The sequence below is a fragment of the Triticum urartu genome, chromosome 1 (assembly GCF_003073215.2).
Source record: "Triticum urartu cultivar G1812 chromosome 1, Tu2.1, whole genome shotgun sequence".
Lineage (NCBI taxonomy): Eukaryota > Viridiplantae > Streptophyta > Magnoliopsida > Poales > Poaceae > Triticum > Triticum urartu.
The window spans coordinates 420,009,939-420,154,117 of record NC_053022.1 but is presented as its reverse complement, the minus strand read 5'-3'; positions in this window follow the sequence as shown (position 1 = coordinate 420,154,117).

Below are 144,179 nucleotides of genomic sequence, written 5' to 3'. Positions count from 1 at the left end.
AAACAGCCAAAGCGCCGACGTCAGCGGCGCCGCTCTAAATCCCACCAAAGCAAAAACGGTGATTTCGGCACGGGAGATAATGCTACCCCGGATAGCGCCGAAGAACACCCACCTCAGCAAAATTCGGCACAGGAAGATGGAGAAACCAGCCCTCATGAAAGAGTGGCAGACCGAGAGGTCGAGGATGATAACTATACGCCTCCCTCCGAAGACGAGGCTAGCCTCGATGATGACGAATTCGTCATACCATCAGACCCCACCGAACAAGAGCGTTTTAAACGCAGGCTTTTAGCTACGGCAAGCAGCCTCAAGAAAAAGCAGCAACAGCTTAGAGCTGCCCAAGAATTGCTAGCTGACAGATGGACTGAAGACCTTGCGGCCGAAGAGCATGAACTCGAACGCCCCTCCAAGAGTTACCCAAAGCGCAGGCCGCTACCCCGATCAGAAGAGGAAGCACCTACATCACCAGCGCATGACATGGAAGACCGGCCACCTCGCGGTCGCGATAGAGAGGCCTGTCGGCCCTCCACCCAAGGCATGCCCCGACGCCGCTCAACTAAGGCACGGGAAAATGTGCCCGACCTGCAGGACATACTGGAGGATAAAGCAAGAGAAACAAGATTGATCTACGGATGGCGCAGGCGCCCTGCGGCATGTGACAATGATCTTCACTCCGGATACAACAAATCTGGCCGGGCCAAACACAACAGACATAGCTCTTCCGAGTTGCGTCGTGATATAGCCCAGTACAGAGGCACCGCACACCCGCTATGCTTCACGAATGAAGTAATGGATCATAAAATCCCAGAGGGTTTCAAACCCGTAAACATCGAATCATACGATGGCACAACAGACCCGGCGGTATGGATCGAGGATTATCTCCTTCACATCCACATGGCACGCGGCGATGATCTACACGCCATCAAATACCTCCCACTCAAACTTAAAGGACTGGCCCGGCATTGGCTTAACAGCTTGCCAGCAGACTCAATCGGTTCTTGGGAGGACCTGGAAGCCGCATTCCTCGACAACTTCCAGGGCACTTACGTGCGACCGCCGGATGCCGACGACTTAAGCCACATAATTCAGCAGCCAGAAGAATCGCCCAGACAATTCTGGACACGGTTCCTAACAAAGAAAAACCAGATAGTCGACTGTCCGGACGCAGAGGCCCTAGCAGCCTTCAAACATAACATCCGCGACGAGTGGCTTGCCCGGCACCTGGGACAGGAAAAACCGAAATCCATGGCAGCCCTCACGACACTCATGACCCGCTTTTGCGCGGGAGAAGACAGCTGGCTAGCTTGCAGTAACAACTTGTCAAAGAACCCTGGTAATTCGGATACCAAGGACAAAAGTGGCAGGACACGTCGGAATAAGCAAAAACACCGCGTCAACAGCGACAGCAATGAAGACACGGCAGTCAATGCCGGATTCAAAGGCTATAAATCCGGTCAGCGGAAAAAGCCATACAAAAAGAATACTCAGGGCCCGTCCAGTTTGGACCGAATACTCGATCGCTTGTGCCAGATACATGGCACCCCCGAAAGGCCAGCCAATCACACTAATAGGGATTGTTGGGTGTTCAAGCAGGCAGGCAAGTTAAGGGCCGAAAACAGAGACAAGGGGCTGCACAGCGACGACGAGGAGCCCAAGCCGCCGAACAACAATGGACAGAAGGGTTTTCCCCCACAAGTGCGGACGGTGAACATCCTAGTGCGATGGCCCTACGACTAAGTCCTTGCTCTAGGACATCTTCCGTGACAATTCCATGATAGTTGGCGCCCATCGTGGGGCCAGTGCACGGTGGATTTGAGTTCTTGAAGGGAAACTTCGAAGGGCTCAAGGGATACGCTGTGGGCCGGATGACCAAGAGTCATCGCGGCAAGCTCTACATCGACGACGAAGGCTAGGGCCCGGAGGCCGGCTCAATTGAGTATGGAGACCGGGTCCCCTTCGGCGGAATTCATGTCTTCATAGGCCGGATCGGCGAGTCAGTTCCCGAGCCGGACGTCCACACCAACCTCATCGAAACGGCTCGGCGCACGAGGACCGCCCGTGTTCAATCTACCGTGAAGCATGCCTTCGTAGGCTGCATCCATGATGGTGAATACTCTGAAGGATCGGTGGAGGGCGGTGAGACGGCCGTCTGTTCTGATATGCTTCATCAATGGGCGAGACAGACTCTTTGTACCAACTGCAGGACGACATGCTCGGGGGCTGTTCCGATGGAAGCAGTATTCCGGACCCTCTTGAGCCGCCGAATTGGGCCAGAGTCTTCATGGCAGGGACACAGCCGGGGCAAAACTCTACAGCAGCGGCGGCAGCAGCTACCAGGTCAGCCGCAGCCGGGTCAGGAGACCCCGTGCGCCCCCCAGCTCAGATCTTGATGGACCTCATGGATAAACTGACGACTCTGTTGACTGCCATGGTAGAGCCGGCAGATAAAGTCCAACATGATGCAGAGGTGGCACGCGTACATGAAGAGATGGTGCAAGCTAAAGAAAATCTAGCCGCAGAGGAAGTCATGATGGCAGTAGAGCGGGCGGCTTTGGACGTTCGTGCTCAACAACTTCAAGCGGAGACCTTCCGGCTCTTGGTGGATCTGAATGCGTCGAACGAGGTCATTAGGAGGAGGCATCAGAAAACCCAATCATGTCTGCCTTTGACGCTCGATCCTAGGAATCTTTTTCACACACCCGGAGCCGGGGGAAGTAACCCGCCGGAGGCGCCTCGGATACAACACCCGGCGCACCGGTCCAGCCGCGTGCCATGGATCCGCCTTGCATAATTACCGCTCCACCTCATTACGTCCCAACACCGCCGACTCACTTCTCCAACCCTTTGGAAAACCTCATCGCAGCATCGGCTCGTCTGGCGGCTCTTCCGATGGAAGGTGACTCACCGACGGCAATTGAAACACGAAGGGTAAGAGAACTTCTTCAAACAGCTCTAGCGCAACAGGATGCATACTCCTACAGTCGAGATAGGATCCATTCAACTCCTCGCCCAAGCCAGAGCCCAAGTTACAGTAGGCATATGGAATCCACAGAGATGTCAAGCAATGCTCAATGCCCCAACCGGCCATACAGGCATGAGCCGGTGCGGCTTGGAGCCCTTAACTTGGCGGATCAGGAGAGGATTCGTCAAGAGGCGCAACAAGCAGTTCAAATGGCAGCAGACCAGGCGGCTCATCAAACTTTTCCAGCTTATCCAGCAACCTCGGTCGAGGCAGGAGTGGCCATAAGAACCGGAGGTGTTCCTTGCTTGGTGCGGCCATACGTAATGAGCGTTTGCCAAAGGACTTTAAGGGGCCTCGTAAGGTACCTAATTACACGGCTGGCTTACAGCCCGGGGCTTGGATTGAGAGTTACGAGATGGCTATGGAGTTATTGGAGGTCAGCGATGCAGCAATGGCCAAGTATTTCACTATGATGTTAGATGGAACAACTCGTACTTGGTTGAAGGGATTGCCAGCCAATTCTATCGGCTCATGGGCGGAGTTGAAGGCCCGGTTCATCCAGAACTTTAAAGACACGTGTAAGCAGCCTATGTCGATTGTGGACCTGACCAATTGCAAGAAAGAGGATGGTGAATCCACAACCCATTGGGTGCGCCGGGTCAAGGAGATAATACATTCATCTGATAAGATGGATGCCGGCTCAGCGGTCTTGATGTTGGAGAAAAATTGCCGTTTTGAACCTCTAAAGCAGAAGCTGGGGTGGCTCAAGCGTGACTGTAATGACATGGGAACGTTAATGGCGGCTCTCGTCAAGTATGCTGATTCTGATACTACCAAGGACCCAGTGTCTGAGAAAGAAAAGACAACAAAGGGAAAGAAGAACGGCAACGGCAAGGGTCACCAGCATAACCCGGCAAATCAAGGAGGTAATAAACATAAGGCTGATGAGTTTGTTGCTAACACCAATGCACAGGGCGGAAATCAACAGCGCAAGGGCAGACAGCCCCCTCGATCGGGCGGGTCAGGTCCCACCCTTGAGCAATTATTGAATGAGCCTTGTCCAAAACACGACACCTGGGAGAAGCCAGCCACCCACCTGTGGAAAGATTGTACGATCATGAAGGCGTTTAAAAATTCAAACGCGTTTGATGGAGGTCACGGCCCAGGTGGCGGCTCAGGTGGAGGCAGTTTCCAAGGCCCGGGCGCCGGCTTAGGTGGAGGAGGATTCCACGGTCAGGGCCATCCTGGTAATCAAGGAGGGTATAATCCGCAACCTGGCCAAAGTAATCAGCAGCAGTAGTCTGGATATCAGAGCAACCTGAAGCAGCTGAATAGTGGGCAATACCATGTATTCACCACTAGCTTATGTAAGAGAGACCAGAAACTTCACAAGAGGGCCGTCAATGGCATTGAGCCGGCGGTTCCATGTTACTTACGTTGGTCAAAGCAGCCTATTGTGTGGATCAGAGAGGATCACCCACCCCAGGTCGATAACCCGGGTCACTTGGCTTTGGTGGTGGCGCCTCGGGTTGGTGGATACAAATTCACTAAGGTACTCATAGATGGAGGCATCGGCATCAACATCCTCTACTATGAGACGTTCCGCCGGATGGGATTGACCGATAAGAGTCTTAAACAATCCAACACTGTTTTTCAGGGTGTGGTTCCTGGCAAGTCGGCATACCCAGTGGGCAAGATTGAACTGGAAGTAGCCTTTGGGGATGAGTATGACTCCAGAGTAGAAAAATTAACCTTTGAGGTGGTTAAGATCAAAAGCTCGTATCATGCGCTGTTTGGACGGTCGGCTTATGCCAAATTCATGGCTCGGCCGTGTTATGTGTATTTGCAGCTTAAGATGCCGGGTTATAAGGGCACCATCACAGTACATGGGAGCCGGAAAATAGCCTTGGAGTGTGAACAAGGTGATGTTGCCTATGCTGAATCCGTCTGTGCAACAGAGGAGTTAAAATTTTACAAAGATCATGTTGACCCGGCAGACATGACATCATTAAAGAAACCAACAACAAAGCATGAGCCGATGTTGAAGTTCAAATCAGCTGATGACACCAAGATGGTTGACTTTGTGCCTGGCGACTCATCCAAGCAGTTCATCATCAGTGCTAACTTGGATCCAAAATAGGAAAGCCCGCTCATCGAGTTCATCCGTGAGAACCGGGACATCTTCGCATGGAAACCTTTAGACATGCCGGGTGTCCCGAGGGAACTCGCTGAGCACACTCTCAATATTGATCCAAAGTTTAAACCTGTCAGACAATTTCTCTGACGGTTCAATGAAGGAAGGCGCAAGGCCATTGGAGAAGAGGTGGCCTCGCTTTTGGCAGCTGGGTTCATTGTAGAAGTCTTTCACCCAGAGTGGTTAGCCAACCCGGTGCTTGTACTAAAAAAGAATAGCACCTGGCGTATGTGTGTGGATTACACCGATCTGAACAAGGCTTGTCCGGCTGATCCTTTTGCCCTCCCCCGTATCGATCAGATTATTGATGCTATGACGGGTTGCACACGTTTGAGTTTCTTGGATGCTTATTCTGGTTATTATCAGATCAAGATGGCGGTTAAGGATCAGGAGAAGACGGCTTTTATCACTCCTTTTGGGGCTTTCTACTATGTGTCTATGCCTTTTGGGCTTAAGAGTGCCCAGGCGACTTACCAACGGTGTGTGCAGAATTGTCTTCACGATCAAATTGGGCGTAATGTTCATGCTTATGTGGATGATATAGTGGTAAAATCCAGGAAAGAGGAAACCTTGGTCAAAGATCTGAAAGAGACTTTCGATAATCTCCAGGTCTACAAAATGATGCTTAACCCGGCCAAGTGTGTTTTTGGAATCCCAGCCGGCAAGCTCTTGGGCTTTTTGGTGTCTAACCGAGGTATTGAGGCTAACCCGGAGAAAATCAAGGCAATCACATCCCTGGCCAAACCAACATGCATCAATGACGTTCAACGACTGGCGGGCCGTGTTGCTGCTTTGAGCCAGTTCATAAGCCGATTAGGGGAAAAGGCAATGCCTCTGTATCAGATGATGAAGAAAGCAAATGATTTTGTTTGGAGCGATGCTGCAAACTCTGCTTTTGAAGATCTGAAGACACAGCTTGCTGAGCCGCCGGTCCTGGCTGCTCCACTTGAGAAAGAGCTGCTACTATTATACGTGGCCGCCAACTCACGAGCTGTTAGTGTGGCTATTGTGGTGGAGCGCAAGGAGGCTGGCAAGGAGCATCTGGTTCAACGGTCGGTTTATTATGTCAGTGAGGTGCTAATTGAATCCAAGCAACGATATCCACATTGGCAGAAGCTCGTCTATGGGGTGTTCATGGCAAGCCGGAAGCTTAAACATTATTTTCAGGGACATCCAATCACCATGGTTAGCTCTGCTCCCTTGGGAGACATCATTCAAAACAGAGAAGCCACTGGGCGAGTCGCCAAGTGGGCAATTAAGCTTGGGTCTCATGGGTTGAAGTATGTGCCACGTACTGCGATCAAATCTCAAGCACTGGTTGACTTCATTAATGACTGGACAGAGATGCACATGCCAGAAGAGAAACCAGACAACACGTATTGGACTATTCATTTTGATGGGTCTAGACAGTTGGAAGGCTCGGGGGCTGGAGTTGTGTTAACCTCTCCGCGAGGTGACAAATTTTGTTATGTGTTACAGTTGATGTTTCCTTGCACTAACAACGCAGCAGAGTATGAAGCCTTGCTCCATGGTATTCGAGTGGCAAAAGAGATGAGTTTGAGCTGGGTTAGATGTCTTGGCGACTCAGATCTAGTGGCTCAACAAGTATCAGGCAAGTGGGATTCCAAGGACCCTCTCATGGTGGCTTATCGCCGGGAGGTCGATGCTGTTGCGGGGCATTTTAAAGGTTATCAGGTGGAGCACATTGACCGTCGAAAGAACGAAGCGGCTGGTGCCTTAAGCCGGTTGGGGTCTCAGCGTAAGCCGATACCACCTAACACCTTTTTTGGATGTTTTGCATAACCCCTCTGTCAAGTTGCCCATAGAAGAAGATTTAGCTGTTCCTGACCCGGAGGCGCAGTTGGTGGCGGCTCTTCATGTCATCCCAGATTGGACAGTGCCGTTCTTGGCCTACATGACCCGGGGAGAGTTACCAACGGATGAGACCCTGGCTCGACAAATAACCCGGCGGTCTAAGTCAATGACGATTTCGGATGGAGAATTATACCATCGCAGCGTTTCCGGAGCGTTTCAGCGGTGTGTTTCCCCCGAAGAAGGTCAAGAAATCCTTCGTGAGATCCATGAAGGCGATTGTGGTCATCACGCCGGGTCAAAATCTCTGGTGGCCAAGGCTTTTCGTCACGGTTTTTACTGGTTGACGGCTCACGCTGATGCAGAAGATCTGGTTAGTAGATGTGATGGATGTCAAAAGTTTGTGCGGCGGGAGCATGTGCCGGCTCAGGAGCTCCGGATGATTCCAATCACTTGGCCGTTTGCGGTCTGGGGGTTTGACATGGTGGGACCTTTCAAAAGGTCTAAGGATAAAAAGACACATGTCTTGGTGGCAGTTGATAAATTCGCTAAGTGGGTTGGGGCGGAGCCTATGAGTAAGTGTGATGCGGCCACGACGGTTCAGTTCATGAAAAAGGTGATCTTCCGTTTTGGTTTTCCACACAATGTTATCACTGACAATGGCACTAATCTATCCTAAGGGGCTATGGAGGAGTTTTGTCAACGTGAGCACATCTGACTTGATGTTTCTTCTGTAGCTCATCCTCAATCCAATGGTCAAGCTGAGAGAGCCAATCAGGAAATTTTAAAAGGTCTCAAACCCCGGCTTATGGTTCCCTTACAGCGAACGCTGGGTTGTTGGGTAGAGGAATTACCCTTGGTGTTGTGGAGTATCAACACCACGCCTAACAGGTCTACGAGTTACATACCTTTCTTCATGGTTTATGGAGCAGAAGCAGTGTTGCCTAGTGACATCCGCCATGACTCGCCCCGTGTGGCGGCTTATGTTGAAGCTAATAATGAACAAGACAGATAGGATGCACTTGACTTATTGGATGAAGAAAGAGACTTAGCAGCGGCCCGGTCAGCAATTTATCAACAGGACCTGCGCTGTTATCACAGCCGCCGGGTTAAGTCCAGGACTTTTTAGGAAGGCGACTTGGTGCTCCGGCTCATCCAGGATCTGTCAGATGCACACAAGTTACCCCCACCTTGGGAAGGACCCTTTGTGGTCAGTAAGAACTTAAACAACGGGTCATATTACCTCATTGATGTTCGAGAGCACAAAGACTCACGTAAGTCGGAGGAGGAGACCCGCCGGCCGTGGAACATTGCTCAACTTCGGCCATACTACACCTGAGCCACTGGCTCTCATCATGTACATACTTTGACATTGTATATACCATGATAAGTAATAAAGTAAGACCATCGGTCTCTTTTCTTTTCAAATATTCTGCATCTTTGTTATTTCTTATTTTCAAATGACTATTAAGGACCTGATCATATTTGAATCAAGTTTAACCTTTTTTGGTCCGGCTTATGATCATATCCGAATCTAGCTGCAAATCTGGTGGTCACTTGGGGGCTTCCTGTTCAAACATAGGTCGTATTCGAACCAAAGAGAACATAGCTGTCGGTACCCTCTTGATCGGCGTAACGCCAAAACCACTGAGGGCTATATGGTCGTATTCGAACCTTAGCTTAACCCCTTTGGTTCGGTTTACTGATCGTATTCGAATCAGAAGCCCCCAACCTTTTGAATACAAGGTTAAATTATGCTTATTATTTGTTGTTTGCCTTTTAGTTTTTTGTTGTCTCAATATTACAAATAATTAGCCTGGTCTTCTTCACTGGCTCGACTATTTGATAACACAGCTACCAAGGTATAATGATCATTGAGTATTCAAAAGCATTGACTTCTCATAAAGTTTGAATTATCAATTTCATCACCCGGGTTATTCAAGCCGGCGGTCTAAGGATCAAAAGGTACAAGGTATGGTTATTACTTATACGCAATTACCTGCTGCATTAACTAAAAGAGTTAGTCTCAACCCTTGTCCTTTGTTTATATCTGTTTCTAGTTCTTATTGTGGTAAACATATTGGCTATAAACTGGGTGTTTTAACCCGTTTGGTTCTAAGCCGCCAAGCCAGTCTTTTCTTTGTATCTACAGGAACATAGTTCAAATGTTGTAGAAACAAACATTAAATACGATGCATACATTGGCATCAGGAAACACAAAATCACATAGAAGTGTTTTATGCGCGATGGCATAAGCAAAGCATATAGTGTTTTCACAGCTAAGCTATTACAAGGCTTTATAAGCCCACGAAGATGATCATTATTCCTCCCTCGCCGGTTCACCACCTTCTGTTGACTGGAAGTTGGGTTTTGACCAATCAAAACCATTCAAGGCGACAAATTTGGCTTCGTCATCGATCAGGCCGATCGGGTCAACTTCCGGGGCAAATGTGTCTTCTCTTACCGATGGAATCAAATCTGTTACCTTGTACGAGGGAGTGGCCATCTTCTTATTCTCACTATCAAAACCCGGTTGATATTTGTCAATATTGGTATCATCTCCAAGGGTAGTTGCCTGAGGCCGGACTCCGCGCACGCAAGCCATGAAGTCATCCTGCTCAAAGGGAGATCCGTCTTCCTTCACAGTGGGATAGCCTCTGGCCATGTCTGCCGGGTCTAGGTCTGGCACCCAAGCCTTGGAGCGGCTCAGGGCAGTCAAAGCCCCGGCTCGCGCACAGGAGCGTTTCACTTCTTGAAACCTGGCAGGCAGGATTGACAGTTTCTTCAGGACGTCGCTGAGCCGGCTGGGTCCTTGATTGGCAGGAGAGATGGCGGCAAGAGCCCGCTATGCACCAATATACAGTTGTTCTACCAAAGTACACACTGCCTTCAGTTTAATCAAAGGGTCTTGGCTCAGATTTTTGCTTTGAGGGCCTGCACATATTTTATACACAAAGTCAACTGGCGGCTTATACTCCGGATCAGTAAAAAGCACACAAAGTTAAAGTCGGATGACTTACCAAAGATGACAGCCACCATTTGAGACACCCAGCCCTTTAACCCGTTCAACTCTGTTGAAATCTCTTCAAGGGCTGCTTCGGCCTTCTTAGCACGTTGGGTCAGAAGTGTTTTTTCCTCTTCCCAAGTTTTCTTCTTGGCAGCAAAGCTGGTCTTTAAATTTTCCATCTCAGAGAGACTTATTTGCAGTTTGGAGTTAGCAGATTTGATTTCTGCCTCCTGACTCACTAGCCGGGTCTTCGCATCAGTCAATTGCGAGTTCAATTCAGATAAGGCATTCTGAAAAACATTCAGATGAGTCAAGATTTTGTTTTCAAGTTCAAAAATCAAGATTCAAGTCTCAAGTACTTTACAAAAAACCACTTGACACTTGGGGGCTAATGTATGCCAAATCAAATTTTTATGACTCTAAAGACATACTTTAAGTCCCAAGTACCTTACAAAGTAACAACACTTGGCACTTGGGGGCTAATGTACGCAGTTCAGCAAGTTTCTCAAGGTTAAGCCGGAGTATAAAGTCCTTTGAATATGGCACCAAACAATTTAAAGTGCCGGTTCATTTATGATCAAAATGAACCAGCCCTTGGGGACTACAGGTGAAGCTTTGTTCTATTGAATTCAAGAAAAGTTTCAAAGGTAAAGGTCTCGGCCTATATCTTAAAGTCTACAGGTCATTCTGGTTCTCTCATAATCTGAAGACTTGGGGACTGAAGGAATATAGATAAGCCGGAAGAACGTACCTCGTATTTCAACTGCAGCTGTTTGACCATTTCAATCTCAGAGTCGCGACTGGAGTGTACATGGCTAAGATAGCCGGATAAAATATCATTGGCATTTAGATGGTCATAGTTGGCAATGTCAAAGCGAACTTTCTGCCTCTCCAATGCCTCTTGTTTCGCAGTACACTGAGCCAGCACGGTTGGATTCCCTGGTTCAATAAAGCGGCTTCCGGTGATCTGAACGTCTTGTGCAGACGGTGATGACGGGTTGGCTGAGCTTGATGGTCCAGTAGCAGAAAGGTTCACAGTGGTCTCATCAAACGACGGCTCAGGAGGATTTGCTTCTACATCAACAGGCGAATCTGCTGGAGCGTCGGTTAATGGAGAAGATGGCCTGGCCGGGTCAGATGCAAGAACTGGCGGGTCTTCCACCGGTTTAGCTACCTTCATTTTCTTGGATTTAGCTTGGCCACTAAGAAAAATGTTGCAAGATCATCAGTATAAAGATACAATTTGAACAACCCGGAAAATATGAGGATTTTTCATTACCCAGGGGCAGTCTTGAAGGCCGGAAATTGCGTCTCCGATGAGTCACCAGAAGAGCGAGACAACTCCTGAAAGGATAAGATAGAGTTAAAAGTAGTACAAGGGGAAGGATCCATTAAAAAGAGTTAAAGACATCAGCAAACCTCATTCGGACGCTTCTGAGGAGTTTGTTGAAGAACGACAGCCGGCTCATCTTTAGTCCAAGCTTGACAGCGGCTTTCATGTTGCTGCTTTTTCAAACGAAAGTTGGGATCCAAGTGAGCTAAAGGGTTAGAAAAGCTTACTTTACGGATCACTCGTCGAACTTTTTGTCTTGGCAAGGGATCTGAGTCGGAGGAAATGATAGTTACCTCTGCTTCCACAGCCTGACTGGCCCCAGTGTCATCCTGGTAATGATCAGTGTCAATAAGATTGTTAAAAAAATGGCCAAGGGAATCAAGGGCTACCTCCGAGTCAGATGTATCATCAAGCTTCATCAAATCTTCAGCAGTGCTCTTCTTCTTCTTTTTCGTCCTCCGGGTCGTTTTCTTGGCATTTATGGTGGCGGCTTTCGCTTTCTTGGCAGCCTCGTGGTCATACTTAACTTTCCAGAAGTCGGAGTTGGCCTGCAGACAGGTAAAAACAAGATAAAGAGTCAGACAAGTATTAAAACAATACGACTGGGAAAATACAAAAGAGAGAAATAACGACATCCTTACTTCTGGCACCGGGTTAAACTGGCAGAAGGGGTTTAACCCGACGACACTACAATCTTCATATTTCCCGTTCACCAGAAGAGTTGACATTGAGACAATATCTTCTTCTGTCAATTGAACGGGGCTGTGACGAAGAGAGTCATCTGGGCCTCCGCCATACTCATACATCAGCTTTGACCGGCAGCTCAAAGGGATGACCCGCCATGAGATCCAGCAGCGGGTCAGATCAACTCCAGTTAACCTGTTCCCCAACAGGGCATTGATCCTTTTGATAGACGGTATCAGCCTCTTGCGTTCGGCAATGGTAAGCTTATCAGGAAGCGTGAACTTGGCGTCAAGACGATTGAGGCGATAACCCGACAGTGGCTTCTCGTTTGCTGGTGAAGTGTCCCGGCAGTAAAACCAAGTCTGGTTCCAGTCCTTTGGGTGACTTGGTAAGACAATGAGGGGGAAGACGGCACCCTGCCAGCGCTGAATTGATATGCCTCCAAGCTCTAAGCTAAGGCCGTTGGTGCACTCATTCTGCCGGTTCAGATAAAAGTATTCTCTAAACAACTCCATGGTCGGCTCTTGTTGAAGATATACCTCATAGAGCACTTGGAAGTTACAGATGTTAGATATGGAGTTGGGCCTGATATCTTGAGGGTGGAGCTTGAAAAAGTGGAGGACCTCTCTGAAGAACTTTGAGCCGGGCGGTGAGAAGCCACGGTTCATGTGGTCAGTAAAAACGATCACCTCACCGTCTCTCGGATTGGGTCGTTCTTCTTCCGGGTCAGGGGCATGGTAAGACATGACGGTTTTCGCTGGCAGAAATCCTATGGCGAAGAACTCTTTTAAACATTCCTCAATTATGGTTGAGGGAACCCAGTTATAGATGGTTGGTGTTTTGGACGGCATGATGTGCAAGGAACTGAAAAGAAAAGCAACATGCCGGTTTAGTTTAATGGTGAGATTGACAGTTAAGTGATGAAGATGAAAAAACAAGTAATGGTGGCTTAGTTAAGGGCTAATGACATATAAGGAAAATTAAGCCGGTATGATAAGCCGCCATGACTACAGATATTTGAAGAAGGAAAATTCAGCTAAGTATTGAGACAAACAAGTTTCCTACATTGCTTGGTATTATTCCAGATCAAATGGTTGTTCAAAATGAAAACAATTCTAGACCTAAAAAGTTTAGTACAGAGGAGTCGGTAAGTTCTGAAGCAGCCTTTTTAATCAGAGAAAGGGATCTGTGGATCAAGAAGAGGTACAAAAACACTACCGCGCGAGCATATATATGACTTTTTGGATCAGAAAAGGATGGCGGTGGAAGAACTATGATGAACTATGAAGAACACGCAGGAGCTTGGAAACCCTAATGCAGATCTGAGAAACGAAGGAAAGAAACTTATGGTTGCAGGTCTACTGCGGAGGTCACCGCGGTTTCTCTGGATCAATTCAGGTTGTTGCAGCGACCAAAGTCGACGGAGACGGAGATGAGGTGGCGGCAGAACTCGAGCAGCAGGGGGTCTGCGAGAGGAAGAAGATAGAGCGAGAGAGGAGAATGAGAAGGCCGAGGCGTACCTATTTATAAGGAAAAGATGCGAACAGACAGGCGCAAAAATCAAGGGAGAACCGAATAATGGTTATCCAGCTATACAGGCGCCTCGATTCTTGGGAAACATTAAAGATAAAAGATCCGTTGGAAGATGATGTCATGAAAGTTTTTTGCGTTTTCAAGAGATGACGTCACGACGGGTTACAAGAAAATTTCAGCGAAGATAAGAAGATGGATTTTTGTCTAAGTATTGAAGATTGACAAAGAACGAAGTTCAAAGTCAACCTAGGGCCTAATGTTGGGGATATTACTATCAGTTATGACCCACCCAGGAGGGGCCGGGTCAGCCCCAATGGCGGGTTACACAAGAAGCCCAGTAAACATTCAAGATTATAGTTTATTAAATCTTATAGAAGGCCCAAAGGCCTGAAGGTGGTTTAAGGCCTGATATTGTGAACCGCCATATGTAAGTAAAGACTTGTAAAGAAAGGCATGTAAAGGAAGTCACCGAGCCAGACACGACTATGAGCAGGCCGGGACTCTGTAGGCCACCAGACGTCAACCCATGTATATAAGGGGACGACCCGGTGGCGGCTTAGGGCAAGAAACAAGAAGTCGATAACCAAGCCGGCGAGTTGAGCCTCTTGGTAATCTAAACCCCAGCAATACCAATCCCAACTAGACGTAGGCTTTTACCTTCATCGTAAGGGGCCGAACTAGTATAAAACCCTCTCGTGTCCTTTGTCCCGATTAATGTTGGGGAGCGTAGTAATTTCAAAAAAATTCCTACGCACACGCAAGATCATGGTGATGCATAGCAACGAGAGGGGAGAGTGTTGTCTAGGTACCCTCGTAGACCGTTCGCGGAAGCGTTATATCAACGCGGTTGATGTAGTCGTACGTCTTCACGATCCGACCGATCCAAGTACCGAAAGCACGGCACCTCCGAGTTCTGCACACGTTCGGCTCGGTGACGTCCTCGCCTTCTCGATCCAGCAAGAGGGGCAAAGTAGTACATGAGTTCCGGCAGCACGGCGGCGTGGTGACGGTGTTGGTGAAGAACAATCTACGCAGGGCTTCGCCTAAGCACTACGAAGTCTATGACGGAGGATAAACTAGAGGGGACAGGGTTGCCGGCACATGGCTTGGTGTTTCTTGATGTGTCTTGGGTGCTAGCCCTACCCCTCTATTTATATGTTGAGCCTTGGGGTCGAAACTTGGTGTAAAAGCCTCCACAAAGTTGGTTTCACCCGAAAGGCAAGAGTCCTTCTTGGACTCCAGGGCCAGACGCCAGGGTTCCCAGTGTCTGGACCCAGACGCCAGGGACCCTGGCGTCTGGCCCCTGGACTCTGCAAAACTTCCTTTTGCGCTTTCCAAAAACCTTGTGGGCTTTCCCCTTTGGCCCAAATAAAGTGTTCTCGTACCCAAACATTTCGGGAAACATCCGGAACCCCTTCCGGTGACCAAACACTATTATCCCATATATCAAACTTTATCTTCGGACCATTTCGGAGTTCCTCATCATGTCCGTGATCTCATCCCGGACTCCGAACAACATTCGGTCACCAATATACATAACTCATATAGTACTATATCATCAACGAACGTTTAAGTGTGCGGACCCTACGGGTTCGAGAACTATGTAGACATGACCGAGACACCTCTCTGGTCAATAACCAATAGCGGGACCTAGATTCCCATATTGTCTCCTACATATTCTACGAAGATCTTAATCGGTCAGACCGCATAACAACATACATTGTTCCCTTTGTCATCGGTATGTTACTTGCCCGAGATTCGATCGTCGGTATCTCAATACCTAGTTCAATCTCATTACCGGCAAGTCTCTTTACTCGTTCCGTAATACATCATTCCGCAACTAACTCATTAGTTGCAATGCTTGCAAGGCTTATAGTGATGTGCATTACCGAGTGGGCCCAGAGATACCTCTCCGACAATCGGAGTGACAAATCCTAATCTCGAAATACGCCAACCCAACAAGTACCTTCAGAGACACCTGTAGAGCACCTTTATAATCACCTAGTTACGTTGTGACGTTTGGTGGCACACAAAGTCTTCCTCCGGTAAACGGGAGTTGCATAATCTCATAGTCATAGGAACATGTATAAGTCATGAAGAAAGCAATAACAACAAGCTAAACGATCAAGTGCTAAGCTAACGGAATGGGTCAAGTCAATCACATCATTCTCCTAATGATGTGATCCTGTTAATCAAATGACAACTCATGTCTATGGTTAGGAAACATAACCATCTTTGATCAACGAGCTAGTCAAGTAGAGGCATACTAGTGACACTCTGTTTGTCTATGTATTCACACAAGTATTATGTTTCCGGTTAATACAATTCTAGCATGAATAATAAACATTTATCATGAAATAAGGAAATAAATAATAACTTTATTATTGCCTCTAGGGCATATTTCCTTCAGTCTCCCACTTGCACTAGAGTCAATAATCTAGTTCACATCGCCATGTGATTTAATACCAATAGTTCACATCACCATGTGATTAACACCCATAGTTCACATCGTCATGTGACCAACACCCAAAGGGTTTACTAGAGTCAATAATCTAGTTCACATCGCTATGTGATTAACACCCAAAGAGTACTAAGGTGTGATCATGTTTTGCTTGTGAGAGAAGTTTAGTCAACAGGTCTGCAACATTCAGATCCGTATGTATCTTGCAAATTTCTATGTCAACAATGCTCTACACAGAGCTACTCTAGCTAATTGCTCCCACTTTCAATATGTATCTAGATCGAGACTCAGAGTCATCCAGATCGGTGTTAAAGCTTGAATCGACGTAACTCTTTACGACAAACCTTTTGTCACCTCCATAATCGAGAAACATATCCTTATTCCACTAAGGATAATTTTGACCAATGTCCAGTGATCTACTCCTAGATCACTATTGTACTCCCTTGCCAAACTCAGGGCAGGGTATACAATAGGTCTGGTACACAGATGGCATATTTTATAGAGCCTATGGACAAGGCATAGGGAATGACTTTCATTTTCTTTCTATCTTCTGCCGTGGTCGAGCTTTGAGTCTTACTCAGTTTCACACCTTGTAACACAGGCAAGAACTCTTTCTTTGACTGTTCCATTTTGAACTACTTCAAAATCTCGCCAAGGTATGTACTCATTGAAAAACTTATCAAGCATCTTGATCTATCTCTATAGATCTTGATGCTCAATATGTAATCAGCTTCACTGAGGTATTTCTTTGAAAAACTCCTTTCAAACACTCCTTTATGCTTTGCAGAATAATTCTACATTATCTCCGATCAACAATATGTCATTCACATATACTTATCAGAAATGTTGTAGTGCTCCCACTCACTTTCTTGTAAATACAGGCTTCACCGCAAGTCTGTATAAAACTATATGCTTTGATCAACTTATCAAAGCGTATATTCCAACTCCGAGATGCTTGCACCAGTCCATAGATGGATCGCTGGAGCTTGCATATTTTGTTAGTACCTTTAGGATTGACAAAACTTTCTTGTTGCATCATATTCAACTCTTCTTTAATAAATCCATTAAGGAATGTAATTTTGTTTATCCATTTTCCAGATTTCATAAAATGTGGCAATTTCTAACATGATTCGGACAGACTTAAGCATAGATACGAGTGAGAAACTCTCATCGTAGTCAACACCTTGAACTTGTCGAAAACCTTTTTGCGACAATTCTAGCTTTGTAGATAGTAACACTACTATAAGTGTCCGTCTTCCTCTTGAAGATCCATTTAATCTCAATGGTTCACCAATCGTTGGGCAAGTCAATCAAAGTCCATACTTTGTTCTCATACATGGATCTCATCTCAGATTTCATGGCCTCAAGCCATTTCGTGGAATCTGGGCTCATCATCGCTTCCTCATAGTTCGTAGGTTCATCATGGTCAAGTAACATGACCTCCAGAACAGGATTACCGTACCACTCTGGTGTGGATCTCACTCTGGTTTACCTACGAGGTTCAGTAGTAACTTGATCTGAAGTTACATGATCATCATCATTAGCTTCCTCACTAATTGGTGTAGTAGTCACAGGAACAGATTTCTGTGATGAACTACTTTCCAATAAGGGAGCAGGTATAGTTACCTCATCAAGTTCTACTTTCCTCCCACTCACTTCTTTCGAGAGAAACTCCTTCTCTAGAAAGGATCCATTCTCAGACGAATATATTGCCTTCGGATCTGTGATAGAAGGTGTACCCAACATTTTCTTTTGGGTATCCTGTGAAGACACAGTTCTCCGATTTGGGTTTGAGATTATCAGGTTGAAACTTTTTCACATAAGCATTGCAACCTCAAACTAAAAGAAACGACAGCTTAGGTTTCTTGCTAATCCATAGTTCATACGGTGTCGTCTCAACAGATTTAGATGGTGCCCTATTTAATGTGAATGCAACTGTCTCTAATGCATAACCCCAAAACGATAGTGGTAGATCGGTAAGAGACATCATAGATTGTACTATATCAAATAAAGTACGGTTATGATGTTCGGACACACCATTACGCTGTGGTGTTCCAGGTGGCGTGAGTAGTGAAACTATTTCACATTGTTTTAACTAAAGGACAAATTCGTAACTCAAATATTTTACTTCTGCGATCATATCGTAGAAACTTTTATTTTTGTAACGATGATTCTCCACTTCACTCTAAAATTCTTTGAACTTTTCAAATATTTCAGACTTGTGTTTCATCAAGTAGATATACTCATATCTGCTCAAATCATCTGTGAAGATCAGAAAATAATGATACCTGCCGCGAGCCTCAATATTCATCGGACCACATACATCAGTATGTATGATTTCCAACAAATCTATTGCTCGCTCCATTGTTCCGAAGAACAGAGTCTTAGTCATCTTGCCCATGAGGCATGGTTCGCAAGCATCAATTGATTCATAATCAAGTGATTCCAAAAGCCCATCAGCATGGATTTTCTTCATGCGCTTTACACCAATATGACCTAAACGGCAGTGCCACAAATAAGTTGCACTTATCATTATTAACTTTGCATCTTTTGGCTTCAATATTATGAAAATGTGTATCACCACGATCGAGATCCAACAAACCATTTTCATTGGGTGTATGACCATAGAAGGTTTTATTCATGTAAACAGAACAACAATTATTCTCTAACTTACATGAATAACCGTATTGCAATAAACATGATCCAATCATATTTATGCTCAACGCAAACACCAAATAACATTTATTTAGGTTCAACACAAATCCCGAAAGTATAGGGAGTGTGCGATGATGATCATATCAATCTTGGAACCACTTCCAACACACATCGTCACTTCACCCTTAACTAGTCTCTGTTTATTTTGCAACTCCCATTTCGAGTTACTACTCTTAGCAACTGAACCGGTATCAAATACCGAGGGGTTGCTATAAACACTAGTAAAGTACACATCAATAACATGTATATCAAATATATCTTTGTTTACTTTGCCATCCTTCTTATCCACCAAATACTTGGGGTAGTTCCGCTTCTAGTGACCAGTCCCTTTGCAGTAGAAGCACTCAGTTTCAGGCTTAGGTCCATACTTGGGTTTCTTCACTTGAGCAGCAACTTGTTTGCCATTCTTCTTGAAGTTCCCCATCTTCCCTTTACCCTTTATCTTGAAACTAGTGGTCTTGTCAACCATCAACACTTGATGTTTTTCTTGACTTCTACCTTCGCCGATTTTTGCATCGCGAAGAGCTTGGGAATCGTTTCCGTTATCCCTTGCATATCATAGTTCATCACGAAGTTCTACTAACTTGGTAATGGTGACTAGAGAATTCTGTCAATCACTATCTTATCTAGAAGATTAACTCGCACTTGATTCAAGCGATTGTAGTACCCAGACAATCTGAGCACATGCTCACTGCTTGAGCTATTCTCCTCCATCTTTCTAGCTATAGAACTTGTTGGACAGTTCATATCTCTCAACTCGGGTATTTGCTTGAAATATTAACTTCAACTCCTGGAACATCTCATATGGTCCATGACATTCAAAACGTCTTTGAAGTCCCGATTCTAAGCCGTTAAGCATGGTGCACTAAACTATCAAGTAGTCATCATATTGAGCTAGCCAAACGTTCATAACGTCTGCATCTACTCCTGCAATAGGTCTGTCACCTAGCGGTGCATCAAAGACATAATTCTTCTGTGCAGCAATGAGGATAATCCTCAGATCACGGATCCAATCCGCATCATTGCTACTAACATTTTTCAACATAATTTTTCTCTAGGAACACAATAAACTGGGAGCAACATCGCGAGCTATTGATCAATAACATAAATATGCTAATACTACTAGGACTAAGTTCATGATAAATTTAAGTTCAATTAATCATATTACTTAAGAACTCCCACTTAGATAGACATCCCTCTAATCCTCTAAGTGATCACGTGATCCATATCAACTAAACCTTAACCGATCATCACGTGAAATGGAGTAGTTTTCAATGGTGAGCATCACTATGTTGATCATATCAACTATATGATTCACGCTCGACCTTTCGGTCTCAGTGTTCCGAGGCCATATCTGCATATGCTAGGCTCGTCAAGTTTAACCTGAGTATTCTGCGTGTGCAAAACTGGCTTGCACCCGTTGTAGATGGACTTAGAGCTTATCACACCCGATCATCACGTGGTGTCTGGGCACGACGAACTTTGGCAACAGTGCATACTCAGGGAGAACACTTTTATCTTGAAATTTAGTGAGAGATCATCTTATAATGCTACCGTCAAACAAAGCAAGATAAGATGCATAAAAGATAAACATCACATGCAATCAATATCAGTGATATGATATGGCCATCATCTTCTTGTGCTTGTGATCTCCATCTCCGAAGCACCGTCATGATCACCATTGTCACCGGCGCGACACCTTGATCTCCATCGTAGCATCATTATCGTCTCGCCAATCTTATGCTTCTACGACTATCGCTACTGCTTAGTGATAAAGTAAAGCATTACAGGGCGATTGCATTGCATACAATAAAGCGACAACCACATGGCTCCTGCCAGTTGTCGATAACTCGGTTACAAAACATGATCATCTCATACAATAAAATTTAGCATCATGTCTTTACCATATCACATCACAACATGCCCTGCAAAAACAAGTTAGACGTCCTCTACTTTGTTGTTGCAAGTTTTACGTGGCTGCTACTGGGCTTAGCAAGAACCGTTCTTACCTACGCATCAAAACCACAATGATAGTTTGTCAAGTTGGTGCTGTTTTAACCTTCGCAAGGACCGGGCGTAGCCACACTCGGTTCAACTAAAGTTGGAGAAACTGACACCCGCCAGCCACCTGTGTGCAAAGCACGTCGGTAGAACCAGTCTCGCGTAAGCGTACGCGTAATGTCGGTCCGGACCGCTTCATCCAACAATACCGCCGAACCAAAGTATGACATGCTGGTAAGCAGTATGACTTATATCGCCCACAACTCACTTGTGTTCTACTCGTGCATATGACATCTACGCATAAAACCTGGCTCGGATGCCACTGTTGGGGAACGTAGTAATTTCAAAAAATTTCCTACGCACACGCAGGATCATGGTGATGCATAGCAACGAGAGGGGAGAGTGTTGTCTACGTACCCTCGTAGACCGTTCGCGGAAGCATTATATCAACGCGGTTGATGTAGTCGTACGTCTTCACGATCCGACCGATCCAAGTACCGAAAGCACGGCACCTCCGAGTTCTGCACACGTTCGGCTCGGTGACGTCCTTGCCTTCTCGATCCAGCAAGAGGGGCGAAGTAGTACATGAGTTCCGGTAGCACGACGGCGTGGTGACGGTGTTGGTGAAGAACAATCTCCACAGGGCTTCGCCTAAGCACTACAAAATCTATGACGGAGGATAAACTAGAGGGGACAGGGTTGCCGGCACACGGCTTGGTGTTTCTTGATGTGTCTTGGGTGCTAGCCCTACCCCTCTATTTATATGTTGAGCCTTGGGGTCAAAACTTGGAGTAAAAGCCTCCACAAAGTCGGTTTCACCCGAAGGGCAAGAGTCCTTCTTGGACTCCAGGGCCAGATGCTAGGGTTCCCGGCGTCTGGACCCAGACGCCAGGGACCCTGGCGTCTGGCCCCTAGACTTCACAAAACTTCCTTTTGCGCTTTCCAAAAACCTTGTGGGCTTTCCCCTTTGGCCCAAATAAAGTGTTCTCGTACCCAAACATTTCGGGAAACATCCGGAACCCCTTCCGGTGACCAAACACTATTATCCCATATATCAAACTTTATCTCCGGACCATTCTGGAGTTCCTCGTCATGTCCGTGATCTCATCTCGGACTCCGAACAACATTCGGTCACCAATATACATAACTCATATAGTACTATATCGTCAACGAACGTTTAAGTGTGCGGACCCTACGGGTTCGAGAACTATGTAGACATGACCGAGACACCTCTCTCGTCAATAACCAATAGCAAGACCTGGATGCCCATATTGGCTCCTACATATTCTACGAAGATCTTTATCCGTCAGACCGCATAACAAGATATATTGTTCCCTTTGTCATTGGTATGTTACTTGCCCGAGATTCGATCGTCGGTATCTCAATACCTAGTTCAATCTCGTTACCGGCAAGTCTCTTTACTCGTTCCGTAATACATCATTCCGCAACTAACTCATTAGTTGCAATGCTTGCAAGGATTATAGTGATGTGCATTACCGAGTGGGCCCAGAGATACCTCTCCGACAATCGGAGTGACAAATCCTAATCTCGAAATACGCCAACCCAAAAAGTACCTTCGGAGACACCTATAGAGCACCTTTATAATCACCCAATTACGTTTTGACGTTTGGTGGCACACAAAGTGTTCCTCCGGTAAACGGGAGTTGCATAATCTCATAGTCATAGGAACATGTATAAGTCATGAAGAAAGCAATAGCAACAAACTAAATGATCAAGTGCTAAGCTAACGGAATGGGTCAAGTCAATCACATCATTCTCCTAATGATGTGATCCCGTTAATCAAATGACAACTCATGTCTATGGTTAGGAAACATAACCATCTTTGATCAATGAGCTAGTCAAGTAGAGGCATACTAGTGACACTCTGTTTGTCTATGTATTCACACATGTATTATGTTTCTGGTTAATACAATTCTAGCATGAATAATAAACATTTATCATGAAATAAGGAAATAAATAATAACTTTATTATTGCCTCTAGGGCATATTTCCTTCAATTAACCCCTTTAAGCTTCCTAGTGCGATGGCCCTACGACTAAGTCCTTGCTCTAGGACATCTGCCGTGACAATTCCACGACAGGAAGCGTTACAAGAACGCGGTTGATGGAGTCATACTAGCGGCGATTCAAATCACGGAAGATCCGATCCAAGCGCCAAACGGACGACGCCTCCGCGTTCAACACACGTACAGCCCGGGGACGTTTCCTCCTTCTTGATCCAGCAAGGGGAGAGGAGAAGTTGAGGGAGAACTCTGGCAGCACGACGACGTGGTGGTGGAGCTCGTGGTTCTCCGACAGAGCTTTGCTAAGCACTACGGAGGAGGAGGAGGAGTTGGAGGGGGAAAGGGCTGCACCAGGGGAAGGGTGCGGCTGCCCTCCTGATACGTCTCCGTCGTATCTATAATTTTTGATTGTATCATGCCAATATTATACAACTTTTACATACTTTTGGCAACTTTTTATATGATTTATTGGACTAACCTATTGATCTAGCGCCCAGTGCCAGTTCCTTTTTTTTGCATGTTCTTTATATCGCGAAGTATCCATATCAAACGAAGTCCAAATGCAATAAAATTTCATGGAGAATTATTTTAGAATATATGTGATTTTTGGGAGTTGGAATCACCGCAAATGGAGGCCCGAGGTGGGCACAACCCACCAGGGCGAGGTCCCGGAGCCAGGCATGGCATGGTGGGTTGTGCCCACCCCGTACATCGGTTGGAGCTCTACTTCAGGCACAAGGAAGCTTGTATCCAAAAAAATCATGTTAAAATCTCAGCGCAATCGGAGTTACGGATCTCCGGGAATATAAGAAACGGTTTTCGGCCAGATCTAGGGAGCGCGAAACAGAAGAGAACAGAGAGGGAGATCCAATCTCGGAGGGGCTCCTGCCCCTCCGTTGCCATGGAGACCATGGACCAGAGGGGCAACTCTCCTCACATCTAGGGGGAGGCCAAGGAAGAAGAAGGAGGGGGCTCTCTCCCCCTTACTTCCGGTGGCGCCGGAGTGCCGCCGGGGCAACGATCGGGACGGCGATCTACATCAACAGTCTTGCTACCGTCAATACCAACTCTTTCCCCCTCTATGCAGCAGTGTAACACCTCTTCTCCCTGCTATAGTCTCTAATTAAACATGGTGCTCAACTCCATATATTATTTCCCAATGATCTATGGTTATCTTATGATGTTTGAGTAGATCCGTTTTGTCCTATGGGTTAATTGTGATCTTGGTTGGTATGATTGTATATTTTATTTATGGTGCTGTCCTATGGTGCCCTCCGTCTCACGCAAACGTGAGGGGCCCCTGCTGTAGGGTGTTGCAATATGTTCATGATTCGCTTATGGTGGGTTGCGAGAGTGACGGAAACTTAAACCTGAGTAGGTGGGTTATGTCGTATGGGAGTAAAGAGGACTTGATACTTAATGCTATGGTTGGGTTTCACGACCTTAATGATATTTAGTAGTTGCGTATGCTTGCTAGAGTTCCAATCATAAGTGCATATGATCCAAGTAGATAACCGTATGGTAGCTCATGCCTCTCCCTCATGTAAAATTGCAAGAATGATTACCGGTACTTGTTATCGTGCCTAGGGACAAATAACTTTCTTGTTGACACAAACTCTTTTACTAAACACCTAAATTTTATTATCTTGCAAAGTACTTCTAGTTTTATTCTTGCAAAGTAGTTCTAGCATCACACCTACAAAATAGTTTCATACTTGTTTTCGGTAAGGCAAACGTCAAGTGTGCATAGAGTTGTATCGGTGGTCGATAGAACTTGAGGGAATATTTTTTCTACCTTTAGCTCCTCGTTGGGTTCGACACTCTTATTTATCGAAAAAGGCTACAAACGATCCCCTATACTTGTGGGTTATCAAGACCTTTTTCTGGCACCATTGCCGAGGAGCAATAGCGTGGGGTGAATATTCTCGTGTGTGCTTGTTTGGTTTATCACTAAGTAATTTTTATTTTGTGCTCTTATTTTCTATCTTTATTTATGGGTAGGAAACGCAAAATACCAAAAAAATTTGTACCTACTAAACCAATGGTTGAAGAACCACCCAAAATATATCATACTACTGAAGCTTTCTACTTGGATCATCTTCGGTCCATTTGTGCTCATGCTGAAAACCCAACTAGCTTAGTTGAGGGAAAATCATTAGATGAGCATGCTTGTTTTGTGCAACATCGTTTATCTGAAAAGGGGAACTTTTCCAGCATCAAATTAATACTATATTGCAATGCTATGCTTGGAATTTATGTGAATTATATGATGTTACTTGTTGTTCTGAAGACCCTAAGAAACACCTTCCCTACCAATGTGAGTTTATTGATAATGTAATTGTATCTTCTTAGGCCAAAGGTGTTTATAATTACTTTGATATCGAACAAATTGAAGAATTTATTGCTTTTAAGGGTGCTTATGAAATTGCTTCTTTGATTGAAAAGTATGATGCTACTCTTTACAAATCTGAAATTTTTGCTATACTTAAATATTGTTATGATAATTATGCTTCTAATGCCTATGTTAAACCATATATTGAGGACTCCTCCGCTGTCCAAGAAGAGACTAATATTTTGCAGGAGTCTATGGAAGAAGAAATTGATGAAACTGCAAGCCCATTGGATGAAAAAGATGATGAGGAGAGCGAAGAACAAACAGAGGAAGAACGGATTAGCTACCAATGCCCACCTTCTAATGAGAGTAACTCTTCAACTCATACATTATTTAATTCCCCTTCGTTCTTACCGAAGGATGAATGCCATGATAATTGCTATGATCCCGTGGATTCTTTTGAAATATCCATTTTTGATGAACTTGATGCTTGCTATGCTTGTGGCCAAGATGCCATTATGAATTATGCATATGGAGATGAACTTGCTATAGTTCCTTATGTTAATAATGACATTGTTGCTATTGCACCCACACATGATAGTCATATTATATTTTTGAATTCTCCCAACTACACTATATCGGAGATGTTTACTCTTGTTAAGGATTATATTGATGGGTTGCCTTTTACCGTTGCACATGATGATTTTTGATGAATGTAATATGCATGTGCTTGCTGCTCCTACTTGCAATTATTATGAGAGAGGAACTACATCTCTGCCTCTTTATGTTTCCAACACGAAAGAATTGCAAGAAACTTCTTATGCTATGTATTGGCCTTTACTTGATGTGCATGAATTGTTCTTGTATGACATGCCGATGCATAGGAAGAGAATTAGACTTATTCATTGCATGATATATGTTTCTTTGTGCTCATTAATAAATGCCAAATCATTGTTAATTAAAATTGGCTTTGATATACCTTGGGATCTGGGTGGACTCATTACTTGAGCACTTTATGCCTAGCTTAATGGCTTTAAAGAAAGCGCTGCTAGGGAGACAACCCAGAAGTTTTAGAGAGTCATTTATTTCTATTGAGTGCTTTCATAAAGTTTAAAAACAAAAAAATATAGAGGGGAACTTAAAAACCTTTTCACAAAAAAGAAGCATTGGAAGTTATGCATTGGATAAGTGAGGGTCGACCTTGAACACTTGTGTTCATGCTCATGGAAACAATGTAGAATTTTTCATGAATATTCTCACAAAAAATAATTACCCCGTTGTACAATTCCATTGTATTATAAAAATAATGTGCCAAGATTTGCCTTTAGGATGTTTAGATTGCTTGTTGGTATGTGCTGTGCAGAAACAGAAACTTTAGCTGTAGTGCACGATTTTACATTTTTTACTGGAACATCAAACTGTTGTGAAACTTTTTGCACTGTATTTCTATACAAAATGTTTATCTCCCTAATTTTTTCAGAATTGTTGGAGTACAAGAGGTATGGTGAATGTTCAGATTACTACAGGCTGTCTTGTTTAAGACAGATTCTGTTTTTGATGCATTGTTTTGCTCGTTTAGATGAAACTATCGATTTTTATTGGTGGTATAAGCCATGGAAAAGTTATATTACAGTAACTACAATGCAAAAACAAAATATGAAATTGTTTGCAATAGTACTTAGAGTAGTGATTTGCTTTATTATACTAACGGATCTTACCGAGTTTTCTGTTGAGTTTTGTATGGATGAAGTGATCAAAGATCGAGGAGGTCTAGATATGAGGAGAAGGAGGAGAGACAAGATATAAAGCTTGGGGATGACCAAGGCACCCCAAGTAAATATTCAAGGAGACTTAAACGTCTAAGCTTGGGGATGCCCCGGAAGGCATCCCATCTTTCTTCAACAAGTATCGGTATGTTTTCGGTCTCGTTTCGTTCGCGTGACATGTGCAAATCTTGGAGCGTATTTTTTTTAGTTTTCATTTTTCTTTTATGCACCATGCTGGTATGATATAGTCCATGGCTGATTTATAGAATGCTCATTGCACTTCACTTATATCTTTTGAGTATGGCTTTATAGAATGCTTCATGTGCTTCACTTATATCATTTGAAGTTTGGATTGCCTGTTTCTCTTCACATAGAAAACCATTGTTTGAAGAATGCTCTTTTGCTTCACTTATATTTGTTAGAGCATGGTATTTTGTAGAAAGAATTAAACTCTCTTGCTTCACTTATATCTATTTAGAGAGTCAACAGGAATTGGTCAATTGCATGGTTAGTCATAAAATCCTACATAAAACTTATGGATCACTGAATATGATATGTTTGATTCCTTGCAATAGTTTTGCGATATAGAGATGGAATATGTCGGAGGTACTAGTAAATGGTTGTGTTTAATAGGAATATTGGTGTTAAGGTTTGTGATTCCCAAAGCATGCACATATAGTCTCTCGTTATGCTATGATGTTGGAGCATGTTTTATTGTTGATTGTCTTCCTTATGAGTGGCAGTCGGGGACGAGCGATGGTATTTTCCTACCAATCTATCCCCTAGGGGCATGCGTAGTAGTATTTTTTTCGAGGGCTAATAAACTTTTGCAATAAGTATATGAGTTCTTTATGACTAATGTGAGTCCATGGATTATACACACTCTTACCTTTCCGCAATTTGCTAGCCTCTACGGTACCGTGCATTGCCCTTTCTCACATCGAGACGTAGTGCAAACTTCACAGGTGCATCCAAACCCCATGATATGATACGCTCTATCACACATAAGCCTTATTATATCTTCCTCAAAACAGCCACCATACCTACCTATTATGGCTTTTCCATGGCCATTCCGAGATATATTGCCATGCAATTTCCACCGCTTCCATTTGATGACTTGAGCATTCATTGTCATATTGCTTTGCATGATCATATAGCTGACATAGTAGTTATGGCTCAGTCACCGTTCATCATTTTTCATACATGTTACGCTAGATCATTGCACATCCTGGTACATTGCTAGAGGCATTCATATAGAGTCATACTTTGTCATAGGTATTGAGTTGTAATTTTTATTTCTTTTGAGTTATAAGTAAATAGAAGTGTGATGATCATCATTATTCATCTTTAGATCAGTGCCCCAGTGAGGAAAGGATGATGGATACTATGATTCCCCCACAAGTCGGGATGAGACTCCGGACAATGAGAGAAAAAATATAAAAAAAGAAAAAAAGGGAAAAAAGAAAGAAAAAAAATAAACAAAGAGAGAAGGGGCATTGTTAGTATCCTTTACCACACTTGTGCTTCAAAGTAGCACCATGTTTTTCATATGGAGAGTCTCCTATGTTGTCACATTCATATACTAGTGGGAAATTTTCATTATAGGATTAGATGCGCACCCACTTAGTTTCATATTGAGCTTTCATACACTTATAGCTCTTAGTGCATCTGTTGCATGGCAATCCCTACTCCTCACGTTGATATCAATTGATGGGCATCTCCATAGCCCGTTGGTTAGCCGCGTCGATGTGAGACTTTCTTACCTTTTTGTCTTCTTTACATTTACCCCTATCATCATACTCTATTCCACCCATAGTGCTATATCCATGGCTTGCGCTCATGTATTGCGTGAGGGTTGAAAAATCTGAAGCGCATTAAAAAGTATGAACCAATTGCTCGTCTTGTCATCGGGGGTGTGCATGATAAATACTTTGTGTTAAGAAGACAGAGCATGACAAGGCTATATGATTTTGTAGGGATAGCTTTCTTTAGCATTGATATTTTGAAAGACATGATTATTTGTTGGGATGCCTGAGTATTGATGTCTTTATGTCAAATTATAGACTATTGCTTTGAATCATTTATGTCTTAATATTCATGCCATGATTAGATATATGATCAAGTTTATGTTAGGTAGCGTTCCACATCAAAAATTATCTTTTTTATCATTTACCTGCTCGAGGACGAGCATGAATTAAGCTTGGGGATGCTAATACGTCTCTGTCATATATATAATTTTTTATTGTTTCATGCCAATATTATACAACTTTTACATACTTTTGGCAACTTTTTATATGATTTATTGGACTAACCTATTGATCCAGTGCCCAGTGCCATTTCCTATTTTCTGCATGTTTTTGTATCACAGAGTATCCATATCAAATGAAGTTCAAATGCAATAAAATTTCACGGAGAATTATTTTGGAATATATGTGATTTTTGGGAGTTGGAATCACCGCAAACGGAGGCCCGAGGTGGCCACAACCCACCAGGGCGCGGTCCCGGAGCCAGGCGTGGCGTGGTGGGTTGTGTCTACCCCGTACGTCGGTTGGAGATCTACTTCGGGCGCAAGGAAGTTTATATGTGGAAAAAATTGTGTTAAAATCTCAGAGCAATCGAAGTTACGGATCTCCGGGAATATAAGAAATAGTTTTCGGCCAGATCTGGGGAGCGCAAAACACACACACACACACACACACACAGACACAGAGAGAGAGAGAGATCCAATCTCGGAGGGGATCCCGCCCCTCCGCCGCCATGGAGACCATGGACCAGAGGGGGAACACTCCTCCCATCTAGGGGGGAGGCCAAGGAAGAAGAATAAGAAGGAGGCGGGCTCTCTCCCCCTCGCTTCCGGTGGCGCGGGAGTGCCGCTGGGGCAACGATCTACATCAACAATCTTGCTACCATCAACACCAACTCTCTCCCCTCTATGCATTGGTGTAACACCTCTTCTCCGCGCTGTAATCTCTACTTAAACATGGTGCTCAACTCCATATATTATTTCCCAATGATCTATGGTTATCCTATGATGTTTGAGTAGATCTGTTTTGTCCTATGGGTTAATCGTGATCTTGGTTGGTATGATTGTATATTTTATTTATGGTGCTGTCCTACGGTGCCCTCCGTCTCATGCAAACGTGAGGGGCCCCCGCTATAGGGTGTTGCAGCATGTTCATGATTCGCTTATGGTGGGTTGCGAGAGTAACAGAAACTTAAACCTGAGTAGGTGAGTTATGTCGTATGAGAGTAAAGAGGACTTGATACTTAATGCTATGGTTGGGTTTCACGACCTTAATGATCTTTAGTAGTTGTGGATGCTTGCTAGAGTTCCAATCATAAGTGCATATGATCCAAGTAGAGAAAGTATGTTAGCTCATGCCTCTCCCTGATGTAAAATTGCAAGAATGATTACATGTACTTGTTATCTATTGCCTAGGGACAAATAACATTCTTGTTGACACAAACCCTTTTACTAAACACCTAACTTTTATTATCTTGCAAAGTACTTCTAGTTTTATTCTTGCAAAGTAGTTATAGCATCACACCTACAAAATATTTTCATACTTGTTTTCGGTAAGGCAAACGTCAAGTGTGCGTAGAGTTGTATCGGTGGTCGATAGAACTTGAGGGAATATTTGTTCTACCTTTAGCTCCTCGTTGGGTTCGACACTCTTATTTATCAAAAAGGCTACAAACGATCCCCTATACTTGTGTGTTATCACCTCCCAGCCCCCACTATTTATAGGTTGAAGGGGAGAGGGGGCCGCCCCCCCTAGATGCATCTAGAGGGGGGTGGCGGCCAAGGGGGTGCTTGCCCCCCAAGTTGGTGGGGGCCCCACCCTTAGGGTTTCAACCCTAGGTGCCTTGGGCCCCTTGGGGAGGCGCACCAGCCTACTAGGGGGCTGGTTCCGACCCATATTCAGCCCACTTGGTCCCCCGGGGTAGGTGGCCCCATCCGGTGGACCCCCGGACACCTTCCGGTGGTCCCGGTACAATACCGATGACCTCGAAACCTTCCGGCGACTGAAACTGGACTTCCCATATATAAATCTTCACCATTGGACCATTTTGTAACTCCTCGTGATGTCCGAGATCTCATCCGAGACTCCGAACAACCTTCGGTATCCACATACAATTTCCCATTACAACTCTAGCGTCACCGAACCTTAAGTGTGTAGACCCTACGGGTTCGGGAACCATGCAGACATGACCGAGACACCTCTCTGGCCAATAACCAATAGCGGGACCAAGGTACCCATATTGGCTCCCACATGTTCCATGATGATCTCATCAGATGAACCACGATGTTGGGGATTCAATCAATCCCGTATACAATTCCCTTTGTCCATCGGTATGTTACTTGCCCGAGATTCGATCGTTGGTATCCCCATACCTCGTTCAATCTCGTTACCAGCAAGTCTCTTTACTCGTTCTGTAACGCATGATCCCGTGGCTAACTTCTTAGTCACATTGAGCTGATTATGATGATGCATCACCTAGTGGGCCCAGAGATACCTCTCCGTCATACACTACAAAAAAAGACACATCCGTGACATTTTGGGCCGAACGAATTTTTTTCTATCATACTTATGACACTTCTACCCGGTATCATCATAGATGTGGTGGGGTCGTACTTCTATGACAAAAAATCATGACAAAAATGGGCTTTTTATCCTGGGCGGGCCGGAGACGCAGCTGCATGACATCCTTTGGGCTGTCCATGACGGAAAAAACCATGGTAGAAGCGAGGGCGAGGAAAATATCGGGGAGTTCCCGGTTACAGTGGGTGGTCGGGGGCCGAGCGATGCGCGTTTCTCTCGTACGTATGCGCCTGTGTGCGAGGCGTTGCGCTCTAACTTAACCCGAGTGAGGCGTTGGGCTCCAACTAAACCCTAGCGATTGCACTGCAGGCTGTGCGTTACTGAACCCGAGCGATCGATCGATCCCTTGCTGTTAACTGAACTCGAGTGATTCCTTCGCTACTGCTGCTAACTGAAGCCGATCGATGCTGCCTCTGGATGAATAGTGAGTGTTGTTGGGTGGTGGTGGGGGGTGGGGTTGGATGAACAGTTCCCAGTGGGGGGTTGGATGAACAGGACCCCGTGGTAGTAGAGGCTGTTGCCGCTGGATGAACAGTACCCCGATCGATCAAGCTGGTGGATGAACAGGACCCCATGGAGGGCTGGATGAACATGACCCCATGAAGGGCTGGATGAACAGTAGCCGGTGGAGGGCTGGTTGAATAGTAGCCGGTGGAGGGCTGGTTGAACAGTAGCCGGTGGAGGGGTGGTTGAACAGGACCCCGTGGAGAGGGCTGGTTGAACAGTAGCCAGTGGAGGAGCGCGTGGTGGAGGCTGGATGAACAAGAGCCCGTGGATGAACAGTCGCAGGTGGAGGCTGGAGGAGGTCAACGATGGATGAACAGTAGCCCGTGGAGGCAGTCGATGGTGGAGATGAACAGTATCCCGTGGAGTCCCGTTTTGCGGTACGCCACACCCCTCCCGATGAACAGGACCCCCGTTTCGACCGTAGCGCTCCAACACAAGTTCGTTTCCTCCGTTTTGCTGTACGCCAGACCCCTGCCGATCAAAAGGACCCCGTTTCCACCATAGGAGGTCCGTTTCCTCCATTTTGCGGTATGCCAGACCCCTCCTGATGAACAGGATCCCGTTTCGACCGTGGCCGGTCGAACACAAGGCCGTTTCCTCAGTTCTGCGGTACGCCAGGCCTCGTTTCCATCAGCTGTTCCATCCAAGCTGGTTGGCTCCCGATGAAAACGACGACGCATTCCGTTCTGACCCAGCTGGTTGCCTCCCCATGAACACAACGACGGCGCAGCTTCTCCGTTTCGACCCAGCCATGTACACAAGCCCTGGCTGTACGTATGCGCGAGTAGGCGTTCAAGACCCCGCCCATATGTACGTATGTGGCCGTATTTTCTTTCTTGCACCCTGGCCGCTTTATGTACATGTACATGCTATGTGCGTGCCTGTACTACGACACGTGCGTGCCTCTACATCGACCAGTATGTACATACACGTTTGCGACCAGAATGACAATGCTACGTACGCTTTGACCAGGTGGTCCCGACTGTCAGGCACTTCCTTGCATGCGAAGATGTAGCTGGTGGGTCCTAGCAGTCAGGAGGAAACGTTTTTTTTCGAAATATGGTGGCCCGTCTGGTGGGTCCCTGCTGTCCGATGGAGGAATCATTATTTTCCGCATAATAAGGAGGCACTTCCTTGCTGCGGCTGTGGACCCAGTTGTCAGCCTCTCCACGTACAGTACTCTTCCGATGGAAGTCGTTCCTTGACCATGTTGACCACGCCGCGCTGAGAGCACCAGGGCGGTGGACGACGGCGAGGCCTAGGAAGGGGACGACGCAGGGCCGGGGAAGACGCGTCAGTGGTTGCGCACGCAGAGAGGAGTACGAGGGTTCACTAGTTCGGCTATGGTGTGAGGCTGCCATCGCCGCAGAATAACAGGAGGGTGTGGGTGAGTAGAGGGATGGTCAGGCCAGCGGTGAGAGTAGTAGGGGACGGTGAGGCCTGCGCGGCAGCACAGCCGGCCACGGGAGGCGGGAGCAGGCGGTCCCACCAGCGCTGGATTTGGCGGCTGGAGCAAGAAGATCAGAGATTGAAGAAACACGACGGCTGTTGGATTTACATCCAACGGTTACATCTGCTAGAATCGTTTGTTGTCATATATAATAACTAAAAAAATCTTGCATATGCGTCAACTTAATAGGCCCACAAGTCAGACCATTCCCTATTTTTTTTAATAATTTATATATAGCTCATTGCAACTTCTTATGCAATTTATTGTAGTCCATTTTTTTGTTGGCCAGGGCCAGGGTTAAAAATTTAAACAAAATTCCGCATATTTCCGTGGGTTCCAAACTATTTTTAATACCGAAATGTCGAGCCAGATTTAAAGTACTTTGAAGATATATTTAAATTAGGTTAAAGCCTAGTGAAATTGGAATATGAAAATGCGAAAAAATTTCAGAAATTATAAAGTAATTGCCAATTTGTCATCTGTTTTTATATTTACAGCCCATTTCATATTACTTTCAAGATTTGCAGGCGTCTTGAAAGAGTTGCAGCCCATCAGGGCATAGAAAAATAAGTAGGCCTGGATTGGGTATTCTTCAAAAAAAATAAACTGGGCTCATTTTCACAAAAGAAATAGCTGGGCTGGTCATGTGGTGAACATAGAATATAAGCCTGGGCTAGACGGGCCACAGCCCAGTTGAAACTCTGCTCCGTCTCAACAATAGGTCAATAACAAAAAAATACTGCTCGATTAGCTACGTTCCAGGTGTCAGCCGATCTTGTGTTGTTCTCTTGTCTATTGACTATATACGCTGACAATGTCGTGGGCCCCAGATGTCAGGAAACCACTAGCAGGAAGCATTTTCTTTTTCCATACACTGACAATGGAGTATATATATATATAACAAAAAATGAGGAACTTCCTTGCGTCCGGCCATGGACATGGTGGGTCCCTACTGTCATCCTCTCCATGTATAGTCCTCTGCCGATTCCTCTTGTTTGTTGACCATGTTGACAACGCAAGAGGGTGGCGCCGCGGCAAGCGCAGCAAAATGCGCGGAGGACGACGGCGAGGCCTCGGAGGTCGGCGTTAACGATTTAGGAGATGGTGGGGCGGCGATGCGTGCACTGAGGCGCAGCCAACCGTGGGAGGTGGAAGCAGGCGGCCCTGCCGGCGTTGGTTTGGTTTTGGCGGCTGGAGGAAGACAGGACTAAAGAAACACGACAGACTATAAAAGCAGCAGGAGTACTTAACAACCTTAACTGAAACCAGCAAGGGCACTTAACAACCATAGCAGAAAGTAGTATGAGTACTTATATAGGTTCAACTGTACAAAGCATGCCTCGAACAGTACAGTGCTACTTTGCCTACAGTTAACCAAAGGGTGAGGCCGCCGAGCCCCAGGACAAGGCCCAGGCGCCACCCCACGCATCCACAACCTTCTGAAAGCGGCTTCATCTTGCAATGTGGTCAATAAACAGGATATTCGCTTTAGAGCCATGGAAAAGCAGGAACATAATCTTCTGTCCTATTCTCCAAGATGGGCGGGCCTTCATTATTTGAGACTACCCATGAATAAGTATCTTTTCACCTCCAAGGGGAATGGAGTAGGTCGACATAAACATCATGTTGTGACCAAGCACAAGTCTGACCCGACCATGGTCAGGCATCTGTATAGGAACAATGGAACCGGGCAGTTCCTGTTTCAAGAAGATCACAGCTGTAAAACTGTGCATAAGCAAGAGTTTATGAACAACATATATAACAGAAAACAACTCGTACCATAAGTTTCTCAACACAGTTGGACCTGTTCAACGAGTGCAGCAGTGGCACACATATCCCACGTGGCCTTCCACCATTGAAACGCCCCACAAGGACCTCAAGACGATCAATAAAGTGTAGGAACTTGTGGATGTCGTCCAAGTCAACTTCAGTGCCATGAGTAATAGCCGAGTTCTTATAGAATAACAAATGAGTAGCCTGCTTAACTCTGAAAAAACCTACACGTGCCACCAATTATAAAGTTAAATTGTGAATAGTTAGACAGAATAGGTGGATTGAGAAGTAATCGAGGCAACAAGCAAGAACCAGATACAAAACTAACATGGATGAACAATTGGAATGGCGTCGGGGTGGAAGATCGTAGTGAAGATGAGACCAGGTTCTGCTATTTCCATCAACATTCGTGCGCCAACTTTCAGTCCGTAACACTTGAGAAAGTTTATCCAAGTTCGGCCATAAAAAAGCAGCAATCTTCTTGGTTCATGAACCCAACTCGAAACTTATATCCATGGCTTGTATTCAGTGTGACCATTAAACTGGTGTATTCAGTTATGGCAAGGCCGAGCATCTTGAGTACATGTGTTCCGGCAGAGCAAGGAATGCACTGCATGAAAAATAATATGAGAACACAATGTATTCCCTATATCCAAATCTAGAAATAATTTCCTCCACGTCAGTGTTGACCATGGTACTAGTACCTTTTATCCAAATATAGCAATCCAAATTTCCAAATTAGTCGACAACATGTTCAAAAAACCCCACCCTCCCGGATAGAAAAGAGGATTCTAGGAACATACTATGCGCGTTTTGAAATCATGTATTAGGATGAGAAGGAACAAGTGTGGCATCTCGCCGAGGGTGCAGAAACCTGTAGGGTCCTCGCACTTTGGGCACTGCAAATGAAACACACTAGATTCAGTAGGAAGAAAAATGCTTCAACGGCGGCGGCTGCCATCCTAGGAGTACCCGCGACCAAGGGACTTGGATTTATCGGGGATGGATGAAGAATTTGTACCAGGTTCTCCATGAGAAAACCCTACGTAATTGCCGAGCGGGGGTTTTCTCTGAACATGCAGACGAGGGAGAAGGGATTTAGGCCTAGTGAAATATTGCCGCTTCGTCCGTCCAGCTTACTGCTAAAGCTGGAAAGGTGGTTTTTTTTGTGATTTGGCGGCTCATTGGGTATTACTGCAGTGCTACGACCGGGGTGTGTCTACCATGTAGTTTTGCACTCTAATTTGGTGCATATGGCACGTGGACCCCGTCGCCGGATGCCCCACATATCAGCGAAAGGAAGTAGAAAGACAGGAGTAACTAGTTACACATAAATATATTTTTGACAGAGCGATACTCCCTTTGTAAAGAAATATAAAGATCTTTTATATCACAACTTTATACATAAGAAAAATCAAGGGGAATATATATAACATATATAATTATAAAAACAGAGTTTTTGTTAACACAGTATAGATGAGTTGGCGATGATGGTGTGCCTGCCATCCTGCAATATAGGCCGTCCGATTTATATCTGACAGATAGGAAGGAAACTATGGCAATTTTGCAAAAAGGTACCCACACACCTCTCCACATTTGCAAATAAGGCCTTCCCTCATTCATCCTTTTCTATCACAAGATAAAATACTCATACAAATGCATCTTGATGTTACGTACAACACACGGGCATTATGGGGGTTCAACTAAGAAATACTCATACAGGCTCACGGTTCTGGACTTTGGGCCACAGGCCGGTGGGCCTGCATGTTTGGGGGCCCATGTGTTCAACCTCAGTGCTTTTCATATTGCAAGCGGTCGGTACGACGCTGGTTTTAGATGCTGTCGCAAGGCGAATACACAAAATTGAATAAAGCACGACAGCTGTTGGAATGAAATTAAAAGACAGTTCCTAACTAGCAATCAGAGTTGCAATTCTATCAACGATACTGTCATACTACTTATACACATAGGACACTTGTTTCACCATGCCAGAGTATTACATCAAAATCTCTTGGAGGATAGATCAGTTCAGCAGTTGCGTGCTGCTACTAAAGAATTTCAAAGTTGATTTGGACCAGCTCTCCTTGTCGAGAAAGTTCGATTTTGACATCATCCCCTACCGCAAGATATGACTTAGATTTGAACCTTGACCAGCCTTTAGCATCAATCATCATGCGGCCATCCTTTGTACTTACGGTATATTGAGCAGGTTCATTCACACCAAGGCTGCACATGGAAAGAGAAACTTGGCCACGGTCGCCCGGATTGTTGAACGACTCCCTCGTTGCTGTAGGAATTCTCTGTTTGCAAACAAGAAGACATACACAAACAGTTAGATCAACACAGTGAATCATGTGAAACAACATGGAAAGAAAAAAGAATGAAGCACTTGGGTGGCCAATGCTTACCAAGAAGGTGGACATGTCGGTTTTTGTAAGGATTTGGTATATGAAGTGCGAACTGCAGCCCAGTCTGTTGCCGGTGCAACTGTTGGTTTCGTTGCCGCTGCACGGGCCGGAGCAGATGCAAGTGCAAGTGTTGGTGCAGGTGCCGAAGCCGTTGCTGGTGCCTGTCGGTGTCAAAACCGGCGGATCTTGGGTAGGGGGTCCTGAACTGCGCATCTGAGGTTGATGGTAATAGGAGACAGGGAACACAATGTTTACCCGGGTTCGGGCCCTCTCGATGGAGGTAAAACCCTACGTCCTGCTAGATTAATATTGATGAGTATGGGGGGTTACAAGAGTTGATCTACCATGAGATCGTAATGGCTAAAACCCTAGAAGTCTAGCCTATCTGATTATGATTATGATTATTCGTCTCTACGGACTAAGCCCTCCGGTTTATATAGACACCGGGGGAGAGTAGGGTTGTACAAAGTCGGTTACAGAGAAAGGAATCTACATATTGGGACGCCAAGCTTGCCATCCATGCAAAGGAGAGTCCTATCCGGACACGGGAGAAAGTCTTCTATCTTGTATCTTCATGGCCCAATAGTCCGGCCCATGTCCAACAAGCTGGACGCCCGAGGACCCCCTAATCCAGGACTCCCTTAGTAGCCCCTGAACCAGGCTTCAATGACGAGGTGTCCGGCGCATAAATTGTCTTCGACATTGCAAGGTGGGTTCCTTCTCCGAACACCCCAACACAGTCTTCGGATGCAACGAACGTGTCCGGCTCTGCAAAACAAATACCACACACCACCAAAGAGGAAATAATATTTTGTGAGTCCAATCCGCTGACAATTTTTCTGTGACGTGATATCACGTCACCACCTAGTTATTATATCGAACCGTTTTTTCTTGCCATTCCACGTTCCGAGACGCAGTTTCATTGGCACATCATGTCGAAGCAGAGATCATGTCCCCTTATTGTGGGATCCCCATCAACACGGGCATGGGTATTCCAACCGTCTGGTTGGCATGATTCCTTAAGAATAGGCAGGTTTCAAGGTCGAAGAGGAGGCGTTCGATAGTTATTACCTTTATAAAGGGACTAAGGCCCGTCTGGCTTCTTTACGCCAACCCTTTCCTTACCCTCTCCAACCTCGAGCTCCAGCGCCCAAGTTTTGATTGTTTCAAGCTTCCCAGTCATGGCCGGCCCTAGTCCTCAAGGTCGGTGGGTGCCTTCCTCTGTCACAGAGGAGGACACCGCGAAGGTCTGGGCGGCCAGATACCTGACTGCGGGAATCCCCCACAGGCTTCCTGTTCAAGGGCAGGTTATTCCTACTCCCAGATGCAGCGAGAGGGTCGTATTCATCTCCCACTTCCTCCGAGGGCTAGAGTTCGCCCTCCACCCCTTTGTTCGAGGGCTTATGTTCTATTACGGGCTAGATTTTCATGATCTAACTCTGGACTCCTTCCTTCACATCTCGGCGTTCATTATCACGTGCGAGGCTTTCCTCTGTATTTCCCCACACTTCGGCTTGTGGCTTAAGACCTTTAATGTGAAGCTGAAGGTAGTCGACGGGGGATGAGCAGAGTGCGGTGATGCTACAGTGGGCAAACTTATCAACGCTCCCTAGCTAAAAGGATCCTTTACAAAATCTTTCGACTTATGGCAGCAGGAGTGGTTTTACATCACTGAAGCCCGTGGCACCAAGTGGGCAGCTATACCTGCATTCCGATCTGGCCCTCCAATTCAGCTCGCATCATGGGTCAATAAGGGGTTGGACTGGGGATCAACCGATGAAGTGCAAGCTCTACAGAGCCGCATCCAGAGTCTCCTTGAGAAGAACACCGAACTCATCGACGTGATTCAAGTAATGCTAGTCCGCCGGGTCCTCCCGTGCCAAAGACGGACCCTCCGTATGTGGGAGTTTAATCCAGAAGGACCACGAACCCTTCAGCACTTCTTCAGTGCAACGGATAGAGGAATGTGGAAGTTATTTTTCGAGAAATGAAAACAATGGCCGGATACTACAGAGGATGTCGGCCTTGACTGCAACCACCCGGATACATCAGTAAGCACTTGACTCTCGAATACAACTTAGATACGCACCTCATAATAAGATGCTGAGAAAACCATCTTCTTCTAGGGCTGGATAAAGAAGGTGGAGCGAATCAGGTGTTCGGCTCCTCTTCCCAAAGACTCATCTAGTCCCGTGCTAACAAGGATGCTGGTCCCGGCACCACACCAGGCGCCGGTGGAAGAGGAGAATGAGGAGAGCGAGGGAGCCAAAGGTGGCTTCCATCCTGGAGGCAAACCACACACTGTGTCCGGGGAGACTAGGTCTCCCTCTTCCAAAGACAAAAGAGAAGGAGAAGCTGACATCCCTTCTTCCTATGGTAAGAAAAGGGCCGCCTCCGAGAGTTGGGAGGTAAGGGATCCTAAGCGGGGCAAAACTCCCCTGTTGGGTGGTTCAATCTCGGAAGGTGTCGTTGTCACATAATCCCTTTGTAAGGACAAGCCTCCAGCCGAATCATAAGTGAACAAAGATATTTTAAACATACCCCGTTCCTTTTCTCTTTGCAAAGGTAACATCTAGAATATGCGTTTTGTAGTCCGGCACACAGTCTTCCTCAACAATCCTCCTCCTTGAGGGACCTTCTACCAGAGATGATGGAAAGAGAAATGCCTCCATAAGCTTCCTCGCCCAACAGGGTAGACGATGTCGAGGTGTCGTCCCGGAGGGTCTCTCCCGATCAGGGGATAATGGAGCCAGCGCCCCAAGGTGAAACTTCGGCCGCCCAGGGTCCGAAGTGTGCGGTCCCTACAAGGGTTAACAATAAAGGCTCCGGACTATCCGGTTTATAGCCGGAGACGACTCTAGGGTCGAGTAGACATACCCTTTCAAAGGGAGTCCATACTGCCATAGCTGCTTCCAGGAATCCGGATGCGCCAGATACACTGACGGACATGTTACAGTATTCGTCAATCTCAGAGGAGCATCGTACCTTGATGGGTACGGTGGTTGAGAGGATTCTGTCCGCGAAAAGCGGATTGAATGAAGCCTTCATGGGCCTGCTAAGAGGCTTTGAGGTATGTAATGTTATATTTTCGATTATGCTCTATACGGAAAATGCACCTGTGTATAGATAGTAGCCCTGAGACTCTGGTTGGCGCCCAAAGGTAGGCAATCAGAGGATCGAAAAAGATGTCCTCAGGTAATAATCTAATGACTGGAAACACAGGCTGTTGCCTCCATGACGACTGCCCACACTACAAAGGTTACAGGTCTGGAGCATAATCTTGATGTAGCGGATAACGACATCACGCTTATTAACAGGCGACTCGACGAGGCGCAAGGTATGTGTTAGAGTATGTAGAGTAACATGAGCACGAAGCTAAAATTATGTTCTGGGACATGCGTATCTGCAGATGGTGCTGTCGCGGTTGAGACCCTTCGGGCTGAACTTTCCCGAGCCAAGGAGCAAGCCCGGATGAGTAATGTGGCTGCCAAGAAGGCAACTGATGAGTTAGAAGACGGACAGGCTGCTCAGCGCCAGTGTGAGGAGAGAATGGCCACTATGGCGCGCGAGCTAAAGGAAGCCACTGTTCGGTGCAAATTCCTCGAGAAGGATAACAAGGCCAAAGCAGCCGATCTTGACAAGGCATTACGAGAGGCAAGAGAAACACGATCTGAGTCTAGAGCGGCTCGGGAAGAGATCCGGTGATAACCCACAAGTATAGGGGATCGCAACAGTTTTTGAGGGTAGAGTATTCAACCCAAATTTATTGATTCGACACAAGGGAAGCCAAAGAATATTCTCAAGTATTAGCAGCTGAGTTGTCAATTCAACCACACCTGGAAACTTAATATCTGCGGCAAAGTATTTAGTAGCAAAGTAATATAATAATAGTGGTAACGGTAGCAAAAGGTAATGATACCAAAGTAATGTTTTTGGTATTTTGTAGTGATTGTAACAATATCAACGGAAAAGTAAATAAGCGGAGAACAATATATGGAAAGCTCGTAGGCAATGGATCGGTAATAGAGAATTATGCCGGATGTGGTTCATCATGTAACAGTCATAACCTAGGGTGACACAGAACTAGCTCCAATTCATCAATGTAATGTAGGCATGTATTCCGAATATAGTCATATGTGCTTATGGAAAAGAACTTGCATGGCATCTTTTGTCCTACCCTCCTGTGGCAGCGGGGTCCTAGCGGAAACTAAGGGATATTAAGGCATCCTTTTAATAGAGTACCGAACCAAAGCATTAACACATAGTGAATACATGAAATCCTCAAACTACGGTCATCACCAGGAGTGGTCCCGATTATTGTCACTTCGGGGTTGCTGGATCATAACACATAGTAGGTGACTATAGACTTGCAAGATAGGATCAAGAACTCTCATATATTGATGAAAACATAATAGGTTCAGATCTGAAATCATGGCACTCGGGCCCTAGTGACAAGCATTAAGCATAGCAAAGTCATAGCAACATCAATCTCAGAACATAGTGGATACTAGGGATCAAACCCTAACAAAACTAACTCGATTACATGATAAATCTCATCCAACCCATTACTGTCCAACAAGCCTATGATGGAATTACTCACGCACGGCGGTGAGCATCATGAAATTGGTGATGGAGGATGGTTGATGATGACGATGGCGACGGACTCCCCTCTCCGAAGCCCCGAATGGACTCCAGATCAGCCCTCCCGAGAGGTTTTAGGGCTTGGCGGCGGCTCCGTATCATAAAACGCGATGAATCCTTCTCTCTTATTTTTTTCTCCCCGAAAGTGAATATATAGAGTTGGAGTTGAGGTCGGAGGAGCTCCAGGAGGCCCACGAGGTAGGGGGGCGCGCCCAGGGGGGCAGGCGCGCCCCCACCCTCATGGCTAGGGTGTGGGCCCCCTGGTCTTGATCTTTTGCCAGGATTTTTTATTATTTCCAAAAATAGTCTCCGTAAAGTTTCAGGTCATTCCGAGAACTTTTGTTTCTGCACATAAATAACACCATGGCAATTTTGCTGAAAACAACGTCAGTCCGGGTTAGTTCCATTCAAATCATGCAAGTTAGAGTCCAAAACAAGGGCAAAAGTGTTTGGAAAAGTAGATACGACGGAGACGTATCAACTCCCCCAAGCTTAAACCATTGCTTGTCCTCAAGCAATTCAGTTGACAAACTGAAAGTGATAAAGAAAAACTTTTACAAACTCTGTTTGCTCTTGTTGTTGTAAATATGTAAAGCCAGCATTCAAGTTTTCAGCAAAGATTATGAACTAACCATATTCACAATAACACTTAGGTCTCATGATTACTCATATCAATGGCATAATCAACTAGCGAGCAATAATAATAAATCTCGGATGACAACACTTCCTCAAAACAATCATAATAAGATATAACAAGATGGTATCTCGCTAGCCCTTTCTGAGATTCCAAAGCATAAATGCAGAGCACCTTTGAAGATCAAGGACTTACTAGACATTGTAATTCATGGTAAAAGAGATCCTGTCAAGTCATACTCAATGTAAAACTAACAGTAATGAATGCAAATGACAGTGGTGCTCTCCAACTGGTGCTTTTTAATAAGAGGATGATGACTCAACATGAAAGTAAATAGATAGGCCCTTCACAGAGGGAAGCAGGGATTTGTAGAGGTGCCAGAGCTCGATTTTGAAATAGAGGTGAATAATATTTTGAGCGGTATACTTTCATTGTCAACATAACAACCAAGATATGGCGATATCTTCCATTCTACACACATTATAGGCGGTTCCCAAACAGAATGGTAAAGTTTATACTCCCCCTCCACCAACAAGCATCAATCCATGGCTTGCTCGAAACAACGAGTGCCTCCAACTAACAAGAGTCCCATGGGGAGTTTTGTTTGCAATTATTTTGATTTAATTTGCATAAAGCATGTGACTGGTCATCCCGGTGACCAGCCATTTTCTCGTGAGTGCGGAGCGGAGTCCACTCCTCTTGAGAATAACCCGCCTAACATGGAAGGTACGGACAACCCTAGTTGATATATGAGCTATTCGAGCATACAAAGCATGATATTTATTTGAAGGTTTAGAGTTTGGCACATACAAATTTACTTGGAACGGTAGGTAGATACCGTATATAGGTAGGTATGGTGGACTCATATCATATGGAATAACTTTGGGGTTTATGGAGTTGGATGCACAAGCAGTATTCCCGCTTAGTACAAGTGAAGGCTAGAAAAATATTGGGAAGCGACCAGCTAGAGAGCGACAACAGTCATGAACATGCATTAAAATTAATCAACACCGAATGCAAGCATGAGTAGGATATAATGCACCATGAACATAAATATCGTAGAGGCTATGTTGATTTTGTTTCAACTACATGCGTGAACATGTGCCAAGCCAAGCCACTCGAATCGTTCAAAAGAGGATACCACCCTATCATACCACATCACAACCATTTTAATAGCATGTTGGCACGCAAGGTAAACCATTATAAGCTCCTAGCTAATTAAGCATGGCACAAGAAACTATGATCTCTAGTTGTCATTGAAAACATGATTATCCATAATAGGCTGAATCAGGAATGATGAACTAATCATATTTACAAAAACAAGAGAGGTCGAGTTCATACCAGCTTTTCTCATCTCAGTTAGTCCATCATATATCGTCATAATTGCCTTTCACTTGGACGACCGAATGATGTGGATAATAATAATAGTGCACATGCATTGGACTAAGCTAGAATCTGCAAGCATTCAATAAACAGGAGAAGACAAGGCAATATGGGATCTTTTGTCAGATCAACAATAATGCATATAAGAGCCACTTCAACAATTTAATCATGATCTTCCCCTATCGACCCCCAAAGAAAAGAAATAAAACTATTTACACGGGAAAGCTCCCAACAAGAAAAAGAAGAACAGTAAATCTTTTTGGGTTTTATTTTTAATTACTACTACAAGCATAGAAATTAAAACTAGCTAAAAGCTACAACTAATTTTTTTTGGTTTTTCTTAAGGTTTATTAAACACACAAGAAGAAAGCATAAAAAGGAAATAAACTAGCATGGATATTACAATGAAAAAGTATGAGCACCGACATCTAGCAATGAGTGTGTGAACATAAATGTAATGTCGGTGAGAAATACGTACTCCCCCAAGCTTAGGATTTTGGCCTAAGTTGGTCTAATGCCACGTATGGCCTGGCGGATATCCAAAGTAATAGTTGGGGTCATACTGCGAAGAAGAAGACTCTGATTGCCACTGGTTGGCAATCATCTCCGGATCCCACTGGTAATTATACTGTCATGGAGGATCAACTTGTGGTTCCGACTCTAGCTCGGTGGCTGATGTAGGGTTCCGGTAGGCGTGAATAGCCTCCAACAGAACAAGGTACTTGCCTGCAGATAAATCAAACAAGCAAGGAGTAGGCAGGGTAATAGTCTTAGGATGATGTTTATCAAAGAACAATTTGTATTTGAGCTCATTTCCCTTATTCTTAACAATAAAATCGTGTGCTACCATACTCTTATAATCCAAATAAACAGGAGGTGTGACGCCCCCGATTCAATCGTACACTAATCATACACGCAAACATGTACGATCAAGATCAGGGACTCACGGGAAGATATCACAACACAACTCTACAAATAAAATAAGTCATACAAGCATCATATTACAAGCCAGGGGCCTCGAGGGCTCGAATACAAGAGCTCGATCATAGACGAGTCAGCGGAAGCAACAATATATGAGTACAGACATAAGTTAAACAAGTTGCCATAAGATGGCTAGCACAAACTGGGATACAGATTGAAAGAGGCGCAGGCCTCCTGCCTGGGATCCTCCTAAACTACTCCTGGTCGTCGTCAGCGGGCTGCACGTAGGTGTAGGCACCTCCCGAGTAGTAGTAGTCGTCGTCGACGGTGGCGTCTAGCTCCTGGGCTCCATCGTCTGGTCGCAGCAATCGGGTATAGGAAAGGGGAAAAAGGGGAAGCAAAGCAACCGTAAGTACTCATCCAAAGTACTCGCAAGCAAGGAGCTACACTACATATGTATGCATTGGTATCAAATGGAATAAGGGTATCATATGTGGACTGAACTGCAGAATGCCAGAATAAGAGGGGGATAGCTAGTCCTATCGAAGACTATGCTTCTGGTAACCTCCATCTTGCAGCATGTAGAAGAGAGCAGAAGGTAAGTTCACCATGTAGCATCGTGTAGCATAATCCTAACCGATGATCCTCCCTTCGTCGCCCTATGAGAGAGCGATCACCGGTTGTATCTGGCACTTCGAAGGGTGTGTTTTATTAAGTATTCGGTTCTAGTTGTCATAAGGTCAAGGTACAACTCTGGGTCGTCCTTTTACCGAGGGACACGGCTATTCGAATAGATCAACTTCCCTGCAGGGGTGCACCACATAACCCAACACGCTCGATCCCATTTGGCCGAACACACTTTTCTGGGTCATGCCCGGCCTCGGAAGATCAACACGTCGCAGCCCTACCTAGGCACAACAGAGAGGTCAGCACGCTGGTCTAAATCCTATGGCGCAGGGGTCTGGGCCCATCGCCCATTGCACACCTGCATGTTGCGTGGGCGACCGAAGAGCAGACCTAGCAACCTCCATTACAAAGGAAGTTGCGTTACGTGGTCCAACCCGGCACGCGCCGCCCAGTCGCTGACGTCACGAAGGCTTCGGCTGATACCACAACGTCGAGTACCCATAACTGTCCCCGCGTAGATGGTTAGTGCGTAAAAGCCAGTGGCCAGACTCAGATCAAATACCAAGATCTTGTTAAACGTGTTAAGTATCCGCAAACGCCGACCAGGGCCAGGCCCCACCTCTCTCCTAGGTGGTCTCAACCTGCCCTGTCGCTCCGCCACAAAGTAGCAGTCGGGGGCCGTCGGGAACCCGGGCCCACCTCTACCGGGATGGAGCCACCTGCCCCTTCAGCCCCCATCTCCGAACAATATCATAAGTAATGTAACAGTATAAGTATATATCATATGCCCGTGATCACCTCCTGAAGTGATCACGGCCCAGTAGTATAGCATGGCAGACGGACAAGAGTGTAGGGCCACTGATGGGTAGGGCCACTGATGGAACACTAGCATCCTATACTAAGCATTTAGGATTGCAGGTAAAGGTAACAACAGTAGTAGCAAGGACAGGCTATGCATCAGGATAGGATAACGAAAAGAAGTAACATGCTACACTACTCTAATGCAAGCAGTAGAGAGAAGAATAGGCGATATCTGGTGATCAAAGCGGGGGCTTGCCTGGTTGCTCTGGCAAGGAGGGATTGTCAACAATGTAGTCGATCGGGGCACCAGTAGCGGCGTCAGTCTCGTAGTCTATCAGAGAGAAGAGGGGGAAGAAACAATGAATATAATGCAAACAGATGCATAACAATGCATGACAAGACAATGCGCGGTGCTATGTGTTCCCAAACGCGGTAGTAGGTGATACCAGCGAAGGGGGAAAACATCCGGGAAAATATTCCCGGTGTTTCGCGTTTTCGGAAGATAAACCGGAGGAGGAAAGTTGCTTGTTTGTTATGCTAGGGATGTGTGGCGGACAAACGGGCTGCGTATCCGGATTCGTCTCGTCGTTCTGAGCAACTTTCATGTACAAAGTTTTTCCATCCGAGTTACGCTTTATTTTAGATGATTTTCTAAAGTTTTAAAGCATTTTTAGAATTAACAGAATTAATTTAATTTAGAAAAATGCCATTATGATGTCATCGTGATGTCAGCATGATGTCATCAGTCAACCATCTGTTGACTGGGTCAACAGACGTGTGGGTCCCTTTCGTCATTGACTCAGACTAACTAAACATGATTTATTAGTTTTATTAGTTAATTAGGTTAACTAAGTTTCTTTAGCTTAATTAAACGTAATTAATTAAGTTAATTAATTAGTTAATTAACTTATTATTATTAATAATTAATTTTCTATTTATTTTATCTATTGATTTCATTTTTCCAGGGGACTGGGCCCCACATGGCAGTGGCCCTAGGGCCAACCGGGGGCGGGTTAGCGGGCGCGCGGGCGTGCGCGTCTACGGGCATAGGCCCGGCTGGCCGGCCGGAGCCGCGAGGGCCATAGCGGCGGTTGGAGATGGACTGGGGCAGTGGCCAGCGGTGATAGGCGGAGGCCATCGCGGGCAGCAAAGCAGCAACAGAGCAAGCAGCGGCAAGCTGCAGAGGAGAGGGGCACGACATCGAGCATGGCGGTTGCACGGACGCACAGGGCAGCGGTAGGGCAGCGGCGGTGGCAAGCAACGACAATAGAGGCTGTGAGCGGACGACAAGCAGCATGGGCGGGACAACAACGCCGGTAGCGAAAGGCGCGGTGGAGGCGAAGGGCGCCGGCGGGGGCGCGCGCGAGCGGCAGGGCTGGCACGCGGGTCGGGTGCGAGAGGCGTGGGGAGCGCGCGCACTGGGCGCGGGTAGAGCGGGCCGCGGCTGGGCGAGCACGTGCACGCGCGGTGTCGCGTCGAGCAGGGGAGGCCCGTGTGGGCGGCGACGCGTCGGAGGCGGCGAGCGCCGGAACAAGGAGAGGAGGGGAAGGCGAACGGGGCTCACCTCGAGCCGTAGGGGGGTGGCAGCGGGCTCGAGGGGGCTCGGGATTGCCGGAGACGACGACGAACAAGGCGGCAGCGACGACGTTGGCGAGCGGGCGTCGAGCGCTCCAGATCGAGGCAGGAGGGAGGAGCTGCAAGGAGGAGAGCGGGGCGGTGCTTGGCGGTCCGGTGACGGGGTCGGCGCTGGCGACGGGCGCGGGGTCGTTGACGACGAAGGGGTTGGGTGGCGTCAGGGTGCTACGATCTGGGGCGATCCAGATCGGGCGGGGGGAAGGGGATCGGGGGAGTGTGGAGGGTGATTAGGGTTTCGGGTGGGAGGCCTAGTAGGCCAGGGGCGCGCAGGGGTGGGCCGACAGGCCTCTCGGCCACACGGCCAATTGGGCCAAGGCCCAGTCGGGGGGGGGAGTTGTTTCCGTTCTACGTTTTTTTCAGTTTTATTTTTATTTTTATTTATTTCCTTGTTTCTGTTTTATTTTACTTATTTAATAGTTTATAGTTTTTAGAAAAAGTGAAACCCACCCCCAATTAGATTTGTAAAATCAACTGTTCTCACAAAAGTTTGGGACAAAAGTAAAGTACCTTGTATTCTCTATTAATTAAAAATACATTTAAGTTATTGTTTCGGTCATTGTTTTATTTATTTTAGTGCATTTAATTATGTTATAATAATGTGGATCCTCCACCATAATTACTTATGATTTATTTGTCACATTGGGAACATTATAGTTTTAACTTTTGAAAACTTTTAGTGTTTGACTTTATTTTAAATTTGAATTCGAATCGGTTTCGATCTAACGCGAGATTAGCCACTGTAATCGAGGTGACGTGGCATCATTAGCAGAGGTTCACTGTAGCTTAAGTATCCGGGCGTCACAATTCTCCTCCACTACAAGAAATCTCGTCCCGAGATTTAAGAGGGGAGTGAGGGAAAGATGTGGCTACGAAATTCTATCGAGTCTTCTCAGTCTTGGTTGCTCTTCTCGGAGAGGTTGATCCTTTACATCGACGCCTTCATTCCTCTGCTTCAGGTCATCATGAGGAAGTCATCATCCTTTTCTTTGGTTACTCCAACGTACTTACGAATAGGTAAGGGGCAGCTCGGCTACGACAACATGCTTACGAGGGTAACAATCTGGAGTTAACCATGAATGAGCATAAGATTATATCTCGAGTTGAACATATAAAATACATCGAGAGTACAATACGAAGGTACAAGGAGAGGGTCCAAGCGGATAGATAGCTGCTCAAAGTCTGAACCAGAGTGAGAAAAGGGTTCAGAGTGCAGAGAGTAAGCATTGCGTCTGGTACCAGAATAGAGCAGTAGGAAGGTGGCTCGCGAATTACCTACGAAACCAAGCATAAGGGATAGCTTTGAAGCAGGGATGTACAGGAGAGTCAGGTTTCGATCCTGTGGAACTGTGGGTTATGGGTCCACCATGTGGGTTAAAAGTAGGAAGGGCGGCGACATCTTGCATGATCATGTAAGCAAGGCATGTCAGAGGATAGCCTGTTAGTTATGTCGGCAACAACCTCGGTACCAAGGGCGAGGGACGAAGAGAACCATTTTCCTGCTCGTTGAATGAGGCGGACCATTAGGCAAAGTTCTCATCCATCGGTGGATACCGGAATGTCATCAACAATAGTAACAAGTTCTTACTGACAGAGTTGTACACCGAGGTGCTTACAAAAGCAGTGACTTATTACTGCTTAGATCATATAAACCTCAAGAAGGTTAAACAAAACAATGGAAAGGAAAATGTGATTATCAGATTAAACAGAACAATGGAAAGGAAAATGTGTTTAAACACATATTCAAGGGTATATCCTTTCCAAGGACAAGCAAAGCATGATATCCATGATAGGAAATAATGTAGAAAACTCTTTAGGTAGGGGAGAGAAATTTCATGACATTACCCATACAACGGTGTTTGGATAATTGAGTGGGAAACATTTAGCATTGGGCTTCAAATTTTCTTGTTGAAAATTGAAATACCATAGACATGCTTCGAGATAGCATTGACATGGTCTTCAAGCAAAGGTCGGACTTGGTTATACAAAGGATTCATCAGGAACAACTTATAGAATAAGTCTTACAATTTCCTCATGGAAGAATGGTTAACCTTGATAAAATGGAAACTATAACAATAGGTCCTCCGGCCAAGTGTACTAGGATGACATCACCTTACCGGGCCATGTAAGGACCAACGTTATGACTCTTGGAAAAATGTTCTAACCATCATATTTGACCGAGATTTAGATCTGATTGGTGTCACGGTACCTCAGACTTAGGGTGCCTGAGAAGAAAAGGTGCGACACAATTTGACGAGATGACATTGTAAGATTCTCGGGAAAATGAACTATGGAAGCGAGTTCCAAAACAAGGGTTCATCATTAAAACAAGGAGAGGGTGAGGAGGCAGCTGATGAATTTAGCGACAATTCATCGAGATTTCCAAAAGATGGATTTCCACAATTATGTGAACAGGGAGATAACATTTGTCAGATCAAATGATATAATGAGGTATGCTCGAGGAAAACATACCCAATTAAACATTGGTTGAAAGGTGCACCCGAAATATGGGCTTAGGTAGCATGACCGACGTAAGAATGGTGATTCTATAACCAATGTTCTAAGAATGAAATGTCGACCATTAACTTCAAAGCAATATGGTTGCTAGAAGTGCAGAATCCAAGCAGCACCATTCATCTGTTGGTATCCCAGCTAGAATCAACACGGGAACCAAGAAAGAATGGTGATGGCGAGAAGTATCACTATACCAATAATTCTAAAGAGGTGGAGCAATTCTCACGACCTTCTTAACATATAAGATAGTAATACTCCAAGGTAAAGAAGAATAATTGCTGGATAGCAAGAATCTCAAAGTATAACACAAAACACGAATAAGTTTGTGTTGGAGGGAAGTTAATAAAATGGTTGATGATAACACAGATCATCGAGGGCAAGGATGGTATTTCTCATAATGAACTCAATTGACATCCTGGAAGAGCTCAGAATGCCGATGATGATCACGACACAATTTTTGAGAGATTTCATGAAGATGTAGTCGGTCGGTGATGACATCAAGCCAAAGGAATGATGAAGCGAAAGGTTATTGAACCCAAGGGTACGACACAAACTCGAAACCAAGCTCGTTGTTTAAGGCAAAGTGGTATGATGAGGAAGATCGACGTAAGCTTAGCTCATCGTCGAAAGTTGTGCTCCGAGAATAAGGACCAGGTAGCACAGTTAAAATCATCACCGTAATGATATAGCCAGATAGGCTAGGAAGGATGTGATCGGGCACAAACTCGTAAGCAAAGAAGATTTATAATAGTTGTTGAACCGTAGTGTGGACTCGGTTCAGTTATCGGTTTTTGAGTGTTTAATAACTCAGAGCCCGTGAAAAATTGGGATCAGTGAGAATGTAGTACTTGATGAGGAACTCATAAGAGTTTATGTAGTACTTGATATTATCAAGGTACCATGGTGTAATACTCGATGGAAGATCAAAGTAAAGGTTGGACTGGTGTATTGATCCACAGAAGACAAGTGCTTAAACTTGCCTGTGAAATGGGGTCAAAGAAGAACATATGGTCGAAACCACGATTGCAAAAGGCCAGATCCCATATATAAGAACTTATACCAAGGTAAAAAAATAATTTAAGAGAAGCTTTAATGATAAGATCTACATCGTGTACATGGGCATGAACACAAATTTCAAGGTCGACTCCCACTTCTTCAATGCATAACCTTTCATTCACTACTCTAGATAAAAAATGATTTCAGTGTCAAAACCTACCTGGTGAATTACCAGAGGAGTATGACCCATGAAAACTTTCGGGTTCACACACATTAAGAAAGGCATAGGTTCAACCCGTCAGGGTATCGTGGAAACATATACCACAAGCTTCAATCGTAAACACCACCAGCTCGAAAACAGAGCATGGTTGAGAAAACAGAGGATACAATTTACCAAAAGCATTATGTATCAGAGGAAAAGGCTCACGAGGTTATTGAATAAGGAGGACACTGTCGAATAATAATCCAATAAAGGATCTGACGGTCCATAGCGGAGCTGATGTGAGCATCGGCACACAATCAGTTGAAGAAAGGATGCAAGAGCATCAAATTATAGAACACCTGAATGATTCGATGCTTAGATATCAAAGGAATTATGATTTCCAAATAGAAGGATCAGAAGCAGACGCTCTGATCAAGGGTGGATAAGTTTAATAGACCTAAGGGTACAATTGACGGCAAACATATTGATCGAGAACAAGCTCATGTTCAAAAATGACGTCTGAGCCAGAAAGATAATTTAAATGGATCAACTGATGATTGCGTGCATTCGCACTCATGTTGAATCAATAGGATCAAAATGATGGTGTCTAAGGATACTAACGAATATTGCCAGACATATGGAAAGCATCCATAATGCAAGCAGACAAGTATTGCAGAGCAATAAGCTACTAAGGATTTCTGGAGGATTGAATAGTATTTCGAAGACCATTGTGAAACACATGAACAACTGGGGGATGAGCGGATACTCGATTAGTGCGAGAATTATCCATAGGGGTATTCAGGTGACAAAGAACAGCAAGGCAGTAAGCTCAAAGGATTATCGAAACAACGACGAGTATTTCGGGGTATCTTGTAATAACAAGACCAACTGGGGATGAATGTAAGAATAACAACCGCAAGTAGTTATCCATAAGGGTTGACGGTGGAAGGGGAATTGCAAACGCGATGAACACAAGTTCTCGGGTTAACAACGGAGAGTATCTTCAGGTTCTTCACGTGCAGCAGACGATCATCAGTAATAAGGGGCTCTCCGGGTGAAAGTGATAACGAGATCCTAATGTTAGATTTAGCAAAATTCATTTAACCCGAATAGAAGAGAGATCAGAGTCCCAGAGTATAGACAAGGAGTAAAAGATCCTAATACCACCCAATGGCGACGTGGGTCGGTAAGGCACACAGCCATGTTAGTAAAAGTTTTTTAGTGACTAGACTCGACTTCGCCAAGGAGTGTGGAAGGGGGATTCCTACAGGCAGTCGGCTCTGATACCAACTTGTGACACCCCCGATTCAATCGTACACTAATCATACACGCAAACGTGTACGATCAAGATCAGGGACTCATGGGAAGATATCACAACACAACTCTACAAATAAAATAAGTCATACAAGCATCATATTACAAGCCAGGGGCCTCGAGGGCTCGAATACAAGAGCTCGATCATAGACGAGTCAGCGGAAGCAACAATATCTGAGTACAGACATAAGTTAAACAAGTTGCCATAAGATGGCTAGCACAAACTGGGATACAGATCGAAAGAGGCGCAGGCCTCCTGCCTGGGATCCTCCTAAACTACTCCTGGTCATCGTCGGCGGGCTGCACGTAGGTGTAGGCACCTCCCGAGTAGTAGTAGTAGTCGTCGACGGTGGCGCCTGGCTCGTGGGCTCCATCGTATGGTCGCAGCAATCGGGTATAGGAAAGGGGAAAAGGGGGAAGCAAAGCAACCGTGAGTACTCATCGAAAGTACTCGCAAGCAAGGAGCTACACTACATATGTATGAATTGGTATCAAATGGAATAAGGGTATCATATGTGGACTGAACTTCAGAATGCCGAATAAGAGGGGGATAGCTAGTCCTATCGAAGACTACGCTTCTGGTAACCTCCATCTTGCAGCATGTAGAAGAGAGCAGAAGGTAAGTTCACCAAGTAGCATTGTGTAGCATAATCCTAATCGATGATCCTCCCTTCGTCGCCCTGTGAGAGAGCGATCACCGGTTGTATCTGGCACTTCGAAGGGTGTGTTTTATTCAGTATCCGGTTCTAGTTGTCATAAGGTCAAGGTACAACTCCGGGTTGTCCTTTTATCGAGGGACACGGCTATTCAAATAGATCAACTTCCCTGCAGGGGTGCACCACATAACCCAACACGCTCGATCCCATTTGGCCGGACACACTTTTCTGGGTCATGCCCGGCCTCGGAAGATCAACACGTCGCAGCCCTACCTAGGCACAATAGAGAGGTCAGCACGCCGGTCTAAATCCTATGGCGCAGGGGTCTGGGCCCATCGCCCATTGCACAACTGCACGTTGCGTGGGCGGCCGGAGAGCAGACCTAGCAACCTCCATTACAAAGGAAGTTGCGTTACGCGGTCCAACCCGGCGCGCGCCGCCCAGTCGCTGACGTCACGAAGGCTTCGGCTGATACCATGACGTCGAGTGCCCATAACTGTCCCCGCGTAGATGGTTAGTGCGTATAAGCCAGTGGCCAGACTCAGATCAAATACCAAGATCTCGTTAACGTGTTAAGTATCCGCGAACGCCGACCAGGGCCAGGCCCACCTCTCTCCTAGGTGGTCTCAACCTGCCCTGTCGCTCCGCCACAAAGTAGCAGTCGGGGGCCGTCGGGAACCCAGGCCCACCTCTACCGGGATGGAGCCACCTGCCCCTTCAGCCCCCATCTCCGAACAGTATCATAAGTAATGTAACAGTATAAGTATATATCATATGCCCGTGATCACCTCCCGAAGTGATCACAGCCTAGTAGTATAGCATGGCAGACGGACAAGAGTGTAGGGCCACTGATGGAACACTAGCATCCTATACTAAGCATTTAGGATTGCAGGTAAAGGTAACAACAGTAGTAGCAAGGACAGGCTATGCATCAGGATAGGATAACGGAAAGAAGTAACATGCTACACTACTCTAATGCAAGCAGTAGATAGAAGAATAGGCGATATCTGGTGACCAAAGGGGGGGGGCTTGCCTGGTTGCTCTGGCTAGGAGGGATCGTCAACAATGTAGTCGATCGAGGCACCAGTAGCGGCGTCAGTCTCGTAGTCTATCGGAGAGAAGAGGGGGGAAGAAACAATGAATATAATGCAAACAGATGCATAACGATGCATGACAAGACAATGCGCGGTGCTATGTGTGCCCAAACGCAGTAGTAGGTGATACCAGCGAAGGGGGAAAACATCCGGGAAAATATTCCCAGTGTTTCGCGTTTTTGGACAGATGAACCGGAGGAGGAAAGTTGCTTGTTTGCTATGCTAGGAATGTGTGGCGGACAAACGGGCTGCGCATCCGGATTCATATTGTCGTTTTGAGCAACTTTCATGTACAAAGTTTTTCCATCCAAGTTACGCTTTATTTTATATGATTTTATAGTTTTAAAGCATTTTTAGAATTAACAGAATTAATTTAATTTAGAAAAATGCCATTATGATGTCAGCGTGATGTCAGCATGATGTCATCAGTCAACCATCTGTTGACTGGGTCAACAGACGTGTGGGTCACGTTCGTCATTGACTCAGACTAACTAAACATGATTTATTAGTTTAATTAGTTAATTAGGTTAACTAAGTTTCATTAGCTTAATTAAACGTTATTAATTAAGTTAATTAACTTATTATTATTAATTAAATTTTCTATTTATTTTATTTATTGATTTCATTTTTCCAGGGGACTTGGCCCCACATGGCAGTGGCCCTGGGGCCAACCGAGGGCGGGTTAGCGGGCGCGCGGGCGTGCGCGTCTACGGGCACATGCCTGGCTGGCCGGCCGGAGCCGTGAGGGCCGCAGCGGCGGCCGGAGATGGACTGGGGCAGCGGCCAGCGGTGATAGGCGGAGGCCATCGCGGGCAGGAAAGCAGCAACAGAGCAAGCAGCGGCAAGCTGCAGAGGAGAGGAGCACGGCATCGAGCATGGCAGTTGCACGGACGCGCAGGGCAGCGGTAGGGCAGCGGCGGCGGCAAGCAACGGCAACAGAGGTTGTCAGCGGACAGCGAGTAGCATGGGCGGGACGACAACGCCAGTAGCGAAAGGCGCGGTGGAGGCGAAGGGCGCCGGCGGGGGCGCGCGCGAGCGACAGGGCTGGCGCGCGGGTCGGGCGCGAGCGGCGTGGGGAGCGCGCACACTGGGCGCGGGTAGAGCAGGCCGCGGTTGGGCGAGCACGTGCGCGCACGGTGGCGCATCGAGCAGGGGAGGCCCGTGCGGGCGGCGACGCGTCGGAGGCGGCGAGCGCCGGAACAAGGAGAGGAGGGGAAGGCGAACGGGGCTCACCTCGAGCCGTAGGGGGGTGGCAGCGGGCTCGAGGGGGCTCGGGATTGCCGGAGACGACGACGAATGAGGCGGCAGCGACGATGTCGGCGAGCGGGCGTCGAGCGCTCCAGATCGAGGCAGGAGGGAGGAGCTGCGAGGAGGAGAGCGGGGCGGTGCTTGGCGGTCCGGTGACGGGGTCGGCGCCGGCGACGGGCGCGGGGTAGTTGACGACGAAGGGGTTGGGTGGCGTCAGGGTGCTACGATCTGGGGCGATTCAGATCGGGCGGGGGGGGGAGGGGATCGGGGGAGTATGGAGGGTGATTAGGGTTTCGGGTGGGAGGCCAGTAGGCCAGGGGCGCGCAGGGGTGGGCCGACAGGCCGCTCGGCCACACGGCCAATTGGGCCAAGGCCCAGTCGGGGGGGGAGTTGTTTTCCTTTTACGTTTTTTTTCAGTTTTATTTTTATTTATTTCCTTATTTCTGTTTTATTTTACTTATTTAATACTTTATAGTTTTTAGAAAAAGTGAAACCCACCCCCCAATTAGATTTGTAAAATCAACTGTTCTCACAAAAGTTTGGGACAAAAGTAAAGTACCTTGTATTCTCTATTAATTAAAAATACATTTAAGTTATTGTTTTGGTCATTGTTTTATTTATTTTAGTGCCTTTAATTATGTTATAATAATGTGGATCCTCCACCATAATTACTTATGATTTATTTGTCACATTGGGAACATTATAGTTTTAACTTTTGAAAACTTTTAGTGTTTGACTTTATTTTAAATTTGAATTCGAATCGGTTTCAAACTAACGCGAGATTAGCCACTGTAATCGAGGTGACGTGGCATCATTAGCAGAGGTTCACTGTAGCTTAAGTATCCGGGCGTCACAGGAGGCAACAATTTTTCTTCCTTCTCATAATGCCTAATAGGTATGTTAAAATGCGCAGCTAGGCGCGAGGCGAAGATGCCTCCAAAGACTGGGTCCTTAGTACGATTAAGATTTAATTGCTTTGCAATAATAGCACCCATGCTGAATGTATCATCGCGAAATAAGGCGTGGCACAAAATAAGAATATCAGGGGCACTCAGGTTTCCACAGTTTCCGTGCCCAATTAAGCATCTACTAGCAAATATAGCAAAGTAACGTAGAACAGGAAAGTGTATGCTAGTAGTTCGTGCATCGGAAACCTTCGTCGTTTCCCCTACAGTGATGGTATCAATAAACCCATCCACATCGCCGTGATGTGGTTCTTCTATGATGCCCTTGAAAGGGATCAAACAAACCTGACAAAAATCATGAAGTGACATCTCCTTATGCTCATCATATAAATAAAACTCCACCATAGGTGGTGAGCTCCTAGCATGGAAATGAAAGTTTTGCACAAAGATATTGGTGAGTAAGAGATACTATTCGCGCTGGTCGTGGAGGAAGGCGGTGAGGCCTGCATTCTCAGCCAATTCATAGAAATTATCATAAATCCCGGCTGCTCTCAAGAAATCATCACAAGGCCATTCACACGACCGAACCTCCGCGATGCGAGGCAGATTATATTTGGGCTTCTTTGCTTCTTCATTTTGATTTTCCTTCGAGCTTCGGCTCGATGAGCCCCTCAAAAATCTCTTCATTATTTTCAAGGAACAATCCCCCCAAGCAGTTTTGTGAGAGGTGCTTTGAGCAAGGAGATCGAAAATCACAGCAAAATGAGCTAGAACTCGTGCTTGAGCTAGATAATGGTGTTTGTGGGAGGAAGAAGGAGTGTGTGGGTGCAAGAATAAGTGGAGGAGGGCCACCATGGGCCCATGAGGCAGGGGGCGCGCCCAGGGGGTAGGGCGCCCCCTCCACCCTCGTGGCCAGGTGGATGCCCCCCTGCTGTGTTCTCAGTGCCAAATATTCTCAAATATTCGAGAAAAAAATCATATTTAAATTTTAGGGCATTTGGAGAACTTTTATTTTGGGGTATTTTTATATTGCATGGATAATTCAGATAACAGACAGAAATTACTATTTTTGCTTTATTTAAACTAAATAACAGAAAGTAAAAGGAGGGTACAGAGAGTTGTGTTTTCTAACTTCATCTCATGATCATTAAAAGGAATCCATTAACAAGGTTGATCAAGTCTTGTTAACAAACTCATTCCGAATAACATGGAACCAGAGAGTTTTCGAATAACACTAGGTTACCTCAACAGGGATATGCACATCCCCAACAATAAGAATATCATATTTCTTCTTGACAGTAGGAAGAGGAAATTCAAAACCTCCAAAAATAATTGATGGAATTTTTCCAATAGAATTAATACTGTGGACTTGAGGTTGTTTCCTCGGAAAGTGTACCGTATGCTCATTACCATTAACATGAAAAGTGACATTGCCTTTGTTGCACTGAACAACAGCCCCTACAGTATTCAAAAAGGGTCTTCCAAGAATAATAGACATACTATCGTCCTCGGGAATATCAAGAATAACAAAGTCCATTAAAATAGTAACGTTTGCAACCACAACAGGCACATCCTTACAAATACCGACAGGTATAGCAGTTGATTTATCAGCCATTTGCAAAGATATTTCAGTAGGTGTCAACTTATTCAAATCAAGTCTACGATATAAAGAGAGAGGCATAACACTAACACCGGCTCCAAGATCACATATAGCAGTTTTAACATAGTTTCTTTTAATGGAGCAAGCATGTTTCTTTGGTATCTCCAAGTTTCTTTGGTATTCCACCCTTAAAAGTATAATTAGCAAGCATGGTGGAAATTTCAGCTTCCAGTATCTTTCTTTTATTAGTAACTATTTCTTTCATGTACTTAGCATAAGGATTCATTTTAAGCATATCAGTTAATCGCATACGCAAAAAGATAGGTCTAATCATTTCAACAAAGCGCTCAAAATCCTCATCATCCTTTTTCTTGGATGGTTTGGGAGGAAAAGGCATGGGTTTCTGAGCCCATGGTTCTCTTTCTGCACCATGTTTCCTAGCAACAAAGTCTCTGTTATCATAACATTGATTCTTTGATTGTGGGTTATCAAGATCAACAACAGGTTCAATTTATATATCATTATCATTGCTAGGTTGAGCATCAACATGAACATTATCATTAACATTATCACTAGTTTCAGGTTCATTACCAGATTGTGTTTCAGCATCAAAAATAGAAATATCATTTGGATTCTTAGGTGTTTCAGTAATAGGTTCACTAGAAGCATGCAAAGTCCTATCATTCTTCTTTTTCTTCCTTTTAGAAGGACTAGGTGCATCTATATTATTTCTCTGAGAATCTTGCTCAATTCTCTTAGGGTGGCCTTCAGGATACAAAGGTTCCTGAGTCATTTTACCAGTTCTAGTAGCCACTCTAACAGCAAAATCATTATTCTTACTATTCAATTCATTGAGGAAATCGTTTTGAGCTTTAAGTACTTGTTCTACTTGAGTGGTAACCATAGAAGCATGTTTACTAATAAGTTTAAGTTCACCTTTGACATTAGCCATATAATCACCCAAGTGTTCAAGTATATCAGCACTGCGTTTTAATTCTCTACCAAAATAAGCCTTGAAGTCTTCTTGCTTAACCATAAAGTTATCAAACTCATCTAAGCATGGGCTAGCAAACTTAGTAAATGGGATTTCAGCTTTATCTCTCCCTAATAATAAAGCACGGATTGAGTCTCCGGGTTCACCGTCGCGGAGTTTTTGCAGAGAAGCCCATGTGTTTTTAGTATTCAAGCCGCAATCCTATTTTAAGTGACTATAGAGAAAACATTTCGTTTTTCCAGAAAACACCCTGTCGTTTGGTATATTCAACCCGCAGTTCTTTTTAGTGGAGAGGCGTGGAGGAGATATGCCAGTCTCTGTCGCCCTGTCGCGGATCGCCACGGCTGCCAACGCCTGGCGCCACCTCCCTCGCTGCCGATCAACGCTGGCACCACGCCAGGCACTGCCTTTGCCTCGCCGTCGTCCCCCTGTGTCAACTTCCGCCTCCACCGCACGCAAAACCAATCGCCATCGCGCCCCCGCTCCCGTTACGCTTGGCCTCCCTTGCCGGCGGCCCCGCCCAGTGCGGCCTTCCTCACCACGCGCTGCCTCCTGTGTCGCCAGCATCACGCCCAACGTCGCCTCCCTCTCTGGCGCGTCTGCAGCCTCCACCGTACAGTGGAGTCGCCGCCGCTACCACCCCCTTCCCTGGACGTGCTTCCTGTTTGCAACAATCAAGGTGGATTAAAGCGGCCGTGAGGTCAAGGAGAGGGAAGGTCCAGGCATCGGAGAGGAGGAAGAAGGTGGTGAAAGCTGTTCTGTTGCTGCTGATCCTTTCCAAGCCAGACACGCCCATGTTTTGTTGCTGCCGATCCTGTATCATAGTGCCCACAATGTGTTTGAGGTAATGTCCACCAGGTTGCTTTTTGATTAATTATTAGTTCAGTTATTACATGGACCTGTGAAGATACTTTAGTTTGATCGAGTCCATATAATTGAGTTTGATCGAGTCAAACGTGGAGGAGTAACATCTATATAGAGAGATTGATAATAAGTAAGCCAATGCCCGATTCAGTTCTTAGCTCTTACGTCTACATATGCAATGACTGAATATTACGACAGCCAGCTTAGTATTCAGAGGTAGAGGAATAGCCTGCAAGTGTGCGCCTTCGTGATGCTTGCGCAGCGAGCCTTCTTCCTGGCCACCACCGGCACCACCAACGCCACCGGGAAGTATTCATCCGCCAATCCAGTTGCGGCGGCGCCCTCCTCCGAGACACTCTCAGCGAGCCCCCTCACCTAATCAACCCCATCCTGTTGTGTCACGTCTTCCTTCAATTCAGCGGACATCAACTCGCCGGCTCGACTCTAGACTCACTGGCGAGTGGACCGGCGAGGGAAGATTATGGCATGGAGATTAGTCACTATATGCAAAAGGTGCACCTACTTTGTTTTGTTATTAGTATTACCAACACTAAAGTGCATGAATGGGAACTGAGAGTTTGAGACAGGCTTGCAGTAAGTTGTAAGACACGAGCATACAATTTTAGTATCTATTCATGTGTCCGTGCAGGAAAATGGAGAATGCCTCCAACATGATAGCCATGGGTGCCCGACCCGGATTTCACATATTCTTCGGTGTCATAAAAAGGAAGCCTCGACCGGATCACATCGCAAGTTCTGAAGACAAACAGTCCAATGTCGCCTCCACCAACTTCGCGGGAAGACCATCCACCATTGTCTCTATGGACTTCGCTGCAAGACCATCCGCCGTTGCCTCCGCCGACTTTGCTGGAAGACCATCAGTTGTCATCTCCGCCTACTTCACCGCAGGTATCTTTTTTTGCAAATTATGATGCAACTATTTTTGATTTACAACCAGAGCTTACTGATGGTTATAGGATGAAAAAAACGCGCATATAAGTTGCAAGATTTTGAATAGCAATTTCTATGTATATGTTCTCCTGCACTTGTGCTGATAAACTCACTCACTCACTCACTCACATGGACTGTGGTTAATTAGAAGAGACAGTCACATGTGAGGATGAAATCTTGGATTAGCTTCTGTAGTCGCTATCTTTCATTTACAACCGAGTTTTCTTATGGTTATAGGATAGAAACTTTGTATTATTTTGCCATCTTGTTTCCTTCATGAAACTAGTTGCAACAAGTAGCAATTTAAATTGATGCGAGAAAGTATCTATATTTAATGTCCAATTGAAGATTTTTCAGTTGAAAACATCAACCAAGATACAACAAATCCTCATGGTCAGCAATCTTACCATTATAAAGTTTCAGCCATCCTTTTAGATAATTTGGCCTGAGCTCATTAACTTCCCATCTTAAGAAAATGTTGTCAAGGTAGTAGTGGATGCTGCCATTGATAATTACTTGTGCTCTGAGATGGTGGCTCCTGAAAATGATTCAGCACATCCTTGTGATTTTGATGACAAAAAAGAAAGAGAGTTCTCTTACTTGCTGGATATACTATTACTAATTGCTTCTGCATTGAGTATCAGCTGTATAAGGTGCGCCAGTCCCTTTGACTATTTTGCATGCAATGATATGTTTGGCATGCTTGAAAAAATATAAGAAACTTACTAAGTGGTTAAGGGCACAAAGTAAAACTTACTGTAACTTAGCTACCAATGTGACATACTACTGGTCAGGTTTTACCACTCACCATTAATATGCTGATGGAGTTCTCCAATTCTAAAAACAAATTCATCATGCATTGAATGGATCATTCAATTGTGCAATGCAAATGGTGTGTCCTCTGTTAGTCAGAGGATCTGAGAATCGGGATAGATCAGGATGGGTTTCATATGTGAAATTTTGCTTAATGGATGCTCCAAGTTTCCTCTAATCAGCAGATCTATGGGATACGGGCCTCTGTTTGCCCCTGGTACTCCTGATGCAGGAGCTACACTTCCAGTTTGACTGCCTGAGGGAAGGGTCTCACTTCAGTTGCTTTGGGTCATTATATGTTTTTTTGTTGAAGGGTGGTACATGGGCTTAACCGTGTCTAGAACTGAACTTTGGTAGTAGGGACAGCAAAATTATCTGAAAAATACTGTATAAATGGTCATAGAATGCCAAACAGTTAAGAAAAACTGTAAAGAAATGTGAACCGAAAGGAAGGGGCAAATTGTTTTCTAATGTTAGAAGTTCGATTGAACTCTGTAGTGGTTATCTTATTTCTGTTGGCTCTATGACAACCTTCTTATATATGCAAGTTACTCTGAAGCAGGAAGATAAACAAGGTGATGTATCATGAAAATAGGGTCTACATAGCATAATCTAATTTGTGTATCTTTTCTCCTACATTCATTTCTTTACTTTTGTCCATAAGTTTCCAGAGATCTATTTGAAACAACTAACCTGTCCTACTAGCCTGTCCTTTTTTCTAGAATGTATAAGCCGTAAAACTGTACTTATTTTTAATATATTTTGAAGCATTTGGTACCAATAGATTTTTCCGCAACTAACATTGTGCATATTTGTCATGGTTGGATTTTGTTTAATATTGAAAACCTAAGATTAGAACTGTATACCGGGGGTCATGGTTAGAAGTTGAATGATAAGGGATGAAATAATTGATTTTGGGTCATAAATCAAATCAAATGTGATGATTCTTTCTCCCGTTGCAACGCACGGGCCCTTTTGCTACTCATATCTATAGAGAGAATTTACCTTTACTACCTGTGTCGGGTTATCAAGACCATGTCTTCAATAGGAGATGGATTAAAATTATGCATTTCTTCGACAGGCGGTAAATTAAGACCATGTATTTCTTCAATAGGAGGTAAATTCTTAACATCTTCAGCTTTAATACCCTTTTGTTTCATGGATTTCTTTGCCTCTTGCATATCTTCAGGACTGAGAAATAGAATACCTCTTTTCTTCGGAGTTGGTTTAGGAATAGGCTCAGAAGTTGGCTCAGGAACTGGCTCAGGAAGTGTCCAATTATTTTCATTTGTCAACATATTATTCAATAGAATTTCAGCTTCATCCGGTGTTCTTTCTTGGAAAACAGAGCCAGCACAACTATCCAGGTAATCTCTGGAAGCATCGGTTAGTCCATTATAAAAGATATCAAGTATTTCATTTTTCTTAAGAGGATGATCAGGCAAAGCATTAAGTAATTGGAGAAGCCTCCCCCAAGCTTGTGGGAGACTCTCTTCTTCAAGTTGCACAAAATTATATATATCCCTTAAAGCAGCTTGTTTCTGATGAGCATGGAAATATTTAGCAGAGAAGTAATAAATCATATCCTGGGGACTACGCACACAACCAGGATCAAGAGAATTAAACCATATCTTAGCATCACCCTTTAATGAGAACGGAAATATTTGAAGGATATAAAAGTAGCGAGTTCTCTCATCATTAGTGAACAGGGTGGCTATATCATTTAATTTAGTAAGATGTGCCACAACAGTTTCATATTCATAGCCATAAAAAAGATCAGATTCAACCAAAGTAATTATATCAGGATCAATAGAGAATTCATAATCCTTATCTGTAACACAGATAGGTGAAGTAGCAAAAGCAGGGTCAGGTTTCATTCTAGCATTAAGGGATTGCTGCTTCCATTTAGCTAATAACCTCTTTAGATCATATCTATCATTGCAAGCTAAAATAGCTCCAGTAGCTTCTTCATCCATAACATAACCCTCAGGAACAACAGGCAATTCATATTAGGGGGAGAGTCTTCATCATCACTTTCATCAATATTATCAGTTTCAATAATTTCATTCTCTCTAGCCCTAGCAAGTTATTCATCAAGAAATTCACCAAGTGGCATAGTAGTATCAAGCATAGAAGTAGTTTCATCATAAGTATCATTCATAGCAGAAATGACATCATCAATAACATGCGACATATCAGAATCAATAGCAGAAGCAGGTTTAGGTGTCGCAAGCTTACTCAAAACAGAAGGTGAATCAAGTGCAGAGCTAGATGGCACTTCTTAACTCCCCTCGTAGTTGAGGGATAAATCTTGGTTCTTGGATCTTTCAAGTTCTTCATAATGATAAGAAGATATAAATCCCAAGCGAATCAAAGAATAGAGCTATGCTCCCCGGCAACGGCGCCAAAAAATAGTCTTGATAACCCACAAGTACAGGGTGTCGCAACAGTTTTCGAGGGTAGAGTATTCAACCCAAATTTATTGATTCTACACAAGGGGAGCCAAAGAATATTTCTCAAGTATTAGCAGCTGAGTTGTCAATTCAACCACACCTAGAAGCTTAATATCTGCAGCAAAGTGTTTAGTAGCAAAGTAATATGATAGTAGTGGTAAGGGTGGCAAAAGGTAATGGTAGCAAAAGTAATATTTTTGGTGTTTTGTAGTGATGATAACAATAGCAACGGAAAAGTAAATAAGCGAAGAACAATATATGGAAAGCTCGTAGGCAATGGATCAGTGATAGAGAATTATGCCGGATGTGGTTCATCATGTAACAGTCATAACCTAGGGTGACACAGAACTAGCTCCAATTCATCAATGTAATGTAGGCATGTATTCCGAATATAGTCATACATGCTTATGGAAAAGAACTTGCATGACATCTTTTGTCCTACCCTCCCGTGGCAGCGGGGTCCTAGCGAAAACTAAGGGATATTAAGGCCTCCTTTTAATAGAGTACCGGACCAAAGCATTAACACATAGGGAATACATGAACTCCTCAAACTACGGTCATCACCGGGAGTGGTCCCGATTATTGTCACTTCGGGGTTGCCGGATCATAACACATAGTAGGTGACTATAGACTTGCAAGATAGGATCAAGAACTCTCATATATTGATGAAAACATAATAGGTTCAGATCTGAAATCATGGCACTCGAGCCCTAGTGACAAGCATTAAGCATAGCAAAGTCATATCAACATCAATCTCAGAACATAGTGGATACCAGGGATCAAACCCTAACAAAACTAACTTGATTACATGATAAATCTCATCCAGCCCATCACCGTCCAGCAAGCCTACGATGGAAGTACTCACGCACGGCGGTGAGCATCATGAAATTGGTGATGGAGGATGGTTGATGATGACGATGGCGACGGATTCCCCTCTCCGGAGCCCCGAACAGACTCGAGATCAACCCTCGGTTTTAGGGCTTGGCAGCGGCTCCATATCGTAAAACGCGATGAATCCTTCTCTCTTAATTTTTTCTCCCTGAAAGTGAATATATAGAGTTGGAGTTGAGGTCGGAGGAGCTCCAGGGGGCGCACGAGGTAGGGGGGCGCGCCCAGGGGGGCAGGCGCGCCCCCACCCTCGTGGCTAGGGTGTGGCCCCCCTGGTCTTGATCTTTTGCCAGGATTTTTTATTATTTCCAAAAATAGTCTTCGTAAAGTTTCAGGTCATTCCGAGAACTTTTGTTTCTGCACATAAACAACACCATGGTAATTCTGCTGAAAACAACGTCAGTCCGGGTTAGTTCCATTCAATCATGCAAGTTAGAGTCCAAAACAAGGGCAAAAGTGTTTGGAAAAGTAGATACGATGGAGACGTATCATCCGGCAAGTTGGGGAGATAGCGGTTGGTAAGCCTTTCTTATTATAGACTAAATTCGGTGATCCGAAGCATGCCCCTCTTAATCAAATGTGGAGCTCCCCAGATGCCTTTTTGGACTTGCCGAAGAGTGCCTCCGATGCGGCGCAGTTTTACGAAGCGCAGGAAGGGCATGCAGCGGAGAAACTTTTTTGGTCACAATTCGGCACGCCGAAGCACCTACTGTTGCTGAACGAATAGATGGCCCAGTGGGCCGAGCTCCACAAGATATTCGGTTCTGCCATGAAGGACGTCGTAGTCCAGCTGTGGCCGACTGAGATAGTTCCAAAGAGTTATTTCGGTTTGGTATGGCGACTAGGTGATGCGGTGCCGCGTATCGACGTTGTTAAGCGGTCCACGTGCATTGAAGGTGCACGGATGGCCCTTGCCCGTGTGAAGACGTACTAGGCGAAGATGAAGGCCATCGATGTTGCAGCGAAAAGTCCACCCGAGGGCAAGGAGCATCACATGCCAGAGTATTATTTTGAGGATGTCTTAGAGGGTGCCCACTTGATAGAGGGTCAGTGCTCGAAAGAGATGATGTTCGAGTGAAATGTATTGAAATTGTAAAAACAATATTATTATATTATAAGATTATGCCTAGAAGTTGTGGCTCCTCCTGTGTGGCCGTTTTTGTATAATCTGAAAGTTTTCCAATCGTCGGCTTCAGCCCCCTCGCATAAAATACAGGGGTGTTCAGAAAAGCACTTGATCACTCTTGATCCAACGCCTTAGTCCTTGAAGGAGGTGTCAATGCGGCGAACTAGACAATCGGACTATAGGGCTTTAACACTTTCACTTAGCCATAGGAGTTTGACGGTGGGTCTACGATATAGCCCCTGGTATGTACGCAGTTATCTGAATACGGTGCGTTACATGAGTGACCAGAAGAACGGTCCTTCCTGCAATACAGAAGGAATCGCGAAAGATTCTAATAAGTCATCGAGTGGTTGACCAGATCTTGCCACATCATGACAGTCAGTTTTCGGCTTTCTCTACTAAGGTGCTCATCTGGATAAACCGGGACACGATCGCAGTAGTTCTCCCTTTACTACCCTAGCCGATATAGCGGAACGTAAGGTAGTAAGCACAGGAGCCGGGCAACCCAACTATTGACCAAAGACATGATTCGGAGCTGATGCATATAAGGCCAAACTCGCGACGTTGAAGTGTGCTATAAAGTTGTTCGGACTTGTCAGCAATTCATTTGTTCCCATATCGAGCCCCTGGCAACCCGTGCCGAGGTGCGAGTGTGAAACAACAAGAGAAATTTACCTTTTTTTAGAAAAAGCGAATACTGGATATGTATTATGTTTACTGGGATATGATCGATATGTCAATTGCCATTTTTCAAATAATAATGCCACGACCCAAGCTATTTGACATGCCGGTGGTCGAAGGCTGAGGGAGAAGGCAATTTACATGCTCAAAATAGAGAGTGCGGTCTACAAAATTATTTGGACCTCCTGTCGCACGTCCGCGCCGCCTTGCCTCGGTTAAAGGATTCCTTTAACAGGAACAACCTTGGGGTAAGTGTATGAAGCCAAACTCCGAAAGAGTCTGTGAGATGACTAGTATTTCGCGTCACCTGTGATAAAATAAAAAGAAATAGTTAGAAATGAAAAGGAGGAAATGGGAGTGCTTGTAGGCTTGCCCGTATTGTGCCTCTGCCGATCGTCATGGTATTTTAAGTGCATAATTATGCGTGCCCGGTATAAACTTCGCGTGATTGTGAGGCGAACGACAGAGGCTGAACTGCTAATCTTGCTCTAAGACAGATTGGTTCCATTTAATGGAAACTGGCGGCTTAATGGCTGATGAGTTGTGCGGCTTGACGAGGCCGCTTTGTGCTTCGGCTGTAATGGCCGTAGTACAATCCCCTGTACAGAAGGAGTGTCCCGTATTTCCGTTTATTGTTATGACGCCGGGGGCATTTTAAGTTTTGCGAGGGCGTAGAGTGGGACCGCATTAAATCAAGAAAAAGCGGTATGCCCCAGAAGTGCGTGGTAGCCACTGTGGAACAGGGCAATATCAAAGGTCAAGCCCTCGCTTCGGAAGTTGTTTGACGAACCGAAAACGACTTCCAGTGTGACGAAGCCCGTGTAGTGAGCTTCTACGCCGGGTACTGCTCCCTTGAGGATTGTTGTGGTGGGTTTGATTCTATAAGGATCAATGCCCATTTTGTGGACATTGTCTTGGTACAGTAGATTAAGGCTACTGCCGCCGTCCATAAGGACTTTCGTGAGATGGAACCCATCAATAATTGGATCGATGATCAGAGCTGCCGATCCTTTGGGATGGGTATGACTAATTTTTGGGGGAACCCGCTCTATGGTGTATGTGTCCCATAGTGCGTGCGTGTGTTCCCTGTAGGGGTGTGCGTCGCATATACCATATTTACGGTTTTCACTTCGGGGGGGGGGGGGGATTGCTTCTGAACCCCAGTATTCGGCTGGCGAGTCTCTTCATCATCGTTGTCACTGGGCGGCCCCTTCCTCTTGTGTTCGGCTTTTAGCTTGCCGACTTGTTTGAAGACCTAGCATCTTCTGTTAGTATGAGTAGCTGGTTTATCGGGGGTGCCATGAATCTGGCAGGGCCGATCCAATATTTTATCGAGGTTGGATGGTCCGTCTCTATTTGCCTTGGATGCCTATTTCCGTTGACCGAGCTTGGAGCCGCTGAATCCGGTGTTAACTGCTGTGTCTTGCGTTATTTCATCATTATTACGACGCTTGTGTTTATTGCGTCGTGGATTTCCATTGTCGTCTTGGACTTTGGAAGTGCCCGGGTCGCTGGCCTCGTTGCTCCTACAAGCGAGCCAGCTGTCTTCTCCCACACAAAAGCGGGTCATGAGAGCGGTAAGGGCTGTCATGGATTTTTGGTTTTTCTTGACCGAGCTGGCGAGCGAGCCATTCATCCCGACGCTATGTTTGAAGGCTGCTACCTCTTGAGCATGCATTGGTTTTCCCTTGAAGAGGAAAGGGCGATGCAGCAAAGCAGCGTAAGTATTTCCCTCAGTTTTTGACAACCAAGGTATCAATCCAATAGGAGACCACGCACAAGTCACCTCGTACCTACACAAACAAATAAGAACCTCGCAACCAACGTGATAAAGGGGTTGTCAATCCCTTCACGGCCACTTGCAAGAGTGAGATCTGATAGAGATAATAATAATAAGATAAATATTTTTGGTATTTTTATGATATAGATTGAAAGTAAAGATTGCAAAATAAAATAGATTGGAAACTTGTATGACGGAAAATAGACCCGGGGGCCATAGGTTTCACTAGTGGCTTCTCTCAAGATAGCATAAGTATTACGGTGGGTGAACAAATTACTGTCGAGCAATTGATAGAAAAACGAATAATTATGAGAATATCTAGGTATGATCATGTATATAGGCATCACGCCCGTGACAAGTAGACCGACTCCTGCTTGCATCTACTACTATTACTCCACACATCGACCGCTATCCAGCATGCATCTAGAGTATTAAGTTCATAAGAACAGAGTAACACTTTAAGCAAGATGACATGATGTAGAGGGATAAACTCATGCAATATGATATAAACCCCATCTTTTTATCCTCGATGGCAACAATAAAATACACGCCGTTTCCCTTTCTGTCACTGGGATCGAGCACCACAAGATTGAACCCAAAGCTAAGCACTTCTCCCATTGCAAGAAAGATCAATCTAGTAGGCCAAACCAAACTGATAATTTGAGGATACTTGCAAAGATAACCAATCATACATAAAAGAATTCAGATAAGATTCAAATATTGTTCATAGATAGTCTTGATCGTAAATCCACAATTCATCGAATCTCGACAAACACACCGCAAAAGAAGATTACATCGAATAGATCTCCAAGAGAATCGAGGAGAACTTTGTATTGAGATCCAAAGAGAGAGAAGAAGCCATCTAGATAATAACTATGGACCCGAAGGTCTGAGGTAAACTGCTCACACATCATCAGAGGGGCCATGGAGTTGATGCAGAGGCCCTACGTGATCAATGCCCCCTCCGGCGGAGCTCCGGAAAAGGCCCCAAGATGGGATCTCGTGGGTACAGAAGGTTATGGCGGTGGAAATTGGGTTTCGTGGTGCTCCTGGATGTTTTCAAGGTACGTAGGTATATATATATAGGAGGAAGAAGTAGGTCGGTGGAGCCACGAGGGGCCCACGAGGGGGAGGGTGCGCCCCCTGCCTCATGGCCACCTCGTTGGTTGCTTGACGTCCACTCCAAGTCCTCTGGATCACGTTTGTTCCAAAAATCACGCCCCCGAAGGTTTCATCCCGTTTGGACTCCGTTTGATATTCCTTTTGTGCGAAACACTGAAATAGGAAAAAAAACAGCAATTTGGGCTGGGCCTCCGGTTAATAGGTTAGTCCCAATAATAATATAAAAGTGTATAAATAAGCCCATTAACATCCAAAACAGAATATATAATAGCATGAAAAAATCAAAAATTATAGATACGTTGGAGACGTATCAAGCATCACCAAGCTTAATTCCTGCTCGTCCTCGAGTAGGTAAATGATAAAAACAGAATTTTTGATGTGGAATGCTTTTTAGAATATTCTTCAATGTATTTTTCTCTATTGTGGCATGAATGTTCAGATTCGAAAGATTCAAGATAAAAGTTTATTGTTGACATAAAAATAGTAATGCTCCAAGTATGCTAATCAAGCAATTATGTCTTATCAAAATACCATAGCCAAAGAAAACGTATCCCTACAAAGTCATATAGTTTGGGCATGCTTCATTTTCATCACACAAAATGCTCTCATCATGCACAACCCTGATGACAAGCCAAGCAATTGTTTCATACTTAGCCTTCTCAAACTCTTTCAACTTTTACGCAATATATGAGCGCGAGCCATGGACATAACACTATGGGTGGAATAGAATATGATGATCGAGGTTGTGTGAGAAGACAAAAGGGAGAAAGTCTCACATTGACGCGGTGAATCAATGGGCTATGGAGATGCCCACCGATTGATGTCAATGCAAAGAGTAGGGATTGCCATGCAACGGATGAACTAGAGCTATAAATATATGAAAGCTCATCGAAGAAACTAAGTGGCTGTGCATCCAACTCGCTTGCTCACGAAGACCTAGGGCATTTGAGGAAGCCCATCATTGGAATATACAAGCCAAGTCCTATTGTGATGCCCGGATAATTAGGCTACAGTAATCCCACGTTAATGATGCCACATCACCTCGATTATTGTTGCTAATCTTGCATTAGTTCGAAACTGGTTTGAATTCAAATTCAAAATCAAGAAAACAATAAAATATTTTCAAATATTGAAACTAAAATGTTGGGGTGTTGCCAAATAATGCATAGGTAATTATTGTGGAGAAACCCCAATTTTATAAAAGGTTTAAGTGCACTAAAATATTTTAAACAGCAGCAACACATTTATCTAACAACCCTTTTCAATTTGATAAAATATTGAACTATTTTTTTATTGCCAAAAACTTATGGGGCAGTGGCATACTTATTAAAACTAAATAGGAACCAGTGGTGTAGTTTGTAAAACCAAATTCAAAAGGAAACTAAAATAAAAACAGTAAAACAGAAATATAAAATAAAACAAAAAAAAGGAAAACCACTTTACCCCCCTCCCCCTCCGACTGGGCCTTGGCCCAGTTGGTCGTGTGGCCGAGTGGCCTGCCGGCCCACCCCCCGGCTTACTTAGGCCACCCCCACTCCCGAAACCCTAGTCCACCCACTACCCCACTCCCCCCTCTCTCCCCTGTTCCCGTCTGGATCGGATCGGGCACCAGGGCTAACCCCGACGCTCGCCCATGCATCCCCGTCGCCGATCCCGCCACCTCACTGACCGCTGACGCCCGTCGCCTCCTCGACCTAGAGGCGGCATCCCGCCACTTCAACGTCGTCGACCAGGGCCTCGTCGCCCCGTCCGCGACCGCACCGTCGCCGGAACCCGCTAGACTGCCTCCTCTCCGTCGTCGGTGCCGCCTCGACGGACCTCCTCGGCTCCTCCCCGAGCCCACTGCCCGAACCCCCACAGTCCCGGTGAGAAACCCGGTCCTCCTCCCCCTCGCCTCGTAGCGCCGGGTCGCGCCCCGTGCGCGCTCACCGTAGCCGCCGCCCGGTTCGGTCCCCGCTCCGGCTGCTCGCTCCCCCTGTGTGCTGCATCTCCTGCTACTGCCGCACGTGCCCTACTGCCCCGCTCATGCCCCGGGCCGCGTCCAAGCTCGTCGCCCGCGTCGTCCCGCTGCCCCGCGCACTGGCCGCGCCTGGCCTTGCCCTCCTCGCCGCTGCTCCACCCGGTCACCGCGACCCCGCCCCGCCCGGCGTGTCACCTCACGCGCTCGCGCCCGTGTTGTGGCTGGCTGCTGCGTTGCTGCCGCTCCACGGCGGCCCCGCACGGCGTTCGCCGCTTGCCCCGCCTCTGCCCACCGTGGCCCTCGTACCCCGCTGCGGCAACCCCCGTCGTGGCCACGGCCATGCCCCGCCCTGGGCAGGCTACGGGCGCCCGTTGCCCGTTACATCCGCGCCCGCTACCCGTTAAGCCGCACCCGCCCCGGTTGGCCCCTAGGGCAAATGACAAGGGGGCCCCAGCGCCCCAGAACGTTTATTAAAAAAATTAATTAAAAAAAGTATTATTAATTAATTAAATAAATAATTAAAATAAATAAATAAATAATTAATTAACTTAATTAATTATGTTAACTAACTATTAAACCTAATTAACCTACTAATTAATCTAACTAAACAGTTAGTTAGTTAATTAGACAATGACAGTGGGACCCACGCGTCAGTTTGACCAAGTCAATTGACTGCTGACTGCTGACATCACCCTAATGTCATGCTGACATCATAATGGCATTTCCTAATTAAATTAATTCTAAAAATTCTAAAAATGAATTAAAACTTTGAAAAATAATATAAAATAAAACGTAGCTCGGATGGAAAAACTTTGTACATGAAAGTTGCTCAGAACGACGAGACGAATCCGGATACGCAGCCCGTTCATCTGCCACGCATCCCTAGCATAGCAAACACGCAACTTTCCCCCTCCGGTTCATCTGTCCGAAACGCGAAACACCGGGGATATTTTCCCGGATGTTTTCCCCCTTCACCGGTATCACCTCATACCGCGTTAGGGCACCCCTAGCACCCCGTATTGCCATGTTATGCTTTATGATGCTTTGATTGCTCTGTTATTTATTGTGTTCCCCTCCATTACTTCTTTCCGGTAGACCTCGAGACCACTGCCGGCGACCCCAGTTCGACTACGGTGTTGACGACCCCTCTCTCTTGCCAGAGCAACCAGGCAAGCCCCCCTTGATCACCAGATATCGCCTACTCTACTCTCTATACTGCTTGCATTAGAGTAGTGTAGCATGTTACTGCTTTCCGTTAATCCTATCCTGATGCATAGCCTATCCTTTCTACTACTGTTGTTACCTTTACCTGCAATCCTAATGCTTAGTATAGGATGCTAGTTTATCATCAGTGGCCATACATTCTTGTCCGTCTACCATGCTATACTATCGGGCCGTGATCACTCGGGAGTTGATCATGGGAATGTACATATACATAATATATGATACTTGTGGTGACTAAAGACGGGTCGGCTCGTAGGAGTACCCGCGAGTGATTCACGGATTGGGTCCGAAAGGACATTTGTCCCGACGGCCCTCTGAGTGGATCTTTGTGGCGAAGCAATAGGGCAGGTTGAGACCAGCTAGCAGAGAGGTGGGCCTGGCCCTGGTCGGCATTCGTGGTTATTTCAAAATAACACGTTTAATGAGATCTTGGTATTTGATCCGAGTCTGGCTACTGGCCTATACGCACTAACCATCTACGCGGGGACAGTTAAGGGCACTCGACGTCGTGGTATCAGCCGAAGCCTTCATGACGTCAGCGACTGAGCGGCGCGCGCCGGGTTGGACTGGAACGCCTACTCTTGTATAAGGGAGGCTAGGTCTGCTCACCGGCCGCGTACGCAACGTGCAGGTGTGCAATGGGCGATGGGCCCAGACCCCTGCGCCATAGGATTTAGACCGACGTGCTGACCTCTCTGTTGTGCCTAGGTAGGGCTGTGACGTGTTGATCTTCCGAGGCCGGGCATGACCCAAAAAAGTGTGTCCGACCAAATGGGATCGAGCGTGTTGGGTTATGTGGTGCACCCCTGCAGGGAAGTTAATCTATTTGAATAGCCGTGATCTTCGGTAACAGGACGACTTGGAGTTGTACCTTGACCTTATGACAACTAGAACCGGATACTTAATAAAACACACCCTTCCAAGTACTAGATACAATCGGTGATCGCTGTCTCACAGGGCGACGAGGATGATCATCGGTTAGGATTATGCTGTACGATGCTACTTGGTGAACTTACCATCTACTCTCTTCTCCTGCTGCAAGATGGAGGTGGCCAGAAGCATAGTCTTCGATAGGACTAGCTATCCCCCTCTTATTCCGGCATTCTGTAGGTCAGTCCACATATGATACCCTTCTTCCATTTGATACCAATGCATACATATGTAGCGTAGCTCCTTGCTTGCGAATACTTTGGATGAGTACTCACGGTTGCTTTTCTCCCCCCTTTCCCGTTTCCTATATCCGATTGCTGCAACCAGACGTTGGACTCCAGGAGCCAGACGCCACCGTTGATGACGACTACTACTACTCGGGAGGTGCCTACTACTACGTGCAGCCCGCTGACGACGACCAGGAGTAGTTTAGGTGGATCCCAGGCAGGAGGCCTGCGCCTCTTTCGATCCGTATCCCAGTTTGTGCTAGCCTTCTTAAGGCAGACTTGTTTAACTTATGTCTGTACTCAGATATTGTTGCTTCCGCTGACTTGTGTATGATCAAGCTCTTGTATTCGAGCCCTCGTGGCCCCTGGCTTGTAATATGATGCTTGTATGACTTATTTTATTTGTAGAGTTGTGTTGTGATATCTTCCCGTGAGTCCCTGATCTTGATCGTACACGTTTGCATGTATGATTAGTGTACGGTCAAATCGGGGGCGTCACAAGTTGGTATCAGAGCCGACTGCCTGTAGGAATCCCCCTTCCACACTCCTTGGCCGAAGTTGAGTCTAGACATTTCAAAAACTTTTACTAACATGGCTGTGTGCCTTATGGGCCCACGTCGCCATCTGGGTGGTATTAGGATCTTTTACTCCTCGATCCTTACTCTGGGACTCTGAACTCTCTTCTATTCAAGTTAAATGAATTTTGCTAAATCTAACGTTATGATCTCGTTATCACTTTCACACGGAGAGCCTCTTATTACTGATGATCGTATGCTGCACGTGAAGACCCTGAAGATACTCTCCACTGTTAACCCGAGAACTTGTGTTCATCGCGTTTGCAATTCCCCTTCCACCGTTAACCCTTATGGATAACTACTTGCAGTTGTTATTCTTACATTCATCCCAAGTTGGTCTTGTTATTACAAGATACCCCGAAATACTTGTCGTTGTTTCGAAAATCCTTTGAGCTTACTGCCTTGCTGTTCTTTGTCACCTGAGTACCCCTATGGATAATTCTCGCACTTATCGAGTATCGGCTCACCCCCAGTTGTTCATGTGTTTCACAATGGTCTTCGAAATACTATTCGATCCTCCAAGAATCCTTAGTAGCTTATTGCTCTGCAATACTTGTCTGCTTGCATTATGGATGCTTTCCATATGTCTGGCAATATTCATTAATATCCTTAGACATCGTAATTTTGATCCTATTGATTCAACATGGGTGCGAATGCACACAATTATCAGTTGACCCTTTTAAATTATCTTTCTGGCTCAGACGTCATTTTTGAACATGAGCTGGATCTCGACCAATTAAATTTTGCCATCGATTGTATCCCTAAGGATATTCAACTTATCAATCCCTAATCAGAGCATTGCTTCTGATCTCTTATCTTGGAATTGATAATTCCTTTGCATTTGAACTTAGAGTTAGTCAGTTGTTTCTATAAACTGATCTCTTTGCATTCCTTCTTCCTCTGGTTGAGTACCGATGCTCACATCAGATCCTTTGTGGACCATGAGATCATTTGTTAGATTTTATCTGACAACGTCCTTCATATTCTATCACTTTGGATGTTCTTAACTCTGATATATAATGCCATTGGTAAAAACTATTCTCTGATTGGCCAACCATGCTCTGCTTTTGAGCTGGAGATATTTACTCTTGAAACTTGTGGTATATGTTTCTAAGAAGCCCCTATGGGTTGAACCTATGCCTTCCTTAATCTGTGTGATCCTGAAAGATTTCATGTTTCATACTTATATGGTATTTCACTAGGTAAAAACATTTCAACACTACAACTTCTTCGAAAGTGAGAGGTGAATGGATGGTTATACATTGAAGAAGTGGGAGTCGACCTTGAACTTTGTGTTCATGCCCACAGACATGATGTATATCTATCATGGAAGCTGATTGAAATAATAACTATTCCCTTGATATATTATCATTTGGTATCTATGAATTGATCCTCTGCAATCATGGTTCCGACCATATTTTCTCCTTGATTCCATTTCTCGTGCAAGTTTGAGCACTTGTCTTCTGTAGAGCATTACTCTAGTCCAACCTCTACTTTGATCTGTCGTCGAGTACTACCCCCTGGTATCTCGAGATTATCATGGAACTGCATAACTTCTTATGAGTTCTTCATCAAGTGCTACATCCTCACTGATTCTAATTTTTCACGGGCTCTGAGTTATTAAACACTCAAAGACACCGATAACTGACTCAAGTCCGCACCGCGATTAAACAACTCTTGGTAACCTTCATTACTTACGAGTTTGAACTCGATCACGTCATCCCTAGCCTGCTCGGCTATTCCTTATCGTGCTGCTCTTAACTGTGCTACCTGGTCCTTCTTCCCGGAGCACAATTTTCGATGATGAGCTAAGCTTACGTCGATTTTCCTCATCATATCATTTCTCTTTAAACCACAAGCTTGGTTTCGAGTTTGTGCCGTACCCGTGGTTCCAATAACTTTTCGCTTCATCATTCTGTTGACTTGATGTCATTGCCGATGGATTACATCTTCATGAAATCTCTCAACAATTGTGTCATGATCATCATCAATCTTATGAGCTCTTCTAGAATATCAATCGAAGTCATGATGAGAAATACCATCTTTGCCCCTTGATGAATTGTGTTATCATCGACAACTTTATTGCCTTCCCTCCAACACAAACTTGTTTGTGTTCTGTGTTATACCTTGAGTTCCTTGCTATCCAACATTTGTTCTTCCTTACCTTGGAGTATTACCATCTTTTATATCAAGGATGTCGTGCTTAGCACACCCGGCCGGAGGCCCTATGGTTATAGATTCCTTTTCAGCAAGGTTATCCATTCTTCCATGAGGAAATTGTAAGACTTATTCTACAAGTTATTCCTGATGGATCCTTTGTGTTTACAAAGTCTAACCTTTGCCTGAAGACCATGTCAATGCTATCTCAAAGCATATATATGGTACTCCAATTTTCAACAAGAACATTTAAAGCCAATGCTAAATGTTTTCTTGCTCAATTATCCAAACACCATTGTATGGGTAATGTCATGAAACTTATCTCCCATTACCTAAAGAGTTTTCTATATTATATCCTGTCATGGATATCATGCTCTGCTTGTCCTTGTGAAGGATATAACCTTGAAATATGTGTTTAAACACATTTTCCTTTCCATTGTTCTGTTTAATCTGATAATCATATTTTCCTTTCCATTGTTTGGTTTAACCTTTCTTGTGATCTATATGATCTAGGCAGTAATATTCTCCTGCTTATGTATATACCTTAGTGTACAATTCTGTCAGCAAGACCCTGTTACTATTGTTGATGACATTTCGGTAGCCACCGATGGACGAGAACCTTGCCTATTGGTCCTCCTCGTACAACGAGCAGGAAAATGGTTCTCTTCGTCCCTCGCCCTTGGTACTAATGTTGTTGCTGACATAAATGATAGGATATCCTCTGACATACCTTGCTTACAAGATCGTGCAAGACGTCATCGCTCTTCCTACTTTTAACCCACATGGTGGGCCCATAACCCACAAGTCCCAGGATCGAAACCTGACCCTCCTGTACACCATGTTGTCAAAATTATTCCTCGCGCTTGACTTTGTAAGTAATTCACGGGCCACCTGCCTAGTGATCTATTCTGGTATCTGATGCAATGCTTATTCACATTGCTCTAAATCCCTTCAACACTTCGTTTCAGGCAATGAACGATTGCCTATGCGCTTGAAACTTCTATTTTGCACCTTCTTACTTTGCTCTCGATACTTTCTTAAGTGTCAATTTGAGAGATACTTATGCTTCTTCCCCCTGAGTTAACCGTCTGATGCTCGATCTTGTTAGAATCCGTCCTTATAGGGTTTTCCCTTCTCACCCCATTCGTAAGTACGGTGAAGATCCTGAAGCAAGGACGACAACTTCATCATGATGACCTGGAGAAGAGGAATAAAGGCATCAACTTAATGGATCGACCTCTTCGAGAAGAGTAACCAAGGCCGAGAAGATCCGTTAGAATTTCGTAACTAAACCTTCCCCCTTTTCACTAACTCTTAAATCTCGGGACGAGATTTCTTGTAGTGGAGGAGAATTGTGACGCCCGAATAATTAGGCTACAGTAATCCCACGTTAATGATGCCACGTCACCTCGATTATTGTTGCTAATCTCGCGTTATTTCGAAACCGGTTCGAATTCAAATTCAAAATCAAGCAAACAATAAAATATTTTCAAATATTAAAACTAAAATGTTGGGGTGTTGCCAAATAATGCATAGGTAATTATTGTGGAGAAACCCCAATTTTATAAAAGGTTTAAGTGCACTAAAATATTTAAAACAGCAGCAAAACATTTAACTAACTACCCTTTTCAATTTGATAAAATATTGAACTATTTTTTTATTGCCAAAAACTTATGGGGCAGTGGCATACTTATTAAAACTAAATTAGGAACCAGTGGTGTAGTTTGTAAAACCAAATTCAAAAGGAAACTAAAATAAAAACAGTAAAACAGAAATATAAAATAAAACAAAAAATAAATAAAAGGAAAACCACTTTACCCCCCTCCCCCTCCGACTGGGCCTTGGCCCAGTTGGGCGTGTGGCCGAGTGGCCTGCCGGCCCACCCCCTGGCCTACTTAGGCCACCCCACTCCCGAAACCCTAGTCTACCCACTACCCCACTCCCCCCTCTCTCCCCTGTTCCCGTCTGGATCGGATCGGGCACCAGGGCCAACCCCGACGCTCGCCCCTGCGTCCCCGTCGCCGATCCCGCCACCTCGCTGACCGCTGACGCCCGTCGCCTCCTCGACCTAGAGGCGGCGCCCCGCCACTTCAACGTTGTCGACCAGGGCCTCGTCGCCCCGTCCGCGACCGCGCCGTCGCCGGATCCCGCTGGACTGCCTCCTCTCCGTCATCGGTGCTGCCTCGATGGACCTCCTCGGCTCCTCCCCAAGCACACTGCCCGAACCCCCACAGTCCCGGTGAGGACCCCGGTCCTCCTCCCCCCTCGCCTCGTAGCGCCGGGTCACGCCCCGTGCGCGCTCACCGTAGCCGCCGCCGAGTTCGGTCCCCGCTCCGGCTGCTCGCTCCCCCTGCGCGCTGCATCTCCTACTGCTGCCGCACGTGCCCTGCTGCCCCGCTCATGCCCCAGGCCGCGTCCAAGCTCGTCGCCCGCGTCGTCCCGCTGCCCCACGCTCTGGCCGCGCCAGGCCTTTCCCTCCTTGCCGCTGCTCCGCCCCGTCACCGCGACCCAGGCCCGCCTGGCGTGTCACCTCGCGCGCTCGCGCCCGTGTTGTGGCTAGCTGCTGCGTTGCTGCCACTCCACGGCGGCCCCGCACGACGTTCGCCGCTCGCCCCGCCTCTGCCCATTGTGGCCCTTGTGCCCCGCTGCGGCAACCCCCGTCGTGCCCACGGCCACGCCCCGCCCTGGGCAGGCTACGGGCGCCCGTCGCCCGTTACACCCGCGCCCGCTACCCGTTAAGCCGCACCCGCCCCAGTTGGCCCCTAGGGCAAATGACAAGGGGGCCCCAGCGCCCCAGAACGTTTATTAAAAAAATTAATTAAGAAAAGTATTATTAATTAAATAATTAATTAATTAAAATAAATAAATAATTAATTAATTAACTTAATTAGTTAACTTAATTAATTCTGTTAACTAACTATTAAACCTAATTAACCTACTAATTAATCTAACTAAACAGTTAGTTAGTTAGTTAGTTAGACAATGACAGTGGGACCCACGCGTCAGTTTGACCAAGTCAACTGACTGCTGATTGCTGACATCACCCTGATGTCATGCTGAAATCATAATGGCATTTCCTAATTAAATTAATTCTAATAATTCTAAAAATGAATTAAAACTTTGAAAAATAATATAAAATAAACTGTAGCTCAGATGGAAAAACTTTGTACATGAAAGTTGCTCAGAACGACGAGACGAATCCGGATACGCAACCCGTTCGTCCGCCACGCATCCCTAGCATAGCAAACACACAACTTTCCCCCTCCGGTTCATCTGTCCAAAAACATGAAACACCGGGGATATTTTCCTGGATGATTCCCCCCTTCACCGGTATCACCTCATACCGCGTTAGGGCACCCCTAGCACCGCGTATTGCCATGTTATGCTTCGTGATGCTTTGATTGCTCTGTTATTTATTGTGTTCCCCTCCGTTACTTCTTTCCGGTAGACCTCGAGACCACTGCCGGCGACCCCATTTCGACTACGTTGTTGACGACCCCTCTCTCTTGCCAGAGCAACCAGGCAAGCCCCCCCTTGATCACCAGATATTGCCTACTCTACTCTCTATACTGCTTGCATTAGAGTAGTGTAGCATGTTACTGCTTTCCGTTAATCCTATCCTGATGCACAGCCTGTCCTTGCTACTACTGTTGTTACCTTTACCTGCAGTCCTAATGCTTAGTATAGGATGCTAGTTTATCATCAGTGGCCATACATTCTTGTCCGTCTGCCATGCTATACTATCGGGCCGTGATCACTCGGGAGTTGATCACGGGAATATACATATACATAATATATGATACTTGTGGTGACTAAAGACGGGTCGGCTCGTAGGATTACCCGCGAGTGATTCACGGATTGGGTTCGAAAGGACGTTTTTCCTGACGGCACTCTGAGTGGATCTTTGTGGCGAAGCGACATGGCAGGTTGAGACCACCTAGGAGAGAGGTGGGCCTGGCCCTGGTCGGCATTCGCGGTTATTTCAAAATAACACGTTTAATGAGATCTTGGTATTTGATCTGAGTCTGGCTACTGGCCTATACGCACTAACCATCTACGCGGGGACAGTTATGGGCACTCGACATCGTGGTATCAGCCGAAGCCTTCGTGACGTCAGCGACTGAGCAGCGCGCGCCGGGTTGGACTGGAACGCCTACTCTTGTATAAGGGAGGCTAGGTCTGCTCACCGGCCGCGTACGCAACGTGCAGGTGTGCAATGGGCGATGGGCCCAGACCCCTACGCCATAGGATTTAGACCGGCGTGCTGACCTCTCTGTTGTGCCTAGGTAGGGCTGCGACGTGTTGATCTTCCGAGGCCGGGCATGACCCAAAAAAGTGTGTCCGGCCAAATGGGATCGAGCGTGTTGGGTTATGTGGTGCACCCCTGCAGGGAAGTTAATCTATTCGAATAGCTGTGATCTTCGGTAACAGGACGACTTGGAGTTGTACCTTGACCTTATGACAACTAGAACCGGATACTTAATAAAACACACCCTTCCAAGTACCAGATACAACCGGTGATCGCTCTCTCACAGGGCGACGAGGGGAGGATCATCGGTTAGGATTATGCTATATGATGCTACTTGGTGAACTTACCATCTACTCTCTTCTCTTGCTGCAAGATGGAGGTGGCCAGAAGCGTAGACTTCGATAGGACTAGCTATCCCCCTCTTATTCCGGCATTCTGCAGTTCAGTCCACATATGATACCCTTATTCCATTTGATACCAATGCATACATATGTAGCATAGCTCCTTGCTTGCGAATACTTTGGATGAGTACTCACGGTTGCTTTTCTCCCCCTTTTCCCCTTTCCTATATCCGATTGCTGCAACCAGACGTTGGAGTCCAGGAGCCAGACGCCACCGTTGATGACAACTACTACTACTCGGGAGGTGCCTACTACTACGTGCAGCCCGCTGACGACGACCAGGAGTAGTTTAGGTGGATCCCAGGCAGGAGGCCTGCGCCTCTTTCGATCTGTATCCCAGTTTGTGCTAGCCTTCTTAAGGCATACTTGTTTAACTTATGTCTGTACTCAGATATTGTTGCTTCCGCTGACTTGTCTATGATCGAGCTCTTGTATTCGAGCCCTCGAGGCCACTGGCTTGTAATATGATGCTTGTATGACTTATTTTATTTGTAGAGTTGTGTTGTGATATCTTCCCGTGAGTCCCTGATCTTGATCGTACACATTTGTGTGTATGATTAGTGTACGGTCAAATCAGGGCGTCACACCTATAATGAAAAATTCCCACTAGTTTATGAAAGTTACAACATAGGAGACTCTCTATCATGAAGATCATGGTGCTACTTTGAAGCAGAAGTGTGGAAAAAGGATAGTAACATTGTCCCTTCTCTCTTTTTCTCTCTTTTTTTATTTGGGCCTTCTTTTTTGCCTCTTTTCTCCTTTTTTTATTTTTCGTCTGGAGTCTCATCCGACTTGTGGGGGAATCATAGTCTCCATCATCATTTCCTCACTTGGGACAATGCTCTAATTATGATCGTCACACTTTTATTTTCTTACAACTCAAGAATTACAACTCGATACTTAGAACAAAATATGACTCTATGTGAATGCCTCCAGCGGTGTACCCGGATTGCGATGAATCAAGAGTGACATGTATGCAAAATTATGAACGGTGGCTTTGCCACAAATACGATGTCAACTACATGATCATGCAAAGCAATATGATAATGATGATGTGTGTCATAATAAATGGAACGGTGGAAAGTTGCATGGCAATATATCTCGGAATGGCTATGGAAATGCCATAATAGGTAGGTATGGTGGCTGTTTTGAGGAAGATATAAGGAGGCTTATGTGTGATAGAGCGTAGCATATCATGGGGTTTGGATGCACCGACGAAGTTTGCACCAACTCTCAAAGTGAGAAAGGGCAATGCATGGTACCGAAGAGGCTAGCAATGATGGAAGGGTGAGAGTGCGTATAATCCATGGACTCAACATTAGTCATAAAGAACTCACATACTTATTGCAAAAATCTACAAGTCATCAAAACCAAGCACTACGCGCATGCTCCTAGGGGGATAGATTGGTAGGAAAAGACCATCGCTCATCCCCGACCGCCACTCATAAGGAAAGCAATCAAAGAACACCCCATGCTTCAAATTTGTCACATAACGTTTACCATACGTGCATGCTACGGGACTTGCCAACTTCAACACAAGTATTCATCAATTTCACAATTACTCAACTAGCACATCTCTAATATTACCACCTTTATATCTCAAAACAATCTATCAAGCATCCAACTTCTCTTAGCATTTAAAATTTATAACCAAAGTGAATTACCATGTTGTTCTAAAGGAATCTCAAAATGATATAAGTGAAGCATGAAAGATCAATTATTTCTATAAAATAGAACAACCGCCGTGCTCTAAAAGATATAAGCGAAGCACTAGAGCAAAAATTATCCAACTCAAAAGATATAAGTGAAGCACATAGAGTATTCTAATAAATACCAATTCATGCGTGTCTCTCCCAAAAGGTGTGTAAACCAAGGATTATTGTGGTAAACTAAAAAGCAAAGACTCAAATCATACAAGACGCTCCAAGCAAAACACATATCATGCGGCGAATAAAAATATAGCTCCAAGTAAAGTTACCGATGGACGAAGACGAAAGAGGGGATGCCTGCCGGGGCATCCCCAAGCTTAGGCTTTTGGTTGTCCTTGGATTTTACCTTGGGGTGCCTTGGGCATCCCCAAGCTTAGGTTCTTGCCACTCCTTGTTCCATAATCCATCAAATCATTACCCAAAACTTGAAAACTTCACAACACAAAACTTAAAAGAAAATCTCCGTGAGCTCCGTTAGTAAAAGAAAACAAACCACCACTTCAAGGTACTATAATTAACTCATTATTTATTTATATTTGTTTTAAACCTACTCTATTCCAACTTTTCTATGGTTCATAAACTCTATTACTAGCCATAGATTCATCAAAATAAGCAATCAACACACGAAAAACAGAATCTATCAAAAACAGAACAGTCTGTAGCAATCTGTTGGTTTCGAATACTTCTAGAACCAAAAAAATTCTAAAATAAATTTTTGGATGTGAGGAATTTATCTATTAATCATCTGCAAAAATAATTAACTAAATATCACTCTCCAGTAAAAAACTACAGCAATTCTCGTGAGCGCTAAAGTTTCTATTTTTACAGCAAGAACAAAAAGACTTTCCCCAAGTCTTCCCAACGGTTCTACTTGGCACAAACACTAATTAAACACAAAAAACACAACCAAAACAGAGGCTACATAAATTATTTATTACTAAAAAGGAACAAAAAACAAGGAATAAAAATAAAATTGGGTTGCTTCCCAACAAGCGCTATCATTTAAGGCCCCTAGCTAGGCATAAAGGGGAGGATAGATCTAGGTATTGCGATCTTCGGTAGGCAATCCATAAGTGGCTCTGATAATAGATTCATATGGTAATTTATTTTTCTTTCTAGTGAAGTGTTCCATGCCCTTCCTTAACAGAAATTGGAATCTAATATTCCCTTCCTTCATGTCAATAATTGCACCAATCGTTCTAAGGAAAGGTCTACCAAGAATAATAGGACATGAAGGATTGCAATCTACATCAAGAACAATGAAATCTATGGGCACATAATTCCTATTTGCAACAATAAGAACATCATTAATTCTTCCCATAGGTTTCTTAATGGTGGAATCCGCAAGGTGCAAGTTTAAAGAACAATCATCAAATTCACGGAAACCTAGCAAATCACACAAAGTTTTTGGGATCGTGGAAACACTAGCACCCAAATCACACAAAGCATAGCATTCATGATCTTTAATTTTTATTTTAATTGTAGATTCCCACTCATCATAAAGTTTTCTAGGGACAGAAACTTCCAACTCAAGTTTTTATTCATAAGATTGCATCAAAGCATCAACGATATGTTTGGTAAAAGTTTTATTTTGACTATAAGCATGAGGAGAATTTTGCATGGATTGCAACAAGGAAATACAATCTATCAAATAGAAATTATCATAATTAAATTCCTTGAAATCCAAGATAGTGGGTTCATTTCTATTTAAAGTTTTGACCTCTCCAATCCCACTTTAATCAATTTTTGCATCAAGATCTAAAACCTCCGAATCATTGGGACGCCTTCTAACTAAAGTTGACTCATCTCCAGTCCCATCATTATCAAGATTCATATTGCAAAACAAAGATTTAATAGGGGACACATCAATAACTTTTAGATCTTCATCATTATTATCATGGAAACTAGAAGAACACGCTTTCACAAAGCAATCTTCCTTAGCACGCATCCTAGCGGTTCTTTCTTTGCACTCATCAATGGAAATTATCATAGCCTTGAGAGAATCATTGATATCATGCTTAGGTGGAATAGATATAAGTTTCAAATAATCAACATCAAGAGAAATTCTACCCACGTTCCTAGCTAACTCATCAATCGTAGACATTTTTTCTTCAATCAAAGCATTGAAACTCTTTTGCGAACTAATAAATTCTTTAATATTAGATTCAAAATCAGAGGGCATCTTATTATAATTTCCATAAGAATTGTTGTAGGAATTACCATAATTATTAGAGGAATTACTAGGAAACGGCCTAGGATTAAAATTACCTCTATACGCGTTATTACCAAAATTGTTCCTACCAACAAAATTCACATCCATAGATTCATTATTATTCTCAATCAAAGTAGACAAAGGCATATCATTAGGATCAGTAGGAGCACTCTTATTAGCAAACAATTTCATAAGTTCATCCATCTTTCCACTCAAAACATTAATCTCTTCACTTTCATGCACCTTTTTACTAGTAGACCTTTCAGTGTGCCATTGAGAATAATTAACCATAATATTATCTAGGAGTTTGGTAGCTTCTATTAAAGTGATTTCCATAAAAGTGCCTCCCGCGGACGAATCTAAAAGATTTCTAGAAGAAACATTCAATCCGGCATAAATTTTTTGTATAATCATCCATAAATTCAAACCACGTGTAGGGTAATTACGTATCATTAATTTCATCCTCTCCCAAGATTGTGCAACATGCTCATGATCAAGTTGCTTAAAATTCATAATATCGTTTCTAAGAGAGATGATCTTAGCGGGAGGAAAATACTTAGAGATAAAAGCATCTTTGCACTTATTCCATGAATCAGTACTATTTTTAGGCAAAGACGAAAACCAAGCTTTAGCACGATCTCTAAGAAGAAATGGAAATAGCTTAAGTTTAACAATATCACTATCCACATCTTTCTTCTTTTGCATATCACATAAATCAACAAAGTTGTTTAGATGGGTAGCGACATCTTGACTAGGAAGGCAGAAAACGGATCTTTCATGACAAGATTCAGCAAAGCAGTATTAATCTTAGAAGATTCAGCATCGGTAAGAGGAGCAATCGGAGTGCTAATAAAATCATTATTGTTGGTATTGGCAAAGTCACACAATTTAGTATTATCTTGAGCCATTGTGACAAGCAAGCAATCCAACACACAAGCAAACAAACGAGGAAAAAGCGAACGGAAAGAGAGGGCGAAAGGAAGAGATTGCGAATAAAATGAAAAGGGTGAAGTGGGGGAGAGGAAAACGAGAGGCAAATGGCAAATAATGTAATGCGAAGGATAAGAGTTGTGATGGGTACTTGGTATGTCTTGACTTGGCTTAGATCTCCCCGGCAACGGCGCCAGAAATCCTTCTTGCTACCTCTTGAGCATGCGTTGGTTTCCCTTGAAGAGGAAAGGGTGATGCAGCAAAGCAGCGTAAGTATTTCCCTTAGTTTTTGAGAACCAAGGTATCAATCCAGTAGGAGACCACGCGCGAGTCACCTCATACCTACACAAACAAATAAGAACCTCGCAACCAACGCAATAAAGTGGTTGTCAATCCCTTCATGGCCACTTGCAAGAGTGATATCTGATAGAGATAATAATAATAATAATACAAATATTTTTGGTATTTTATGATATAGATTGAAAGTAAAGATTGCAAAATAAAATAGATTGGAAACTTGTATGATGGAAAATAGACCCCGAGGCCATAGGTTTCACTAGTGGCTTCTCTCAAGATAGCATAAGTATTACGGTGGGTGAACAAATTACTGTCAAGCAATTGATAGAAAAGCGAATAATTATGAGAATATCTAGGTATGATCATGTATATAGGCATCACGTCCGTGACAAGTAGACCAACTCCTGCCTGCATCTACTACTATTAGTCCACACATCGATCGCTATCCAGCATGCATCTAGAGTATTAAGTTCATAAGGACAGAGTAACACTTTAAGCAAGATGACATGATGTAGAGGGATAAACTCATGCAATATGATATAAACCCCGTATTTTTATCATTGATGGCAACAATACAATACGCGTCGTTTCCCTTTCTGTCACTGGGATCGAGCACCGCAAGATTGAACCCGAAAAGCTAAGCACTTCTCCCATTGCAAGAAAGATCAATCTAGTAGGCCAAACCAAACTAATAATTCAAGGAGACTTGCAAAGATAACCAATCATACATAAAAGAATTCAGAGAAGATTCAAATATTGTTCATAGATAGTCTTGATCATAAACCCATAATTCATCGGATCTCGACAAACACACCGCAAAAGAAGATTACATCGAATAGATCTCCAAGAGAATCGAGGAGAACTTTGTATTGAGATCCAAAGAGAGAGAACAAGCCATCTAGCTAATAACTATGGACCTGAAGGTCTAAGGTAAACTACTCACACATCATCGGAGGGGCCATGGAGTTGATGTAGAGGCCCTCCATGATCAATGCCCCCTCCGGCGGAGCTCTGGAAAAGGCCCCAAGATGGGATCTCTTGGGTGAAGAAGGCCGCGGAGGTGGAAATAGGGTTTCGTGGTGCTCCTGGATGTTTTCAGGGTGCATAGGTATATATAGGAGGAACAAGTAGGTCGGTGGAGCCACGAGGGGCCCACAAGGGGGAGGGCGCGCCCAGGAGATAGGCGCGCCCCCTGCCTCGTGGCCACCTCATTGGTTGCTTGACGTCCACTCCAACTCCTCTGGATCACGTTTGTTCCAAAAATCACTCTCCCAAAGGTTTCATTCCGTTTGGACTCCATTTGATATTCCTTTTCTGCGAAACACTGAAATAGGCAAAAAAACAACAATTTGGGTTGGGCCTCTGGTTAATAGGTTAGTCCCAAAAATAATATAGAAGTGTATAAATAAGCTCATTAACATCCAAAATAGAATATATAATAGCATGGAACAATCAAAAATTATAGATACGTTGGAGACGTATCAAAGGCCGCGAGGGCTTCTGTGACGCACCGAGACTGTCGCGCCAGGTGTCTTCTAGTGATTCGCTGTTGTTGCCTTGTCTTTCGCTTGCGTGTCGCATCTTGTCATGTCATCATGTTTTCAAAACTTGCATCCGCCTCGGTCTCCTCGTCCTCTCCGTTGTCCGTTCTGAGCCCAACCACACTTGCACATGCCCGCGACATGTCCGAAATATTATTTTATAAGTGGCCAGAAAATGTTCTCGGAATGGGTTGAAAGTTTGCATGCAGTGTTGTTTTGTTGTCAGTAGACCGCCTGCCAAGTTTCATCGCATTCGGAGTCCGTTTGATGCCCCAACGGATAAATATAGCGGCAATAGTAGTCGGTCTAATGTCGGACGTTTTCGGTCCAGGCCTCCCTCTCTTCTCTTCTCTCAGCTCAAGACCATCTACACAGCCCACTAACTACCGCCGGGTCCAACCTAACCTCTCTCGTCAGCCCGCGGTCCTCCTCGCGTGCGCGCCCGAAAAGTTGTCCCGGACCCGACCCGGACAGTCGTTACCATTGTGTCCGGATCATCCCCAAACGTCTACAAAACGTCCCCGTTTTGTTAATTGGACTTCCTAACATATTTTTTCGCGACCGTCCGATTCCGATCGAAGGGACCAAATGCCCCTATCCAAAATCCACGTACTATATATAGACCCCTAACCTAATCTGAACAAAACCCTAAAATCTAGGGACTTGTCCCTTCACCCGCCGCCGCAATCCCCATCGAATCCACATCGGGATCCATCCCTCATCCTTTCTTGTCCAATGAAGCCGCTGCTAGCCTCATCTTCCATGGGGATCCACCCCGAATCTCTTCCAACAAACCACCGCAGGAGCTCCCTCCTCCCGATCTGCCTCCTCCCGCCGTCGACCGCGAGCCAGGAGCCCGAGCTCCTCTTCCCGAGCTGCAGCCACCCTGCAGCGTCCAACCTCGCCGGCCTCCAGGACCTCTGCTTCTGCTCTGTTTTCTTCTCCCCCCTCTCCCGATTTCTTCCTCTCTCACACACCTCCATCTCTCTCAGGTACGCCATGAGCAGCGCCATGGATGGGCTCCTCCAGCCGACGCCAAGTCCCCGCCGTGGCCGCCGTTTGTTCTCGTCGCTGCCTTTCGGATCCCCGCCGGATCAGCCTCCTCCGCGAGCCCTTCTTGCCGGAGCCCCTCGACCTCGACCACCTACCACCATGGACCAGCGCCACCGCTGGAGATGCCCCGTCCACCGCCCGAACCTGCCAAAAAAACGAGCTCCAGCAGGGCCGCCCTTTCCTTCCGCGCGCTCTCCTCGCGTACTTCTTCTCCCTTCTCTCCTCCCCACTCACCCGAGCCTCTCTCTCTCTCTCTCTCTCTCTGTCCGCAGGAGTATGCCGCTGCCGCCAGGATCTTCTCGTCGTCGCTGTTGGTCGGATCTAGCCGCCCCTGTTTCCAGCCGCGCCTCTCCACGCCTAAGAACGGCGGCCATCTCCCTCGCTGCACTCCCTGTGTTCCTTGCGCCCACGTCACCGAAGTCCATCGTGCTACCGGTGTCAGCCTGAACCTGCCGCTGTCGTTCTGCTCCAGAATCGAGCAGAGTGCCTCGGCCGCTTGCGCGGACCCATTCCAGATCGACCGCACACGCCTGGGCCGGCCTCGCCTCGGCCCAGCTGGCGGCCTACCAGCTCCTCCACTGACTGGGCTTGGCCCATGGTGAGGCCCAGTCCGCCCCAGTTTTGGCCCCGTAATGTTATTTTATTGTCTGGAGATTTGTCTATTTTTCCCACAGTCAGCAATTTTGCAGGAAACCCCCTAGACATCATGCATTTTATAACTCTCCAACCGTGCATCGGATTAAAACAAACTTAATATGAAACTTGCTTAAATTTTCATCTAGTTTAATAATATGCCACTTTCATCTATGTTTAAAATGTTTAAAATGCTGTTTGTTTAAATTTGCTTAAATAACTTGCTAAAATGCTTTATTTACTAATTAACCGTAGCCCCAAATTAAATAATCTTTATATGTAAATGGGGTAGAAAAATGCCTAGTTTAACATGGTGGCTTTACTTTGCATGTTTAACAAATCTAAAATTGTGTTTAGGGCAGAACAGTACCAAATCCATATTTTCCACATGAGGATTTTCCGGACTTGTTGCTTGTTGTTCCGGCCACATTTAAACTTGCCTAGATAGGTAGTTTTACTTTGCTTCACCCCTTGCCATGCTAAACAACATTTAATCTTGTTGTGTACATAAACGAGATCGAACTAAGTAACTCGAATGTGGTGTTCTGTCAATATGCATTCCGTTGCATATCGAGCTCCACTTAATTTGTAGGATTGCTTGTGCACTTTGCCATGCCATGCCTCATTAAACCGGACATGCATCATACTTGATTGTGCATCATGCCATGATTATGTGATGGTTGTTTACTATATTGTGCTTCTTTCCGGTGTTGCTTCTTCGGGTTGGTTCCGATAACGTCGCGTTTGTGAGGAACCGTTCGACTACGTCTGTTTGTCTTCTTCATGGACTCGTTCTTCTTCCTTGCGGGATTTCAGGCAAGATGACCATACCCTCGAAATCACTTCTATCTTTGCTTGCTAGTTGCTCGCTCTTTCGCTATGCCTATGCTGCGATACCTACCACTTGCTTATCATGCCCCCATATTGTTGAACCAAGCCTCTAACCCACCTTGTCCTAGCAAACCGTTGTTTGGCTATGTTACCGCTTTGCTCAGCCCCTCTTATAGCGTTGTTAGTTGCAGGTGAAGATTGGAGTTTGTTCCATGTTTGGAACATGGATACCTTGTTGGGATATCACAATATCTCTTATTTAATTAATGCATCTATATACTTGGTAAAGGGTGGAAGGCACGGCCTTATGCCTGGTGTTTTGTTCCACTCTTGCCGCCCTAGTTTCCGTCATATCGATGTTATGTTCCAGGATTTTGCGTTCTTACGCGGTTGGGTTATAATGGGAACCCCTTGACAGTTCGCCTTGAATAAAACTCCTCCAGCAATGCCCAACATTGGTTTTACCATTCGCCACCTAGCCCTTTTCTTTCCCTTGGGTTCTGCAGACTCAAGGGTCATCTTTATTTAAACCCCCCCGGGCCAGTGCTCCTCTGAGTGTTGGTCCAAACTAGAGCCCTGTGCAGCGCCCCCTCGGGGAAACTCGAGGTTTGGTTTTAGTTGTATGGAGAGCTCATCTGAGTGTGCCCTGAGAACGAGATATGTGCAGCTCCTATCGGGATTTGTCGGCACATTCGGGCGGTGTTGCTAGACTTGTTTTACCATTGTCGAAATGTCTTGTAACCTGGATGCCGAGTCTGATCGGAATGTCTTGGGAGAAGGAATATCTTTCATTGACCGTGAGAGCTTGTGATGGGCTAAGTTGGGACACCCCTGCAGGGATTTGAACTTTCGAAAGCCGTGCCCGCGGTTATGGGCAGATGGGAATTTGTTAATGTCCGGTTGTAGAAAACCTAAAGTTTATCTTAATTAAAATACATCAACCGCGTGTGTAACCGTGATGGTCTCTTCTCGACGGAGTCCGGGAAGTGAACATGGTGTTGGAGTTATGTTTGGTGTAGGTTGTTCTAGGATCACTTCTTGATCATAGTTCATCGATCGTGCTTTTGCCTTCTCTTCTCGCTCTCTTTTGCGAATAGGTTAGCCACCATATATGCTAGTCGCTTGCTGCAGCTCCACATCATACCTTTACCATTCCCATGAGCTTAAATAGTCTTGATCGCGAGGGTGTGAGATTGCTGAGTCCCCGTGACTCACAGATACTTCCAAAACCAGTTTGCAGGTGCCGATGATACCGTGCAGGTGACGCAACCAAGCTCAAGGAGGAGCTCGATGAAGATCTTGTCCTTTATGTTGTTTCGTTCTAGTTGATCAGTAGTGGAGCCCAGTTGGGGTCGATCGGGGATCTGTGTAGCATTTGGGGTAGTCTTCTTTTATTTTGGTTCCATAGTCGGACCTTGATTGTATCTGGATGATGTAGTGCTTTATTCATGTATTGTGTGAAGTGGCGATTGTAAGCCAACTATGTATCTTTTCCCTTATGTATTACATGGGTTGTGTGAAGATTACCTCACTTGCGACATTGCTTTCAATGCGGTTATGCCTCTAAGTCGTGCTTTGACACGTGGGAGATATAGCCGCATCGAGGGCATGACAAGTTGGTATCAGAGCCTTCCCCGACCTTAGGAGCCCCCTGCTTGATCGAATCGCTGGCGTTGTTGAGTCTAGAAAAATGTTTTGAGTCATTTAGGATTATATATTTTGGAGAGTTAGGACTTCTTTTTACTCCTCAGTCCCTTCGTCGCTCTGGTAAGGCATCCCGACGTAGAGTTTTGACTCTTCTCTTCTGAAATTTCACTAAAATTTTTTTTAGGATAACGCGGGTATCTTGGAATCGTTCCGATGGTTTTGTGACGAGAACCTTGTTCTTGGTGCCTCCTGACATTTAGGGGTTGTGGCAGTGTCCCGGGGAGTTGAGCTCCGAGGTGTTGTCTTCACAATTTTATCGTTGCAGTTCTGGAATACCTGAGTTTCGTTTTGCCGACATCGAAAATCTCTTTTATGCAGTTGTTGGTGAGATAACCTCGACGCCACCCAGTACTGGGGCAGGAGTTCTCGAGTATTGCCATAACTCGTATAACGTATGCTTTTCGAAGGTTGAGGTAGATGATTTCCGAAGGTTTCTTGGTTATGTGTTGAAGGATGGATACAGCTGGATGTAGAATTTGCTAGTTTTGGGTGAGATATTATGCTTCCCCTGTATCCCCAACACCTGATTGCATAACCGGAAAGTTTCGGGAGTTTATAATTGGGAATTCAAGTAGCTCTTAGGATATCTTTCTGACAGATGTATGATATGAAATTGGGGTTCGACGTCTAGTGGTCCGCCTATCCACGGTTGGTTTTACAGTGGTCTCGTTGTGTCTTAAAGAGTCCTTGGCTATGCCGACTCAGGGACGCTTCGTATGTCATGTGCACTGCCTTGTACATGATGGTGCTGTATGATCGAGCCCGTGTAGGCCCCACCACGAAAACTTCGGACGAAATACCTATCATATGTTTGTTCCGGCTTATTCTGTAAGCCAATCCTTTGTTTTTGTTTTGAGTTGTGGTATTCGAGTTGCTTCGAAGTCAAATGTTGATTCCATACCTTCCCCAAGCGGTGTTCTCATATTCCTATGTGAATACTAATCCCTCATGATAATCGAGATTGTCATGTTAATCCTTTTCAACCGGTGTGTCTCTCTTCAAGTGGATCCGATCATTTCAATATCAGCAAGATCAATTATCAGTTCTTCTCAACGGTGTTTGTTCCATTCGTCCCAAGCTGCCTTTGCTTTTCCCGCCCTCCCACCCTTTTTCTTCAAGGAATCTGATGTATTAATCAAGTATCTTTTTATTCTTGTGAAGTCTCTCCATCCTTTTCCGTCAATATTCTTATCCGGTGATTCTCATGAAGATTCTAACGGAGCTTCTAGTTCGTCATTCCTCATTCCTTTTCTTCTCCGGTGGTTTCAATTCAAGCTTTGTTGAGTATATATTTTCCTCATTTCAATGCTTTTTCCTTACCGGTGCACCTATTTATCATTCACCTCTCGCTATTCAATTATTCCGGAGTGCTAAAGATATCTCGAAGATTCATGTTTCCACTCTGCATTTGTTCAAGCTCTTTCGAGATTGGTATCTCATTCAAGCCATTTTAATTGAACCGGTGCATTCTCTCTTTTAAATCATTTCAACGGTGTTTCTCTTGAGTGGGCCCTAACCCACAGGTGTTTTCCCAGGATCTTACCTGAATCTTCTTATTTTCCCGGAGCTTTTTCAAATTCATTTCAAAGTGTGACGTAAGAATGAATTTTCATCAGTCAGATGTGTTTCTCCAAGATATCTCAATTTCCTTTTCATCATTGGCTCAACCTTTCCAATTTTAATTCTGGAGTACCTCAATAAATCATGGTGGTGTTTCTCGTCATCATTCTCAACATTTGAAGACCGAAGAAGAAATTTTCTCCATATCTTGCTCCATTCTCTCCAAGATTCATGGTGCTAGCTTGTTGCCATCCTCTCATAATTATTTTTCGATTGTGAGAATTCTTTTCACCCATCCGGAGCATTTCATGAGTTGTTTTCCATTTCTTTTCCCCGAAGCCCATCATTTAAGAAGACTTATTCATTCTCAGCTTTCAGCTATCTTTCTCTAAATCTTACCGGTGCATCATTCAAGTTTTCTCTTATTAGCTCGTGATTCTCTTCGTTCTCTTGCTTCTAATCCTCTCAAGCATCTTTGTTCATTTGCAATTTCTTCCCGGTGCTTCGTTATCTTTTATTCGTTCATTTCCAATCATTACGGTGGTTCGTTCAAAAGTTCTCATCATTCGTTATCATATCAATTTATTCGTTGTTTTTCAACCCTTCCAGTGGATCGTTGAAGACCTTCCCAAGTTTGCGCCGTATCTATCTTAACCCTTTCTACGAGGATAAGGAGTATGACAATTCCATTGCTTGTCATCAATTTGAATTGGTGAAGGATAACCATAATGTAATTCTTATTCTTGTTTCATCCATATGTTAATCTTTTCTTCCGGAGTTTGTTCACGATGATTAAATTCTTGGTTTCAAGTGCTCGTCTTTCTTTCCTGGAGTTCCAAGCTCTAATTATCATGGAGATCCATCTAAATCGTTACAAGGTTTCACCTTGTGTTTCCAACTTCTCTTCATTTTTGTTATTCTTTTATTTATCGGAGTTCTTCATAAAGGTTCTACATGGTGGTTCATCAAGGTTTTAATTCCTTCTCGAAGTGCTCATCAAGATTCGTTTCTAAGGACCTCAAGTTTTCTTCGTCTTGCAATCCGGAGTGCAATTCTTTCACGCATATCTTTTGAGGTGGTGTTATGTCATTCTTGATAATTTCCCTTCGTGCTTCGTGTTTCACAAGTTATCAAGATGAGGTATTTTAAATCCACCAATCTCTTCATTGGAGTTATCTTGGGCTATATTTCACCTAAAGCTTTCCTTTAAGGATGGTGTTTATCAATGATCCAAGTTCTTCATTTTTTCCTCCCGGTGAAATAGCTTTCTCGTCTCCTTGTTGATATCAATCAAATTCTTTTTCCCGTGAGTGGCAGGTTGTCACCTCATAATTTGAGATGTATTCCATAAGACCATATCAAGCTTATTCTTTTCGTTATTGGTTTTCCAACAACTTCATTCGACCTTTCTCCAAGGATGCCTTCTCAAGCTCATTTGTGGCAGAAATTGGCATTTCTTCTCCATTCTTTTCTTTCAATTATCTATCTTCTATTTCTTTCTCTCGGAGGCATTGTGATGTTGCTATTTTCAGTCGTCATCTCAAATTGTGAAGATCATGTTTCTTTTCGTGCTTATCCTTTTAACCGGAGTGTTGTGCCCTCTGCTCAAGTTCTTTTCATCTTATCTAGTCTTCCATCCCTTCTCAACCGGAGTGCTGCCCAAAGTTGTTCTTCCTTGTTCCTCTTTGCTAACAGAGTGCTTTGAATTTCATTTATCTCCATTATATTCTTTTCTCGAGATGGCTTAACCTTTTCAAGGTTCTTTGGTTTCACTCGTTTGTCAAAGAAGCAACTTAGTTTTACCTATTCTCTTTCTCTTCCGTTGTCCTTCCGGTGCCATTATAGATCTCGAGACGAGATCCTCTCGTAGTGGTGGAGTGTTGTGACGCCCCGAGACCGTCGCGCCAGGTGTCTTCCAGTGATTCGCTGTTGTTGCCTTGTCTTTTGCTTGCGTGTCGCATCTTGCCATGTCATCATGTTTTCAAAACTTGCATCCGCCCCAGTCTCCTCGTCCTCTCCGTTGTCCGTTCTGAGCCCAACCACACTTGCACACGCCCGCGAAATGCCCGAAATATTATTTTATAAGTGGCCGGAAAATGTTCTCGGAATGGGTTGAGAGTTGGCATGCGGTGTTGTTTTGTTGTCAGTAGACCGCCTGCCAAGTTTCATCGCATTCGGAGTCCGTTTGACGCCCCAACGGATAAATATAGCGGCAATAGTAGCCGGTCTAACGTCGGACATTTTCGGACGTCGCCGGGCTTCCCACTCTTCTCTTCTCTCAGCTCAAGACCGTCTACACAACCCACTAACTACCGCCGGTTCCAACCTAACCTCTCTCGTCAGCCCGCGGTCCTCCTCGCGCGCGCGCCCGAAAGTTGTCCCGGACCCGACCCGGACAGTCATTACCATTGTGTCCGGATCATCCCCAAACGTCTGCAAAACGTCTCTGTTTTGTTAATTGGACTTCCTAACATATTTTTCGCGACCGTCCGATTCCGATCGAAGGGACCAAATGCCCCTATCCAAAATCCACTTACTATATATAGACCCCTAACCTAATCTGGACAAAACCCTAAAATCATGGGACTTGTCCCTTCACCCGCCGCCGCAATCCCCATCGAACCCACATCTGGATCCATCCCTTATCCTTTCCTATCCAATGAAGCCGCTGCTAGCATCATCCTCCATGGGGATCCACCCCGAATCTCTTCCAACAAACCACCGTAGGAGCTCCCTCCTCCCGATCTGCCTCCATGCCTCCTCCCACCGTCGACCGCGAGCCAGGAGCCCAAGCTCCTCTTCCCGAGCCGCAGCCACCCCGCAGCGTCCAACCTCGCCGGCCTCCAGGACCTCTGCTTCTCCTCTGTTTTATTCTTCCCCCTCTCCCGATTTCTTCCTCTCTCACGCACCTCCCTCTCTCTCAGGTACGCCATGAGCAGCGCCATGGATGGGCTCCTCCAGCCGACGCCAAGTCCCCGCCGTGGCCGCCGTTTGTTCTCGTCGCTGCCTTTTGGATCCCCGCCGGATCAGCCTCCTTCGCGAGCCCTTCTTGCAGGAGCCCCTCAACCTCGACCACCTGCCGCCATGGACCAGCGCCACCGCCAGAGATGCCCCGTCCGCCGCCCGAACCTGCCAAAAAAACAAGCTCCAGCAGGGCCGCCCTTTCCTTCCTCGCGCTCTCCTCACGTCCTTCTTCTCCCTTCTCTCCTCCCCACTCACCCGAGCCTCTCTCTCTCTCTCTCTCTCTCTCTCTCTCTCTCTGTCCGCAGGAGCATGCCGCTGCCACCGGGATCTTTTCATCGTCGCTGTTGGTCGGATCTAGCCGCCCCTGTTTCCAGCCGTGCCTTTCCACGCTTGAGAACGGCAGCCATCTCCCTCGCCGCACTCCCTCCGTTCCTTGTGCCCACGTCGCCGAACTCCATCGTGCCACCGGCGTCAGCCTGAACCTGCCGCTGTCGTTCTGCTCCAGAAACGAGCAGAGTGCCTCGGTCACTTGTGCGGACCCATTCCAGATCGACCGCACACGCCTGGGCCGGGCTCGCCTCGGCCCAGCTGGCGGCCTACCAGCTCCTCCATTGACTGGGCTTGGCCCATGGTGAGGCCCAGTCCGCCCCAGTTTTGGCCCCGTAATGTTTTTTTATTGTCTGGAGATTTGTCTATTTTTCCCAGAGTCAACAGTTTTGCAGGAAACCCCCTAGACATCATGCATTTTATAACTCTCCAACCGTGCATCGGATTAAAACAAACTTAATATGAAACTTGCTTAGATTTTCATCTAGTTTAATAATATGCCACTTTCATCTATGTTTAAAATGTTTAAAATGCTATTTGTTTAAATTTGCTTAAATAACTTGCTAAAATGCTTTATTTCATAACTAATTAACCGTAGCCCCGAATTAAATAATCTTTATATGTAAATGGGGTAGAAAAATGCCTAGTTTAACATGGTGGCTTTACTTTGCATGTTTTAACTCTAAAATTGTGTTTAGGGCAGAACAGTACCAAATCCATATTTTGCACATGAGGATTTTCCGGACTTGTTGCTTGTTGTTCCGGCCTCATTTAAACTTGCCTAGATAGGTAGTTTTACTTTGCTTCACCCCTTGCCATGCTAAACAACATTTAATGTTGTTGTGTACATAAACGAGATCGAACTAAGTAACTCGAATGTGCTATTCTGTCAATATGCATCTCGTTGCATATCGAGCTCCACTTAATTTGTAGGATTGCTTGTGCACTTTGCCATGCCATGCCTCATTAAACCGGACATGCATCATACTTGATTGTGCATCATGCCATGATTATGTGATGGTTGTTTACTATGTTGTGCTTCTTTCCGGTGTTGCTTCTTCGGGTTGGTTCCGATAACATCGCTTTATGAGGAACCGTTCGACTACATCTGTTTGTCTTCTTCATGGACTCGTTCTTCTTCCTTGCGGGATTTCAGGCAAGATGACCATACCCTCGAAATCACTTCTATCTTTGCTTGCTAGTTGCTCGCTCTTTCGCTATGCCTATGCTGCGATACCTACCACTTGCTTATCATGCCCCCATATTGTTGAACCAAGCCTCTAACCCACCTTGTCCTAGCAAACCGTTGTTTGGCTATGTTACCGCTTTGCTCAGCCCCTCTTATAGCGTTGTTAGTTGCAGGTGAAGATTGGATGGAGTTTGTTCCATGTTTGGAACATGGATACCTTGTTGGGATATCACAATATCTCTTATTTAATTAATGCATCTATATACTTGTAAAGGGTGGAAGGCTCGGCCTTATGCCTGGTGTTTTGTTCCACTCTTGCCGCCCTAGTTTCCGTCATATCGGTGTTATGTTCCCGGATTTTGCGTTCCTTACGTGGTTGGGTTATAATGGGAACCCCTTGACAGTTCGCCTTGAATAAAACTCCTCCAGCAAGGCCCAACATTGGTTTTACCATTTGCCACCTAGCCTTTTTCCCTTGGGTTGGGTTCTGCAGACTAAAGGGTCATCTTTATTTAAACCCCCCGGGCCAGTGCTCCTCTGAGTGTTGGTCCAAACTAGAGCCCTGTGCAGCGCCCCCTCGGGGAAACTCGAGGTTTGGTTTTAGTTGTATGGAGAGCTCATCTGAGTGTGCCCTAAGAACGAGATATGTGCAGCTCCTATCGGGATTTGTCGGCACATTCGGGCGGTGTTGCTGGACTTGTTTTACCATTGTCGAAATGTCTTGTAACCTGGATGCCGAGTCTGATCGGAATGTCTTGGGATAAGGAATATCCTTCATTGACCGTGAGAGCTTGTGATGGGCTAAGTTGGGACACCCCTGCAGGGATTTGAACTTTCGGAAGCCGTGCCCGCGGTTATGGGCAGATGGGAATTTGTTAATGTCCGGTTGTAGAAAACCTAAAGTTTATCTTAATTAAAATACATCAACCGCGTGTGTAATCGTGATGGTCTCTTCTCGGCGGAGTCCGGGAAGTGAACACGGTGTTGGAGTTATGTTTGGCGTAGGTTGTTCTAGGATCACTTCTTGATCATAGTTCATCGACCGTGCTTTTGCCTTCTCTTCTCTCTCTCTTTTGCGAATAGGTTAGCCACCATATATGCTAGTCGCTTGCTGCAGCTCCACATCATACCTTTACCATTCCCATGAGCTTAAATAGTCTTGATCGCGACGGTGTGAGATTGCTGAGTCCCCGTGACTCACAGATACTTCCAAAACCAGTTTGCAGGTGCCGATGATACCGTGCAGGTGACGCAACTAAGCTCAAGGAGGAGGTCGATGAAGATCTTGTCCTTTATGTTGTTTTGTTCTAGTTGATCAGTAGTGGAGCCCAGTTGGGGTCGATCGGGGATCTGTGTAGCATTTGGGGTAGTCTTCTTTTATTTTGGTTCCGTAGTCGGACCTTGATTGTATTTGGATGATGTAATGCTTTATTCATGTATTGTGTGAAGTGGCGATTGTAAGCCAACTATGTATCTTTTCCCTTATGTATTACATGGGTTGTGTGAATATTACCTCACTTGTGACATTGCTTTCAATGCGGTTATGCCTCTAAGTCGTGCTTCGACACGTGGGAGATATAGCCGCATCGAGGGCGTGATAGCTTTGTCGTCCAGACAATCAAGAATTTGGTTCTTTTTAATTAAGAACCTATTCCAGAGCTTTCTGGCTGACTCTCCGGGCTGCTGGATGATGTGACTTAACTCATCGGCACCTGGTGGCCGGACATATGTACCTTGGAAGTTATTGCGAAAGGCGTCTTCCAGGTCTTCCTAGCTGCCAACGGAGTTCTCTGGAAGGCTGTTTAACCAGTGCTGAGCTGGTCCCTTTAGTTTTAGTGGTAGGTATTTAATGGAATGGAGATCATCACCGCGGGCCATGTGGATATGGAGAAGAAAGTCCTCAATCCATACCGTGGGATCTGTTGTTCCATCATATGATTCAATACTCATGGGTTTAAACCCTTCTGGGAATTCGTGCTCCATTACTTCATCGGTGAAGCAAAGTGGGTGAGCGGCGCCTCTATATCAAGCCATGTCACGATGTAGCTCGGATGGAGCCCGTCTGCGGTTCTCGGCCTGGGCGTGAGTATGACTATTGCGTCCGACTAGATAGCCGTGATCGCATGTCGGGGCACGTCCCCGTGATCCATATATCGATCTGTTCTGACCTGCTCTACTGTCCAAGTCCTGCCGTAGGTCATATGTGTGTCTCCGAGCTATTTTATCTCTGCCCTTGCGGTGAAGTAGGGCAGGCTGGTGTTCGGCTTGAGTTGCCGCTTTATCCCGACCACGTACTAGTCGGTCAGCCGTATTGCGCGATGATGGTATGGGCTCCAATGCCTCGTCATCAAACTGAGGTAGCAATTTGCGCTTCGGGTAACTTTTGGCTAGGCGCTTGAGGCCGTATTCCTTGGCTGCCAGGACATCAGTCCATCTATCATTGAGCAGATCTTGATCAGCTTAAAGCTGCTGCTGTTTCTTTTTCAGGCCCCTTGCAGTGGCTATTAGCTGGCGCTTGAAGCGCTCCTGCTCGAGAGGTTCCTCAGGCACAATAAAATCCTCGGTGTCGAGGCTCGCCTCATCCTCGGAGAGCGGAAGATAATTACTTTCCTCCGAGTCTTCGTGCGTAGCCTGTTCATCAGGGCTAACTTGCCCATCTTCCCGTTCATCTTGTTCGGAAGTTGCGTCAATGGGGTCTTCATTGTCTTCGGCACCGTCCGAAGTGCTATCTTCTCCTGTGCTGGTGTTGCTGTCTGATACGTCTCCATACTATTATATTATCCGTTTTGGATGTTAATGGGCTTTATTTTGCACTTCTATATTATTTTTGGGACTAACCTATTAACCGGAGGCCCCGCCCAAATTGCTATTTTTTTTGCCTATTTTAGTGTTTCGCAGAAAAAGAATATCTAATAGAGTCCAAACAGAATTAAACCTTTGGGAGCGTGATTTTTGGAACAAACGTGATCCAGAGGACTTGGAGTGGACATCAAGCAATCAACAAGGCGGCCATGAGGCAGGGGCGCGCCTGCCCCCTGGGCGCGCCCTCCACCCTCGTGGGCCCCTCGTTGCTCCACCGACCTACTTCTTCCTCCTATATATACCTACATACCCTAAAAACATCAGGGAGCACCACGAAAATCTAATTCCACCGCCGCAACCTTCTGCACCCAAGAGATCCCATCTTGGGGCCTTTTCCGGAGCTCCGCCGGAGGGGGCATTGATCACGGAGGGCCTCTACATCAACTCCATGGCCCCTCTGATTATGTGTGAGTAGTTTACCTCAGACCTTCGGGTCCATAGCTAGTAGCTAGATGGCTTCTTCTCTCTCTTTGGATCTCAATACAAAGTTCTCCTCGATTCTCTTGGAGATCTATTCGATGTAATCTTGTTTTGCGGTGTGTTTGTCGAGATCTGATGAATTGTGGGTTTATGATCAAGTCTATCTATGAACAATATTTGAATCTTCTCTGAATTCTTTTATGTATGATTGGTTATCTTTGCAAGTCTCTTCGAATTATCAGTTTGGTTTGGCCTACTAGATTGATCTTTCTTGCAATGGGAGAAGTGCTTAGCTTTGGGTTCAATCTTGCGATGCTCGATCCTAGTGACATAAAGGGAAACGACACATATTGTATTGTTGCCATCAAGGATAAAAAGATGGGGTTTATATCATATTGCATGAGTTTATCCCTCTACATCATGTCATCTTGCTTAAGGTGTTACTCTGTTCTTATGAACTTAATACTCTAGATGCATGCTGGATAGCGGTCGATGTGTGGAGTAATAGTAATAGATGCAGGCAGGAGTTGGTCTACTTGTCACAGATGTGATGCCTATATACATGATCATACCTACATATTCTCATAATTATTCGCTTTTCTATCAATTGCTTGACAGTAATTTGTTCACCCACCGTAATACTTATGCTATCTTGAGAGAAGCCACTAGTGAAACCTATGGCCCCCGGGTCTATTCTCCATCATACAAGTTTCCAATCTATTTTATTTTTCAATCTTTACTTTCAATCTATATCATAAAAATACCAAAAATATTTATCCCATTATCATTATCTCTATCAGGTCTCACTCTTGCAAGTGGTCGTGAAGGGATTAACAACCACTTTATAGCGTTGGTTGCGAGGTTCTTATTTGTTTGTGTAGGTACGAGGTGACTCGCGCGTGGTCTCCTACTGGATTGATACCTTGGTTCTTAAAAACTGAGGGAAATACTTACGCTGCTTTGCTGCATCACCCTTTCCTCTTCAAGGGAAAACCAACGCAGTGCTCAAGCGGTAGCAAGAAGGATTTCTGGTGCCGTTGCCGGGGAGATCTACGCCAAGTCAAGACATACCAAGTACCCATCACAACTCTTATCCTTCGCATTACATTATTTGCCATTTGCCTCTCGTTTTCCTCTCCCCCACTTCACCCTTGCCATTTTATTCGCCCTCTTTTCCTTTCACCCTCTTTTTTGCTTGCTTCGTCGTTATGGCTAGTCCTTTATCTACTCCTTTGTCTGCCGAGAATGAAGTTCTTAATTTTAAACAAAGGGAGGGAGAAAATCTAAAAGATGCTTGGTACAGAATTTGCAATGCGCAAAATAGATCTACTAGGAAGCAATCTACTTCCGTTCTTCTTCACAATTTTTATGTAGGCATCACTCCTTGGAATAGATATATTCTTGATACCATTATCGAAGGAAATTTCTTGGGTAGCCATACTTTTGATTCTTATAATGCTATGATAGATTTGTTTGGCCCACCACCTCTTTCGGTTAATGGAACTATTTTAACTTTGGAACATGTGATGCAATGGCTTGAAATTATTGAAAATAAAGTTTCCACCATAGAGTTAATCGAAAATTTGGATAGAAAGATCCATAACCAAATTACTCAATTCGGATCTAAGGTAGGAGTTGCTCTTAATTTTTTTAAAGAAAAGGTGCCTATGGTTAATGAAAAGATAGATCAAGATTCCACTAGAATTGATAAAATTGAGGATATTATTACCAACCTAGGATCTACCTTTTCTTTCATGAAAAACACTCCTCCTAATGCTAATATTGCCAAATTGATGTATGTTCCTAAAAGTAAGGGTGAAACTTCTAGTAATGGAAAGGCGGACCTCAAATACATAAGTGTTCGCCCCAACTTTCTCACTATCCTTAAGGAACCTTTTGCTATAAATGATTTTCTTGATTTCGTGCCTAGGAGTTTGATAATTAATAAAAAGAAAGAAACTCCTAGGAGTTATAGGCGTATTATTTAAGAATTGCCTACCAAAGATGGCAATACCTAGATCTATCTTCGCTTTTATGCCTAGCTAGGGGCGTTAAACGATAGCGCTTGTTGGGAGGCAATCCAATTTTATTTTTGTTCCTTGCTTTTTGTTCCTGTTTAGTAATAAATAATTTATCTAGCCTATGTTTTGGTTATGTTTTTTGTGTTTAATTAGTGTTTGTGCCAAGTAGAACCGTTGGGAAGACTTGGGGAAAGTCTTTTTGATCTTTCTGTAAAAAACAGAAACTTTAGTGCTCACGAGAATTGCTGCCATTTTTTATCGGAGAGTTATATTGAGTTAATTATTTTTGCAGATGATTAATAGATAAATTACAAACGTCAATAAATTTATTTTAGAATTTTTGGGGTTCCATAAGTTTGTGTTAGTTACAGATTACTACAGACTGTTCTGTTTTTGACAGATTCTGTTTTTCGTGTGTTGTTTGCTTATTTTGATGCATCTATGGTTAGTAATAGAGTTTATAAACCATATAGAAGTTGGAATACAGTAGGTTTAACACCAATATAAATAAATAATGAGTTCATTACAGTACCTTGAAGTGGTGTTTTTTCTTTCGCTAACGGAGCTCACGAGATTTTCTGTTAAGTTTTGTGTTGTGAAGTTTTCAAGTTTTGGGTAAAGATTTGATGGATTATGGAACAAGGAGTGGCAAGAGCTTAAGCCTTGGGATGCCCAAGGCACCCCAAGGTAAAATCCAAGGACACCAAAAAGCCTAAGCTTGGGGATGCCCCGGAAGGCATCCCCTCTTTTGTCTTCGTTCATCGGTAACTTTACTTGGAGCTATATTTTTATTCGCCACATGATATGTGTTTTGCTTGGAGCGTCTTGTATGATTTGAGTCTTTGCTTTTTGGTTTACCACAATCATCCTTGCTGTACACACCTTTTTAGAGAGACACACATGAATCGGAATTTATTAGAATACTCTATGTGCTACACTTATATCTTTTGAGCTATATAGTTTTTGCTCTAGTGCTTCACTTATATCTTTTAGATCACGGTGGTGGTTTTATTTTATAGAAATAATTGATCTCACATGCTTTACTTACATTATTTTGAGAGTCCTTTAGAACAACATGGCAATTTTCTTTTAGGCATAATAAAAACTCTCATATAAGTGCATTGAATACTAAGAGAAGTTTGATACCTGATGATTGTTTTGAGATATGGAGATAGTGATATTAAAGTTGTGCTAGTTGAGTAGTTGTGAATTTGAGAAATACTTGTGTTGAAGTTTGCAAGTCCCGTAGCATGCACGTATGGTAAAAATTGTGTAACAAATTTGAAACATGAGGTGTTATTTGATTGTCCTCCTTATGAGTGGCGGTCGGGGACGAGCGATGGTCTTTTCCTACCAATCTATCCCCCTAGGAGCATGCGCATAGTGCCGAGGTTTTTGATGACTTGTAGATTATTTCAATAAGTATGTGAGTTCTTTATGACTAATGTTGAGTCCATGGATTATACGCACTCTCACCCTTCCATCTTTGTTAGTAGCCTCTTCGGTACCGTGCATTGCCCTTTCTCACATTGAGAGTGCGAACTTCGCCGGTGCATCCAAACCCCGTGATATGATACACTCTTTCACACATAAACCTCCTTATATCTTCCTCAAAACAGCCACCATACCTACCTATTATGGCATTTCCATAGCCATTCCGAGATATATTGCCATGCAACTTTCCACCATTCCGTTCATCATGACACATTCATCATTGTCATATTGCTTAGCATGATCATGTAGTTGACATAGTATTTGTGGCAAAGCCACCGTTCATAATTCTTTCATACATGTCACTCTTGGTTCATTGCATATCCCGGTACACCGCCGGAGGCAGGCATTCATATAGAGTCATCTTTGTTCTAGTATCGAGTTGTAATCATTGAGTTGTAAATAAATAGAAGTGTGATGATCGTCATTAATAGAGCATTGTCCCAAAAGAAAAGAAAAAAAAGAGAAAGGCAAAATAAAAAAAGAAGGCCAAAAAAATAAAAATAAAATAAAAGGGGCAATGCTACTATCCTTTTTTCCACACTTCTGCTTCAAAGTAGCACCATGATCTTTATGATATAGAGTCTCTTGTTTTGTCATTTTCATATACTAGTGGGAATTTTTCACTATAGAACTTGGCTTGTATATTCCAACAATGGGCCTCCTCAAGTGCCCTAGGTCTTCATGAGCAAGCATGTTGGATGCACACCCACTTAGTTTCTTTTGTTGAGCTTTCATACATTTATAGCTCTAGTGCATCCGTTGCATGGCAATCCATACTCCTTGCATTAACATCAATTGATGGACATCTCCCTAGCCCATTGATTAGCTGCGCCGATGTGAGACTTTCTCCTTTTTGGTCTTCTCCACATAACCCCCTTCATTATATTCTATTCCACCCATAGTGCTATATCCATGGCTCACGCTCATGTATTGCGTGAAAGTTGAAAAAAGTTTGAGATTACTAAAGTATGAAACAATTGCTTGGATTGTCATCGGGGTTGTGTATGATGAGAGCATTCTTGTGTGATGAAAATGGAGCATGACCAAACTATATGATTTTGTAGGGATGAACTTTCTTTGTCCATGTTATTTTGAGAAGACATGATTGCTTAGTTAGTATGCTTGAAGTATTATTATTTTTATGTCAATATTGAACTTTTATCTTTAATCTTTCGGATCTGAACATTCATGCCACAATAAAGAAAATTACATTGAGAAATATGTTAGGAAGCATTCCACATCAAAAATTCTGTTTTTATCATTTACCTACTCGAGGACGAGCATGAATTAAGCTTGGGGATGCTTGATACGTCTCCAACGTATCTATAATTTTTGATTCTTCCATGCTATTATATTATCTGTTTTGGATGTTAATGGGCTTTATTTTACACTTCTATATTATTTTTGGGACTAACCTATTAACCGGAGGCCCAACCCTAATTGTTGTTTTTTTGCCTATTTCAGTGTTTCACAGAAAAAGAATATCAAACGGAGTCCAAACAGAATGAAACCTTCGGGAGCGTGATTTTTGGAACAAACGTGATCCAGAGGACTTGGAGTGGACGTCAAGCAATCAATGAGGCGGCCACGAGGCAGGGGGCGCGCCTACCCCCTGGGCGCGCCCTCCACCCTCGTGGGCCCCTCGTTGCCCCACCGACGTACTTCTTCCTCCTATATTACCTATGTACCCTAAAAACATCAGGGAGCAACACGAAAACCTAATTCCACTGACGCAACCTTCTGTACCCAAAGAGATCCCATGTTGGGGCCTTTTCCGGAGCTCCGCCGGAGGGGGTATTGATCATGGAGGGCCTCTACATCAACTCCATGGCCCCTCCGATGATGTGTGAGTAGTTTACCTCAGACCTTCGGGTCCATAGTTATTAGCTAGGTGGCTTCTTCTCTCTCTTTGGATCTCAATACAAAGTTCTCCTCGATTCTCTTGGAGATATATTCGATGTAATCTTCTTTTGCGGTGTGTTTGTCAAGATCCGATGAATTGTGGGTTTATGATCAAGATTATCTATGAACAATATTTGAATCTTCTCTGAATTCTTTTATGTATGATTGGTTATCTTTGCAAGTCTCTTCGAATTATTAGTTTGGTTTGGCCTACTAGATTGATCTTTCTTGCAATGGGAGAAGTGTTTAGCTTTGGGTTCAATCTTGCGGTGCTCGATCCCAGTGTGACAGTAGGGGAAACGACACGTATTGTATTGTTGCCATCAAGGATAAAAAGATGGGGTTTATATCATATTGCATGAGTTTATCCCTCTACATCATGTCATCTGGCTTAAGGCGTTACTCTGTTCTTATGAACTTAATACTCTAGATGCATGCTGGATAGTGGTCGATGTGTGGACTAATAGTAGTAGATGCAGGCAGGAGTCGGTCTACTTGTCACGGACGTGATGCCTATATACATGATCATACCTAGATATTCTCATAATTATTCACTTTTCTATCAATTGCTCGACAGTAATTTGTTCACCCATCGTAATACTTATGCTATCTTGAGAGAAGCCACTAGTGAAACCTATAGCCCCCGGGTCGATTTTCCATCATACAAGTTTCCAATCTATTTTATTTTGCAATCTTGACTTTCAATCTATATCATAAAAATACCAAAAATATTTATATTATTATTATTATTATTATTATTATTATTATTTCTACCAGATATCACTCTTGCAAGTGGCCGCGAAGGGATTGACAACCCCTTTATCGCATTGGTTGCGAGGTTCTTATTTGTTTGTGTAGGTACGAGGTGACTCGCGCGTGGTCTCCTACTGGATTGATACCTTGGTTCTCAAAAACTGAGGGAAATACTTACGCTGCTTTGCTGCATCACCCTTTCCTCTTCAAGGGAAAACCAATGCAGTGCTCAAGAGGTAGCACTGTCTTTGTTGTGGCGTGACTTAGAGCGGCGCCGCTGATGCCGGTGCTTTGGTTGTGTCTCGGGAGGTTTATCCTACACTGGATCTTCCTTGTCATCGCCGCTATTCTCTTTTGGTGCATCCACCATGTATACGTCATATGAGGAAGTGGCCATCGAGCATCTGGTAAATGGCGGGTTTTGGGCCTCTTCTTCTCCGGCATCGTCGTCCATACCGTCGATGTCGTCGGAGCCGTAATCGAGCATGTTAGTTAAGTCTTCGACAGTGGCTATTAAGTGGGTGAGGGGTGGGAAGTGAAATTCTCCGTCATCAGCCTCCAGTTTGAACCGGATATAATTCGGTTGTGAGTCCCCCGCTAAGGAGAGTGTTTTTAATGAGTTTAGCACATCGCCTAAAGGCAAGTGCTGGAAGATGTCCGCGGAGCTGAATTCAAAGATCGATGCCCGATCAAGCTTGTCGTGCACGGACGCACATGCTTTGGAACCTGTAGCCGGAAACATGTCCGAGGTTCTGGTAACACAGATCTCACTTGAGGTTGGGTCTGTGTGCGGCTCCAACGCCGCTGAGTCTGCGACCTCCGTGGCGGGGTTGAGCCTCCCGTCCTCGGATGGCGTGATCTGCTCCGGATCTAGAGCCGGAGCAGTTGCAGGTTCTATCTCCTGGGTGTGGTTCGATGACAGATTTAAGTCATGTTCATCATAGTCACAGGGAGCGGCTACTGCCGCGGTCTCGAATCCGTCGAAGATCAAGTCTCCACGGATGTCCGCGACATAGTTCGAGCTTCCAAATCTGACCTGATGGTCAGTGGCGTAGCTATCGATCTACTTTAGATGGCCAAGTGAGTTGACCCACGGTACGAAGCCGCCGAACACGAAGATCTGTCCGAGGAGGAATGTTTCTCCCTGGACAATGTTGTTGTGGATGATTGATGGGGCCATCGAACCTCTTGACGACGACACAGCGGGACTCTCAATGAAAGCACCAATGTCGGTGTCAAAACCGGCGGATCTCAGGTAGGGGGTCCCGAACTGTGCGTCTGAGGTTGATGGTAACAGGAGACAGGGAACACAATGTTTACCCAGGTTTGGGCCCTCTCGATGGAGGTAAAACCCTACATCCTTCTAGATTAATATTGATGAGTATGGGGGTTACAAGAGTTGATCTACCACGAGATCGTAATGGCTAAAACCCTAGAAGTCTAGCCTATCTGATTATGATTCTTCGTCTCTACGGACTAAGCCCTCCGGTTTATATAGACACCGGGGGAGACTAGGGCTGTACAAAGTCAGTTACAGATAAAGGAATCTTCATATTGGGACGCCAAGCTTGCCACCCACACAAAGGAGAGTCCTATCCGGACACGGGAGAAAGTCTTCTATCTTGTATCTTCATGGCCCAATAGTCCAGCCCATGTCCAACAGGCCGGACGCCCGAGGACCCCCTACCTGAGATCCGCCGGTTTTGACACCGACAGTGCCTGTGCCGGTGCGACTGGTAGTGCCACTACTGCTGCCGGAAATGGTGCTCCTTGTAGAGCTAGTGCCGGTGTCGGAGCAGGTGCCGGTGTCGATGCCCGATCCTCCGGTAGATCAGCCTGATCCGCTGACGCAGTCGGTGCCCAATCCTTAGCTGGATCAGACTGAGTTGCTGGCGCTGTCAGTGCAAGAGAAACTGCCGGTGCTCGATCCGTTGCTGAAGGTGGTACCGATGTGAGAGACAGCGGCGATCGTGTCTAGTCTGCTATGATCAGCTTTCTAACTTGACTAGGCTCCGTGACCGTGATCTAGTCTTTTTCTTCATCTCTTTTAAACGCAAGAAAGACTAATTGTGGCGTGTTTGTTAAACCAAACTGCAGTTCATCATAGGGATTCAGCTTGTACTCGGACAACAGACTGATCCAATTTTTTCCAGTAATATAAGTGATGGAAAGTGCCTTCGTTACTGACATGACATAAGAAGTGAAACTTGCAAAAATATCCATCGTAGAGCAAACCAAACGGTTTATTCTGTGATGAATGTCACATAGCAAAACTTGCATCGTAAAATTGCAGCAAAAGAAAGAAAACATGACATTAAATCAATAAGATTTAGACAGTAAATCAATAATATTTACTTGATGTGACACGACCGAATCCTTACCAGGAAATCACTATGTTGAAGTACTAAACGTAAGATTGGTCGTCCAACTACGCGTGGCATGCAGGGGCCCCACCTACTCCCACAAGAAGGACAGTCCAAAGGTCGTGACAAATCGTATGGACCGAACATCCATGGGACTGGAAATCCTGGTGGGTGCGATAAACCCTACAATGCATACAGATATTGGAGTGTAACCATAATTGATAAACCATCCTCACAAAAAAGATGATCTAGATACATCAAAATATACAGACTAAATTGAGTGGACAGACATTAACATGGACTATTCTCAGGACTCACCACACACCAAAAGTGACAGTACTAAACAATACACGGTTCACAAACACAAATCAAGTACTGAACAATAGTACTTACTACAGACTGCTACCTCTTGAGCATTGATACGTCTCCAATGTATCTATAATTTTTGACTGCTCCATGCTATATTATCTACTGTTTTGAATGTTTATGGAATTTATTATACACTTTTATATCATTTTTGGGACTAACCTATTAACCCAGAGCCCAGTGACAGTTTCTGTTTTTACCCTGTTTTAGGGTTTCGAAGAAAAGGAAAATCAAACGGAGTCCAATTGACCTGAAACTTCACGGAACTCATTTTTGGAAGGAAAGAAGCCCAGAAGACTTGGAGTGCACGTCGGGGGATCTGCGAGGAGGTCACGAGGCAGGGGGGCACGCCCACCCCCTGGGCGCGCCCTCCACCCTCGTGAGCCCCTCGTGGCCCCCCTGACGTACTTCTTCTGCCTATATATCTCCATATACCCTAAAAACATCCGTGAGCACAATAGATCGGGAGTTCCGCTGCCAGAAGCCTCCGTAGCCACCGAAAGCCAATCTAGACCCGTTCCGGTGCCCTGCCGGAGGGGGAATCCTTCTCCGGTGGCCATCTTCATCATCTCGGTGCTCTCCATGACGAGGAGGGAGTAGTTCTCCCTTGAGGATGAGGGTATGTACCAGTAGCTATGTGTTCGATCTCTCTCTCTCTCTCTCGTGTTCTTGAGGTGATACGATCTTGATGTATCGCGAGCTTTGCTATCATATTTGGATCCTATGATGTTTCTTCCCCCCTCTACTCTCTTGTAATGAATTGAGTTTCCCCTTTGAAGTAATCTTATCGGATTAAGTCTTTAAAGATTTGAGAACACTTGATGTATGTCTTGCCGTGGATATCTGTGGTGACAATGGGATATCACGTGATTCACTTGATGTATGTTTTGGTGATCAACTTGCAGGTTCCGCCCATGAACCTATGCATTGGGGTTGGCACATGTTTTTGTCGTGATTCTCTGGTAGAACTTTGGGGCACTCTTTGAGGTCCTTTGCGTTGGTTGAATAGATGAATCTGAGTTTGTGTGACGCATATCGTATAATCATACCCACGGATACTTGAGGTGACATTGGAGTATCTAGGTGACATTAGGGTTTTGGTTGATTTGTGTCTTAAGGTGTTATTTTAGTACGAACTCTAGGGCTATTTGTGACACTTATAGGAATAGCCCAACGGATTGATTGGAAAGAATAACTTTGAGGTGGTTTTGTACCCTACCATAATCTCTTCGTTTGTTCTCCGCTATTAATGACTTTGGAGTGACTCTTTGTTGCATGTTGAGGGATAGTTATGTGATCCAATTATGTTATTATTGTTGAGGGAACTTGCACTAGCGAAAGTATGAACCCTAGGCCTTGTTTCCTAGCATTGCAATGCCGTTTACGCTCACTTTTACCATTATTTACCTTGCTGTTTTTATAATTTCAGATTACAAATACCTTTATCTACCATCCATATTGCACTTGTATCACCATCTCTTCACCGAACAAGTGCACCTATACAATTTACCATTGTATTGGGTGTGTTGGGGACACAAGAGACTCTTTGTTATTTGGTTGCAGGGTTGCTTGAGAGAGACCATCTTCATCCTACGCCTCCTACGGATTGATAAACCTTAGGTCATCCACTTGAGGGAAATTTGCTACTGTCCTACAAACCTCTGCACTTGGAGGCCCAACAACGTCTACAAGAAGAAGGTTGCATTAGACATCAAGCTCTTTTCTGGCGCCGTTTCCAGGGAGGTTAACGCTTGAAGGTATATCTTTATATCTTGCAATCGAGTCTTTTAGTTTCTTGTTTTATCACTAGTTTAGTTTATAAAAGAAAACTATAAAAAAATTGAATTGAGTTTGTCTCATAATCTTTTTAATATCTTTCGTGAGTATGATGGAAAGGATAATTGTGCTCAAGTGCTAGAAGAAGAGATCTCTAAAATGTTTGGCACTAAATATTTGAATGATGAGCATGATTGCAATGTTGTTAGTATGAATTCCTTGAATATCCATGATGCTAATGATATGCAAAGCCACAAGCTTGGGGAAGCTATGTTTGATGAAGATGATATTTTTTGTCCCCCAAGTTTTGATGAGCAAATTTATTATGATGAAAGCATGCCTCTATATATGATGATTATTGTGATGACACGTATGCTTTAAAGAATAATGATAACCATGAAACTTGTCATCTGAGAAGAATTTTGCTTATGTGGAGAGTAATAAAATTTCTATGCTTGTAGATCATGAAAAGAATGATTTAGGTGATGTTTATATTGTTGAATTCATTCATGATGCTACTGAAAATTATTATGACGGAGGAACATATGCTTGTAGGAATTGCAATAATATTAAGTTTCCTCTCTATGTGCTTAAAGTTTTGAAGTTATGCTTGTTTTACCTTCCTATGCAAGTTGATTCTTGTTCCCACAAGTTGTTTGCTCACAAAATCCCTATGCATAGGAAGTGGGTTAGACTTAAATTTGCTAGTCATATTCTTCATGATGCTCTCTTTATGTTACAATTCTTATCTTTTATGTGAGCATCATTGAAATCATCATGCCTAGCTAGGGGAGTTAAACGATAGCGCTTGTTGGGAGGCAACCCAACTTTATTTTTGTTCCTTGCTTTATGCTACTGTTTAGAAATAAATAATTTATGTATCCTCTGTTATGAATGAGTTTTTATGTTTTAATTAGTGTTTGTGCCAAGTAGAACCGTTGGGAAGACTTGGGGAAAGTCTTATTGATCTTGCTGTAAAAAACAGAAACTTTAGCGCTCACGAGAATTCCTGCCATTTTTTATTGGAGAGTGATATTTAGTTAATTATTTTTGATTAATAGATAAATTACTCAGGTCCAGAAATTTATTTGAGAATCTTATGAGTCCCATAAGTATACTTTTGATCCATATTACTACAGACTGTTCTGTTTTTGACAGAGTCTGCTTTTCGTGTGTTGTCTACTTATTTTGATGAATCTATGGCTAGTAAAATAGTTTATAAACCATAGAGAAGTTGTAATACAGTAGGTTTAACACCAATATAAATAAAGAATGAGTTCATTACAGTACCATGAAGTGGTGCTTTGTTTTCTTTCGCTAACAGAGCTTAGGAGTTTTCTGTTAAGTTTTGTGTTGTGAAGTTTTCAAGTTTTGGGTAAAGATTCGATGGACAATGGAATAATGAGTGGAAAGAGCCTAAGCTTGGGGATTCCCAAGGCACCCCAAGGTAATATTCAAGGACAATCAAGCGTCTAAGCTTGGGGATGCCCCGGAAGGCATCCCCTCTTTCGTCTTCGTTCATCGGTAACTTTACTTGGAGCTATATTTTTATTCACCACATGATATGTGTTTTGCTTGGAGCGTCATTTTATTTTGTTTAGCCTTGCTTGCTGTTTGAATAAAGTACCAAGATCTGAAATTATTAAATGAGAGAGTCTTCACAAAGTTGCATAATTATTTGACTACTCATTGATCTTCACTTATATCTTTCGGAGTAGTTTGTCATTTGCTCTAGTGCTTCACTTATATCTTTTAGAGCATGGTGGTAGTTTTATTTTGAAGAAATAGATGAAATATCATGCTTCACTTATATTATTTTGAGAGTCTTAAATAGCATGGTAATTTTCTTAAAATCCTAATATGCTAGGTATACAAGATTAGTAAAAACTTTCATATAGAGTATTGAACACTAAGAGAAGTTTGATGCTTGATGATTATTTTGAGATATGGAGGTAATAATATCAAAGTCGTGCTAGTTGAGTAGTTGTGAATTTGAGAAGTGCTTTTGTTGAAGCTTGAAAGTCCCGTAGCATGCGCGTATGGTAAACGTTGTGTAACAAATTTGAAACATGAGGTGTTATTTGATTGTCCTCCTTATGAGTGGCGGTCGGGGACGAGCGATGGTATTTTCCTACCAATCTATCCCCCTAGGAGCATGCGCATAGTGCCGAGGTTTTTGATGACTTGTAGATTTTTTCAATAAGTATGTGAGTTCTTTATGACTAATGTTGAGTCCATGGATTATACGCACTCTCACCCTTCCATCTTTGCTAGCCTCTTCGGTACCGTGCATTGCCCTTTCTCACATTGAGAGTTGGCACAAACTTCGCCGGTGCATCCAAACCCCGTGATATGATACACTCTGTCACACATAAACCTCCTTATATCTTCCTCAAAACAGCCACCATACCTACCTATTATGGCATTTCCATAGCCATTCTGAGATATATTGCCATGCAACTTTCCACCATTCCGTTCATCATGACACATTCATCATTGTCATATTGCTTAGCATGATCATGTAGTTGACATAGTATTTGTGGCAAAGCCACCGTTCATAATTCTTTCATACATGTCACTCTTGATTCATTGCATATCCCGGTACACCGTCGGAGGCATTCATATAGAGTCATCTTTGTTCTAGTATCGAGTTGTAATCATTGAGTTGTAAATAAATAGAAGTGTGATGATCATCATTATTAGAGCATTGTCCCAAGTGAGGAATAAAAAAAAGGAAAGGCCATAAAAAAAGAAAAGGCCCAAAAAAGGGGGAGAAGGCCCCCCCCCCCAAAAAAAGAGAAAGGCCATAAAAAAGAAAAGGCCCAAAAAAATGAGAGAGAAAAGAGAGAAGGGACAATGTTACTATCCTTTTACCACACTTGTGCTTCAAAGTAGCACCATGATCTTCATGATAGAGATTCTCATGTTATCACTTTCATATACTAGTGGGAATATTTCATTATAGAACTTGGCTTGTATATTCCAATGATGGGCTTCCTCAAAATTCCCTAGGTCTTCGTGAGCAAGCAAGTTGGATGCACACCCACTAGTTTCTTTTGTTCAGCTTTCATACATTTATAGCTCTAGTGCATCCGTTGCATGGCAATCCCTACTCCTTGCATTAACATCAATCTATGGGCATCTCCATAGCCCATTGATTAGCCTCGTTGATGTGATACTTTCTCCTTTTTGTCTTCTCCACATAACCCCCATCATTATATTCTATTCCACCCATAGTGCTATATCCATGGCTCACACTCATGTATTGCGTGAAAGTTTATGAGTTTGAGATTACTAAAGTATGAAACAATTGCTTGGCTTGTCATCGGGATTGTGCATGATGATAGCAATCTTGTGTGACGAAAATGAAACATGACTAAACTATATGATTTTGTAGGGATGAACTTTCTTTGGCCATGTTATTTTGAGAAGACATAATTGCTTAGTTAGTATGCTTGAAGTATTATCATTTTTATGTCAATATGAACTTTTGTCTTGAATCTTATGGATCTGAATATTCATACCACAATTAAGAAGAATTACATTGAAATTATGCCAACTAGCATTCCACATCAAAAATTCTTTCTTTTATCATTTACCTACTCGAGGATGAGCAGGAATTAAGCTTGGGGATGCTGATACGTCTCCAATGTATCTATAATTTTTGATTGCTCCATGCTATATTATCTACTGTTTTGAATGTTTATGGGGTTTATTATACACTTTTATATCATTTTTGGGACTAACCTATTAACCCAGAGCCCAGTGCCAGTTTCTGTTTCTGTTTTTACCCTGTTTTAGGGTTTTGAAGAAAAGGAAAATCAAACGGAGTCCAATTGACCCGAAACTTCACGGAACTCATTTTTGGAAGGAAAGAAGCCTAGAAGACTTGGAGTGCACGTCGGGGGATCTGCGAGGAGGTCATGAGGCAGGGGGGCGCGCCCACCCCCCTAGGCGCGCCCTCCACCCTCGTGATCCCCTCGTGGCCCCCCCGACGTACTTCTTCCGCCTATATATCTCCATATTCCCTAAAAACATCCGTGAGCACAATAGATCGAGAGTTCCGCCACCAGAAGCCTCCGTAGCCACCGAAAGCCAATCTAGACCCGTTCCGGCGCCCTGCCGGAGGGGGAATCCTTCTCCAGTGTCCATATTCATCATCCCGGTGCTCTCCATGACGAGGAGGGAGTAGTTCTCCCTCGGGGCTGAGGGTATGTACCAGTAGCTATGTGTTTGATCTCTCTCTCTCTCTCGTGTTCTTGAGGTGATACGATCTTGATGTATCGCGAGCTTTGCTATCATATTTGGATCCTATGATGTTCCTTCCCCCCTCTACTCTCTTGTAATGAATTGAGTTTCCCCTTTTAAGTAATCTTATCGGATTGAGTCTTTAAAGATTTGAGAACACTTGATGTATGTCTTGCCGTGGATATCTGTGGTGACAATGGGATATCACGTGATTCACTTGATGTATGTTTTGGTGATCAACTTGCGGGTTCTGCCCATGAACCTATGCATAGGGGTTGGCACATGTTTTCGTCGTGATTCTCGGGTAGAACTTTGGGGCACTCTTTGAGGTCCTTTGCGTTGGTTGAATAGATGAATCTGAGATTGTGTGATGCATGTCGTATAATCATACCCACGGATACTTGAGGTGCATTGGAGTATCTAGGTGACATTAGGGTTTTGGTTGATTTGTGTCTTAAGGTGTTATTCTAGTATGAACTATAGGGCTGTTTCTGACACTTATAGGAATAGCCCAATGGATTGATTGGAAAGAATAACTTTGAGGTGGTTTCATACCCTACCATAATCTCTTCGTTTGTTCTCCGCTATTAGTGACTTTGGAGTGACTCTTTGTTGCATGTTGAGGGATAGTTATGTGATCCAATTATGTTATTATTGTTGAGGGAACTTGCACTAGCGAAAGTATGAACCCTAGGCCTTGTTTCCTAGCATTGCAATACCGTTTGCACTCACTTTTACCATTATTTACCTTGCTGTTTTTATAATTTCAGATTACAAATACATTTATCTACCATCCATATTGCACTTGTATCACCATCTCTTCGCTGAACTAGTGCACCTATACAATTTACCATTGTATTGGGTGTGTTGGGGACACAAGAGACTCTTTGTTATTTGGTTGCAGGGTTGCTTGAGAGAGACTGAGGGAGTCCTGGATTAGGGGGTGTTCGGATAGCCGGACTATACCTTCAGCCGGACTCCTGGACTATGAAGATACAAGATTGAAGACTCCGTCCCGTGTCCGGAAGGGACTTTCCTTGGCGTGGAAGGCAAGCTTGGCGATACGGATATGAAGATCTCCTACCATTGTAACCGACTTTGTGTAACCCTAACCCTCTCCGGTGTCTATATAAACCGGAGGGTTTTAGTCTCTAGGACAACATACACATCAACAATCATACCATAGGCTAGATTCTAGGGTTTAGACTCCTCGACCTCGTGGTAGATCTACTCTTGTACTACCCATATCATCAATGTTAATCAAGCAGGACGTAGGGTTTTACCTCCATCGAGAGGGCCCGAACCTGGGTAAAACTTCGTGTCCCTTGTCTCCTGTTACCATCCGGCCTAGACGCACAGTTCGGGACCCCCTACCCGAGATCCACTGGTTTTGACACCGACATTGGTGCTTTCATTGAGAGTTCCTCTATGTCGTCGCCGTCAGGCTCGATGGCTCCTACGATCATCGATAGCGATGCAGTCCAGGGTGAGACCTTCCTCCCCGGATAGATCTTCGTCTTCGGCGGCTTCGCAATGCGGGCCAATTCGCTTGGCCGTCTGGAGCAGATCGAAAGCTACGCCCCTGGCCGTCAGGTCAGATTTGGAAGTTTTAACTACACGGCTGACATCCGCGGGGACTTGATCTTCGACGGATTCGAGCCACTGCCGAGCGCGCTGCACTATCACGACGAGCATGATCTAGCTCTGCTGCCGAACGGTGCCCTGGAGGCCGCACCCGCATCGGCTCCAACCCTTAATTCCAAGCCAACTGCGCCGATCGAGGATGGGCGGTTGGACGTCACCTCGGGGACTGTGACCCCAACGGCGATTGAGCCGAACACCAGCCCCGTACTCTGCGAGACTCGTGACTCCAAGGAGCCGGACTCCTCTCCGGACTCCGAACTCTCCGCGCCCCTGCCGATCGAATCCGATTGGGCGCCGATCATGGAGTTCACTGCCGCGGACATCTTTCAGCACTCGCCTCTCGGCGATATCCTGAAGTCACTGAAGTCTCTCTCTTTATCAGGAGAGCCCTGGCCGGACTACGGTCAGCAAGGTTGGGGTACGGGCGATGAAGAAATTCAAAGCCCACCCACCACCCACTTTGTAGCCATTGTCGACGACTTAACCGACATGCTCGACCTCAACTCCGAAGACATCGACGGTATGGACGCCGATGAAGGAGACGATGAAGAACCAGCGCCTATTGGGCCCTGGAACGCCACCTCGTCACATGACGTATACATGGCGGACGCACCAAAAGACGACGATGAGGAGCGAAAGGACGCACCGAAGGCTTGTTCCCTCAAAAAGCAGTCAAAGCGGCGACGCAAACGCCGCCGCAAATCCCGCCCCGACAGAAATAGCGATCACACAGACCCAGCGTTGGAGCAGGGCGAACCGCTGCCGGACAACGGCAATCCGGATAATCAAACCGTACAAACAAATCCTATCAAGGATCATGGTCCGGACGACATAATGCCAGATAGGCATCCGGAGCAGCAGACTGCCCGTAAAAGGCTTGTTGCCACCGCGAGGAGTCCGAGAAAGCAGAAGCAAAGGCTCAAGGCCACGCAAGACACACTCCAAATCAGATGGAGTAAAATACTCAACACAGCAGCAAGGTACGACGACAATCGCCCCTCCAAGAGCTACCCAAAGCAGAAGCTGCTACCTGAATTCGATGAGGAGGCCTCAGACCCCCCACAACCAAATATCAAAGCAGCCACCTGGTCGGATGGACGACCCCTCTACCAACACAGAGCGGCACACAATGCCGCTCACCATACAACACGCAACCAATGTGAGGGCTCGCACCCAAAGAACGGTGCAACAAGATCCATCTATGGACCATGCAAGCGCGCCCCAGCATACAATGCAACACAACAAACATCCGAACAACGCGGCACACCCAGCTACAGGGGTGCCGCACACCCCCTATGCTTCACCGATGAGGTGCTGGACCACGAATTTCCAGAGGGATTCAAGCCCGTAAACATAGAGGCATACGACGAAACAACAGACCCTGGGGTCTGGATTGAGGACTACATCCTTCATATCCATATGGCTCGAGGAGATGATCTCCACGCCATCAAGTACCTACCCCTCAAGCTCAAAGGTCCAGCTCATCACTAGCTCAAAGGACTCCCCGAAAGCTCCATTGGAAGTTGGGAAGAGCTCGAAGACGCCTTTCGGGCAAATTTTCAAGGGACTTATGTCCGACCTCCGGATGCGGACGATTTGAGTCATATAACTCAACAGCCCGGAGAGTCAGCCCGAAAGCTTTGGAACAGGTTTCTTACTAAAAAGAACCAGATTGTTGACTGTCCGGACGTCAAAGCCTTAGCGGCTTTCAAGCATAGCGTCCGTGACGAATGGCTCGCCAGACACCTCGGCCAAAATAAGCCGAGAACGATGGCCGCATTAACAAACCTCATGACCCGCTTTTGCGCGGGAGAGGATAGCTGGCTAGCCAGATGCAGCACTAGCAACCCCAGTACATCTGAAGTTAGAGATGGAAATGGGAAATCACGGTGTAACAGCAATGACAAACGCCGGAATAAAGAAGACAGCACGAAGGGCATGACAGTAAATGCCGGATTCAAAAGCTCTCGGCCAGGCCAAAAGCTGCCCCCTAAAGGCACCAGGGACGAACTGTCCAGCCTCAATAAAATTCTGGACCAAGTATGTCAGATTCATAGTACCCCTGGTAAACCTGCTAATCATACCCATAGAGAATGTTGGGTCTTCAAGCAGTCCGGCAAGCTCAACGCCGTACACAAGGGGGAGGACACACCAAGTGAAGACAAGGACGATCCCCCCAAGCAAGACGCGGGGGAACAAAAGCAATTTCCACCAGAAGTCAAAACAGTAAACGTGTTACACGTAATCAAGGAAAAAACAATGCGGCACTCCCAGGAAAGTATACCCAAGTGCCTATCACCACGAAGTCCCGCCACTGGTCATCTCAACCGATCAGTTTCGACCATCGCGATTACTCAGCGGGTATCCGACACGAAGGATGGGCTACCCTGGTATTAGACCCAGTAATTGGCGGATATCACTTCACAAGGGTCTTGATGGACGACGGCAGTAGCCTAAACCTAATATATCAGGATACAATCTGCGGGATGGGGCTAGACCCAACACAAATTCGCCATAGCAATACTACCTTTAAAGGAGTAACGCTAGGCCCAGGGGCTCGTTGTACGGGCTCCCTCCTACTACAAGTTACATTCGGCTCCCTTGATAACTTCCGTCGCGAGAATTTAACTTTCCACATCGCTCCATTTCAAAGCGGCTATCAAGCACTGCTCGGACGTGAAGCTTTCGCTCGCTTTAATGCAATACCACACTATGCCTCCCTCACACTCAAGATGCCCGGTCCACGTGGCATCATTACAGTGCATGGAAATATCAAGCGTTCTCTGCGCGCCGAAGAGAGTGAGGCTGCCTTGACCGGCGCACACTAAAGGCACCCGGACAAACGAAAGCATCCAATAGGTCGTCAAGACCTCAGATACAACTAATCAATTCCGGCGCCGCTATTTATATGGAAATAAGTGGTCACACCCCTATTTGTCAATACAAGGGGCTCAAAGCGCGCAGACAAGTGGCAATTTCTTATCATCTTGAATTATACATGGTTTCTTTAAAAACTATCCTTTTGAATGACAACTTTTTCACTTAGCTTCCTCTCTTTTACAGACGATCATCGTGCTACACCCGTCTAGGATACGGCACAACGGAGACACAGGCGCAGACGTGCAGCAGGGACCCGCTCCAAGGATTCTTTTTAGATTGAGACCCTGCGTAAACCTTTTTTACTCTCTCTTGTTGATACATATCCACCATGAGAAGGATGCTGACGTCTTGGCATGTGGCCACGCCAGAACAATGCACGTACCTGGACACACGGGGCTTCTCACAAAGGCCACTATTTAGGCCCGGTTTATACCACAAAGATCGAATACCTTAGGGAGTATTCGGCGTCGCGAGTTTGGCCCTATATGCATCAGCTCCGAATCATTGTCTTTGGTCAAATGTTGGGTTTGCCTGGCTCCTGTGTTTTGGTGCCTTACGTTCCGCCTTGCCGGCTAAGGTAGCACCAGGAGAACTACTGCGATTGTGCCCTGGTTCATCCGGACGAGCACCTCAGTAGAGAAAGCCGAAAACTGACTGTCATGATATAGCGTGAGACTGGTCAACCACTCGATGACCTGTGGGAATGTTAGAATTCCTCCGCCTTAACGAAGGGCCGTTTCCCGGCCAGGCATGTACGCACCCCGATATCGGGAGAGTGCGGAGCCACCAGGGGCTATCTAGTAGCCCCACTGTCAAACTCCTATGGCTAAGTGAAAGTGCTAAATCATTATAGTCCGGTTGCCTCGCCCGCTCCGCTATCACCTCCTTAATAGGACCAAGACGTTGGATTAAGTGTGAATGTGTGTTTTTGCGAGCACCTCCGCATTATATGCGTGAGGGTTGAAGCCGACGACTGCAATCTTTCAGGTTATACACATGTATACATAAACGGCCGCCTAGGAGGTATCATATTACTTTCAGGCAAAAGTATAAAAATAGCCTTATAAAAATTTATAAAAGCGTTTCGCTTACAATGAGATTACATATCACTCAAACATAATATTTTTTGAGCACTGGGTCTCTATCAAATGGGCACCCTCAAGAACTTCTTCAAAGTAGTGCTCGGCAGCCTTTCGACCTATAGCCGAATCCCGCATTGCAACATTGGTAGCATCCATCTCCACCCAATATGCCTTAACACGGGCAAAAGCCATCCGTGCGCCCTCTATGCAAGTCGACCTCCTCATCGCATTAATGCGCGACACCACATCAAGGACCTGCTGCACCAAGCTGAAATAGTTGTTCGGTTTTGACCTTCCCGGCCACAGCTGATCCACAACAGATCTCATAGAGAGTCCGGAGAACCCGTTTAGTTTGGCCCATTCGGCCAATTAGTCAGTCAATGAAAGTGGATGCTTGGGAGAACGGAATTGTCTACAGAACAGCTAGTCTACTCCATGGTCTGTCTGACCCTGGAAGTACTTGGCCGCATCGGTAGCGCTCGCCGTCAAATCCATATACACATCCTCCGAACTCCACAGCCGATCCAGAGGGGCATACCGTGGATCTCCGAATTTCCTCCGCAACATAAAGGATTTCCCAGCTACAATATCCCCGGCTTCCCGCAGCTCCTCCTTCTTTGCCCTCATAGCAGAGCGGAGATCCTTTTTTGTCGCAGCAGCCTTCTCAAGGTCCGATGCCTTCGCTTGGTTTTCCTTTTCAAGAACCCGGCAACGGTCGGCGGCGGCTTTTAATTCCACAGCCATCTTGTCTCGGGTCTCGCCATGCGCGGCCTTCTCGGCTTGCAACTCTTTGGCCACCTTCACAGCAGTCGCATTACCTAACCTCGCTTGTTCCTTGGCTCGGGCAAGTTCTGCCCGCAAGGCTTCAACAGTGGTAGCTCCATCTGCAGTCACAACATATTTAAGATACTGGCATCATGCTGCTCTTCCTATGTGGCGTTTACCAGATATTGACACTTACCCTGTGCCTCGTCAAGCCTTTTGTTAACAAGTTCGATGTCGGCGTCTCCCGCATCCAACTGCCGTTCTAAATGGGCGAACTCGCTAGTCCGGCTAGCCACCGGAGCTTCCATCACCTGCACATAAAGGCAATATGGTTATTTCCTGGGAATATGATCCTCTGTTCGTCATCGTTTCCGACGACAACCAGAGTCTCAGGGGCTACTATCTACACAGGGCACACCTAACATGTGCAGGGTTATCATACATTCTTTTACGTACCTCAAAGCCTGTCAGTAGACTCATAAAAGCTTCATGCAATCCTCTTTCAGCGGACGATATTCTCTCCATCACCGTATTCATCATCACACGGTGTTCACCTGAGATGGCCGCTCGCCCCACCAATTCCCTCAGAACATCCGATCGCACACTAGACGGGGGCGGACTCTTTTGTCTGCTTCCTTCGGGAGCAGGACACTAGGAGCTTCGGGGTCCATGGGATTATCTTCTGGCCTCAGACTCGGAGAGGCCCTCCGCGACGACACTTCAGGGTCGCCCTCTTCTGGAGCAGATGAGCCCGGAGGAGGCGTTTCGCTCTCCATCATCTCTGGAAGAAGATCCCTCCGAAGATGAGCTCATTTGAGAGGGGCTAAGGCCCGAACTGCAAAATATATGCGGTGGTTATTTTCTCAGAAGAAAAATGGCATATCTGTACTATTAAAGGTATTTTGGGTCACTTACGATTTGTGGGAGAATTGATCCCCCCACGGACTTTGTGCGGCAACAACACCCCCGGAGGTAGGACCCTCCATGGGAGACTTCTTCTCCCGTTTGGAAGCTTCGGCTTCCGAATCCCCGGGCGCAGTCCTTTTCCTCTTCTGGTCGCCTTCCCTCATGGAGACGCTCGCTCCCTCGGCTAGAATGGGCAGCGTTTGGCCCGCGTCCGCCCGCATTATCCTCCATGGTATCTTCCTTCAAGGGCTCCGGGCAAGGTGCGGTCTGGAGCATCTTTTCCAATACCGGATTTTCCAAACCCTCAGGGAGGGGGGCCGAACACCGAATCAACTTCGCCTTTGTTAGCCAGTCCTGGTCAAAAAGCGAACTCTCAGAAATAACTTCGTATCAAAGTAGAGAAAGTGTGTTCGGCCGGAAGATGCCTTACCTGTTCGGCAGTGCGGTTACTACTCAGGCCCACGTCCTCGGTGATTTCCGGACACTCCGTCTGAGGTCCGAAGAATGACTTATACATCTCCTCGTGCGTCAGGCCGAGAAAATTTTGAATGTCACGCGGTCCCTCGGGGTTGAACTCCCACAGGCGAAGAGGCCGGCGTTTGCAAGGATGGACTTGACGAACCAGCATAACCTGTATCACCGCAACCAAACTGAAATCTCCATTGAAGAGATCTCGAATGCGGCCTTGCAGTATAGGCACATCCTTGGCTGGCCCCCAGCTCAGACCTCTGCTGATCCATGACATCAGTTGTGGTGGGGGGCCCGAGCGGAAAACAGGGGGCCACCCACTTGGCACTTCTAGGAGCCGTGATGTAGAACCACTCTTGTTGCCACAATTCAGACACCTCTGGGATGGAACCTTTGGGCCACGGAGCTCCTGTCATCTTGCGTATTGAGGCGCCTCCACATGCTACATGCTCCCCCTCGACCAGCTTTGGCTTCACTTCAAAGGTCTTGAGCCATAGGCCAAAATGAGGGGTAACCCGGAGGAAGGCCTCGCACACGATAATAAATGTCGTGATATGAAGAAAGGAGTCCGGAGCTAGATCATGAAAATCTAGCCCGTAGTAAAACATCAAACCCCTGACGAAAGGATCCAGGGCAAGGCCTAGACCTCGGAGGAAGTGGGAAACGAACACGATGTTCTTGTTGGGTTCGGGGGCGGGGACGGCCTGCCCTCAGGGAGGCAGCCGATGCAAAATCTCGACGGTCAGATATCTGGCCTCCCTCAACTTCTTGATGTCTTCTTCCGTGACGGAGGAAGGCATCCATCGGCCTTGAAGGCTAGATCCGGACATGACTGAAGGTTCGGGGTGCCTGACCTGAACTTCGGGCGTTTGAGCTTAAGGTGGGGGAAGGATTCGATTGAGCACGGGAGAGAAGAATAAAAGCCTTGTCCCCCTTATAAAGAGGGTGAATATCAAGCGTCCTCTCCGTGCCTGTTTGGACTTGCCTATAATCTAGGACTCCTAGAAGCGGTTGGGTTACCCACGCCCGTATTGATGAGAATCCCAGGATAAGGGGACACGATCTCTGCTTTAACAAGACGTGCCAAGGAAACCGCCTCGCATGACGCGCTGAGGTGGGATAATGAAACGACTCGGACAAAGGCTTGGCCGTGGTGTGACACGCTACGAAATACATCAGCAGATTAGATTGGTGTAAATATTATTCTCTCTGTGGCAATATGTGGAAACTTATTTTGCAGAGCCAGACACTATCTTTGTGTTCAAAATCTTCTATGAAGTACTTGGAGGAGGAACCCACCTTGCAATGCCGAAGACAATCTGCGCGCCGGACTCGTCGTCATTGAAGCCTGGTTCAGGGGCTACTAAGGGAGTCCTGGATTAGGGGGTGTTCGGATAGCCGGACTATACCTTCAGCTGGACTCCTGGACTATGAAGATACAAGATTGAAGACTCCATCCCGTGTCCGGAAGGGACTTTCCTTGGCGTGGAAGGCAAGCTTGGAGATACGTATATGAAGATCTCCTACCATTGTAACCGACTTTGTGTAACCCTAACCCTCTCCGGTGTCTATATAAACCGGATGGTTTTAGTCCGTAGGACAACATACACATCAACAATCATACCATAGGCTAGCTTCTAGGGTTTAGCCTCCTCGATCTCGTGGTAGATCTACTCTTGTACTACCCATATCATCAATATTAATCAAGCAGGACGTAGGGTTTTACCTCCATCGAGAGGGCCCGAACCTGGGTAAAACTTTGTGTCCCTTGTCTCCTGTTACCATCCGGCCTAGACGCACAGTTCGGGACCCCCTACCCGAGATTCGCCGGTTTTGACACCGACAGAGACCATCTTCATCCTACGCCTCCAACGGATTGATAAACCTTAGGTCATCCACTTGAGGGAAATTTGCTACTGTCCTACAAACCTCTTCACTTGGAGGCCCAACAACGTCTACAAGAAGAAGGTTGTGTAGTAGACATCAAGCATGTGTTGGTTTTCCCTTGAAGAGGAAAGGGTGATGCATCAAAGTAGCATAAGTATTTCCCTCAATTTTTGAGAACCAAGGTATCAATCCAATAGGAGATTACACGCAAGTCGCCTAGTACCTGCACAAAAAATCAAGAACCTTGCAACCAACGCGATAAAGGGGTTGTCAATCCCTTCACGGCCACTTGCAAAAGTGAGATCTGATAAAGATAATAATATAGATATTTCTGGTATTTTTGTGGTATAGATTGAAAAGTAAAGACTTCAAAATAAAATAAATAGTAAACTAGAATTGTAGATCAGAAACTTATATGATATAAAATACACCCACGGGCCATAGGTTTCACTAGTGGCTTCTCTCATGATAGCATGTATTACGATGGGTGAACAAATTACTGCCGAGCAATTGATAGAAGAGCGCATAGTTATGAGAATATCTAGGCAATGATTATGAAATATAGGCATCATGTCTGTGTTAAGTAGACCGAAACGATTCTGCATCTACTACTATTACTCCACACATCGACCGCTATCCAACATGCATCTAGAGTATTAAGTTCATAAGAACAGAGTAATGCATTAGGCAAGATGACATGATGTAGAGGGATAAACTCAAGCAATATGATATAAACCCCATATTTTTATCCTCGATGGAAATAATACAATACGTGCCTTGCTGCCCCTACTATCACTGGGAAAGGACACCGCAAGATTGAACCCAAAGCTAAGCACTTCTCCCGTTGCAAGAAAGATCAATCTAGTAGGCCAAACTAAACCGATAATTCGAAGAGACTTGCAAAGATATCAAATCTTGCATATAAGAATTCAGAGAAGAACCAAATATTGTTCATAGATAAACTTGATCATAAATCCACAATTCATCGGATCTTGGCAAACACACCGCAAAAGAATATTACATCGAATAGATCTCCAAGAACATCGAGGAGAACTTTGTATTGAGAACCAAAGAGAGAGAAGAAGCCATCTAGCTAATAACTATGGACCCGAAGGTCTGTGGTAAACTACTCACACATCATCGGAGAGGCTATGGTGTTCATGTAGAAGCCATCCATGATCGAATCCCCCTCCGGCAGATCACCGAAAAAGGCCCCAGATCGGATCTCACAGGTACAGAAGGTTGTGGCGGTGGAATAGTGGCTTCGTGGCTCTCCTTGATGGTTTTAGGGTATAAGAGTATATATAGGTGAAATAAGTATGTCGGTGGAGCTACGAGGGGTCCACGAGGGTGGGGGGGGGGCACGCCTACCCCCTGGGCGCACCCTCCTACCTTGTGGCCGCCTCGTTGGGTCTCTAACTTCCACTCCAAGTCTCTTGGATTGCGTTTGTTCCAAGAAAGATCCTCGCGAAGGTTTCGTTCCATTTGGATTCTGTTTGATATTCCTTTTCTACGAAACATTGAAATAGGCAAAAAAAACTGAAACTGGCACTGGGCCTCCGGTTAATATGTTAGTCCCAAAAATAATATAAAAGAGCATACTAAAGCCCATTAAACATCCAAAACAGATAATATAATAGCATGGAGACGTATCACAGACAAGAAAAGTTGCACTAATTAAACTCTGCAGACTATTTCTTGCCACCGACCTACGGGATGAACCCCGCATAACTGACTAGGCCATGGACTTCGTGAGAGATGTCTACCTTCACCATCACCATCTCCTCAACCTTGGAGAACCTAACAGAGTGGTCGTTCCACTCATAAACATGACGATGAAGACAGGTCGCATCATATTTGTCGGGAAGCTTTACAAGAACCACACCCTTCATAATCGAAGGCATAGCCAGGAAATTGTTGTGGTCAAGTACAGCCTCGAGAACACGCCTGACAACAATGCTACAGGAAAACACTAGTTCAGGACACGTGGCGAAAAGGACACAATAGCTGGATAGTTTAGCAGTAGAACTCATCCTCAGGTCTTCCAGTTCACACGGCATGACTTTGAGAACTTCATCTCCATGCGGTCCTGGTTCTAATTCAAACAGAAACCAAATATTTTATTACTACCTTCGTTAAAAAATATAAGATGATTTTCGATATTTTACTCCATATATGACTACATATACACATAGAAATGAGTGAACGAAGACACTAGAACATGTCTTCAAAGGCATGAGAGCAGAGGGATTACTTGCAATATCCATAACACAAGTTACTGATGCAAATATACCCTCTTCAAAGGTAGCATTGATGTTCATAAAGTAGTTGAAAGTAATCTATAAGAAATCAGTGTCAACCTCTCGCATGTTTTGGTCAAAAGAGGAATTTAGAACCGTCATTTGGCACACAAAAATCACATGCAAGATCACCCAGAAAGTTGTACTACTAGTACTAGTACTGCGTGTTAGATGAAAAAACACGATCAAGATCGAGAAAAAGATCGTCAAGAAGAGATATTACCTGGACTTGCTTAATGAGGGATCTCGGAGAGGGGGGCTTGGACAGGGCGATGGCTTTGAGCTTGTCTGCGGTAGTCTCGGCGGGGTGCTTGCGCTTCTTCCTACCATGAGCCTCGACGGTTTTAGCCAGAGCCATAGGCATCACTTCGGCCGGTGCTCCAGCGTCCATCAAGAAACTGTCAAATAGAAATAAAAGAAAAGAAAACATAATCACAAACCCAAAAGAAGAACAGAGAGGGAGTTATAGGATCAGTCTCGGGGTTGCAAGACCGGGCCTTGGCCAGAATCAACACCATTGATGCGCTCACCTTTCCTTCTTTGGGAGAGAAGAACAATGGCAGAAGCAGGTCGGGGTTTTCTTGAAGAAATGAGGAACAAGATGAGGGAGAAGCGAGGGTTGGGTAGAGAGGAAACTAAGAGAGAAGAGTGAAATGATGGTTGCTTCGTCCATCCAACTTACTGCTGGAAAGGAGGGGGTTTTGTGATTTGATGGCTCATTGGGCATTACTGCGGCACTTCGATCGGGGTAGTCTACCATGCAGTTGGGCACTCTACTATGGAGTAATTTAGTGCATGGCTAGTGGACCCCCATGCTAGCTGTCCCACACATCGGCGAAAGTGAGTAGCAAGGTTCCCGACGACCGTCGAGGAGGATCCACACGGTAGAGCGAGTCCACTATTTTTTCTGAAGAAAAAAATGATTACAACAAGCATTTCCACTCTTACGAGGAGGAGTGCGAAACATGGTAGCCACTTGAACATACACAGTGCTCCTACTACTAGGCATGTGCAATGGTTCATACATCAGTACTACATAATCTTGTTGCTTGTGTAGTAAGATATGATGATAACAAATGATGTTGTGCACATGTCAACTATATGAACAGTAATGTTACATAGTACCGCTTTTTCGACTGACCGATCGAGAATGAACGGTGAGATCAATGTTAACAGAACTACATCTACAGTGCACGGAGAGTACGGTGCTATAGTACTCCATGAAACATGAATCATATGAAGCACGACTCAGTGTTAGGCAAGGTGTATGAAGGGTGCACGGGATGGGAGCAAAAGTTCCCTTCTCAACCCACTTTTGGGTGTTTGGCAGAGTGCATGAAGGGCGCATGAGTCCACACTAGTAGGTTAACACAAATACACGAAGAGGGAACAACTATATTGAGATGAGAATGCAACCAAACACACCCACACGCTTTGTGCTATAGTGACTGATCTGCACCGTCTGAGTTTGATCCAACGGTCATGTTGCGTCGAGACATGGACATGCCCATGCAGAGGACGCCTAAACACCACCGAAGTCCCTCTGCTTCTCGAGGAGCACGACGTTGGTGATGCAGGGTGCAACGGCCCAAAGAGCCCGCTCCCGGTCGATGGGAGCCAGCTCATCAAAGACGGCGTCCAATGACACGAATGGATTCTGGTGACGGAGCTGTCGGTGTACAAAAGTAGGGGTCCTTTTTGTACCCCTTTAGTTGTGCGCGGGCAGTCGCAGCCACACGCCTGCGGCTACACTTGGCAGGGCAGAGGAAGCGAAGACACAAGACTACCAGAGCAGGGCCAAGCCAAAGGCGCGAGAAGCAGAGGGACAAGGTGGGCTTTCCCCGGCAAGAGCCTTGCCGGGGCAGCTTACGTAGCCTCTTGCCGGGGGGTACTTGCCCAACACCCTTGAGCCGCCACCCTTGAGCCTAAGGGTTCCGACACCGTCGATAACACTGGAACCAAGGCTCGGGAGGCACCTGCATGGTGGCATGTGGATCTTTGTAAAGACCAAGAACATAGAAGACTAGATGAGGACCAGAAGACGGAAATCCCCCGACAAGATCCTTGCGGGGGACGCTCACGAGACCCCTAGCAAGACCCTTGCCGGGGACACCCGCGATACCCCAGCAAGGCCCTTGCCGGGGACATCTGCGGGGCCGCAGCCAGGCCCCCACCTGCCAAGGCTCCACCGCTGTTCCAACGCAGCAGTCAACCTGCCAATGAGGCCGACACCTGCACGGCGATGTGCAGCTTCTAGGCCAACTCCGCAAGCACATGCGTGGTGGCATGCAGATCTTCGTGAGGACTCTGCCACCACACCAACTCAGCAGCTAGCCAACCAGCGCGGCGCTGCATGCCTAGTCAGCTTGGACGTGCGTCAGAGCGAGACGTGGCGGCGACGAACGAGACGAGTTTCCTTGCCATCCCCGATAAAGTGCGAGGGCACATCGGCAGCGCATTAAATGTGTTTGTCCTACGGTGCCAGGCAATAGACCTGTATACAGTGCAAACTTTCCACCTCCTGTGTGCCACTGTGGCGCCCCCGTTTGGCTATAAAAGGAGGCCCGAGGCATACTGGAGGAGGATTCGGACTTCTTGGACCCTGCACGCTTTGTAGCTAGTCCAAGAACACCGGATAAACACAAACCAGCAGGAGAAAGGTATTACGCATTACTTGCGGCCCGAACCTGGAAAAACTACCCCGTGTTGATCTTCTAAACCCGATCTTTCCACAGCCCCGTGCTCGCCAACCGTAGAAGGGATTCCCTGTGATCCCATAGGTGTCGTTCTCACCGACATCTATGGCACGCCAAGTAGGGGGTGCAAGCTGTGAAAATCCGCTTTTGGAGTCAACTTACTGACTCCTTCGTCGCGATGGCTCAAGATAAGAAGGCGACGTCAATCAGCCGCGCTCTGGTGCCATCCGCAGCCGCAACGACCGTCCGCGTGGTTGCAAAAAGCTAAGTCACGCACAACCTTGAGCATTTCTTCTTAATATAAGGTTATTCTCCTCGAAAGATCTTGCTCTTTGTATGGAAAACCTGCACGCAATGGACCCTTCCGCTATTGGCAACACCCTTGTTCTGTTTTGAGTCCGCTCAACAGTTCAAGCGCCCGCACTGAGAATGGCAAGGTGACCTACCCGCTATTAACAACACCCTTGTTCTGTTTCGAGTCCGCTTAACAGTTCAAGCGGACGCGCTGAGAGCGGCAAGGTGGTTTGTCCGGCAGCAAGCGCCCCCCGGCAGGCTGCTAAGGATCCACTCAAAGCGCCATAGCATGGGTTTACGCGCCAGCGAACCTATCCTACTAGGTGTAGGGTGTATACGTACAAAGAGAGGTCAGACAGGAGGATAGCATGCTTCATTTCAAAGTACTGCAGAGTTATATTACATCAATAATTACTGCGGTTCTAACTTAAGATAAAATTGTCTTGGTCATGAACTCGCAGCGGCAACGGGAAATGGGGTGGTTAGTCCCGGCGCTGGCCCTCCACTCTCTGGACTCCGTCGACGCAGCTGATGATGGGCTTGATACGCTCTTTGAGTGAAGCGAGGTCCGTGATACATCCATTTTGCATCATGCTTTTATATCGATATTTATTGCATTATGGGCTGTTATTTCACATTATGTCACAATACTTATGGCTATTCTCTCTTATTTTACAAGGTTTACATAAGGAGGGAGAATGCCGGCAGCTAGAATTCTGGGCTGGAAAAGGAGCAAATATTAGAGACCTATTCTGCACAACTCCAAAAGTCCTGAAACTCCACGGAATACCTTATAATAAATAATGAAAAATCCTCGCCAAAGATGAAGACCAGGGGGCCCACACCCTGCTCACGAGGGTGGGGGAGCCCCTACCTCGTGGGCCCCCTGGTGGCTCTCCGATGACCGTCTTCTCCTATATGAAGTCTTTCGTCGAGAAAAAAAAGAAGAAGCAACCTTTCAGGACGAAACTCAGCCGCCACGTGGCAAAACCTTGGCGGATCCAATCTAGAGCTCCGGCAGAGCTGTTCTGCCGGGAAACTTCCCTCCCGGAGGGGGAAATCATCTCCATCGTCATCACCAACGCTCCTCTCATCGGGAGAGGGCAATCTCCATCAACATCTTCATCAGCACCATCTCATCTCAAAACCCTAGTTCATCTCTTGTATCCAATTCTTGTCTCCAAGTCCGGGATTGGTGCTAGTAGGTTGCTAGTAGTGTTAATTACTCCTTGTAGTTGATGCTAGTTGGTTTAATTGGTGGAAGATCATATGTTCAGATCCTTTATGCATATTATTACCCCTCTGATTATAAATATGAATATGCTTTGTGATTAATTACATTTGTTCCTGAGCACAAGGGAGAAGTCTTGCTATTAGTAGTCATGTGAATTTGGTATTCGTTCGATATTTTGATGAGATGCATGTTGTCTAGCCTCTAGTGGTGTTATGTGAACATCGACTACATAACACTTCACCATTATTTGGGCCTAGAGGAAGGCATTGGGAAGTAATAAGTAGATGATGGGTTGCTAGAGTGACAGAAGCTTAAACCCTAGTTTATGCGTTGCTTCGTAAGGGGCTGATTTGGATCCATATGTTTCATGCTATGGTTAGGTTTACCTTAATACTTTTGTTGTAGTAGCGGATGCTTGCAATAGAGGTTAATCATAAGTGGGATGCTTGTTCAAGTAAGAACAGCACCCAAGCACCGGTCCACCCACATGTCAAATTATCAAAGTACCGAACGTGAATCATATGAACGTGATGAAAACTAGCTTGACGATATTCCCATGTGTCCTCGGGAGCGCTTTTCCTTATATAAGAGTTTGTCCAGGCTTGTCCTTTGCTACAAAAAGGATTGGGCCACCTTGCCGCACTTTATTTACTTTTGTTACTTGTTGCTCGTTACAAATTATCTTATCACAAAACAATCTGTTACCACTTATTTCAGTAATTGCAGAGAATACCTTGCTGAAAACCGTTTATCATTTCCTTCTGCTCCTCGTTGGGTTCGACACTCTTACTTATCGAAAGGACTACGATAGATCCCCTATACTTGTGGGTCATCAGTCCGTCCCTTCCGGTAAGCTCTCCAGCCCGTCGGCAAAGTCGACGCCGGGGTTCTAGAACGCCACCTTGGTGAGTACCTTGGTCAGGGTGCCCCGGTAGAGCCTCCGGGACTCGTTGGCCAGGTAGGCTGCTCGATTGGAGTGGAGCCGCTCCAAGGCTTCGAGGACGCCCTCGAAGAACAGGATCAACCTGGCGTTTGGGCTCACGTTCGGCTCCTGGGAGTACCTGACATCCGGCAAGCCCATGACGGCGAGCTACGCGGTGAGCTTCCTGGCGATGTCGATGAGGCGGCTGATCTAGAGGTTTACGCCCTTCGCGTAATCCTTGTGCTCGGCGGCGTCATCGCTCCGCAGCCGTTTCTCATCCTCCAGGGCCTTGTTTAGGGTCTCCAAGCGAACCCTGTCCTCGGAAAGCTTCCCCTCCAAGCCGTACAGCTTTAGCTTCAGGTCATTGATGGAGTCATTGGCCTTGGAGAGCATCTTGGCCTTGTCGGGATGGCGACCTGTGCCTCCGCCAGAGTACGGCTGGCCGTGTCCCTCTCCCTCGTCAGCTCCGAGGCCTTCTTCTTCAACTCCTCCACCTCCAGCTTTTTCACTTTGCCAGTGCTACCTCTTGAGCATGCGTTGGTTTTCCCTTGAAGAGGAAAGGGTGATGTAGCAAAGTAGCGTAAGTATTTCCCTCAGTTTTTGAGAACCAAGGTATCAATCCAGTAGGAGACTACACGCAAGTCTCCTAGTACCTGCACAAACAAACAAGAACCTCGCAACCAACGCGATAAAGGGGTTGTCAATCCCTTCACAGTCACTTACGAAAGTGAGATATGATAGAGATAATAAGATAAATATTTTTGGTATTTTTGTTGTATAGATTGGAAAATAAAGATTGCAAATAAACAGTAAACTAGAATTTTAGATATGAAACTTATATGATGTAAAATACACACGGGGGCCATAGGTTTCACTAGTGGCTTCTCTCAAGATAGCATATATTACGGTGGGTGAACAAATTACTGCCGAGCAATTGATAGAAAAGCGCATACTTATGATGATATCTAGGCATGATCATGAATAGGCATCACGTACATGTCAAGTAGACCAAAATGATTCTGCATCTAGTACTATTACTCCACACATAGACCGCTATCCAGCATGCATCTAGAGTATTAAGTTCATAAGAACAGAGTAACGCATTACACAAGATGACATGATGTACAGGGATAAACTCAAGCAATATGATATAAACCCCATCTTTTTATCCTCGATGGCAACAATACAATACGTGCCAGTTCTCTTTCTGTTACTGGGATCGAGCACCGCAAGATTGAATCCAAAGCTAAGCACTTCTCCCGTTGCAAGAAAGATCAATCTAGTAGGCCAAACCAAACAGATAATTCGAAGAGTTTTGCAAATATATCAAATCATGCATATAAGAATTGAGAGAAGAATCAAATATTGTTCATAGATAATCTTAATCATAAACCCACAATTCATCGGATCTTGGCAAACACACCGCAAAAAGAATTACATCTAATAGATCTCCAAGAACATCGAGGAGAACTTTGTATTGAGAACCAAAGAGAGAGAAGAAGCCATCTAGCTAATAACTATGGACCCGAAGGTGTGTTGTAAACTACTCACACATCATCGGAGAGGCTATGGTGTTGATGTAGAAGCCCTCCGTGATTGAATCCCCCTCCGGCAGATCGCCGGAAAAGGTCCCCATATGGGATCTCATGGGTACAGAAGGTTGCGGTGGTGGAAAAGTGGTTTTGTGGCTCCCTTGGATGTTTTCAGGGTATAAGAGTATATATAGGCGAAGGAAGTAGGTCGGTGGAGCTATGAGGGGCCCACGAGGGTGGGGGGCACACCACCCTACCTCGTGGCTGCCTCGCTGCTTCCTTGACCTCCACTCCAAGTCTCTTGGATTGCGTTTGTTCCAAAAAAGATTGTCACGAATGTTTCGTTCCGTTTGGATTCCATTTGATATTCCTTTTCTGCGAAACACTGAAATAGGCAAAAAATAACAACTGGCACCGGGCCTCCGGTTATAGATTAGTTTCCAAAAATAATGTAAAATTGCATATTAAAGCCCATTAAACATCCAAAACATATAATATAATAGCATGGAACAATAAAAAATTATAGATACATTGGAGACGTATCAGCATTCCCAAGCTTAATTCCTGCTCGTCCTCGAGTAGGTAAATGATAAAAACAGAATTTTTGATGTGGAATGCTAGCTAGCATAATTTTCAATGTAATTTTATTTATTGTGGCATGAATATTCAGATCTGAAAGATTCAAGACAAAAGTTTAATATTGACATAAAATAATAATAGTTCAAGCATACTAATAAAGCAATCATGTCTTCTCAAAATAACATGGCCAAAGAAAGTTATCCCTACAAAATCATATAGTCTGGCTATGCTCTATCTTCATCACATAAATTATTTAAATCATGCACAACCTCGATGACAAGCCAAGCAATTGTTTCATACTTTTGATGTTCTCAAACTTTTTCAATCTTCACGCAATACATGAGCGTGAGCCATGATCATAGCACTATAGGTGGAATACAATGGTGGTTGTGGAGAAGACAAAAAGGAGAAGATAGTCTCACATCAACTAGGCGTATCAACGGGCTATGGAGATGCCCATCAATAGATATCAATGTGAGTGAGTAGGGATTGCCATGCAATGGATGCACTAGAGCTATAAGATGAAAGCTCAAAAAGAAACTAAGTGGGTGTGCATCCAACTCGCTTGCTCACGAATACCTAGGGCATTTTGAGGAAGCCCATCATTGGACTATACAAGCCAAGTTCTATAATGAAAAATTCCCACTAGTATATGAAAGTGACAAAAAAAGGAGACTCTCTATCATGAAGATCATGGTGCTACTTTGAAGCACAAGTGTGGAAAAAGGATAGTAGAATTGCCCCTTCTCTCTTTTTCTCTCATTTTTTTTATTTGCACCTTTTCTCTTTTTTTGTGGCCTCATTTTTTCGGCCGGAATCTCATCCCGGCTTGTGGGGGAATCATAGTATCCATCATCCTTTCCTCACATGGGACAATGCTCTAATAATGATGATCATCACACTTTTATTTACTTACAACTCGATACTTAGAACAAAATATGACTCTATGTGAATGCCTCTAGTGGTGTACCAGTATGTGCAATGAATCAAGAGTGACATGTATGAACGAATTATGAACGGTGGCTTTGCCACAAATACGATGTCAACTACATGATCATGCAAAGCAATATGACAATGATGAAGCGTGTAATAATAAACGGAACGGTGGAAAGTTGCATGGCAATATATCTCGGAATGGCTATGGAAATGCCATAATAGGTAGGTATGGTGGTTGTTTTGAGGATGGTATATGGTGGGTTTACCGCTGAAAGTTGCGCGGTACTAGAGAGGCTAGCAATGGTGGAAGGGTGAGAGTGCGTATAATCCATGGACTCACATTAGTCATAAAGAACTCACATACTTATTGCAAAAATCTATTAGTTATCGAAACAAAGTACTACGCGCATGCTCCTAGGGGGATAGATTGGTTGGAAAAGACCATTGCTCGTCCCCGACCGCCACCCATAAGGATGACAATCAATAAATAAATCATGCTCCGACTTCATCACATAACGGTTCACCATACGTGCATGCTACGGGAATCACAAACTCTGACACAAGTATCTCTCAAATTCACAACTACTCAACTAGAATGACTCTAATATTACCATCTTCATATCTCTAAACAATCATCAAGTATCAAACTTCTCATAGTATTCAATGCACTCTATATGAAAGTTTTTATTATACCCATCTTGGATGCCTATCATATTAGGACTAATTTCATAACCAAAGCAAATTACCATGATGTTCTAAAAGACTCTCAAAATAATATAAGTGAAGCATGAGAGATCAATAATTTCTATAAAATAAAGCCACCACCATGCTCTAAAAAGATATAAGTGAAGTACTAGAGCAAAATTATCTATCTCAAACGATATAAGCGAAGCACATAGAGTATTCTAATAAATTGCTATTCATGTGTGTCTCTCCAAAAGGGTGTGTACAGCAAGGATGATTGTGGTAAACTAAAAATCAAAGACTCAAATCATACAAGACGCTCCAAGCAAAACACATATCATGTGGTGAATAAAAATATAGCCTCAAGTAAAGTTACCGATAGACGAAGACGAAAGAGGGGATGCCTTCCGGGGCATCCGCAAGATTAGGATTTTGGTTGTCCTTGAATTTTACCTTGGGTTCCTTGGGCATCCCCAAGCTTAGGCTCTTGCCACTCCTTATTCCAAAATCCATCAAATCTTTACCCAAAAACTTGAAAACTTCACAACAAAATACTCAACAGAAAATCTCATGAGCTCCGTTAGTATAAGAAAACAAACCACCACATTAAGGTACTGTAATGAACTCATTCTTTATTTATATTGGTGTTAAATCTACTATATTCCAACTTTGGTTTATACCCCCCGATACTAGCCATAGATTCATCAAAATAAGCAAACAACACACGAAAAACAGAATCTATAAAAAATAGAACAGTCTGTAGCAATATGTAGGTTTCGAATACTTCTATAACTCCAAAAATCCTGAGAAATTAGGACGTCCTAAATAATTTGTATATTGATCTACCGCAGTTGGAATCAGTATTTTATCGCTCTCTGGTAAAAATGAAAATTATTCTCGTGAGCGCAAACTTTCTGTTTTTTACAGCAAGATCAAATAACAATCACCCAAGAAGATCCTAAAGGCTTTACTTGGCACAAACACTAACTAAAACATAAAAAACACAACCATAACAGAGGATGGATGATTTTTTTATTACTAAACAGGAACAAAAAGCAAGGAACAAAAATAAAATTGGGCTGCCTCCCAATAGGCGCTATTGTTTAATGCCCCTAGCTAGGCATAATTTTAATGATGCTCAGATGAAAGATAGCAATTGAAACACGAAGGGAGCATCATGAAGCATATGAAAACCACATCTAAGTCTAGCATACTTCCTATGCATAGGCATTATATAAGCAAACAAATTATCATAGCAAGCAAAAAACTAGCATATGCAAGGAAGCAGAAAGAAACAATAGCAGTCTCAACATAACGAGAGGTAATTTAGTAACCTGAAAATTTCTACAATCATACTTTACTCTCTCATAATAATTATATGTGGGTTCATAAGCAAATTCAACAAAATAGCTACCACATAGGATATTTTCAACACGATCCACATGCATGCAAAGTTGACACTCTTCCAAAATAGTGGGATTAACATTAACTAAAGTCATGACCTCTCGAAACCAACTTTCAATATTATTGCAAACATTATTATCAATCCCATATTCATCATGGGGCTTAAATAAATTTTCAAGATCATAAGAAGAATCACCCCAATCATGATCATTGCAACAAGTAGATGACAAAGCAAAACTAGCATCCCCAAGCTTAGGGTTTTGCATATTATTAGCACAATTTACATCAATAGAATTTATAATAAAATCATTGCAATCATGATTTTTATTCAAAGATCTACCGTGAACTGCTTGATAAGCTAATTCATCACACTTTTCAGATTCACAGATTTCAAGCAAAACCTCATAAAGATAATCTAGTGCACTCAACTCACTAGCAATAGGTTCATCACAATTGGATCTCTTAAAGAGATTAGCAAGTGGATGAGGATCCATAAACTTTTAGCAAGCAAATATGCAAGCAAAAATAAGGTACATGGTAACACAATATCGAACAGAAGAAGGGCGAAAGAAAAGGGCAAATCTTGTGAAGTGGGGGAGAGGAAAACGAGAGGCAAATGGCAAATAATGTAATGTGAGGGATAATAGTTTATGATGGGTACTTGGTATGTCTTTACTTGAGCGTAGATCTCCCTATCAACGACGCCAGAAATGGCTAGTTGACGGGAGATCAAATCTTAACTTGACTTGGTGCAAATATCCCCGGCAACGGCGCCAGAAATCCTTCTTGCTACCTCTTGAGCATGCATTGGTTTTCCCTTGGAGAGGAAAGGGTGATGCAGCAAAGTAGTGTAAGTATTTCCCTCAGTTTTTGAGAACCAAGGTATCAATCCAGTAAGATACTACACGCAAGTCGCCTAGTACCTGCACAAACAAACAAGAACCTCGCAACCAACGCGATAAAGGGGTTGTCAATCTCTTCATGGTCACTTACGAAAGTGAGATCTAATAAAGATAATAAGATAAATATTTTTCATATTTTTGTTGTATATATTGGAAAATAAAGATTGCAAAATAAATAGTAAACTAGAATTATAGATCTGAAACTTATATGATGTAAAGTAGACCCGGGGGCCATAGGTTTCACTAGTGGCTTCTCTCAAGATAGCATATATTACGGTGGGCGAACAAATTACTGCCGAGCAATTGATAGAAAAGCACATAGTTATGATGATATCTAGGCATGATCATGAATATAGGCATCACATCCGTGTCAAGTAGACCGAAACGATTTTGCATCTACTACTATTACTCCACACATCGAACGCTATCCAGCATGCATCTAGAGCATTAAGTTTATAAGAACAGAGTAACACATTAGGAAAGATGACATGATGTAGAGGGATAAACTCAAGCAATATGATATAAACCCCATCTTTTTATCCTCGATGGCAACAATACAATACGTGTCGGTTCCCTTTCTGTCACTGGGATCGAGCACCGCAAGATTGAACCCATAGCTAAGCACTTCTCCCATTGCAAGAAAGATCAATCTAGTAGGCCAAACCAAACTGATAATTCGAAGAGACTTGCAAAGATATAAAATCATGCATATAAGAATTCAGAGAAGAATCAAATATTGTTCATAGATAATCTTAATCATAAACCCACAATTTATCGGATCTCGGCAAACACACCGCAAAAAGAATTACATCGAATAGATCTCCAAGAACATCGAGGAGAACTTTGTATTGAGAACCAAAGAGAGAGAAGAAGCCATCTAGCTAATAACTATGGCCCCGAAGGTCTATGGTAAACTACTCACACATCATCGGAGAGGCTATGGTGTTGATGTAGAAGCCCTCCGTGATCGAATCCCCCTCCGGTAGATCGACGGAAAAGGTCCCCAGATGGGATCTCATGGGTACAGAAGGTTGCGGCGGTGGAAAAGTAGTTTCGTGGCTCCCCAGGATGTTTTCATGGTATAAGAGTATATATAGGCGAAGGAAGTAGGTCGGTGGAGCTATGAGGGGCCCATGAGGGTGGGGGGCGCGCCGCCCTAGCTCGTGGTCGCCTCGATGCTTCCTTGACCTCCACTCCAAGTCTCCTCGATTGCGTTTGTTACAAAAAAGATCCTCACGAAGGTTTTGTTCCGTTTGGATTCTATTTGATATTCCTTTTCTGCGAAACACCGAAATAGGAAAAAAACAGCAACTGGCATTGGGCCTCCGGTTAGTAGGTTAGTTCAAAAAATAATATAAAAGTGCATATTAAATCCCATTAAACATCCAAAACAGATAATATAATAGCATGGAACAATAAAAAATTATAGATACGTTGGAGACGTATCAGCCGGCGTGAACCTAGGCCAGAGCATTGAGTGCGTCCTTGTGCCTCTGCTCTAGCTCCTAGGTCTGCTGCGCGACGAGCTTATCGACCTCCTCGTCCTTGCCACGGAGTGTGGCGGCGAGCACCTCCTCACGAGCGGCAAGGTCCTCCTCCTGGGAGTCCAGCAGGGCCTGCTGTTGTTGCCGGGCAGCTTTGTCTGCGGCGGCTTGATTCTTCGCCACCTCCTGGGCCTTCTCGATATCGGCCTGCTTCAGGATGAGCTCTCTCTTGTGCTCCTCCAGCTCACCCTGTGCAGCCCTCAGTTCATCCCTGGCCTTAGCGAACCAGAACTACGTCTCACCGACGCACTCCTCAAAATCCGCCCCCGCCTTGTGAAGGAAATATGCCCTAGAGGCAATGATAAAGTTATTATTTACTTCCTTATATCATGATAAATGTTTATTATTCATGCTAGAATTGTATTAACTGGAAACATAATACATGTGTGAATACATAGACAAATAGAGTGTCACTAGTATGCCTCTAGTTGACTAGCTCGTTGATCAAAGATGGTTATGTTTCCTAACCATAGACATGAGTTGTCATTTGATTAACGGGATCACATCATTAGGATGATGTGATTGACTTTACCCATTCCATTAGCATAGCACTTGATTGTTTAGTTTGTTGCTATTGCTGTCTTCATGACTTATACATGTTCCTATGAGTATGAGATTATGCAACTCCCGTTTACCGGAGGAACACTTTGTGTGCTACCAAATGTCACAACGTAATAGGGTGATTATAAAGGTGCTCTACAGGTGTCTCCAAAGGTACATGTTGGGTTGGCGTATTTCGAGATTAGGATTTGTCGCTCCGATTGTCGGAGAGGTATCTCTGGGCCCTCTCGGTAATACACATCACTTAAGCCTTGCAAGCAATGCAACTAATAAGTTAGTTGCAAGATGATGTATTACGGAACGAGTAAAGAGAATTGCCGGTAACGAGATTGAACTAGGTATTGAGATACCGACGATGGAATCTCGGGCAAGTAACATACCGATGACAAAGGGAACAACGTATGTTGTTATGCGGTCTGACCGATAAAGATCTTCGTAGAATATGTAGGAGCCAATATGAGCATCCAGGTTCCACTATTGGTTATTGAACAGAGACGTGTCTCGGTCATGTCTACATTGTTCTCGAACCCGTAGGGTCCGCACGTTTAACGTTACGATGATAGTTTCATTATGAGTTTATATATTTTGATGTACCGAAGGTTGTTCGGAGTCCCGGATGTGATCAGGGACTTGAAGAGGAGTCTCGAAATGGTCGAGACATAAAGATCGATATATTGGACGACTATATTTGGACACCGGAAAGGTTCCGGGTAAGATTGGCTCAATACCGGATCACCGGGAGGTTATCGGAACCCCCCGGGAGGTATATGGGCCTTATTGGGCCTTAGTGGAAAGGAGGGGAAAGGAGCAAGGGAGGGGGCGCGCCCCCCCAAGCCCAATCCGAATTGGGAGGGGGGCTAGCCCCCCTTTCCTTCCTCCCTCCTTCCTCTTCCTTCCCTCTCCTACTCCTAATAGGAAAAAGGGGAGTCCTACTCCCGGTGGGAGTTGGACTCCCCCACTTGGGCGCGCCACCCTCCTTGGCCGGCCCCTCCTCCACTCCTTTATATACGGGGGCAGGGGGCACCCCAGAGACACAACAATTGATCATTTATCTCTTAGCCATGTGCGGTGCCCCCTCCACCATAATCCTCGATAATATTGTAGCGGTGCTTAGGCGAAGCCCTGCGACGGTAGAACATCAAGATCGTCACCACGCTGTCGTGCTGACGGAACTCATCCCCGACACTTTGCTGGATCGGAGTCCGGGGATCGTCATCGAGCTGAACATGTGCAAAAACTCGGAGGTGCCATAGTTTCGGTGCTTGATCGGTCGGGCCGTGAAGACGTACGACCACATCAACCGCGTTGTTATAACGCTTCCGCTTCCGGTCTACGACGGTACGTAGACAACACTCTCCCCTCTCGTTGCTATGCATCACCATGATCTTGCGTGTGCGTAGGAATTTTTTTGAAATTACTACGTTCCCCAATAGTGGCATCCGAGCCAGGTTTTATGTGTTGATGTTATATGCACGAGTAGAACACAAGTGAGTTATGGACGATATAAGTCATACTGCTTACCAGCATGTCATACTTTGGTTCGGTGGTATTGTTGGATGAAGCGGCCCGGACCAACATTACTCGTACGCTTACGCGAGACTGGTTCTACCGACGTGCTTTGCACACAGGTGGCTGGCGGGTGTCAGTTTCTCCAACTTTAGTTGAACGGAGTG